Raw genomic sequence first — 103,841 nt, forward strand, 5'->3', positions numbered from 1 at the left:
AGAGGAAAACAAATATCCCTATTTCTGGGAACACTGCAGCTACAACACTTTGTTCTGACTAAATTTGTGCTACTTCCTTGTGGCCTGTTCTCATGCTGCTGCTAACCTCTTCTCAGACCAAGATAGTATTTCTATTTCATGTCCAAAACAAACCAAGGGCAAAACCCAGAAAACACAGTACAGACCAGGAAAAAAGAAAAAAGAATGTGTGGGTGGGCAAACACTGGAACAGGTGGTTGAGTTTCCATCATGGGAGATTTCCAAAAACCCAGCTGGACGTGGTCCTGAGCACTCTGACCCTGCTTGGAGCAAGAGGGTTGGACCAGATGATCTCCAGAGGTTCCTGCCAGCCCCAGAGATCACGTGTGGGCACGAAGGGCTGTTCCCAGCCCCTGGCTGTATTCAGGGCTTGGGCACCGAGAAGCTTCTTGTGAGGAACTTCCCTCTCTCCCCAGGGAAGTCAGAGATGGAAAGCTGACAAAAACACTGAGATGCCATTAAAAAAATAACTAGAAAACACCCTGCTTTTCACAAGAGGCCAAGCACTAGGCACAACTAAAATCACAGGGAGTTTTGAGTAGGGTCTGATCTGGAGCAGTGTTTGCTGGACAATTCTAACAGTCAGCACAGAGCCACTGAATGGTTTGGCTTGGAAAGGACCTCAGAGATCATCATGCCCTTGCTGTCGGCAGTCCTGGGCTTCAAAGATGATTCCAGACCATGTGGTTACTCTTCAGTCCACAGTGCTTAAAAACTTCTCCATATCTTTCCTGCACCAAATAATCCGAAGACCCTTTTGTCTAGAAACAGTGAGCAAGTTCCCAGGCACCATTTTCCCATTTACAGCACTCCAGCAACTCAGTCCCATAGGAAGGACACTTTGCACAGGCTGTTGGCAAACATTCCTCATGGTTTACACCCAACCTGAGGGAAGGAGAAAGTCCTGAGCCCAGCACAGACACACAGAGCCTAAAAACAGTTTTCTGCAGCACAGACGAACCCCAAAGCAGTGTGATTTTTCTAGTTCATTACCTTCAATTATGATCAGTCTCCTCTGGATTGAACACTGCCCAGCTGAAACCACCTGCCTTTGCAGTGCACCTGTGGGGATGACACCCACATTCTCCTGGGAAACCCTGAGACTTCAGGAGCTACTTATGCATTAGAAACAAAGGCATGTGGTCTTAAGTTTCCCTGAGTTTTAATTTTTTAAAAGCTCTTGGGTAGGTTTTGATTTTTTTTTAAAAAATCCCATTTATTTAGTCATGTGTTCTGTTCAAATTCCTGATACCAAAAAATGATCACCACCATCCCTACCCTTTGTTCTCTTCCAAGGAGGGACATCAGATTCATTTCAGGAATGAAGATGCAGCTTGTCAGGGGATGGGCTATGGAAATGTTACCTTGCACACTGATGTATTTTTAGCAGCTCAGGGATATTTATAGGGCTGTGAGGGGCTGGTTCAGGGCTGCAGGATGAAGTCAGTGTCCCAGGGGCAGGTTGGAAAAAGTTGCACATCTGCCAGGCAGGGCAAGGAGAAGGCAGTGATGCCTGGAGTTCATGGGAAGGGGAGAAGGCCAAATGCTCCAAGGATGCCTTCCTCCAGTCATTATCAAAAATCAAGTAACTAGGGAAAAGAATTAAAATATTGGCCCTAAATATTAGCTCCTCTTGTATATTCCTTATTATTAAAGGTATTCATATGGTGAAGTGCTGAAGCAGACAAATTCAACAAAGAGAACACCCAAAACACAGCTCCAGTTTGGGAAAGCAGCAGGAGAGGAGCCTCAAGAATGAACACACTGATCACCAAAGTCCCTTCTTCTAAATTTGTGCCACCAGCCCCAGACATCCCCAGCACGTGCTCCAACCTGCCAACCTGGAATCAGTCACTTCTCACACCAACAGGAGAAGCTTTCGGGTGTTTAACAGAGATTTGGTGCCTTCAAGGAACTGTCAAATAGCTCACTGCAGTTGTTCATATCTTTGCTCCAGGCACTCCTAAAGAGGCAAAAAAGGTCTGGCACAAAATATCAGAATAAACTGGAGCAGAACTCCACACTGCAGTGAGAGCATCAGGTGTTAATTCACCTCAGGCCATGTCTTAGCACCTGTTTTTGGCTGGGGAGAGCACACACACCTTCACCAGAACTGAAACTGGAATGCAAGGAACGTTCCTGGGCATAAGCACTTCAGAGAAATCTTACTTTCTCTGATATTCTCATGGCCTTCCAGTCCTGGATTTGTCAGGGGCACCTGAAGCCCTGCAAGAGCCCAGGTGACCCTGAAAATCTGATACAAGCCAGAAGAACCGTGTGTGTCACCTGTTTTGGGCTTCTCCCAACTGGGGATGGACAACTACAGACCCTTCCTGGGCAGCAGAAACCAAACCAACACCCATTCCAACATAAAGGTAACACAGAAATCATTATTTTTGTAACCCATTATTCCAGCATTTGCACGTTGAATTTATCAGGACACTTCTCTACCATATTAAACTACATTATTTTGGAACTAGTGCTGATGGAAGAAGAAAACAGAAGGGGGAAAAAAAAAAGTATATGAAAGTCACAGTGACTTAATTTCCAAGATAACAGAGGTTAGGTGAAAACCAAGAGCCCCACCTAGGGGTTACTGGGCGTTCTAACACAGGTGGATATTCAGGACAAGTGAGATAGATGGGTTTTAGGGTTTGTATTTTTCCCTTTGAGTTACTCCAGTTGGAATTTAACCTTTACTACAATATCAACAGTAAAATCGCAGCTTAAAAAAAAAAAAAAGACTGAGGCAAAGAGCTGTATTAGACTTTGGATGAGATCTACTTACAGTAGTACTTGAGCACCAAACCGTGGGCAGTCAGGCTCCCAGACGTATGTACAATTAAATGATATGGCAAAGTCGGAAAATGCTTAGTTATTTATAATGAAATCTATACAAAACAGTTAAAAACGTGGGTTTATACACATTTGGAAAAAAAAAAAAAAAGTCTTGATTACCAGAATGCATTAAAACTGGTTCTCTCCTCCCCTCTGACCCCAAACCTGTCTCAAACCCCAATGTATTGCTTCAACAAGCCAAGGCATAAGGCTCATTTTGGAAACCTGCCCCTGTGTGCCCATTTAAGCTTTTAAACTCCCCAAATGGTTAAACTTTAGAGTAAAATACAGATTTTTAAAAGCCTTACATCACTTCTAAATTCACAAGTTCAACTTGGAAAGACGTTGAACCACTTATCCCCAGTTTTTGAAAAACTGATTTATAGCAAAAGACACCCCCCCCCCTCAGTTTGTATCAGAATTAACACAACTGCCTGTTTCACAGGAACTTTTTCAACAACTTGGCCTCACTTTAATAAATAATCAAAGATTAACTGGAGTAGATGAGCATTTTGTGCACTTAGGGCAAAAGAAATGCCTCATATACCATCGCCCTACTTCTTGTAAAGCATGAAAACAAAATCCACCAGCAAATCCACTTTTCTATCAGTTAGTGATTTTGCTTATTTCCAAACATTCACCAACAAGAATTTAAAAAAAATATATTTTTAGTCTTATGAAAAAAAAACAACAAACCAAATCTTATCTCTAAGTGAGCAAGAAAGCTGACCAATTCCAAAATTCCAGCACTGTCAGAGACACTAGCCTTCTCTCACATGCTGTTTGAAAATACAAGCATTTATTAAATGTTCTCTCTTTTTTTTTTGATGGTGTTTTTCTCAAGGAAAGGACCCGGCAAAGTGACGACCCCTTTTCACTGGGAGCTGTTCCAGTGTCTGGGGAAGGGCTTCCAGAGCACGAGCTGCAGAGTTTGCTGCAGCATGGTGTTTGAGCAGGAGTACATTCCACTGTCACAGCTTTACTGAATCTTGGGAACTACATCTTTTCTTCTCTTTCTTTTTCTTTTGGAGACAGTTTTGAAGAGGCAGCTGCTGCGACGCCGCCTTGTTGAAACACAGCGATGCTCCAACGAACAACTCCAACGGGCAAAGTGCTCCAGGACATCACAACACGAGGGCATCTCAGATCCTCAGAATCCCAAGACGTTCTAAAGTGCACTCCAGCCTCCCAGCTGCTCAGGATTGCTCAGCAGAGCCCCGGGAGGGGCTGGGCTCGGGGCCGTCCTCGGGGCCACTGTCCCCATCCTGCTCCATCGCCGTCTCCTCGTCATCCAGGCGCTGACTGGTGAAGTTGTTGAGCTCCAGGAGCCCGCTGGGTTCCACCACCACGTTGGAGCTGGAGTGACAAGGGATGGAATAGTGAGGGATAGTCTGAAAGAAAGAAAACATGCAAGTTTAGCAAACGGTTTGGACAGGTAAAGGCGTCTGGGCGAGCACAGGCACTCGGGGAAAAAGCTATTTGGTTTCCAAGGGCAGTTTTCCCCAGCTAAGCCTTCAAAGCATCCTTTCACTGGATTGTGAAAGGTAAAATTTGAATGATGTTCCTCTTCAGGCCCTGATCCTGGCCTTTGATCTTCCCTAAAGGTCTGTGACAGCATAACCAATGCCCATCATCCACCGCTCCCCAAACCCAAAGCAGAGAGAATATTTTCTTCAGCCTTATCTTGTCCTTATCTCTTTCAGACAAGCCATTCTGATGTCCTGGGTTAGAGGAGACTCACAAGGATCACTGAGTCCAACTCCTGGCCCTGCACAGGACACCCCAAGAATCCTGTGTGAGCATTGTCCAGGTGCCCTGGGATGACTAACTCTGTTTTCTGTACTAAATACAAGCTCCAGCCCTGCTCAGGGCTGCAGCAGCACAGAGGCTGTGGAAACACCACAGCTGTTTATTTCTAACCTATTGTTATTATTTATATCTATTTATTTCTGTTTATACTTTCCCAGGTTCTAGAAGCGAAATCTACAACTTCATACAACTGAAATTCCGGGCAGTATTGGCCTTTTGAAAGAGCTCAGTGGGTGCCATGTGAATAAACAGGACAGGTTCTCAAAACATACAGGTCTGAAGTAAAACAGAAATCTACTTTTGCCTATTTAGGGAAAGGAGGACTATAAATGAGTACAAAAACGATGATTTCTACCACAGAGAAGTTAGTCAGCCCCAGTGAAGATTTTACAAAGTAGCACGAAAAATTTGAGACCTCTGTACACAAATTGTTTCCCACATCAGCAGCATTTTCACTGTAACACAAATGATACATAATACAACCATTTCAATCCACCTCTCATTTGTGTGAGCATAGGCTGTGTTAGCTATTACTTATATCCATATTATACCACTCAGAAGACTTCTCTATTTCTTTAGTTGACATTCAGACAACTTATTACAACACAAACCATCATATTTAAGACAGCAGAATCAATGAAAATATCAAGCATCAGTTAAGCAATAACTCAAGGTATATAGGCTGAAGATCAACAATCATTTAATCTCAGAAGTGGTAAGTCTGGTCATAAGTGAAGTTAAAAAGCTCCCTTTTGAATTCAGACCTTATTTGCTAAACTTTCCCAGTAAGTAAAACTCCACCATGCCATTTTTTGTACTAATTTTATACTCAGAGGTAACATTAATAGAAAAAGACTCTAGAACACAGTTCTGTACTAGGTATTTGAAGGCCACATTTTTACCCATCTCAAATGAAAGTACTTCGTAAAATGAGATGAGCTTGGTTGTTTTAACAGGAGGAGGAAGACACTGAGGATGCAGTGCTAGAGAAACTCCAATTTAAGAACGATGACACACTCTGAAGCAGCAATCCATTACAAGTGTTAAGAGTAGAAGAAGAACCCAAACCCACTCAAACACCATCCCATGGCTGCCACCCCATCAGCCACGAGTCTGCTCCGCTCAACCTTCTGCCTCGTTGGCTCTGCTCTTCCCTTACCTGGACGACGACCTCTGAGGAGCTCTCTTCAGCTTTCTTCTGTGAGAGGTTCTGAATGTGCACAAACTGGCTCGTTGGGGGCACTCCCTGTGCCTCGGTGGGAGCAGCAGGAGGGGCTGGGCTGGGCTCTGTCCGGGGCTGTTGCTGGGGGGTGGAGGTTGTTGCCGTCGTCCCTAGAGCAGCCACCCGAGGCACCTGGGGACAAGGTGACGACTCTGCTTCACTAGAGACTTTACTAGTGGACGTGGCCTGCTCTGGGGGATCCACTACCGTGTGCTCTATGTTTGCATCAGTGTGAGCTTCCACCACAGACACTCTCAAAATATCTGCTACTGCTGCCTCCGGGGGTGCCTGCATGGGAAACAGGGCTGGTAACCGGCAGTGCCAGCTGGGGCACACCACTGCCACCTGCTACCTCTGACACCACAGGAGGCTCACACCCCCCAGAGTTAGCTCTGTGACAGTGGATCCTTGCATTAGAGTTGGATGGTGCACCTGAAAATCAAATTTTTTGTTGTGCATATCACAGTTAATCTTTTCTTATTGAAAACCTCATCGGTATTTCCGAGGACAGAGTGGCACAAACAACATACTTGCTGTTAGGAAGACAGTTGAAACTCAGTGTTTTAACAAAGGAACTAGAAATGATAGGGTAACAGTTAATTGAAGCCTGGGGAAAAGCAGCTTCTTAGGCTGCTAGGTAAGGATTGTAGCAGTATAATCCCACGGCAGCCTCATTTTCCTTTGGGATTTACAGCCCCATGGGATGTCTGCTAAAGCCTCTAGTTTTCACATGTATTCCTGAAAGGGCCAAAAAAAAAAAAAATTAAAATTGTACCTTTCTGGAGTTAGTTAAAATACATTTTTTTTCCATGTTCCTCAGTCTTTACATTTTTCCCTCCCAAGGAAAATCAAATTACTCCTGTATATGAAAGCCATATAACTTCAGGAAGATGTAAACTACAAAGGAAGAGGAACAATGGAGAGCCTTAGGAGACTGCAGTCTTCACTTCCACAGAAATAAAAAGTGCTATAGGAATGGAAATTAGTAACGTGTCACACCTACAAATTAAAAGAAAATAACTAGGGACAAACTCCATGCACCAGTGGTGGCTGAAATCAATAAGAACTGTCCAACAAAACACGTTTGTGAGCTCTGTGGACCTTTCCCCTGTGCCATGTGCTGCTCTTCCCTAGTGCCAACCTTCTGGCGATGGACACCAGCGGAACGAGGAGTTCTCGTGCCAGGACAAAACACTGCTACACAGCCCAGGGCTGGCTGGGTGGTTTTGCCTGACCAGCAGGACGTGCATGCTATCAATATTCCGTTACCTGGCTCGCTGGCTGCTTGTCTGAAGAGGCAGGGAGCTGCACTGGGCTCGGGGGGGGCTGGGGTTGCACGTAGATTTTTTGTGCCGTTGGTGCCTGCTGCAGTTTGGGCAGCTGCTGCGTGGTTTTTACTGCCAGCACCTGCACTACAGTTTGCTGTGGCTGTGCCACTAAGGTGGGGAGTTGCCTCTCTTTGGCCATCATGTGGTGGGGGGGGTGCTGTGCATCTGGTTTGCTCTGTGCTTGCTCCTGCTGCAGGGGGGTTAGCTTTTGATGCCTTATGGAAAGCTGGGGCATTTGCGGGAGTTTGTGCTGGATCTGGTCGGCCTGCAGGTGGATTGTCTGCTTCTGCTTGGTCTGGAAGCACTGCAGAGTTTTCACTTGCAGTTGAGTCTGTTCCAGCTGTGGCTGACTCAGTTTTTGCTGCTTTTGTGCCTGGGACTGTGTCAGGGCAGACCTGTAAAACAGGCCAGTCTGAGGATCTAAGGTGTCCATCTCTTCCACTTCTCCCTCCTCGGTCCCAAGTTGTTCACCGTGTTTCGTAAATGCAGTGTGACTGCTTAAGGCCTTAAGAAGAAGAAGTTAGAGCATGTTAGTGAAAAGAAAATGTAAGAATACACAAGTTAGAAATAGTTTTTCATGTTTCAAATGGACTACTTTAACTTATTTTGCCATCATGGGCTCCCAATTCGTGTATACAAAGATACTATTACATGGGATTCCACAATACCCATGCAAGAAATAGCTGCTTTTATCATGTTAAACTGTGGTACATCTCTAGGTGAGAATGTTAACTGCACCACTAATCCTCAGGGGGGTTTTGTACACCTCACTTGAGTCAGACTGAGGTTCAAAGCCCCTGAGGGTTACCTGGCAGGTGGACATGAAGCAGCAGGGAGTAGCAGGCAGCTGAACCAACAGCTCCATGTTCAAACCAGAGTCTCTCTGCACAATTTTTACTCTGCCTCTTGAAAGCCTAGTCATCTTATCCATGATTTCCTCTGTAGGTCCCCATAGGCCTACAGTCTACCTTGTTTCAGCAGAGATCCTCCCTTCTCCTTCCTTTCTCCAAACTGCAATTTTTCTTGGGTGTGGCACAAACGTCTGATTTTCTGAGGGATTTGAGGGAGCGAGCAACCTACACTCTACACTTTGAACACCACAGCATAAAGGTGGCCTCAGCAAGGAGGAAGCAGCCTCCTCCAACACCCATGGAAATCCACTGCCTGACAGGGGTTTGGAACCCTAACACAGAACTGTTCTGCAGCACAGCTGAAGTGCCCAGAGCTTAAAGCCCTGCAGAGCTGAGCAGGTCCTGACCAAAGGCAAAGGAGTGGCTCCAGTAAGACTTCACCACAAGCTGCAGTGTTTGTTTGAAGTGTTTGGGATCCTCATGGTACTGATCTAAATACCACCTGACTTCGATTCAGAGAAGTTTGCCTTTTCACTGGCTGAAGCCCTCAGAGGGCAGGGACAGTGTGTGCTCTGGGTACTGCCCAGGTTCTGCTCAGCCCTCCTCCCCCTGCACTGCCACCAACATCAGCTGAAGAGTCCAGGCCCCTGCAACACAACCACCACCCTCACCACCAAAACACAGTCATAGAAAGGTCTGGGCTGGGAGGGACCTTAAAGCCCATCCAGTGCCACCCCCTGCCATGGGCAGGGACACCTTCCACCAGCCCAGGCTGCTCCAAGCCCTGTCCAACCTGGCCTTGAACAATTCCAGGGATGGGGCAGCCACAGCTTCTCTGGGCAACCTGTGCCAGGGCCTCCCCACCATTATAGTAAAGAATTCCTTCCCAATATCTAATCTAAACCTGCCTTCCTTCAGGCCATTAAGGCAATCCTACAGTTACTAACTTGCCCGTACACCGAACATTTTTGGTGGCAGCAACACGACACATTCACCCAGAACAAGCCCCGGTCCTGTACAATTCATAGAGCCTGCTGCTGTGTGCAGACTGCTGGGAAAAGAAAGGGTCCAACCTGCTGCATGATGTGGGTGATGGCTCCCGTGGAGGAGGCGGGGATGGATTTCACCACCACGGAGGTCTGCGTCGCCGTCTGCGACTGCGCCACGTGCTGCAGGAGGGTCCGCGGGGGCTGCGCCGGCGGCGGGGGCTGCCGATGGCTCACTGCAAGCAAAGAGCTCAGTGCCACTCCTCCTGAGCCTCCTCAGGGCTGCACCAGGGCACTCCAGCCTCAGCTGGCACTCCAGCCTCAGCTGGCAGCACGGAGGAGCGGGAAAGGTCCCTCTGCTCCGGCCTCGAGGGGCACAGCTACTCTGAGAAACCTCCCCGGGGGGCTCGCTCTGCTCGCTGTTTCCTGAGTCCAAAGCTCCTCTGGTCTCCCTCTCCCAACACACCAACTCTGCTTATGCTCCATTGTCAGCTGGGTTCTTTGTACAGCACCAGTATAACATGCAGGGCACGAGTTAATTCTGGTTTTACGCTGGTAAAAGCACCTCCACAATTGACTGCAATTAAGAACAGCAAGCCTTGCTCACTGAATTTCTACCACTGAGAAAATGCACAAAAGACCCTCCAGAGCACAGGCTAAATTTGGGAGATTAACAGGTAGAAAATACTTGGGTATTATGAAAACAAGGGAGGCTGATCCGACATGACCTTGTGACAGGCCTGTGTCACTTCTGAGAACAGATCCAGCATGAGTTACAGAGCTGTGGTGTGGGTCTGCAATTAAATAGGGGATCAACAGAAAAACTACGTGCTGCTGAGAAAAAAAACCAAGCAAACCATTCTATATTGCAGTCACTGATATGAATCCAAATCACTTTATACCTGTCCATATTAATAGGCAAATATTTGCTTTATATCTCAGTTACAAAATATTTCATAACTGAAGGAGAAGAAGCAAAAAGTTGTAAATTCAGTTGTAGCATAACTTAAAATGAAAAAGTTTCTAGTGACCTTCCCGATTGTTAAAAGGAAGGTCATATTTTGAATTAATATGGTAATTTTCCTTTCTCACTCCAAGAAAGGAGATGGATTATATCAATACCGGCCTGCATGCTGTGCCAGATTCATCCTGGACACCTCCCAACAGTTCCTAAGCAATTGAAAACTTAATTTAAAAGTAAAGTTTCTAACCTATATGGTTGTGTAGATATTCTTCCGAATGTGAACCAATACAGTGTTGTCTTCCTGAGTCTGCAGACAGACAAGAAATGGTGACACTGAGATGTGTGAAGTGCTCCCTTCCCCTCAGGAGGAAGCACATGGCGAATCCCAGCTCCCCCAGGGATTGCAGTGTGCCTAATCCTTTGGGCCAGGGGCATGCAGGACATTTCACCACACTACAGACTATTTACTGCCTTACTACTGAATTTTTAGCAGAAAATACAGCTCTGTGGGTTACTGATAAATCCAGAGAAGCACAAATTAAAAAAGAAGAAACGCTCAGTGACCTGCATTCCCTGGCAGTGTTCACAGAAACTGGGGGAAGGGACAAAAATCTAAGAGCAAAATAAACACTTTTGTGCTGCAGCAGAACCTGCTGCTCCTCTGCCCACAGCAGCCTGCAATCCTCTGGGAGATTCCCAGATTTCAAATCCATGTTTACAAAACTCCCAGTGTTTCACACAGTGACATCTCCAGGAAGTTCTCAGCTTTTGTACTTTGCGTGGCTTCTAAGCTGCAGAAAAGGACAAAGACACTGACTGCAACTCCCCATCCTGCCTGCCAAAGGCCCTATTTTACATCAACTTGCACAGCAAGACCTGTCAAAAACTGGAACCTTGACCATGTGCTCAATGTACAATATCTGTGCCAGGGAAGGAAAAGTGCTCTCCAGTCAGCAGGCAGTTATTTGTTGTGCTTTGGAGTTTGTTTTAAGAGAGATCCGAGGGAGCAGGACTCAAACATTCAGAACTGTAGCAGATACAGTAAGTGTTATTTAGAAGAATAACAATAACATCCTCCCCAGCTCCAGTTTCACACAAATTTAGGCCGTACAAGGGATGGAAGCCAGGGGAGGAAGCACAGAGCAAAATATCAGATTAGACATTTAGCACTAAAACCACTGGAGTTACAGATATGTACCTAAACAATTCAATACAATTGAGTTTTATTTATTCCTCTATTCAATGTGGATTTTCAACACGCTTCTGCTTTCCTTTTCCAAAGAAAGCAGGGAGGGAGACCAACGGTGTGGACTTAAGAAATTAAAATGGAAAACAGGCAATTTGATCCTCTCATGAAGTGGCTCACACCTAATGTTGGGGAGCATCAGAGAGACAAGGACTTACACAAAATGGATGTCCAGATAGGAGGAGTCAGGAGTTTAAAAAGTTAAGCACTGATTTCCAACCAGAATTTGAATTATTTAAAGTGCAAATTTTCAGTTTAAAGCTTTCTAGCAAATGAAGAAACTGGGGACCACATCAGCATGCTAAACGCACACCTGGCTTTAACTCAGGACTAAATGGGTTTTAACTCAATGTCTGACTCCTCTCAATATGTACAAAAACCAGTTCCTGTAACTTCACCTTCCACTTTGTCCTTACTGGACGTTTTCCTTTAAGACAAGTGGGACAGTCTGTCTTCTTCATCCAGGGACCAGAAAATCTATTCAACCGTGATGTCTTAAACAACAACCCTTTGCATCAGTTAGAAACATGTTCCCTTATGGCCCAGCAAAGCAGATACAACCTCTGTCCCCTCACAGGGTCTCAAGAATGGAAGGAAAGACTCATTTCCTCTACAGAAAACTACAGTGAAAAGATGAAAGTGAAACCTGTTGTGAGAAAACTCCAACATTAAGTCCCCAGACTTCAACTGCAAACCCACCATCACACTGCCTTAGACACACACTTACCAGTTGTGATATATTCAGCCACTAATTCTGACTCTACAACAGCAATTGAAGGACTTTCTGGGGAATGCCTCTTTTCTTGAGTCATCTGGATTGGGACAGCCATCTGGCTCAGGTCAATGGTGGGCTGCCTGGGCTTTGATTCCAACTTCTCCTTCACTGCTTCAGCAGAAAAACATTCAGTCAGCCTCTAACACATAAACCTCCACAATAAAACAAACCTCCAATACAAATGCACCAGTTCAATTAAACAGATCATGAACACTAGAGAACAGATGCACCAAATCCATGCAAACAAACTGATACAGGATAAGAGGAAAGGAATCAAGCTGATTCAAGAAAGGTGTTTTTCAATTACAAAACTTATTACAAAGGGCTGCTTAAGCAAAAAATAACCTTTGAAGTTATCCTAGACAATCTCATGGGTTTTCAGACCTGTTGTCTGCTGAAGTTCCAGCAAAGCTTTTATTGTGGAAGTAGCTGACTGAGATTCACTGGATACATCCTGGTAAATTATTGTAGGGCTTGTGTCCACAGCAATTTCATGTTCTGACCAGTCTTGACTTCTTGAAGCAATCACATGGACCACAGGCTGGGAATCTGTTTGTTAAAGAACAAAGGCACATCACAGAGTCATGGAATGGTTTGGGTTGGGAGGGACCTTAAACCTCGTCCAGTGCCACCCCCTGCCATGGGCAGGGACACCTTCCACCAGTCCAGGCTTCTCCAAGCCCTGTCCAACCTGGCCTTGGACACTTCCAGGGATGGGGCAGCCACAGCTTCCCTGCCCAACCTGTGCCAGAACCATTTTGGGCTGGAGGTCTCTTGTCTGACTTCTTGCTTTAAAGCAGTTTAAAATGATACTAAGTTATTCATTATTCATTAGAATTTTGACCACTGCCAAGGATGCACACTCTGATTCTGCAACACTAGTTTCTATTACAATTGACTCTTGAAGTAAAACACTGCTGATGTTATGAACGATTTCCAGAAAAAAAATCCTGTATCTTAGTTTTTTTTAAAAGACTTTGTTCCAAAAATCAAAGTTCAGAAGGTTTCTCTGTATGTTGAATTTGCCTTGGATTGAACTAGGTTTTTTTACAAGGTTTTAGCAGTTCAGGTGATCAATATGCATTCAGCATTCTGAATTAATGGCTCCTAAATTTTGATAAGTTGTTTGAATCTTCAAAACTTCTTAAAATTCACTTAAAATGGCAGTATAGACCAACAGTCACAGAATCATACAGAAGGGGTCCAAAGGATTCTCTGAGACATTTGCTTTTATTTGCTGCAGTGACACATCCTCTGGTCACTTCCAACCAGAGGCTGGGTGCTGTTTGTGCCCTATTATTGATGCTCCTCTTCCACACACAGAGCTGCACCTGTGCCATGGCTTGAAGCCAGGGCAGCATTCCCATGGGGACTGCATGTCTGATCCACGTCCTGGTGCACATGCATGTGCATTTATAGAAGGACCAGAACCTGTGCTGTCCCATGGCAGCTGTCAGTCATGCAGCAGAGATGCTGTCACACAGGGAAAGCCAGGAACTGCCAAAATAACCCCAAAACCTGCTCCACTGCCTGTCCCCTGGCAGACCCCCAGACCCAGGGAAAAGGGGGCCTCGTGTGACAAGCTGGAGCCCAGCAAGGAATCGCTGTGTCCACTTCTCAGGAGAAGTGCCAGCGCATAGTAAGCAGCCCAAAAGAAAGATAAACAAAAAAAATAAGGGCACAACGGCACTTTGGTGTAACAGGCTGGGTGAAAACCTGTGCTGGCAGGAGACATAGAGTTATGTGACACCTTGGGGACAGTCCCCTCGGGGTTTTCTGTGACACCAACACACCTTGGGAGCTCTGGGAGGACTCTGTGGACGAGGAGCTGCTGTCGGTGTAGGTCTGTGGTTCCTCCTTCACCTCTGGCAGAGCTGGGGTCCCTGTCTCTGCCACCCTGGATGCCTGCTGCAACGTCTCAGTCACCAGCTGCCTGGTCTGCTCACTCACCACCGTGGCCTGGAACGTCACTGGCTTTGGTTTGATCAGGACCTGATCACACAGATACATTTGTGTACAGTCAGAGCTTTGGTTTGATCAGGACCTGATCACACAGATACATTTGTGTACAGTCAGAGCTTTGGTTTGATCAGGACCTGATCACACAGATACATTTGTGTACAGTCAGAGCTTTGGTTTGATCAGGACCTGATCACACAGACACATTTGTGTACAGTCAGAGCTTTGGTTTGATCAGGACCTGATCACACAGATACATTTGTGTACAGTCAGAGCTTTGGTTTGATCAGGACCTGATCACACAGATACATTTGTGTACAGTCAGAGCTTTGGTTTGATCAGGACCTGATCACACAGATACATTTGTGTACAATCAGAGCTTTGGTTTGATCGGGACCTGATCACACAGATACATTTGTGTACAGTCAGAGCACTCGAGAAGAGGGGGCTGAGCAATCAGAGCACAGGGTGCCACCAACAGACCTGGGTGCACCACCTATGTAATATCCACATTAGTCACAAATCTATCTCTAAATTCAGCAACTGATTATTAAACCACAAAGCCCAAGTAAATGGCAATGCACAGGAACGCACTTCTCACTCAGTAATTTGAAGTCTTAACAAAACAAACCACTGAAGAGTCATTTTTCAGGACTAGATACTACTCTGGTGTGGTAAGAGAAAGCTGTGCAAGTGAGCTGGGACATGCACTGCACTGGGAAGGACAAGCACCTCCACAGGAAATCCAGTCCTGAACTATCAGGCACACAACACGTTATATCTGATAAAAGTTTAATTCTTTTAAACACTAAGTGCAGCCAGAGAAAAAGCTGAAACTGAAAGCACCCAGAAATGAGCCTGACTCTGTGTATTCAGCCCCACCAACCACACAAGGTTGCAGGGACAACCTGAACAGACACTGAGCAGAAAATAAACTTCAATAAAACCTATGTCCAGACTGTGCATCTTTATTTCCCAGGATCTAACCATTATCTGTCAGACTTAAACAGGCACCTAGAGCCATGACCAGACAGTTTCAGCTCTGGAACAGGCTTAGTAAATCCTTTTGGCTTGCTCAGGCCTCCAGAAAGAGCCAACAAATGCAAACACTGCTCAAGAACTCAGAATCAAGGCCACCTCGTTCCACCACTGAGTCTCATTCCCCACAGACATACATTAATCCTGCAACAAATGAGGCAACACAGTGAAAAATGATTTACTTCCCATTAAAATGGAGGGGTACATTCCAAGACAGAAATGGGTCCTCACTGTACCTGCGTTTTCCCTTGCTGCCCATAAACAATTTTAGTTGGGATGATTTTGGTGGCTGGCTGGACCGTGGACCCTATTCCTTTGGGCTGTGTAACAATCATTTTTGTGATGGGTCTTGTGGCAGTGATGATAGCAGGTTTTGCTCCTGCTGGCACTGCCTGAATAGTTTTCTCCCCCTGCAGAGAAGCCAAAGTTTACAGGTTAACTTTATGAAACTGTTCAGTGAGACCCACTTCTCTAAAAAAAAAAAATATAGTTATAGATGAATGTGTGTACCATGAAATAAACTTGCTGCTGCAACTAGACTTACTTGAGACAAAATACATCAGAAGACCAAGAACAAAAGAACCTACAGCTTTGAATGGCAAAAGCTACCAAAATCCCCTTTTCCATTACTTTACCTTCTGAACAGCTCTGAAGGGGTGAATAAAAAGGAGTAACTAAAAGACACTGAGAAGTTTTTTGAAGTTGCTTCAAAGAGTTTACGTAAGCTGGAACTTTCCTCAAATCTTTCACAAATGTTTTTGAAAACCTCTAATTTCTATTAACACTGACTGTGGCAAGACATCTACAAAACTTGAACTGAGATTCTAAAAGGGAATCATTTAAATACAGATTTTCATATTATCCTCAGGGCCAAGACATCAATTACACATGGACTTCTTTTAAACAAAGTTCACTTCATCAACAAATGCAGATTCACAGCTGTGCCACAGGAATCATTTGACTATGGAATAGTGCTGATATATGAACAGACTCCTGATAGCTTAAGAGCAAAGACACTGAACGGGCTTTTTTTAAACTCTGCAGAGTAACAAACCAAATGAGTAACAACATTAGTTGCCAGTTCTCCTGATATTCCTACCAGTATCCACTAAATAGGAGGAAATCCCGAAAAACATACTTGTTTCAGAAATATCCTCCCATACTCCTAGTTCCTATTGTGTAACAAAATAAGATTTCCACTTGTCTGAAAATACATCTTGAATTCTGAAAATCAGGAAAGTTCAAAATTTCAAAAAAAAAAAAAATTCCTAAAATGTTTAGAAAAAAACCTCTGTAGTTCTGCTACTAAGCAGCCTTTAAAATGTTACATTAAATGCATTAAATCTCACAGTTCAATGTAGGAACATTCATTATTTTCATTTACTAGTACTTAGGGGTGAACTCAGTTGATGCTGGAAACTGGATTTTATTCTTAGTACACGTGTCAGGTTATCCAAAAAATAATTCAGGACAGTACAATGCTCAGGTACAGGATGGTACAGTGTCACACACCACATACACTGAAAGGGGGTTCCCTTGCTGGGAAGGCACAATTTATTTCTGCCTGTTTAATATAAACAGTTGGGGATACAAGTTTATAACCCAGGACCCTGGTTCTCCCCAGAGCACAAACAGGGGAAGATTCCAGTCATGTTCATCTACTTCATCACTTCAGCATCACAAAGGGAAAAAAAGGCAAGTTCAAAAATTTCTATTTTCCTTTAACTCTGAAAACATTCCCAGCTGGCTTTAAGCACAGAATCCCATCCTGTGGCCCACAGTGGCCTCCCCAACAGCCCTGGGGCTGTCAAGGAGCTCATGCAGTGGGCTTTCCAGAGAGCCCTGGGCAGCAGGGATGCAGCAGCAGCCACGGCTCACCTGGCTCAGGGACACTCAGGGCCTCACTTACCCCCGCGTTCAGCAGCGTCGTGACAACGTTCTTGCCTGGAAGCCCTTGGATTGTAGTTCCTTTCCCAGTGGTCTTTTGCACAACAATCACATTGGGTTTGGATGTCATTGGGATTGTGGTGATTTTGGTTGTAGTTCCTAAATTTTTGCGGGAAAAGAAACAGTGTGCAGTTTATCCCATGTTGTGTATTCCCCTTCGCTGTGGAAGTCAGGGAGCTACAGAGGAACCACTGTATTTAAATCTGACAAGCACAACAAGAAGCCAGCCTCATCTGGAATGGGAATCCTTACTATCCTCATCAGGATCAGTCACAGCTTTCCCCACATTAGCTGGTGCTCAGGAGAATGATATTTGCACTTGTGTATAAGTTCACTAGTAGACCTAGAAATCATCTTAACAACTCATCATACCCACAACAGGCTAAAAAAAGTTACTTGCTCCCAAAGAACTGCTGCAGCATCCCTATGCATGATTTTGTAGAAATCAAGACCTGAAAAAACTGAGGTACCTCTGCCAGATTCCAGCCCAGAGTGGGTTTCCTGGATAGCTTGTGCAGCACTTTCCAGGGTCTGGAGCTGGCAGGGGCCATGTCAGGTCTTTGCTAAGCAAAGCTAAAGTCCAAAACATATGCTAAGAAATTGTTACTGGTATAAGTGTGCTTGGACCTGGTCCTAAAGAAACCCTATCTTTAGAGGCTGGAGAATCCCAGAATGGTCTGGGTTGGAAGGGAACCTTTAAGATCATCCAGTCCCACCCCCTGCCATGGGCAGGGACACCTTCCACTAGCCCAGGTTGCTCCAAGCCCCGTCCAACCTGGCCTTGGACACTTCCAGATGTGGGGCAGCCACAGCTTCTCTGGGCACCCTGTGCCAGCCTGGAACTGGCAGAGAACCCAGGCTGGTCAGCAGACCAACAAAAATAAGCAGCAGGGTCTGCATGAAGCTGGGAGGGAAAGCTTAAGTTAGAACGTGGGCTGAAGGAAGGACAGGCTGACACTGATAAAATACCAAATAAGGTGGAGACTGCACAGCTGAATTTAACACATACAGTTCATTTTTATTCTGGTTCTTTGGACATGTAGAGAAGGGCTGCATCAAGATTATAAAATACCTTAAACTGGGGCCAATGGTGCTTTCTAACCTTTCTGCCCACTGTACAGCACAGCAGTCCCACCCCACACTTCCCTTTTCCTCCCAGGCTTCCCTCACATCTGATGTTTCCTTCTTAAACACAAGAACTGCTGCCACCCTTGAGAACACTTCACCTTCACAACTTCTACCTATTCCTTTCCTCTTCATGCTCAGCTATTTTTCTTCTGAACTCTCCAGTAAAGTTCCTAATAACGATTTCAGCATGGAAAACCCACCGGACAAGCAGAGCAGGCCTGAAGTTATTTCTGCAGTAAGTCTTAATATCAAGGTGACTCATATGCCTACCAGAGACAATGTTACTGCTGATAATCTTCCCTCCCAGGGTGGCCAGGGACTTTGGGACCACGGTGATGATGCTGCCGCTGGTGGTTTTGACGTAGGTGGCCGCCCCTGGCGTGCCAGCCATGCGAGCCCCCAGGGACGGGCTCACCGTGGGCCGGCTGTACGTCGCTGGAGTGCCTGGGGGAGAGAGAGAAGGAGAAAGTTCACTGTTAGAACATGATCCTCTGCCAGCTATTTGTGGAAAAATAAGTTAGTTTAGAAAAAAAAAAACCAACCAAACCATCAGATTTATTCAGAGAGATCCCACACCGCGGTCTGTTGCCGCCCTTCGCGATTCTTTAGCAGCTTTTTTATACCAACTTTAAATTAACGTCCCAGTCTTCTGAAGTATTTTAACAAATTTGCCATGACTGCCTTATTTTAATTCATGTCCTTGTGCCTAAGGCTGTAATTCTCAATAGATGTTTGGATTCTGCCAGTGTTTTTGCCTTGTGCTCCCTTAGAAACCCCAGAGTCAGGCACCTGACTGCACTTCTAAAACTCATCCCTCCCTATCATGAAAGACACTCCTCTTACAGGACAGACTGTTTACAAAGAGCACCAATGACTGCTCTAAATAACACTCTTAGAGAAAAACAAAATTTACCATGATGATGCAATTCTATGGACTCAGCACACAGCAGCACAAAAGAAACCTAACACGCTAAAAATGCCGTTTTTTCAGAAACAGTCCTTTTCTGGATGGAAACACAACAGAGTCCACAAAAGAAACTTGCTCAAAAATCATAAGTCAGCAGCTCCACAAACACTGCAATTCCCTTCTGCTTGTACTGCTGCAGACAGCACACTTAACAGGTAAAGATCACAGAGCAAAACAGTTTGTTAGAGCGAGAAAGACGTGTGCACAATACATGTTTTACCAACTAAATAAACTGCAAAACTGCTATTTTTTTTAAATTAATTCAAGAATGTAGCTGTGAGGTACCTGAAAAGTCGTAAAAAGAACATGAACCCCTAGTTTATGCTAAGGACAAGAGGAGATGGCCTCAAGTTGCACCAGGGGAGGTTCAGGTTGGATGCTACGAAAAAACTGCTGGTGGAAAGGGTGGTCAGGCATTGGAACAGGCTGCCCAGGGAAGTGCTGCAATCCCCACCCCTGGGAGTGCTCCAAAGGCATGTGGATGTGCCCTTGGGACAGGGTTTAATGGGAACATGGTGGTGTTGGGTCAGTGGTCGGACTTGGTAATCTCAGAGGGCTTTTCAAACCTTAACATTTCTATTACTTGAATATTCCCAACCCATGCTAAAAAAAACCCAGGAAATAAGAGTTTTCTGAAAACCAGGATAAACTGCCTTTCAAGTTTTCCTCATGCAAGTTTACAGTCTGAACAGCCTGCATTATTTCTGATCTTTAATCAATTACAAACACAAATACAATTAGATGCCCAGAAAAACACTGGGAGTTGACATGTCAATTTACTGGCCTTTCCATAAATTCACTGCAGGACTATGAGCAAGTCACCTGTCTTTTAAAGCCCATATATGTAAAACAGGAATGATGCTGACCTGTCTGCTGGAGTTAAATCAATGTAAATTTTGTAATATAACGTGCTACAGAAGTGCAAAGTATCTGCAGAAGCTGAAAGAAAACTTCCTTTAAAAAACCCCAGTGGGGAAGGAACAATGATATTTTTGTGTGGCAATTCAAAGATCACAAGAAGAGTAAAAGAGCCCTCAGTGCACAAATCCTGACGTAGAATAAATAACAGCAGGAGTGTGAATGTGCTGTTGTGCTTCCTGCTCAGGAGAGAGAAGTGGGGGTTTTTAACCCTACTGAGCCATGCCTGGTCACCTGGATGTCTGGGTTTACCCTCCCTTCCCTTCTCAGAGCCAGAACTTACCAGTGGGAGTAGTGCCCAGTTTAGTTGTCATGATAGTCCCATTACTGCTAACCACCATAATGGGTGAATTGCTACTGCTGGGCAAGGTCGCTGTAACTGGTTTGGGAAGGATTTTACTGGGCTGCACCTGTTGAGTGATTATTTTAACACCTAGGAAAGGAGAAAGTCACTGTTAAAATACAGGCACGATAAGTTACTCTCTGAAATGCTTTCTCAGACCAAGGCCCAGAGGGCAAGTAGCCCCACAAGGCTTCAGTTCTGAGCCCATGTATTCTTGATCCTGAAAAAAAATGATTTCATTTTTGGGGGCTGGGTTTTCTTTGCTTGGGTTTGGGGGTTTTTTGTTTGCTTTGCAAATACCAAGGCAGCCATCATCTTTGCCTTTCAAGTGCCTGTTTCAATTCCTAGCTACTCCCACTGAGGCATAGGATTCCATACCATCATTGCTTTGTTTGATGTAATTTTTAAACTTTTCCTGGTCCACGATTCAAAAAGAAGAATGTTTCCCAGGAGCCAGCAGGTTACAATCAAGACTGAATTGGTTCATATATAATGAACCATCTCAAAGTGAAGTCATTCTTCAACAATTTAGTCTGTAAATCCTAATGGGTCTTAATTAGTCTAGACAAACTTCACCACCCTGAACAAATTAAAAAAAAGCCTTTTGCACAAGGAGCATTAGTGACTGTAAGGAAGCAACTGTGACACTGGCTAGGGAAGGTTATTTTAAGTAAACTGTTCTCTTTCCTCTTGATTTATTGGTTACCTTGAAGTCAAAAGGAACTGGGCTTAAAAAATGGTATTTCTAAAGAAACTTTTAACTAAAAACCACATTGAGCCTAAACCCACGGGAGAAGACAAGGAGTGAAGCTCTTATTGATCAAATATTGTTCAGTGATGGGAGGATGGAAGCCTTTTATCTGCCTTCATTAGCAGCTATTTTTTCCTCAAGCAATGGTCCTAGAATCCTTAAGGAAGTTTTATCAAAGGACAGAAGTAGCTCTGTTTATTTTTTCGTTCTATGGTCTATATTAATTCTTTGATCTAAACAGTATGACTATAAAATGGTAATTTTACTGACATGATTAATACAAAATACTAATTTTATGTTAATATATATATATAAAAATACTTTGCACTTTTATAGCATTTCTTCCTTTAGAAGTGGGTAACTTTGCAAGCATTACTTCTTACTGAGATAAGAACTGTATGCTACTGCAGAGAAAAGCCAAGGAAGAAAGATTACATGACTTGCCCAAAGTCAGCTGAATGAATCAGTGTTACAAAAAGGATCCAGTCCAACCTCCAGATCTAATTGTATTTGTTTTGACAAGTACCTCAAAAGTAGGGTTTGATTTCTGGACCAAAGAAAAGAATTAAAACATGGATTAACTTCTTTTTCCAGTTGATACAGTTGAACAACTCCTGGATCTTCAGAAAACTGGTCTCTTCCAGGCTGCCAATCACATTACTTTTGAAGCCATTTACATACCTCTCAACCTCTAGAGATAAAACATGGTCTGTAACACCTGAACCAAACAAGAAGAACGAAAGAACCGAATTCTTTAATGAACATGCAAACATCTCCTCCTGCCGAGGTCAGAGCCCAGCGCTGCGCTCAGATCATCCAGCTCCCCGTGCACAGCGTGGGCAGGGGACACAGCTCACCAACACGACCCCAGAGCAGCCCCCACTACCTGATTCCTGCTTGATCTGAATGGTGGGCTTGATGCCAGGGGGCAGCTGGGCCTGCTGGGGCTGCTGCTGGGCCCCCGAGGAGGGCACCAGCTGCTGCTGCTGCTGCTGGGCCGGCGGGACCTGGTGCAGCTGCTGCTTGGGAGCCTGCTGGTGCTGCTTGGGGAACTGCGCCAGGAGCTGCGAGGGGCTGCCCACCAGGGCCTTCGGGGAGGGCAGCCTGGTGGAGGCCACCTTGATGGCTGATGTGGACACACCTGCGGGAGAGCAAATGGGGCAGAGTGAGCAGTGCATCCCCAGAGACAGGCACTGCCATTCCCAAAACAACTGTGCATTCCAACCGGCTCTGCTGCTGGAAAAGGCATGGGGAGCTGTGAGGGAACAAAGTCCCACATAGCACAACTGCTCTGTCAGAAGGCAAGGGAGTTTAACTTTCTTTACATTGGGAGGGATTATCAGTTTATGTCCCAAAATGTTTCACCAGCATCTTCTGCAGTGACACTGACGGCTGGACAAAAACTGTCACAGAGATTCTCCACCTACTGTATTTTAGAATTAAAGTCTCTTCCACAAGCAAACCCAACTAAAAACCAGTGGTTTCAACAGTCTGCTGTAAGCCCTTCTGCTCTGTGGATTAGCATCTGATTATATTAATAGAAGCAATATGGAAGGAAAATACCTCCTCAGCCTTGATGTGGTTACCCAGTTTTGTAGTGTGGAACAAGAATGGAAAACACGAGCCAGGAAAAACTGTGATGTGACACTTGTCACTGTCAGGTGGGGGTTTTTTAAGTGTTGCTCATTAAGATCCCTTCATTCACTCCCAGCTTCCCTTTCAAAGGTTAGCTGGTGGCTGTGAAGCTGAACAGTCCAGCTGGCACACACAGCTGCAACTTGAAATCAGAAACCTGGAAATTTTAATCAGGCCCACTCAGGCCTTAATTATAAAGGACTTTAGAACTGACATGCTGATAAAATACACAGATAACGAGATGGAAACGCTTCTCTACCTCTCAAAATTGTCATCTGGGCGTGTTAAACTGAAGTTGTGTTTCTTTGATGTTAACTTTGCATGTTTTTGTAAACCAGGCTTTTAAGAGAAGCAATCACCTTCAAATATTGGAAACATCCACTTCCATGCAGCAGGTGGAGTTCTCAAAGCCAGTCATTTGGAGGCTACAGCGTTTTAATGATCAGAAACTACGTCACACCGCCCCACCACATCCTCCCTGAAAAGAGGATCTGCACACTTAACTGTCCAAGTAAAGAGGAAAAAGAGTTCAGCAAGAACTTCTGTGGAGTCTCTTGGCTTAGTTCCATCAGCAGACTCCTCCCTCACCTCCTGTGCTTCACCCATCACACCCCAAGTGACACTGCCCGAAGCGTCATTCTCCAAAGCCCAACCCCTCGGATAAGACCCCCTGGAAGGGCAGGGTCAGGGCCATACCTTGTGCCACGGTGGACATGACCACGGAGGGCGTGGAGGACACGACAGCAGTGACAGCAATGGTGCTGGCAGTGCAGGGGGCAGCGGGGCAGCTGCTGCTGCTGCTGCCCACCGAGGGCTGGGCCGCCGTGATCACCACCGGCGGCTTCTGCGTCGTCGAGGCGATCACCGACGTGGGGACCAGCTTGGTGACTGCTGCATAGTTGTGGGACTTGGACAGGATGTTGGGCACGAAAGTTGAGCTTGGAGAGGTGGTTACTATTATCACCTGAAAGAAGAAAGAAAGAAGAACAACAGGAAGTTCATTTGTCCTTCGCACGCGTTCGGGAGCATAAAATTGCAGTTACGGGCCTGCCTGTGTATTTAGTTTTAGAGATACGTGATTATTAAGAGCATTTAAGAGTGTCATAATCACATTTGCTGGCAACAGAAAGTTTCAATTATTTTAAAGAAGTGGTGGTAAACATTTCCTCAAAATTAGAAGGTTTTTTTTTTTAAGGAAAGCCATTACTGTGCAATTAAAAGAGCATTATCTCATGTCTGAAGGCAAACAGACAGAAACGAACTGCTTGACTTCATTATACTGAGCCAGGAAGCCTGAAGCCCATTTTCAATGGAACTGAATGGAGGTTCAGCAAGATTTAAGCACCATTCTCCCAAACCTTGCACAAATAGCAAGAAATGGCAATGAGAGAGAATAGGTGATGAGGTTTCTCTCTTTAACAATTAACAAGCACTTGCTGAGCCAGTAATGGGAAATATTTTTGACCCACAAGGCTGTAAACAATATTTCATCAGTGCAAGAAAAATGGTTGAGGTTTGAAACATTTTCTGCTCTAATTAGTGCTCTCAGGAACTAGAAATTCTTCCTTATATGCCTGAAAACGATTTGTTTGAAGAGAATAAACATAATCCTAATGCAAGTTACAATTACAACTCTATGAATCTGATCTGCCATAGAAAACCAGAGAATTCACGACAAGATTGGAAGAGGTCTGTCCTTAAGCAGCTGACCTAGAAAACTAAGCCTTTATTATTATTTATTATTGACTATGGGGACAGTTTACATAAAGAAAACTTTTATTCTACTTATATGTACCTTCTTGTACTTACACAGTTAAAATAGAAAAAAAGCACAGAAATACAACATATCTTCAGTTTACCATGCAAGAGTATTGAGAAATTATTTTAATAATGCAATTGTTCCAATAAAAATTTAGTTTATTAAAATATCAACTTATTAATGATTCCATGTAACAAGAGCAGACAGAACAAAACAGTACAGGAGGAGGAAAGAAACCTGGGTCAGCTTGCACACAAAGCCTTACACTGCTACCCAGGGACTACTGAAACCTCGCCTGATAAAGAAATAACATGATAATGGCACCAAAAACACACTTAAGCAAAAGACTGAGCAGTTTAAAATTTGTTTAAAGAAAAATGGAGGACAAAAATAAAGGGCAATAACCACGTGGATGGAGTAAGAGCAGCAAATTTCCCCACCGTGGCTATGGCTGCCTCTGCCTCTCCTTTTGCCCCAGGCCTCAGTTTTATGGTCTCTGCTCCTTAGCTCAGCCTTTCACGTCCTGATTTGAGGAAACCCAAAACCTCCCTGACCCCTGGAGCAGGCTGCCCACACCTGAGCAGTTCTCCCTGCACCTTCCAGGGAGAACATTTCTTTGCCTCAGTCTTAACCTCGCCTTCTGCCCAACCTGGATTTAATTAAAACCCCCTTCTCAAACTGCTCTTAGGCCACAACTGTGCAGAGGAGCTGAACGTGGCACAGCTTGGTTCTGGTGGGAGAACTGCAGGGGAAAATGTGGCTCTGGAGCTTTACCTGTTCCCTACACTGTCAGTTAACACCAGAAACACCTCCCAAGTGTCTGACTCAGGGTCAGCTCCATTCCACCCAGGGTAACTAACTCAGGAATACAGGTGTCAAAAGGCAGGTTAGTGTGAACATAAACCACAGTGCAACAGGGCAAGTTCAGCATCTCTCCTAAGTACAGACACATAGAATGAATCTGGGCACAATCAAAGTCCTGAAGACCATTTTCTTCCTTCAGGGACAGAGAAAAACCACCAGTCCAAGACTATCACTTAAAAACACATGATTTAATCATGCAAGGAGTAGGGCCTGTAAAGCACTGCAGCTCAGCAGTGACTGCTGTGCCATGACTAAGCAGCTTTGGGTCTCTCTGTGCCATTTCACCTTTCAAAATTAACACAGCAGAACAAAGTTCAGTGAACTTCATGTGTGAAGTGCATCCAGAAAACAAAATTTGGTTAAAAATGTAAAAGCTCAAATCACAACTTTCACACTTCTGAAATACTATTTTCTCACGTATATGTTGAAAGGATCAAAAGAATCTCTCTTGGTTACCAAAACTGCATGACATGTTTTACAGAGACTGCTTGGCTTTAAACATACACACACACAAAAAATCAAGTTGGCTTTTTTGTTGTTGACTGTAATTGTTACAGTAAAAACTAATTCCCAACATACACTGAAATTAGTCCTGTCAGCTCCATTTTGACAGACATCCAAACCCAGTTCCTGAAAAATAAAGGCTCTGACTGCCAGGAACTTCACTAACTGGATTCCTTCTGTGTCCTAGACAGGGGACTTTATTATCAGACAATCCAGGAACCAGAGCTGTGACATTATTAGTTGTTACCACAAATCTGCCTTCACCCTACTAAAATGTCAAAGCAATTCAAAAAGCTGCCATGGAGAGACCTTCATTCATATCCAAGAGCTCACAGTGAGCTTGTAAATGTGCTGCTGGATTTGAGGGAACAAGTCTGACATTCCACTGAAAACTAGGGAAGGGGACTTCTCCCACCGAAACGATCCAGTGACATGTTTTGGCACATCTAAATCCAACAAAAGAGGGCAGTGTGACAAGTTCAGATACAAACTCTGCCCTGGCTGCCTCACCAAACCAGCACTGAGTTTCCTGTCACTGCAGATTAGTAGGAGTCAGATAGTACTGTGCACAGCAATCCCTAAAATTCCCATGTCAGAACAGGCAGAGGCACGACTGCAGCAAACACCAACAGTCCATTCTTTTGGAGATTTAATACTCTCTGTCTTTAATTACCATGATATATAACACCCATACTTAATCCAACCCTACAGACACTTAAGGCAAAACAATTGTTTGTGCACAGAAGATGAGCCTAACAAGCAGCAGGACGGGTGGCTAAGCCCTGTAGCAGCTGTGGATTTGCTGCACTCAAGGCAGGACATTTACTGGGTGGTTTATGCTCACTCGTGGATTTCTGTGAAATTTGATTAAGGACACTCATAGAACAGTGAATCAAATGAAAGCATCGAAGAGCCCTGGAGTGGGAAAAGGGCAGAGACAGCAAGATCTTTATTGCACACTGCTTCAGTTAATCTTACTTGGTTTTAAAGTTTCCAAAAATCGGGACATGGGAACCTGCTAATCCAAAGAGAGTCATAAAACAATTAAGACTAACAGAACAAACACCATGTGAAGGTTTGAGCTCAACAGTCAGTCTCTCACAGTCGGAAAAAAATGCTTGTTAGTGGCCAGCCTACCATCAGTCTGTCAGCATTGAGGCCAAATTAACTCCACAGAGACAACCCCCTCCCTGAAGTCTGCCTTAATTAATAACTGTGCCAAGAACGAACTTGGTCTGAGCCATTCATCTTTTTTTTTTTACATCTTAAGAACAGAAAAACAGACACATCTGAAATGCTTCCTAAAGCATGGGAAAGCAGTCATGCCATAGATTAGGCACGTAAAAATCTGAGTCTAGTACACAACTTCAACAGGGAAAACCTTTCCCACACACTGCACCGTGGGGGAAGCTGGGCATACTCAGCTGAAATAATGCAACTGATTTTGACCACTGTTAATGCAGAATGAGAAATGGCACACTAGTACTGAAAGGAAAATAAAGCCCCCCAGTCTTTGATCAGCTCCAAGGATATGCTTTATAGAGCCAAGGAAACTAGCCTCTAGATAAAAAGCTTGGCAAGGGAAAGCCCATGCCATCTCTCCTGGAATTCTACTACTGCAAAGAATAATTATAAATAAGGAAAATAGAAATAAGAAAGATTACCTTTGACCAACAGTTGTTACCATCTGAAGGCTGTTCAGTGGCCTATGTGATCCAGTTCTCAGTGGACTAGTGTCCATATCACAAAACCCAACACCACAAAGGGTACTAACTGGCAACCTTGCTGGCAGTCTCACCAGAGAGGCCAAGAATTGAATGAGCATGGAGACTGAATCCCCTCTCATCCCTAGAAGTGGTCCCTTCAGGTCAGGGTTGAGGCACATGGCTGGGGCAGTCTGGGGGAAGCTTGCACTCCCGCTGCCTGTGCTGTACCTGTTCTGTGGATAAAAAGAGGGCTTCAGTCTCCACGGCTGTCAATCCAGGTCCTTTCACACACAGCTGAACTAAAGGCACACAAGAGCTCGCTTTTCTCTCGCTTCGGTTTAACCAGGGATTACCTTACCCCAAGGGCAATCCTTAAAAACCAGCCAGACAGTTCACAGAAAGGAAGAGTCAAACATCACATCTTACTCATTGACAGAAGCAGAACAGAGGAACATTTGGCAGCTCCCCCCACATACCTTCTGTGTTGTGGTGTTTGTCGTCTGCGTCGAGGGCTTCGTGAAGGTTATTTTCACAGGCGACATGTGTGGTGGCAGGGAGTTGGCAATGCTCTGCATTATGTTACTCATTTTGGGGCTGCCACTTACAGGCACTGTGATAGTTTTAGTGACAGGAGTCACTGCCTTGGGGACTTCTTTCAGGAGCACGGGGGAAGAGCTGGAGGAATTCGTTCGCCGCCTTTTGCGGGGCTTTTCATCGTCGTCCGAGCAGCTGACACCTGGAAAAGAAACACTTCTGCTCAATCACACTGCTCCCAGGGCTTCCCAAAACACTACACACTCCTGGAGTCTGACACCCTCTTGCAAGTAAGGTAAAAAGGAACAGAGGGTAAATTACACCTCACGGTCACAACCAAGCTGGATCACACCTCAGATGCTCTTAGCCCTTGGCACAGACCACGCTCACAGTGCCAGGAACCAGAGGCAAACCCTCCCAAAAACCCCAGCTGCTCAGTTACTGGGTTACTTCACTCAGGTTGACATATTCAAAGAACACAAGAGCCAGCACAGGGATTTCATTCTGCCTCCAGAAGTTTGACTGATGAGGGGTTAGGGCTGGCACAATGCCGTGCACATTTCAATTTAAAACTTCTCACTGCATTGGTCGTGGTTTTGTTTGCAGCAACTGCAAAGTTTATCCTCCCACAGTCTTCTTGATTTCAGCCTTTGCACCTACTTCCATGCCATGCTTATCCCTACAGTACCCTTCTCCCTTCCACCTCAATACAGCACCTTGAGATCCTTTTTTCAGTTTAACTATGAGGATTTAACCTCACTTTATCAGCTTTTCCCTTCTTCGGTGCATTTTAAGCAACAGATATAAAACGGATATAAAACACAGTCATGAAAAACAAACCAAGCCCAGGCTCAAAAGAGTTCCTTCTGCCTCACGAGCATCTACTGCACACATATAAAAAAAAACCTGCTGCAATATTCAGCTCAGTAAAGGATAAAAGCGTGATTAATGGATCTTAAACCCAAACGAGACTTTCCAAAGTAGGCAAGAGGTTCATAAGTTGGTCTAGATTACAGAAAGACACAATTTAATAACCAAATTCTTACAGCTAGTGGGTAGCATTGAAGGCAGTGATCTCCCTCCACACAGGAGAGGTTTGGGTACATGACTGCAGGGCTTATCATGGACAGGCTTTTAAGTATTACTCACATAGTGGGTGCACTATGCAAACTTATAACTGTGAGTGCACTAATCACACTGAACACGTGCAGGAGTTTCAGAACCTCAGAATCCATTTGAATCCAAAGTCCACAAGCAGCTGGAATGTTAGGACACAGCTGTTATTTTGCTGGGGCATCAAGAAATACAGAAGAGAGAACTATTTATTTGTGGTCCTCAGCCACAAAAAAACCCCAAAACAACCCAACAACCAACCAACCAAGAAGTAAGAAAGTAAGATTAAACTAGCAGAGCACTATTTTATGTTAGGCACAGCTCATTTCATCCCCTGTTTTCACTGCTGGGGTTCTGCAGGAACGTTTTTCCTTTCCTGTCACGTTAGGAATTGCATTTGTACGAGGTCAAGCACAGGCATTCAGCTCAGAGGTAACCCAGGTCCACTGTAAGTCCCCCCTGACAGGTGAGGAAGCAGAGGCAGGGAGGGGTTAATGGCTCAGTGAGGCTCTGGCTGGGGAGAGGGCACCCCACACACCAGTGCCAAAGGCAGGACTACAACTCACACCTCCCAGATTTGCTCCTGAGCAGCTTTGTGAAAACTAATGGGACTGATGTAACACACTCTGACAGACACGTGATTTCTTAAAAACAAAACAACAAAATGAAGCACACAAGGTGGGGGAAAAATGAAATCTAGGGACAGGCAGAATAAAGATGATCAACCCTCTATCATGTGTCTAGACTGGTTTGATACTCATTACCATGTAATAATTCAATAGAGGTCTACATTAAATTTTTAAGATGTTAAGAACATTCTCCCCTGAATCTTTAAACTGAAGCCAAGTGATTAGTGCATAAATCAGAAGAACCTTAATGCAATGGGTTCCCCGGGCTGACACAGCCACTAAGGATGGTGGTGTGCAGGTAACATTATATTTAAGTACAGTGTGACATTTCTGACTGGCTAGCAGCTCATACAAATGCACACCTAGAGCAGAAAGACTGAAATAATTTAAAAAATATTAAAGATAACCACAGCAAGCATAAAAATACCACTTATAACCTTCGCTGTTAATCTTTCTTTGTCATTTTGACAGATACCAAATAAGGACTAAAGGAAACATTTTAATTATTAGTAAAATAAACTATGTACACTGAGGGCACACACATGAGGCTGCACTCTGCTTTTAAAACTAGCTGATTTATTAGCCAAACAAAGAAGGGGACACACACGACACAAAAAAAAGACTGTTTCTATTTCCAAATTTAAATACATGAAGATGGGAATCTGGTTGGAATTCATATGAAGCCTTCACAGCTGCCCAGGAAGGCAAGTCTCACTAAGACTGACTTCCAAATCAATCACAAAATGGCCAGACATAGTCAATATGTAAGCACATAAATGCCTGCCAAATTGCATCCTAAAAAAAAAAATAAGGTCTGTGTCAACTGTGAAAGTGGAAAGGAGGGACCTTTCCTAACTCAAGTAAGTGAATACTATGCATTATTTAAGCAGAGTGAAGAGGGAAGTCCTCTGCAGAAGCAACCCGCAGAGCCACCTTAAAGACAAGTTCTCAACAAGATGGATTAGAAATCCACTGATACACAGCAATTTCTATATTTTATTTTCGAAATCTCTTCCCCTCTTGTTGTCCTTGCAGCATCACTGCTCCCTGCAGCATTCTGCTGCCAGCAGATTCATCCCGAACACAATTTCTCGGGAAAAGGGAAGCGATAAATTCATTCTTTGACCTAAACGAAGGCACAGAGGCCTTCAGTGACTTGCCCAGGGTCTGAGTGTTTAACTCAGCCTGTGCTCCAGCCCCCAGACTGTCCCTTTCCTTCCCTCTGGTGCAGCAGGTGCTGGGATCACTTACTTTGGACACACACAGCACTTCCACTTGGCAAGACGACTACACTGGGGGCTGGGCTGGCGGGCCTGGGGGACTTCACTGCTGCTACACTGCCACTTGGGACTGGGGGGGATGTTGGGGTTGGAGTGGTACTTGTGTAGGGATAGCAAACCTCCACTGAAGAGGAGAAAAGACACCTTCCATATAATCCCATTATTCTGTCGCTGTGGTAACAACTGGAATGGAAGCCAGAGACTCACTGGGGCATTACCCCCATTCCTGCCTCTGCAATCCTGGCACTGTGGAACGCATGGCCACGGAGCTCATGGCCTTCAAAGACAACACAGAAATCTAACCTCCCTCCTCCTCCCACCCCCAGAAATCTGTGCTGCCAACGTGAGCTTTTTTGGTATTAATCCGATGTTTTACTTCATAATTTGTTCTTTTTTATTTTAGCATTAATTCAATGCTTTGGTCTTTCTGCTTTTCTGTAAACAACCATGTCTAGACTTGTAACTGATAGAAAAGTGCTGTTGCCTCTCCCCAGCAGTACACCAGCTGAAACAACCAAAATATTCCTTTGGTAAGGAAGACTGATTTTGCTAATGAGCTTTTTTAAACCATTGCTTATATGTACTAATACAGTGATCCAGTATCTCACAAAAGCAGGATGAAACAGCCTGTTTCCAAGAAGTGTTACACATGTTCCAGTTGCATAAAGCACAATCCAAGCCTGTTCAGCCAAGCCAGCTGGAATGTGTACCACCATATTTCAAAGGCATAGGGAAAGCAGAAAACAACCTTTTAAAGTGTTACCTTAGTATGTCTGATCTGAAAAAAAAAACAACCAAACAAACAAACAAAAAACCAAACCAACCTTTTCTTGACTTCCACCAAAATCTACTTACATTCTTAAAACAAAGTGTTCTGAAGTGCTTTTGATCACTCACAGAACTCTACCAAATCTTAAGCCACTGGTACAAGTTTTTAAAGCTTACAGAGCTGAAGAAGTTAATCGGTGAATGTTCCCCTCATTTCCTGACAAACTGGGATTTTTTTGTCTCAGTTGCCAGTGTGCTCACCAACACAAAGCTGCCAGATTTATGCTGCAGAATACTGGAAAGGTATCTTTAAAAAAAAGGGTTTTTTTATATTTTCTGTGAATAACGTTTAATAAGAAAGATTCGGGATTTTTTTTTTTTTTTCCATAGAACCATAGAATCAGAAGGGTTTGGGCTGGAAGGAACTTTAATAAGGCTCATCCAGGGACAGCCTGGGACACCTTCCACCAGCCCAGGTTGCTCCAAGCCCCGTCCAACCCGGCCTTGCAATACCACCTTTGATTTCTCACAGCGATTTCTGCCGCGACGTTATTTCCACGCTGCCCCGGGTGGCAGCAGGGCCCCCTGTGCCCCTCACCTTCCTTGCTGCCGGTGTCTGCGGGCAGGGGCAGGGAGGAGTTGTGCTGCACGGCGGCGTTGGCCACGGCGTTGGCGGTGACGGTGAAGGCCGTCTGCGGCACCAGCCGCGGCATCAGCGGCACCAGGCGACGGCCCTCGATGGACCACTCCGAGGAGCTGTTGGGGCCGGACATGCTGAACAGAAAGGCACAGCCTGTAAGTCTCTGCCCAGTTTCTGAATGCTCAGGATTCTTATTTAAGTTCCTTTTTACCCCTCTCCCCAACGGTGAAAGTCTAAAAGGCAGTTCAGGACATACTCCAGCACTAACGTTCAACTTCCTTTGTTTCATGAGGGCCCTCACCTCTCTCAGTTGACACAGAAAACCTCCCACATTAAATTGAAGAGGTGATTCTTCTCTTACTGTTTTGTTTTACAGGGCTCAGAAGTGTGTGGGCATCACGCTCAAACTCCCTTATTAGGTTTGCTACTATTCAGGCAGAGTTGGTACCCTCTACTTCTGGATAGAATACCTAGAAACCCAACAGATTTCATAAAAGACTCCTGAAATGGACTGTGTTACAGGGAAAAGCCCTCAGCTTCTAATGCTAATCTTGTTTGGGCTGAACAGGAGAGTTCAAGACTTATCAAAGTAGTCCCAAACAAGGTGACAGAACATGAAATTATTAAAATACACCCTGAGCATCTTCCTAAGCAGAAACCTGTCTCCTGCTACCACTTGCTCTTGCCTTAGTACTTACACACAAACTAGAATGTTTGTTAAAAATGCTGTTCTTACCTAAGTGGAGAAGTGTTTCTGTTTATGACTGTTTTACACGAGTCATTTGTCAAATCAGCAAAACCAAAATGGTAAATTGTTTTCCAACGCTGTAGTGTTCTTAAGCAAATCAACCCACTTAATATATTAATATATTCTGAAGAACAACTTCTCACATGAAATATTGCAAGCAAGTTGCAGCAAAAACTACTACAAATTAGTTTGTAAAACACACAGGATCTGCTCTGTTGTTAAATCTCTATATGCTTCAGCATTCTTCATACATATTCATGCAGTACAGAAGGAGCTTCATGAGCTGATGTAAAAATACATTTTAAAACCAAACAATAGAGAGTACAAACATTCCATATAGTAAAGCTAGCAAAGTCAGCCTTCCTAATGAGTTGAAGAATGATAGAAATCAAATATTGTATTACCAACCATCACTCACAAGGAATTACCAGAGGAAAGATAAAGAGAAGCAGCACTTCACAACTGCACTTTGGATTATAACATCTCACTGAAGTGCAACACCTCAGGGCAAACCATGCATGATCTGTAAAATGCTAAGACCAGAACTACTAACTTAAAAAGAAAACCCGATTCAAGAAAAGAATTCTGATCTGACAACTACATGCTTCTTTTTCACTATTTTTTCCCCTTTCTTGAAGATTGTTAAGTAACTCTCAAAGAGAACAAGTTAACTACTTGTTCTCTTGCTCCCCTGCACCTCTCAGAGGTCCTTTCTACTCTGACCATTTCTCCCCTCTGTGCTGATGCACTGCTTTCCACTCATCTCTTTCACCTCTTCCCCCTCCCTTTGTCTTTCCTATGTAGCCAAGTCCCTCTTAACATAACCTTTCCAAACGCAAACCGAGAAGTGAGTAATAAGGCAAACATGTTCATCCTGCTTAGGAACTTCTCTGTTTCCTCCATTCTCTGTTTCTTCTGGTCTGTCTTACAGAAAGCTTTCCATGCCACCAGACTGTGTCTTACATTGTACTTGTGCAGTGCATGGGATAGCCTCAGATCCAAAATCTAACTGTACTAAAGAACTGCTTCTAGTCCTTGATGCAGACCTGACATGGCAATTCTCTCACCCACACACTGTTTTAACTACTGTTCTTAAAACCACCATCGATCTTCAAAGTCCCATCACTCAGCTGAGGCCTAATGGGTTTTTCCCAGGGGTACCTGTGGCAGTCAGGGCCCCAGGGCCCCGTGACTCACTTGTGTGCGATGGTGGTCAGCCGCTCATCATTCACCGCCCGCCGCACCTCGGCGCGGTGCCGCTCCGTGGAAATGCTGTGGGAAACCAGCCATTCATTTCAGTCAGGGGGAGACATGAACATTTATCTAAAAGCTCCAGCTGAAATTAAACTTGTGATTAATCTGCCTCGGAGAGCAAAGGGAGCGGGCGTTTACGTTCAAGAGATTGTCACTTAACTTTCGCGGTCACGGGGAGAAAGGGTGAACTGTATTATTGCTCCAAAACGTTACCGAGGAACAAAAAGAACATTACTGCTTACAGGGCACCCCTGCAAAACAGCCAGAATCCAACCTCCTAACGGGAGCGATAAATTTAAAGGATATGGCAGAAAAATTCACCCAGAACACGCAGCTTTTGTTCTTGAGGCACCTTGTGCTCCAAGACCTTGGAGTCCTACCTCGACAGAACCCCAAGCCAGCACACACTCATGAGCTGGCTGCAGTCCTCTAACACTGCCACAAAGCACCAAAGAAAAGCAAACAGGCCGTGGCTCTTGGTTTAAAGAGGTCAGGGTTACCTAAGCACTTTGGAGAGTTCTCCCAGAAGATCCTTCTTCTCCTTCGTGAGGTCTCCCTGCGCACGTAAGGCACTGATGACACCTGCATAGGCCTCCAGCTCTGAGGGGAGAGAGCAAAGGGTGGTTCTGTTTAATGCTCACAGCACAGGGGAAAAAAGACACACACTGTTTTCCTCATTACTGACAGCGTTCTATTAATTTTCAAAATCATTAAGAGGAACATGTCTTCCAATTATTCAGCGCTTTTCAAAAGAGATTGATGAGTTAGAGCTCTCTCAGTCAATTACTCTGCAGCATGAAGCATTTCTGTGAAACAACTGTCTCATCACAGAGGATTATCTGGTTTATAAACCCAAGTGAATATGTCAAGCTCTCTCTGAGCTGACAGTCCAGGCAAAAAGCTTGAAGAAACCGTCCCCCAGTTTGGAGAGTAGCTCAGAATTCTCTAGGAGTAGGAGAAGGAAATCTTTTAACATGTATCATTATTACAAATTCCATAGCAAAGCTTGGCCTGGAAAAGAAATACACTATCAAAAGAGCAACTTGATTTTTGGTAATGCCTTTCCTTAATTAGCATGGAGAACATCAGCTCCAGTTTGTTAAATATGATCATCATAATCTTTTATGCCCATTTACTTGATATGTGCAACTGCTTGCACCTGAAAAGAATGCAATACACTGAATTAAACCTGCTCTCAAAAGAAACAATCCAGATCTTCCGAAACTTAGAGCCATCACAAAGACTAACTCACAAAAATGCAACTCTGATTTACAGGAAATTCGTAATTCCAGGTAACTGTGATGTCATGCCATTGGTGTTCTAAAAAATACAGCAGCAAAAGGTACTGAAACTTCTGAATTTTGTCCTGCTGAGCAGGGTGAAGATACACCTAATGCAAATAATGGAGCCTGCTAACTGGCCAAAGAGTAACTTGCTATTCTCAGCTTCACAGAGTTCAAGGAAACGTTCATCAAAACTCCTGCTTTAAACCAGAAATACAAATTCTTTTGGATGCCTCTCATTTGACTCGCCCATTTCAGCAGCCAACCCAAACCAACCCCACAACAGATCCCAGCTAACCAAAACCAGGAATAAAAGGTGCAGGCCAAAACCTCACACCTCTGAAGTTTGCTGCAAAAGAAAAGACTGATGCTGCTCTGAAAAGCTTTCAGTGCAGGATTCCAAAGAGCTAATTTACAAATCAAATCAGGGAATTGTGCTGAAAAGAAGTCCTGCTCTCCTGTCCTGCTTAAGCAGCCAGAACACAAAGCAGAGTCACTCTGGTTAACTATGCAGCCTGCACAGGGATGCTGAGTGACCTACAGAAGCATTTGAAGCTTCAGTTATAAAACATTTGCTAATTAATGCAATGGTTATTACTAATATCAACATTTATTTAGACAAGCACGTTACAATATTTAAGATACTAATGATTTTCCTCTGTTAACAACTTAAAGTAATTCTCAGCCACAACCATATAATTATTTAGCAAGGATAGACTTTTTTTTTTTCCCTTCTGCATTATAAATAGAGATCCTCTACACTAGAGCTTTAAAAATACACATTCTGGTCTTTTGGAAGGTAGTGAAGATTACAGAGAGCTGTTAACCAGCTTGTGTCTGTGCAGCAATCACTAACTGGGGCGCTCTCTTTCCAACACAGAACACATCAAAACCCAGCCAAAACAGGTTTCCCAAAGAAATATCATTATTTCCAGCGGGAGGTGCCACCATCACCCAGCTCAGTGCTAACCAGGAGCAGCAGCAGGTACCACACCCCTCGGGATGTGTCCCAGCCTCACCTACTTGACTCCTGCTGGAGTGACCCCGCTGCTGCTGAACCGTCAGCCCGGTGGGATGCTGTGCTGAGAGCTGGGAAAGCAGGGCTCTGGGAGGCAGATGGATGTTGCTGGATGTGAGGGTCAGGGCCCTGCAGCCTGTCTGCAGGGAGAGCTGCTCTGCTCTGCCTCAGCCCTGCCCCGCTGGCAGGGCCCCCTCGTGGGGACACGGCTCGTGCCAGCAGAACAAAAAAAAAAGGGATTCTTTTTTAAAAATTTTTTCCCCTTCCTGTGGGCCCAGGTTATGTCAGTGAGGGAGGCGTAGCTGCAGCCCTGCTTGGCTCAGCTGCAGGGCAGGGCTGTGCCAGCACAGCCGGCAGCTCGGGGGGAGGGTTTTTCCGCGCTCCCGGCCAGCACAGCTCCGGTCACAGAACTCAGGAGTGCACATCCAGCCCAAAGCCTCTGGCATCCTGCACTTGCTCCTCGTCTTTGTACTTCTGAAGCCTTGCTTGAGGCTCAGGGCTGTCACCTTAAGAGATGCCCATCTTATTGCAGGGCTGAGTGCGACATCTGTGCCACCCTTTCAACAGAATACACAGCCCACATTCCCAAGGAATGAAATTAAAAGGGCAAAGGGAGGGAAAATAAACTCTCAGCTCTCAAAACATCAAGTGGATGGCTTCACAATGTGTGGGAACCTTGGCACAGCTAGGAAACACAGCACATCATCTCTGAGCATTCAAGCAAAATGAGAACAGGAAAAGCTGTCACTTGATGGTCACAGGAAGTCAGAGGGAGCTCAGCTTTCTTCCTGACATCATCTCCAACATCATGGTCCTCAGAGTGAAACCTCAAAAGAAATCTAAGGCTTTTTCTTCTTCCCTTCCAGTATTATACATCGTTTAACTGGCAAGAAACCCCCTTAATTAAATAAACTCAGCCCCAAGAACTCAAAACCAACCATTCTGGATCTGATCAAAGGTCTAACAAAGGATTCTCTCTCCCGTGCCAGCCAAAAGAGGATGCTTGAGGAAAGAGCAAACGTTTTTATTACTCGACAAAATACAAAAGCATCTCTCCTCATACACACAGACCCACGAGGGCAGAGCACAAACCCACGTCCCAGTACCCATGCCTTGGGCAGGGGGCTCAGACACTGAGCTGCAGTTGAAACAATGCAAAGAGCTCCTGTGGCTGTGGCAGCTGAGCCAGGACATGGTTCTCCCCCTGCCCTGACGTGTGTCACTGCAGATCACAGACCACCACCATTTCTTTCCCCCCCTGTTTTAAGTCTTCACAGTAGTACTTTAACACTTGAACTCAGTCCTACAGTGCCAGTTAAGCCAGGGTTCCATGATATGTTTTTTGGGCACAAAAAGGTGTCTAAACACAGAACTGGGGAAAGGGGGGGGGGTGGGGAACAAAACAAAAAAGAACCCCAAAGACTCTCCTCTCACAGAGCATCTTGTTGCATGATAACAGTGGCAAAAAAAACCTCAGCAGTGCAACACTGCAACCAGGACATCCACGAGAGATTGGACCAAACCAAAACCACTCCCCTCCATTCACTTTGCTGGGGCTGAGAGTATCTACCAAACCTCACTTTAACATTTTGAGCCAGGGCTGTCAAACCAATGACACGTGGAAGATGCAGGACACTGCTTGCAAGTTGCCTGTAGAGGTATTATTCCAGGGAAGCAGCAGGCAGGCAAATCTCAGAAGGGCAAAACACACAGAGCCACAAATTGCATCTTACTGTACCCAGTTTGCGCAGGATCCTCTTGCACTCATCCCTGCTGAGGTCCAGCAGGGTTGGCCACACCACAGGCATCCTTCCCTCGCCTCCGTGCTCCCACACAGCTCAGCCTCGCTGGAAAAGGAACAGAAACGCTGTGAGCCCAAGTCCGTAACGTATCGATTTCCCGAGCCGATGAACGCGGGCTCCTCTCAACCCGCTCCCGACTCCCGGACACGCTCGCTCCATCCTTTGCGATGGCCCGCAGGAATCCGGCAGTCTCCCGAGGGTACGGACTTCCTACACCCTCTCGCTCAGATCATCGCCCGAGCCTTTTTACCGAGTTCCCCGCCTCCTCCTCGAGGCTCTTCCCCGCCGGGCGCCGCCGCTCCCGGGATCGCCGCTCAGCCTCCTCCCCCTCGTTGTGCACAAGCACCTACTGCGGGAACTCTCCCGCACGCTCCCCTTGCCCCCGGGGCACGCATTCTGCACCAGCCCATTATACGGCAGCGTGGCAAAAGCGCCGTGAAACCCCCGCTTTCCGCGCACCAACGCCAGCCCCTTCCCCGCAGAAAACACGGACCGGCCGAAGGCGGGAGCGCCGCCCGGCCCCGGCGCATCGCGGACCGGGGGCGGCGGGGCGGGAGCGCCTCCCGCTGCACCGGAGGGAACGGAGGGGAACAGAGGAGCCGGGGGCTCGGCACGGGGGAAGGGGGGTGGTGGCACCGGGAACAAAAGCCCGGGCGCCGCCGCCGCGGCTCCGAGCGCGGGGCTGGACGGAAGGACGGACGGACGGACGGACGGACGGACGGACGGACGGACGGAGGGAGGGAGGGAGGGAGGGAGGGAGGGAGGGAGGGAGGGTCGGTCTCCCACCAGGGCGCCTCCCGGGCACTCCCCGCCCGCCCTCCCCGGCCCCTGGGCGCTGTGCCCCGCCGGGCTCGGGGGAAGCAGGCAGGGAGGGGGGAGCGGGCGCTGCTGCCGCGCCGGGCGCGGACGGGGCGCTGCCCCGGGCTCGGGGGGGGCGACGGGTCCGCGCCGTCCGGGGGAGCGCAGCTACCCGTGCCCCCGCGGCGGAGCACTGCGGGGCGCGGGACCCACCTGGCCGGCCGTGCCCGGCTCATGGGAGGCGCGGCGGCGGCAGGACCCTCCGCTCCCGTTCCCGGGGCCGCGCTCCGGTTTGTTTGGTGGCGGTGGCGGCGGCGCTTCCCCGAGCCAAGATGGCGCAGCGGCGCGCTGCGCATGCGGGCGCGCCGCGGGGCACGCCGGGAGTTGTAGTCTCCGCCGCCCGGCGACAGCGAGGAGATGGAAGAGCGGGTGCCAAGATGGCGCGGAGCGCGTGCGCGGCGGCGCGGAGCACGCCGGGAGCTGTAGTTCTCTCGGTGTCTCACGAAGCGGCGCCGACCGTCCCGCCATAGCCCCGGCGGGCGGCTACGGGCATCCGGAGCGGACAAAACACCGCGCGTGTCCTCTGCGCGGGCCGGGGCGCGCGGCGCGCTCCGGAATCCAAAATTTCAGGGACTGACATCCCACCGCCGCTCCCGGAGCAAAACCCCGGGCGGCTATTGGTCGTCTCCAGCTTCCTGAGTTAAAAGCGGCGCAGGAGGCGCGCGGGGCTGCGGCGAACCGCGTGCGAGCGAACAACAAAGGGAACAGATCCCGCACCTCCGGCCCCCTCCCAGCGCTGCGGGGGCTCCGCGCCCCGGGACCCCGCCGCCGGCCCTCTGCTGCACCTCACGGCCATTAGCACTCGCTTTCCTGCGCATTTCCACGGAAAAAAACCCCCAGTAAACGGTATCTATTTAAAAGCCCTCAGTCCAGACTAGAAATAGAAAATAAACTGCCTCCGGGGTGCAGCTGGAAACCAACGCGCCCGATTCGCGACCGCACAAAATTTGTTGCAGCGAGGAAGTATTAAAAAAAAAAAAATTAAAAAAAAAATTAAAAAAAATCCCGTCCGTGAAAACGCCTGCAAGAAACGGCTGGAAAACCTCCCCAGGGCGCCCCGGGCCGGGCTCCCCGGCTCTCGCCGATGGACACCTTCTCCCTGGCTGTTCCCTGTTGTTCTCACAGCGCGCTAAATCTCGACGGGCTGGTCAGTGACTCGAGATGTCCTCCTGGCACAAGCATCTCTATTTTAGCTTCGTTCTGTTGCCCTCGCACCGCTCCTAAATCCCCTCTTCCTCATCGCCCTCCCATCCCATTTTTCCCCCCGGCTCAGAGCAGAGCGGGAGCCTCGGCAATGTTCGGGCACTGGCACCTTGCCAGAGGAGCCTTTTACACACAGCCTCGTCACACGGAGATTGTCACCCGGGTCTATTTGCATTTAAATCCACACGGATATGCGAGCTGCTTTCACTGGAGATAGCTTTGTGCTGCCAGTCAATAGATATTTCCCCCCCTCTATTATAATACGTATTACATTCAACAAACGAATCTATTTTACAAATCCTAACTACTGAGCTCAAAGTAGCTAAATTCAGCAAGGCTCGAAAAGACATCAAAATGCCACTGTGCATCCAGTTGAGCATCTATTTAAATACTTTGCTACACTGAGGCAAAATCTGGATTATGTAACCTCGGATAATGACAAAAATCCCTTCCTTGTGTCATTCTGCAGCATATCAGGGGAATTGAAGCTGGTACCCTCTGCAATCTGGGGAGGCAGATGCAAACCTCCACCCTCTGTGGTGTGCTGTGTTGGCAAGGAACACATAAACCGGCTGGGAAGGAAGCAAAGCCACTCCTTCGGATAGGAAGCCTCAGGATAAGGGGAAATATTAACGTTATCGCTCCTCTGAGCCACTTCAGTCCTTATCTGTGGCCACACTACAAACCCTGGGTATCTCTGACAAACTGCTGCCACTCAAAGAACGTGTCCCAGACCAGCAACTGGCAGAATTCAGCCCCTCTGGGACCTGATTTGCCTGGGATTTTAGGGCAGCTGGCACCTTCTCTCTCAAGTTACACTTTTAACCCACCAACAGACTGTCTTGTTGCTTTTAAGCCCAAATCGACTCCCCAGCAAATTCCTTGCTCCTGATTTTGACCAATCATTTTCACAAGGCTTGGTGTGCTATAGGTGCTGGGGGAGCGAGAGAATGTTAATGATTAAAAATATAAATAATCCCAATATAAATACCAGAAATTACACTGGTCCCGGAACATCTTGCAAGTGAAAGTTTAAGTAAACTTACGGTATTGTTGCAGAGTGAAAACAGCAATGGGAAACGAAAGCATTTGCAAAGCAGAGAGGCTGATACTGCTGTCACTGAGCAGTTCCCAGCACAGCTCTGGGCAAAAGTTCCTGTGCTGGAGGATCTCAGCACTGGGGATTAATTAGCAAGGCTTGTGTGGACAAATAAAGACAGCAAGCAATCGGGGGAAAGAAAAGATGGCTCAGACCCTCTCACTCTTAACCCCTTCATGGTGATGTGACCGTTTCAGAGTGAAACCTGATGGAAAACCTACGGGAACCATCATTCTTTGAAGCGGGACCATAAAAAGATTCCAGCGAAACTGGGAAAATGCAACGGGAATTGGGTCTGATAAACTCCTGATGTTGTTGTAGATGTCATTAACTTTAATTTGCAGAAAGTGAACCTTGAGGGAGGAGCTGGGATACAAACCCTGAAAACGGGTTCTGTGGGATTAACCTGGCGTCCATTTAGTTCTGACACATGGGTTATCCCAACAGCAACGGGGCTGTGAGGCTTGCAAGGGAATGTCACAGTGAAATCAGCCAGGAAAGCATTTCAGACCTCAAATATTCTCTTGAGAACAAATGTTTAACGGAGGGAAATGTGTGGAAGTGCACTGTCACACTTCAACAGGGCAATCAGACAATGAAGGCATCCTGACTCGCACCCTGGGAAGGAGACAGGCAGCTCGTGCCCAGAAACACACAGAACGGGTTGCTTTACACTACATTTTCAGTATTATTACACCATATTTTTAGTTTTACACCACTTATTTTTATTATTATTATTACACTGTACATTTTCAGTGTTATTACGGATGATAATAATAATAATGGAACACAAACACCCCCGGGGGCATTTAAGCAAAGCCTGGACGTGGACACTGACATTGGAATGGGCTGCCCAGGGAATGGTGGATTTGCGTGGACACTGACATTGGAATGGGCTGCCCAGGGAATGGTGGATTTGCGTGGACATTGACATTGGAATGGGCTCCCAGGGAAGTGGTGGATTTGTGTGGACACTGGCATTGGAATGGGCTGCCCAGGGAATGGTGGATTTGTGTGGACACTGACATTGGAATGGGCTCCCAGGGAAACGGCGGATTTGCCGTCCCTGGAGGTTTTTAAGGTGAGAGCGGATGTGGCACTGTGTGCCATGGTCTGGGAACCACGGCGGGGTTGGATCAAGGGTTGAACTCGATGACCTCGGAGGTCTCTTCCAACCCGGTTGATTCCACGATTCCATGGCGCTCAGTGGCACAGTTTAGTTGACGGAGAGGTGTTTTGGTCACGGGTCGGACTCGATGGCCTCAAGGCCTTTCCCAAGCTCAGTGATCCCGCGATTCCGGGTGTGAAAGAGGGGCGAACCCGCCGGAGCGCTGTCCGGACCCGACCCGGCCCTACTCCGGTCTGAGGGCGCACACCCCGGAACACGGCGCGGTCCCGCCGCGCATGCGCAGGGGGCCCGGCAGGGGCCCGTCGAGCGCAGGCGCGGGCGCGGCGCGGTGCCCGCGGCGCGGGGCACTGTGGGAAGGAGGCGGCCCCGGCGCGGCGCTGACTCCTCCGGGCCGCTCACAGCACTGTGGAGCCGCCGCGGCCCCTCCGGCCCGCCCGCCCTGCGCGCCTTTAAAGGGGCAGCGGCCACCATGCCGAACTTCTGCGCCGCGCCCAACTGCACCCGCAAGAGCACCCAGTCCGACCTGGCCTTCTTCCGCTTCCCGCGGGACCCGGCCAGGTGAGCCCGCGGCGGGGCCGCGCAGCGCCCGGCTCTGCCCTCGGCCCGGCCCGGCGGCACCGCGGCGGGCAGGCGCCTCCCTCCCTCCCGCCGTCCTTCCCTCCCTCCCGCCGTCCTCCGCCCTCCTCCGCCCGGCCTCCCTGCCGCTCACCGCCGTGCCGGTGCCCGCAGCTCGGCCCTGCCCGCGGCCGCGCTCGCTCTGCCGCCCGCGGGGCTGCGGCAGCGGGCGGGCCCCGCGCCTGCGCCGGGCGGGGCGGCCGCGGGGGCGGAGAGCTCCGGCCGTGGGAACGGGAACGGGGATGGGAACGGGGATGGATGGAGAGCTCCGGGAATGGGAACGGGAACGGGGATGGATGGAGAGCTCCGGGAATGGGAACGGGGATGGATGGAGAGCCCCGGGAATGGGAACGGGAACGGGGATGGATGGAGAGCTCCGGGAATGGGAACGGGAACGGGGGCGGAGAGCTGCGGCCGTGGGAACTGGAACGGGAATGGGGATGGATGGAGAGCTCCGGGAATGGGAACGGGAACGGGGATGGATGGAGAGCTCCGGGAATGGGAACGGGAACGGGGATGGATGGAGAGCTCCGGGAATGGGAACGGGAACGGGGATGGAGAGCTCCGACCGTGGGAACGGGAATGGGAACGGGGATGGATGGAGAGCTCCGGCAATGGGAACGGGAACGGGGATGGAGAGCTCCGGCAATGGGAACGGGAATGGGGATGGAGAGCTCCGGCAATGGGAACGGGAATGGGGATGGAGAGCTCCGGCAATGGGAACGGGAATGGGGATGGAGAGCTCCGGCAATGGGAACGGGAATGGGGATGGAGAGCTCCGGCAATGGGAACGGGGATGGAGAGCTCCGGCAATGGGAACGGGGATGGAGAGCTCCGGGAATGGGAACGGGGATGGAGAGCTCCGGGAATGGGAACGGGGATGGAGAGCTCCGGGAATGGGAACGGGGATGGAGAGCTCCGGGAATGGGAACGGGAAGGGTCCCGGGGATGGAGAGCTCTGAGAGAGCCAGGGATGGGACTGATGCTGGTCCCGGGGATGGAGAGCTCTGGGACAGTCGGGAATGGGAATGGTGCTGGTCCCGGGGATGGAGAGCTTCAGGACAGTCGGGAATGGGAATGGTGCTGGTCGCGGGGATGGAGAGCTCCGGGACAGTCGGGAATGGGACTGGTGCTGGTCCTGGGGATGGAGAGCTCCGGGAGGGCTGGGGATGGGAATGCTTGGTTTAACTGGCTGCTCACAGTTTTGGAAGGTGCACAGGCATAGGGCAGTACCAGTTACCTCTTTCCTAGCAAACACTAGGGGCTTAAGGCTGAATTTTTTTGTGATTTATACGTGATATTTGCTTCCTTCCTTCCTCGAAGCTGCTTAGCCTGCAATTTTGAGTGTGGTTTGAAACTGGAAGGGATTTTGTTTTATCTTAAGACTCTCTAATTCCTTTGCTCACGTGCAGGTGCCAGAGATGGGTAGAGAACTGTCGAAGGGCAGACTTAGAAGATAAAACTCCAGATCAACTCAACAAACATTACAGACTGTGTGCTAAACATTTTGAGACTTCTATGATATGCAGAAGTGTGAGTGAAAACAAGCAATTATTTATTGCACCTTGGAAAACGTAACGTTTTTCCTGAGAATGCTCTGCCTTTTAATCTTGGAGCTCCTGGGTAATTGGTCACTGGGAAAATGAATTTCTTGGTGTTAATGTTGTCATGGTGTGGGACACCACGGAGGCTCCCAGCTGTTGGCACAAAGGGTGAGGTGGAAATGAGCAGCTGGGGGAGAGAGGAACAGCTGCCCCTGCTGGTTTAAGGGGTTTGTGGAACACTGGCCTTCGCTGCAGTTCTTTCCTCATGGCCATCTACAAGTCTTTTCTTCCTTCTGCTCTATTCACAGATACATTTCCCTTCAATATAATCTTTCACAGTAGTGTTTTGTGGAATTCATAGTTCTGCTTAAAGAAGCAATAGAACATTTTCACAGTGAAAATGTTTAGTGGATATTTTCTGGAATCGTGAAATAAGTGATAAAACCCAACACACAGCAGTAACAAAACGTTTCCTTTCCGTTGCATAAGTGTCTTTTTATGCAGAATGTTGAATTTTTAAATTTTTTTTTATTTTAAGTCTGTGTTTGCTTCCAGAGCCCCTACAGGACGGTTCTGCGGGATAACGCTGTGCCAACCATATTTGACCTCACGAGTCACCTGAACAAACCCCACAGCAGGTACAGGAAAAGGATAAAAGAGCTGGTGAGTCTTTTCATGTAAAATTATTGCTGTGATATCAAAAGAAAACAAAAAAGGAAAACGAAAGAAAATAAAAAGTTGCGAAAGGAGAAATTGTGAAAAGAGAATCTATTTACTAAAAATTATAAAATTATAAAATGCATATTGAAGAAACTTCTAATGTAAGCATGGGAATGTTAGCAATAGTAACAGACTAATTTCATGTAGTTAGCAGATACAGGTAATGGCAGCAAAACACTACCTGAAGAAACCTCCTTGTCTTAAACTTTCTAGCACTTTCTGGTAAATATTATCTGGTCTTATCTACAACATTTGTATCTGATCTTGATGTGTTAATAGTTAAGATCCTGTGCAGGACATTATCATCAATATGAGTTCTTTGTTTTTCTTTAAGAGTGAAGAGGAAATAAGGACACTGAAGCAGCAAAAGAGTAAGTGGGCAAAAATAATTGAGATCATAAAAAGTTCATTTACTAAAGCTGACAGGGTAATGCAGGACACATAACTATTAGTTTGTACACGTACAAACTCTTTCCAAACTACTCATTCACTTTTAAACTGGAAACATTCTCCTCTGGTAACTTAAAGGTAATGGGTTTAGTGAGGGGGAGGTAAATGCTGTGTCTTATTGTGGACACTGATGGTGTTTCTCATTTTGCAGTTGATGAAGCCTTTGAACGGCAACAGGCAACTCAAGAGTGCAATGAAAGCAATGCCCAAAATACTGTCTCAGAGGAAGGAGGGCAGGGACAGGAGGAAGAGGCTGTTCCCTTGACGCTGGAGGAGAGAGAAAACAAGGACTACCTTAAATCACTGTTTGAAATCTTGATCCTAATGGGGAAACAAAATATCCCTTTGGACGGCCATACTGTTGATGAGCTTCCAGAAGGTATTTTTGCCTCGGACAACTTCCAGGCTCTGCTGGAGTACAGGATAAACGGTGGTGATGAGGTCCTGAGGAAGCGGTTCGAGATGACCGCGGTCAACCTCGAGTACTGCTCCAAAACCCAGCAGAAACAAATGCTCGAGATCTGTGAGAACTGTGTCAGAGAGGAGACCCTGAGGGAGGTCAGAGACTCACACTTCTTCTCCATTGTCACGGACGAAGTGGTGGACATAGCAGGAGAGGAGCACTTGCCGGTGCTGGTGAGGTTTGTGGACGACTCTCACAACCTGAGAGAAGAATTCATAGGGTTTTTGCCGTCCGAGGCCGATCCCGACATGTTGGCTGTTAAATTCCACACAACTATCACTGAAAAGTGGGGTCTAAACATGGAGAACTGTCGGGGCCAAGCCTACATTGTCTCCAGTGGGTTTGCTTCTAAAATGAAAGCGGTGGCTATGAGACTCTTGGAGAGGTACCCCCAGGCTGTGTATACACTCTGTTCCTCCTGTGCCTTAAACGTCTGGCTGGCAAAATCCGTTCCCGTGGTCGGTGTTTCCGTTGCACTGGGAACAATGGAAGAAGTCTGCTGTCTCTTTAACCAGTCTCCACAGTTACTGGTAGAACTGGACAACACCATTTCTGCTCTCTTTCAGGACAATGAGGAGAAGGGCAATGAGCTGAAGCAGATCTGCCGCTCCCAGTGGACGGGCAGGCACGACACCTTTGAGGTGCTGGTGGACCTCATGCAGGCCCTGGTGCTGTGCCTGGACGCCGTGAGCAGCGACTCCACCGTCAGGTGGAACAACTTCATCGCTGGCCGAGCGTTTGTGCTCTGCAGTGCCCTGACAGACTTCGATTTCATCGTCACCATCGTCATCATGAAAAACGTCCTGTCCTTCACGAGGGCGTTCGGGAGGAACCTCCAAGGCCAGACGTCGGACGTGTTCTTTGCAGCTGGCAGCTTGACGGCGGTGCTGCACTCCCTGAACGAGGTGATGGAGCACATTGAAGTTTACCACGAGTTTTGGTTCGAGGAGGCGACAAATCTGGCTACAAAACTGGACGTACAAATCAAGCTGCCGGGAAAATTCCGCCGGGCGCAACAGGGGAACCTCGACCCCGATATAACGTCGGAAAACTACTACAAAGAAATCCTGAGCGTCCCCACAGTGGAGCACATTATCCAAGAGCTCAAAGATATATTCTCAGAACAACATCTGAAAGCTCTTAAGTGTTTATCTTTAGTGCCCTCGGTCATGGGGCAGCTGAAATTCAACACGTCGGAGGAGCACCACGCCGACATGTTCAAAAACGACCTGCCTAACCCAGACACGCTGTCTGCCGAGCTGCACTGCTGGAGGATCAAGTGGAAGCACAGGGGGAAAGACATTGAACTTCCAGCTACTATTTATGAAGCACTTCACTTGCCCGACATAAAGTTTTTCCCCAATGTTTATGCACTGCTTAAGGTCCTGTGCATCCTCCCACTGATGAAGGTGGAGAACGAGAAATACGGGATAGGGCGGAAGCGCCTAAAGGCCTACCTGAAAAACACCTTGACAGAGCACAGGTCCAGCAACCTGGCCCTGCTGAACATAAACTTTGACATAAAACACGACCTAGATTTGATGGTGGACACCTACATTAAACTCTATCCAGATAAAGTAGAATTTCAAGAGGACGGTATTCCCCCAAACAACTCCGAAGTAACAGAAAATGCTTAATTTTTTAAGCTCTAACCAATCTGTTGAAACAGCTTGTTCTTAACTTAGGTTTCAAAGCTGGGGGGGGGAAAAAAAAAAGTGAAATGTGAAAAACATCACTGCAATTGTGTTTCCATTTTAGGCCTGGGACTGAAGAAACTGTGGTCAGTGACCTAAATTATGTGTTGTTAGTCCACACTAAATGTGTTTGGCAAACAAAATCAAGCCTGAAAATAAGCCCATGCTCTTGGCAGAGGGGCTTTCTACACCTGACTGGCTTACCCAGGGTGCTCCTTTACTTCACTGCATCGTGGGAAACGTACCTGCTGGTTGTAGGTCTGATGGGGCTGTTACATACTCACTGAGGAATTAGGATGAGGGGAAAAAAAACCCGAAAGATTCAAAGGAGTATTTAAGTTCTGTTACTTAGGATTTTATTCTTTTTGAAAACAGTTTTCTTTTCAGAGGAGTCTTTGGTGTGTGTTTCAGTGGCATTTGGGAGGGTGGTTCAGGTGTTGCACGAGCCCCCTGGTGTGAGTGACTGTCAGTGACACAGGGGTACATTTACAGTGTCCTTGGCAGAGTCATCCCCCCTGTTTACATTCCTTTGTGTGAGACACAAACCCCTGATTTCTTCAGGCTTTTAACAGGCACGGCAGGAGTGTTGGAATTCCTGAGAGCCACTAAAAACGTATTCCACAAACATCTGTATCTGTTCGCTCCCTCCCGACATCCTAATGTATGTTTATTTGTAAACTCACCCAGGACAGATTAACATAAGAGTCTGTTTGTTTGTCTAGAAGTAAGATTGAAAATATTGCTGTTATTTTTGGCAAGAATGAAACATTTTTGTACAGTTTATTGCGATTCAAAATAAAATGTGAATTGCTTTGTACGTAGTGTTGAATTTCTCAGTAGAGCTGTGCCTCTGGGACTGTGTGTTCTGTGAAGGTGCCTTTTAGTCTTGGCAGGTTTTTTTCTCCGTTGTTTTTGCAGTTCTGGTGAGCAGCACTGCCTGAAGACACAGGTAACTGTGACAGCACTGCTGATCTGTGTGTTCTGCTGAAGGTTTTGGGAAGTATTTTGAGGTAGCATTGATTGAGATATTATTAATTACTGTGCTGTTACTGGTGGAAGTTCTGTCAGCCAGGCAGGAAGAGATGAAGTTGGAAATGGCTGGAAGGTAAGAGTTTTGCAGCTGTCCTGATGCAGGCCAGTTTTGGAACTCATTTATAGGATCACAGGATGGTTTGGGTTGGAAGAGACCTTAAAGATTGTCTTGTTCCACCCTGTGTGGATCCTCCAATGTCTGGTAAAGGGTAAGGCCACATCCAGCCATGTGCTGGAGCCAGGGGAACTGCAGGGGCTCTTGTGACTCTGCAGGACTCTCCTTCCTTCCCCATATTTGGATGGAATTGGCCAGTGGGTTCAAAGGTATTAGTGGAAACCTGATAAACTCACACAAGCAGCCCAGAACATTTACAGGGGTTTTAAAATCCTTTTTATTTCAGAAACGGGGCTAAAAAAAGTCAAAGAACAGCATGCAGGACTGTTAACACCGTTTCTGCCTGGCAATTTGGGATATTCTAGCAGACAAACAGGGTAATTAATTTACCCTTTTTTTTTCTGTTTAAAAGCCAGGATTAGAGATTGGGAAGGAATTCCTGGCTGGGAGGGTGGGGAGGCCCTGGCACAGGTTGCCCAGAGAAGCTGTGGCTGCCCCATCCCTGGAAGTGCCCAAGGCCAGGTTGGAGCAACCTGGGCTAGTGGAAGGTGTCCCTGCCCATGGCAGGGGTTTGGAATGAGATGATCTTAAAGGTTCCCTTCCAAGCCAAATCGTTCTGTGGTTCTATGATTCCCTGCAGGTAAAGTGGCAGTGTTTCCTCCTCCACTGAGAAATTTAATTTTCCCACTGCTGTGTTATATTCTTAAAGATTTGGGGCTTTTTTTGAATGGCTTTTTGGTTTTGTTTTGGGTTTTTGTTTTGTCGGGGTTGGGTTTGGTTTGGTTGGGTTTTGTTTTCGTTTCATTGGGGTTTTGTTTGTTTTGTTTAGGTTTCGTTTCATTTGGTTTTGGTTTGGGGTTTTTTTATGTTTGTTTGTTTTTTTAACAGCCGCCAGAGCTGAACAGTGACTGGTTTGTCACTATTCACTTCACTTCTCCAGGGAAGAACAGACTTGGACTAAATGGAGCACAGAGATGTTCAACACAATGGGCAGTGGGAGTCTTGAAACAAAACCCCGTGCCATCAAAGCCAAAAGACAAAAAGCTCTTAACAGAAAACATATTTGGAAAGGACAGATGGAAAAAGAAAAAATGACTTCTGAGCTGTGTAACAGGATCATGTCAATCAGCCCAGCAGCAATGGCACATAGAAACCTCCCCATGTGAGCAAAAAACAGAACCAGGCAGGATGGTGACACTTCCCACTCCTCAAAAACCAGGAGGGAGTCAGGGTGACCGTGGCCCTGGGAGGCTGAGGACAGGCAGAAGAAGCACAGTGGTTATAGCAGTGCTTTGTTTCCATAAAGCTGGGCTTTGGGAGCTATAGGAAAGCATCATTTCAATACATTTTTTTCCACAGATCAGTTAAAAAGTACAGCCTCGGGCTCCCAACCAGCCTGTTTTCCGTGTAGCAGAAAGAGGGTGATAATCGGGGTGTGCAGAGAATGAAGCAGAGCTTCACTCCCGTGCACTCCCTGGTGTATTGCAGTGTTATTTTTGCCACTAGATGTCCTGCTGACCCCGCGGGCCGCGGGCCGAGCTGCTTTCCAGGAACGGGAGAGACCAAGGTGGAAATCCAGCTGTGACCAAGCCTGCTTGTGACTTCAGTTCTCAGGAGATTGTCTCTGATTGATGGCAGCTCCTTCACACAAAGAGCCTGGGAGAACTTCCTCATCTATCTCCTTTTTTCAGGTGTCAGAATGGGAATAAGGCTCTTGCTGTCCCCCATCACTGGTCCTATTTTAGAGCACTGGTTTCCTGCTCTGACACTGTGATTCTCGTCCCCAGCCCGTCTCCCTGATGGTCTCTTTGCTTTTTCCCGGGGGGTTTGTTCTCTCTGGCACCTACAAGTGGTGTGGACTGAGATGAGCTCACCACTCGGTGTTTCCAGTCGTTCCTGGCAAAACTGAGGAGCTTTCAACACGAACTGACACCTTCCCAATCTCGCCGTGTTCCCAGGACTGTTCAGGGCGGTGTCCCAATGCAAGGAAATTCCAGGGATGCTCAGGAGTGTATCTCAGTGGAGGAGCCTGGAAGAAAATATCAGAGAGTTTGTGTTTTAACAGCCTGCCCTCGAGATAATGGTGAGGATTGGAGAGTTTTCTCCTCTTTCCATTATTTAGCAATTATCAGAAGGGAAGTGCTGCACGGGATGGGTGGGGCTTTGACAAACAAGCGTGTGACAGAAATTCCAGGAGTGGCAGAAATGGCCACCATATCTTCTGGACAAACAGGACAGCACAGGCAGGCTGAGTTCAGTGCCAGGAGCTGCAGGAAGAGAAGGTGGGACCCAGAGCTTGGGCTGGTCCCTGAGTCTGAGCTGACACCTCCAAATAAGAGACCTGAGAATGGGAGGACGTGTGGGTCCCTCCTCTAATGGAAAAGAGCTCCTGGGGCACGCTGAGGAAGAAAACTAGGGAGGTTTTGTGTGCAAATTGTGCTCCAGCGTGGAGATTATTTCCAGGAATCAAACAGTGAAACATCACAGAAAACCCCTGCCCTAAACCTGTGATTGCATCCACTGAATTAAATGGTATTATCTGTGATTTGTCCTGGACAACTGGTAATGACTGTAGCACTTAAAAGGAATTACATGGGGACTTTTTCCTCTGTTTGAAGTCTGGTTGAGTCTAGCTTAATTATCTAGTTTGATCTAATTCATCATCCAGCTCATTGGCTTTCATTTGGGGGGTTGGAACGAGATGGTCTTTAAGGTCCTTTCCAACCCAAACCATCCTGGGATTCTGTGACAGGCAAAGGGAGTAGGGAAGATGCAGAACAATAATCAAAATGGCTCTAAGCCCGTTACTGCATCCCTGTGTTTTATGATGCCAAGAACTGCCCCTGCCGTGAGTCAGAGACGTGCCCATGTCTGTGCCATTGCATAAATGAACTGCAGCTCTCCCGTTATCCCCCTGCAGACCAGGACTGGGGCTGGATCGGTGGGGCAGAGGGAAGCCACAGAGACGTGGAGCAGGAGGAGGCAGCAGGAGGAGGCAGCAGGAGGCACAGGCGAGGCATTGCCAGAAGGGCTTTGTCGGATCTCCCGCTTGGGGTGGGTTTGCTCAACCCCGCTGATCCCCCGCTCCCCCTGAGAGCACGAGGTGATCACCTATTGCTGGACTCAAGTAGGTGAGAACTACCCCCCACCACACCTCTTACAGAGGAAAAACCGGGAAAATCCAGGCGTGAATGTCCCGGTGACAGCTCGTGAGAGACACCACGGGCAGCAATCAGCTGAGCGTGAAGGGTGAGAACAGGAGGCTGAAAGCAGGGCCGCCTGGGTGCCAAACCGGAGAGATTAATTCGAGTGCGTCAAAGGGAAGGGAAGCAGGACCTGATAATCTGGGGCGGCCCTTCTCCGGGCTGGGATCTGTGGGCTGTGAGCTCACATCTGCGGGGAGGCAGCTGGAGCCACGGGGACAGGGGCTGGTAAGGCAGGACTGCATGGGGAAGGGGGTGTGTGTGCTCTGAGGAACAGCCCCAGAGCAGGCAGGGGACGTCTGTGCCCAAAGTCATCTCCAGCTCTTCTTTAGTCATCGTTTTAGAAGAATAGTAGTTCCTTTGGGGATTACTTGGAGTGTTGTCCGAGTAAGGCAGTAATCCATGGAGCAAATCCCCCCTCGGCCTTACTAAAGGAGGTGATTTCCCTGCAGTGAATAGAGATGCTACAGCTCTGCTCAGAGGCAGCTCTGAAGATGCTTCTGGGAGTCCCCCCGTGGATCCAGCTCCCGCTCTGGGGCCCATGCGGTGGCGCAGTTCCCCCGGATATCAGATCCCAGCTGGCTGCGCACCCACCGGGCATCTCCCGCAAAACCGCGTCCGCTCCGCAGCTCCGTAACCGCAACCATGTGCTGAGGAGCTGCTGGTTAGCTGCATCACCGAACCTCTCTCTCTGTTTGCCTTCCCGGGGGGTCAGTGAGGTACCGCAGGACAAGAAAGAGAAACGAAGCGTGTTGTGCTCCCCCGTTAGCGAGCGTGCCCCTGGCAGGGATCCCTTCCCTCTGCTCTTCTTAAACAGGGCTTAAAAAGAATAAACTAACTCCAAAAGCTTAGTTATGTGTCCCCCCCTGGAGAGCACTGCAAGGACGTGGCTTGTTTTGTTCCCGAGGCAGCAGGATGCACAGCAACAGCCACGGAGCACACGGCAGAAGGTGGTGGTGCCTCCCTCCCTCTGGGGAGGGAAGGAAAGCTTGGAGACCTGTGTCCTGTTTGCAAGCACTGCCTTCGCTGTCTGTCTTGGGGTCCCCTTTGGGCTTGGGAAGGAGCGGTAGGTCCAGTGCCCTGGCTCGTTTCCAGGGAGGGGGGCTGCGCTAAATCTGCCTCAGGTTCTCGCTCGATTTGAACTGGAGCTGGTTTTTTTTTTTCCTTGCTTCCTCTTCCCTGCTGTTGGGTCGCCTTGCTGTGTTCTCACACTGCCCCAGAGTGGGAGCATCGCAGTGCAGAACCTGCATCTGCCGCAGGGCTGGGACGCTGGACGTGCAGACGGGACAACCCGAGTCCCGCATTTCACATGGGAACAGAAATACTCTGGCACACAAAAGCCCTTCTGCCCCGGGAGGCCGTGTGCGCTCCTGCAGGGGCTGCAGCTTCAGACTCAGCCTGGAGTTCGCCTTCCAGAGCTGTGGTGGAGCTGAGGCAGCTGAGGCTCTGGTAGGGTGGCTCGGTCAGCCCGACCATGGCACGCAGGGGGTGCTGCATCCCTACTCTGTGCTGTGCTGTGCTGGCATCCTTATCCTGCGCTGTGCAGGCACCAGAAGGGACACACATCCTGTCGGCAGGTTGTGGTATCCCTTCCCTGGAGCGTCACTGATCCCCGGGGTGATACGGTGAGAACTCGCCCTCCTGCTCCGCAGGCAGCGCTGTCGGGCCCTGATTCTTATCACCTGTACACTTGAGAGATCAAAACAGCCACGAAAAGGCTTCTCTAGACTCTGCCGTGAGTGCCCTGCCTGCCCCCGGCCACATTCCAGCAGGGAGAGGAGCCCCACGCTGTCCTGGGCAGGCACCACCCCAACACCACAAGGGCAGATCTGCAGACCCTGTCACGGGCACTGCTGGGGGGCAGCTGCTGCCTTTGGCCCCCAGGAGAGAGGGGACAAGTGCCCCAGGTAGAGCAAGGACCAGAGGGGCCACTTGTCTGGGTGTGCCCAGTGTGCTGAAATGATCTGAATCTCCCTTCGGGGGTGCCCTCCTCCTCCACCCCTGGGGTGCCCAGAGCTCCTGAACGAGCTGCAGGGTGCAATGACATTTAACATCTTCTTCACCTTCCAGAACTGCCTCCCACCCTCCCTGGGCAGTTCATGTGATGCTGGCTCCAGGACCAGTCACCCAAGGCCTAGGTCTCCCACTGGATGGGCAGAGCTGTGGTGCCTCCAGTCCCCCAGTTCAGCTCCAGCCTTGGGACAGCACACTGAGATCAAGGATGGGAGCAGCTGCTGCAGGAGGGCCCTGGCCACCCCTGACACCTCCTGGAGTGCTCTCAGGATTCCCCCAGGCACCTCTGCTGTGGGCTCCTGCTTGGGAGCTGAGCCCTGCAAACCTACACATTCCTCCTTGCTTACACACCACAGGCTTTATTTGTTTTAATCAAAGGGGGCCCTGATAATTATTAACATATTTAATTATTTTTACTCTGAGTCACTGGGCTCAGGCGTGGAGTGATCACAGGGATTGCTTTACTCCACAGGCCCAGCCCTGGAGCATTTGCACCACCAAGGAATGGCCCCGTGCAGACAGAGCTCCCATTGATGCCTCCCAGCCTGCCTTCCCTCCCAGTTTGAACTGCTTTTTGCTTCACTGGGAAGTGCCACACTCCAGAGGAGCAAAACTGGGCACACTCAGACAGTTTTCAGGGCTGAGGCTGCTGACTTGGGGCAGAGCTGGCAGGGAATGATGTTCACCTGAGCTGTGTGTGCTCCAGCCCTGCCCCTCCCGGGGGTGTCAGCCCGTGTGCCCCCCGTGGAACTGCCTCACCCCCCAGCACTCCCTTCCCAGCCCCTGGCCTGGCAGCAGCAATCAGAGCACGCTGCAATTAGTGGTGTTTGTGTGAGGAAACTCTGAATCTGCACTTCCCCGTGATTTATGAGCTCTCCAGCCCGGGCTGGCCCGGCAGTCGCGACTGTTCCCAGCCCGGCGGCTCTCGGGGAGGCTGCTCGGAGAGCTCGGGGTGTTCCTCCTCCTGCAGGGCTTTGCAGGGAAGTGCTGCCCTTGGAAAGTACCCACAAGGAGCCTGTAAGGTCTGAGCAGTTGGGATGGGGATCTGACCCAGGAACCAGGGGTGCACCCACAGCATCCTGAGCGAGCTGGGTGCCTGCTCACTCCTCTGGGACGTGGGACTCTGCCCCTGAGACAAGACAGGACCCTGGGATCACGGATCCCACAGGACTGGCCTGGTCCTGAGCATCCAGGAGAATTAGAGTGGCTTGCAAGCAATAATCACTTTAATTCTCTGTCCCACCAGTGCTGCAAGATTGTATCAGCCTGATTGTGGGGACAATAAAACTGTGGAGGGTCTCAAGGACCCACAAAGGGGGCCCTGGCAGGGCTGGGATTGAGCAAAAATCTTCAGACACCTACAGAAGATGTTGACCCTTGTTGAAATCCATATTTAAGAGTAAGTTTTTGGTTAAATGCTCATATAAATATTTATAGAGAGGGAGAGAAAAGAAGAGGTGGAAAGAAAGAAGTTTCACAACCCAAAACCTTAACAATTTTAAACAAATCAAATCTGTTAATGAAAACCAGAACACTGATGCTACTTTAAAAGGACATAAGATAAGGGTCAGTCTCTGCCTTCCCTAGAGGGAAAAGATTGGAAAATTGTGATCAGGCTGTTCCTACTAAGGTTGGGCTCTTGCTCAGAAAGCCCCCTTTTCCATTAGCTCTAATAATAGCAGCACTTCTTTGCCTGGGCTGTTGTCACTGGAGACTCCAGGGAGCAGAGATGGTGGCCTGGCATGGAAAGGCTTGTCCCCTCCAAAGCCCATTCCTAATCTGGGTCAGGAATTTGGGTGGGCAGCGATCCCCCCAAAGTCCTGCTGTTTTTGGTGTTGTCTTGTCGCTCTACAACCTTTGTGTGTGTCCCTGTGCAGCCCCCAAAAGCCACGTGGCCACAACCTGCCCACCAGATGAGGGGGGGAGGCTCAGGGGAGGGGGCAGGGGAAAAAACTTGGAGCTGGATTTTGTTCCTGCCCCTTAAGCCCAGCCTGGCCCCTGTGATGGCCAGAGAGCACTGCCTGCCCCACAGAGAGCACCACCCCAGCCTCACCCCAGCTCTCCTGGGGGGACACGGTGGAGGAAAAGCAAATGCTTTAAGTGTGGGGTGAATTCCCAAGCTCAGCTCCCTCTGTGTCCAGTCCAGGGTGGGTGACAAATGGGAGAGAAGCTCCACCTGTGAATGCTGCTCCTGAGGAAGAGGGACTGCCCTGGAGCAGCAGATGGCAGTGGTTGGAAAGTGCCCCGGGAGGCTGGAGAGAGGCACGGGGAGAAACACTCCAGGAGTGCAGGAGGGGGAAGAGACCTCATGTCTTCTGTTTGCTCCAGTTGCAGCCGCTGAGCATCCTCTCAGGATCCCAGAATCCCTGCAGGACTGGAGCCCGGGCTGGGGGTGATCCACCTCAGGGGGCTGCCTGAGCTAATTCCCGGCTTGCACGAGGGGCCATCCTGGCAGAGGGAGATGAAAGGCCCTGCGTGGTGGCTCTCTGAGTGCTGCTGCTGCTGAGAGCAGAGCTGTGCCATGGCAGCATCCTCCCCTCAGCACCACTGCCCAGCCCCTCCGCACACAGCCACACAAAGCTCCTTTATTGCAGAGCCAGGGCAGGGAGGGGGGGAAAAAACAGCGCAATTAAAGCCCAGACTATATTAAGGCACAGAAAACCACAAAAATAAGTGCCTGCAATCCCAGCAGTGCTAAACCTGCCCGCTGACTTCCCTTCCCAAAGCAATCCCGGCCTGACCCGGGTGGGAAAACGCCTGTAGTCGTAACCACTGTCAGGAAAACACAAAGCAGGGCATTTATCTGAGTGTTTGATTGCAGAGCTTGGCCCTGAGATCCCTTCCCTCTCAAAATAACAAAGCCAAGACGCTGCAGGTAACAGTCAGGCCAGAAAGGCTGAGAGTTTCACTCCCTACAAGTAAGTTTTGGCACAGTAGCTACTTCACACCCAATTAATTACTTCAGCACCAGATTATACTTGCAGGCTCCAATATAAGTGATAATAGGAACCAATTAAATTAATTTATATTTACTTTGTAAGCATATTTTCCTTTGGTAAATCTTTGCTTTAGTTTGACAGGTTGGACTCCAGCATTTTGTTTTTATTAAGAGATACAGCCCTAAATCCAGAGGACCAAATCCAAACCTGGAAAGCCAAGAGGTCCTCCCCTGAAAGGTTCCTTTTGAACCTGAAAGGTTCAAAACCATGTAGGACATGGGGTTAAAAAAAAAAAATAAAATAAAAAGAAGAATGTTTGCACGTGCCTGGACTAATAAAAACAGCCTGTGAAAGGTGTGGGGAGGTGCCAGCATGTCCTGCTGGAAGAACACGAGCATGGGCTGGGTTGGAGGTGGTGGCTGGCGAGGTTTTTGTGCCAGAGCCTGAAACTGAGATAAACTTTCGTGTCACAGAGGGCAGGCTCACAAAACAGCTTGGATGGGAGGGAGCCACAGCCTGCTGTGGGGGAACTGGCTTAACGTGCAGCTGCTTCAAATGGGGTGGTCCCAGTTTATGCCACTGGACCTTAAATGGTTAAATACCTCTGTTGCAGTAGCACAGTGGCTGCTCCTTTTGCACCCAGCTTGGGTGTTCCTGCAGCACACACGTCCAGGAACAGCTGAGGGCCTTCGTGTCTTTCCTGAACCCCACACAGGGTGACTCAGAAGGGAGGGATTTATAAACCATCACGTTATCTCATCCACATCTCAGGAGACAGCCCTGATAAATATAGTACCAGTCAGCTGAAGAGTGGCCTGCCACAGAGACAGCCAGGAGAGCAGACCTGTGCCCAGCGTGGGGTGCTGGATGTCTGTCCCTGTCAGCCTTCCCCACCCCACTGGCAGCCCTTCCTTCCTCCCCTCTCCCCCTCCAGCACTGTCCCCACCAGCCTCTGATGGGTCATGAAGTGCAGTCCTTCTTGTCACCCAGTCAAACCATTCCTGAAATGTTTAAGGCACCTCCTCTCCTCGTCCTCTCCTCTCCTGAGCATCTCTCACAGGGAACTGCAACTCCAGCAAACCACCTTTGGAAAACGAAACCTGGGGATGTGCCAGAACCCTCCACTGATGCAGGACAGGCTGAGCTGGTGTTTCCCCACAAACCTCAAGCAACAGACTGGAACTGGAGTATGAACCATGTTGTCCATGCTGTTAAAAGCCTCCACTGACTGTGGGAGAGTTTGTGTGGGGGCTCTGCCTCTGGCATTGAGTTATGGACCACATCAAAGGCAGCAGGGACAGGCACACCCGAGATAACAGCGTGGCTGTAGCTGAGAGATCAGGAGAGGAGTGTCCTTGCACTGATGCTGGTGGGCTGGACACGTGCAGGGTGGGGGCAGAGGCACATCCTCATGGACCCCCACTTTTTGTTTTTGTCGAGGAGCTTTGGCTGAAGCCTCTGCCTTCCCCTGAGCTGGCAGGAATGGGGGCACACAGTGGGGAAAATACGCCCCTTTCCCTCCCTGAGGGATGAAAGACAGCTCACTGGAGTTGCCAAAGAGGCTTTGGGGACACTTTAATGACTTTGGAAAGCCACTGGGCTCCTTCTGGGCTCTGAGAATTTGCTGCTTCCAATGTTGCTGTTTTCTCAGCCTAGCACAGTGTGTGGATTTTACAGCCATAGAGCTGCTGCTCATTTTTCACCCTCTGGATGGTGATTTATGGCTTCTGGAACAAAGGTTAAACCCTCTTCCTCTCCCTGTTAGTGCTGTTTTACATGCACAGATTGGTGCCGTTGCACTCGGAGGAGTTTGTTGGCCAAGGTCCCGTAAAATGCAAATTTCTCTTCCTTTGGGGTCTCCCGTGCTTTAAGTCAGGGAGATGAGTGGGTATCTCACCTCAGCAGACCCACACATAGGAAATCTTCGCTGTAATTCAGTGGAGAAGGATCAGAAAATGAAAGCATCTGCAGGACAACCCCGGAGCTGCCGCGTCCTCTGGTGCATCCTCGTGGGGCAGCAACATCAGGCTGCCCCAGTGCCCTCTTCTCTCTGCCCGTGTGAAGGTGGGCTGCCCACTCAACAGAACACTTGGGAAGATGGACATAAAATCATGGAATCACAGACTATCCTCAGCTGGAAGGGACCATCGAGCCCGACTCCTGGCCCTGCACAGGACACCCCAAGGATCCCAGCACATTCATCAGGTCAGCAGCCTTGTTTGCTCCCCCCTCCAAGGCTGCAACAAAATAGAAAAAAAATCAAAAATCAAGCAAATCAACCCACTGTGTTCAGTGAAGGACACACTGCACCTCTGCAGTCTAGACCTCCCCAGACATATCCCAGCTGATTTCCCTTTCTGACTCCTCACTCTCCCTGCCAGGGCTCAGCCTGCTTTCTGCTGCTGCCTGGGATGCACAAGCACCTGGGGACGGGCTCTGTGGCTTGATGGTCCTTGTGGGTCCCTCCCAGCTGGGAATATTCCGTGGCTCTGTCTGCATGGGCTGCTGCATTCCCACGGGGCTGGGCTGGAGGTGGGATCGCTGCTGGGAGCCAGGGGTTGGCCCTGAGCTGGGGACACCAACCCTGGTCTGTGCCTCCCACAGCCCCTGAGCTGGGGGCACCAACCCTGGTCTGTGCCTCCCACAGCCCCTGAGCTGGGGACACCAACCCTGGTCTGTGCCTCCCACAGCCCCTGAGCTGGGAGCTGTGGTGCCTGGAGCTGCTGTGGGTGGTCAGTGCCCCGGATCCAGAGGAGGCTCCAGGACGTGGCTCCTTGTCCTCAGTGAGATATTTCCACTGCTTTACCACCACGCCCCGTGAGCCATTGTTGTGCTTGGCTTTTCCTCCCACCAGATGCAGGTTTGCTGTTGTGAAGCAGAGCTTAGAAATTAAAGCTGTGCGAGGGGAGATTTACGGGCTGTGTTACTGCTGGGCTGGGGAGTGAGGGCCCGAAGAGCTGAGGTCTAAAGCACAAATATCCCAGTTCTGCCTTTCACCCTCCATGAACTCCATGGGATGGATCGAGAGCAGCCTCTGTGCACTCCTGTCTGCTGCAGTTAAATCTGGACAGCCTTTAGAGCAGGAGGTGAGGTCTGGCCAGGCTGTGCCAGAAGAACTCCAGAAACAAACCGTGTGAGCCACCATTCCTGGGACGTGCTCAGCAAGCCAGGAGGGTATCACACTGTCATATCTTTGCCTTCTGCAGCCCTCCCCATCATTAGTGGAAGCCTCTTGTGAGCCCAGGCTGAGCTTATTCCTCTGGCTCCCTCTGAAAAGCTGGTTTCTGCCTTAATAGTTTTAGGAGAGGGGATGATGTTATCAAACAACTCGAACATTTTAACGCCGTCAAAAGCCCCCACCAGACTGAGAAATGAAACTCCTGGATTGTTTGAGTTCTTGTCTCTTCACCCCTCACCCTTCCCCCTGCTCAGGTCCCTCAACAAAAGTCTCCTTTGTAAGTTGTCCAAGCTATTGTTATGTCAATATATTCCTCTTTTGGAAGGACCCCCAAAAAAGAGAAAAGTCGCAAAAAGTTTCAAAAGCTTAGGAAAAAAACCTGAGTCTCCTGCTAGATCTCCACCTGCTTCCCTTCCCAAGGAAAGGTCAAGAGGAGGCTCAGGAAGGGTGGAAGTTCATCCTCAGGAGGCTCAGGAAGGGTGGAAGTTCATCCTCAGGAGAAAACAGCCAGAGGCAACAGAGCCTTGTAGTCCCTCCGAGGTCTGAGGCTGGGACCTGAACCAGACACGTTTCAGTTCAGAATGGGGCCGGTGCTGGAACGGTGGGAATGATTAGGTGTTGAGACAAAATACCAATGAAAGTTGTAGAGTCTTCCTCTTCAGATATTTTCAAATTGTGAGCAGATGCCTGCTGGAGCAGAGGTTGCAGCCAAGCACGAGTTATTGGGTTCCTTATTGGAGTATGCGATTTTATGGCCCATATTATATGGAGCTCAGAATAGATGATCTTATGGCCCACTGTGACTTTAAAATCCGAGAAATAGGTAGTTCTGGATCAAAAGGAGCCAGGTTTCCTCTGGATCTGTATCTTGAGGCTGGCTAACTCCCCTGCCTGAGAAGACACAAAATCCGATTGAAGCTTTTCTCCTTTTACAGCCGCGCTATTAAAAGACCAGACTCTATTTCCAAGCTGAATTTGTCTGGCTTCGGTGTGGTTATGGGTCTGCCTGTCTCTGCCTGGCTGGCTAGAAAGCCCTGCTCCCAGGGGGACACCAAGCACAGCCTCTTTGGCCTCTGATCTCTCTCGAGTGGGGTTGGGGTTGGCCGACAGTCGGATGCTGTTCCGGTGGGAATGGACAGCCCTGAGCACACACTCGTGCTCACAGTCTGACAGGGAGAGAGAGGTCTGCAATAGCTTCCTTTCTCCAGACTAAAAATAGAGAATAATGGAAGTTAACATCAAATTAAAGGAAAATTAATCTCTTCAGAGGGAGGCTGATGTGTTTCAGAACACCCCTTGTCAGAGTGGCTGCCTCTGATAGCAGGGTCAGATGACCCTGAAGACCTTGTCATGTCTTTTAGGGTTATAGACCAAATAATAGTGTCAGCCTGACTTTTTTTATTCTTGGATCTTTAAATGTGAGAGTCATTCACTGCAGAAACCTGGTCCCTACTCAGTTTTCATGAGAGGTTGGCAGCTCACCCTCTAAAAACAAAAGCTAAAGTGGTATTCACTGTCCACATCATCTAAGCCAGTTAGGATTTCAATTAAGAGCATTTCTGGGCTGTATTTTAGGAGTTAGTGTCTGTCAAGGTTTTACCTTGGGGTTCCTGGGTTAAACCTCCCTGTCTCCGTGTCGTGCTGTGTGGAATAGCTTTGCTCTCTGAAGGAATCCATCTCCCCCGTCTTTCCCCCCCCCAGCCTCCCACAGACACGAGGGGGAGCTGGTTTTTGGTATGTAGCAATAACAATTTGTCAGGGTGCCAAGTTCAAAGCCTCCGACCCGCTGCCAGCGCGGGGCCCGAGAGCGGGGTCACGGCTAATCTCAGGCTTCTGACCCCCCAGTCACATCCACCCCGGCCGGAGCAGAGCAGAGAAGTGGAGGAGCTTATTTTGAAAGGTTTTGGATTTCAGGTGAGATCAACAAAAGATTTGCCCAGATGGAAGAAATCAAGGGGATAATATGGAGCATATTAGGGAAGATGAAAGGCGTCGTGTAAAACAATCTCCTCCTCGGGCTGGAAAGGAAAGTCTCACTGCCAGGGCAACCTTCCGGTCATGGCAAATGAGCCCAGAGCAGAAAACGTAGCAGAAACCAGGCACTGTCCTGGAAAAAGCAATGCTAGCTCAGAAATTCAGAGTGACACTGCTGGGATTTACGAAAGCTCCTAAACAGAAGAGGCTCCAGCCACCTAAACTGGTGGGGTTTAGGTGCCTTGGTACTTTGGATAATCCCATGGGGCATCTTTTTGCATTGTGAGGAGTGTGCCCATAGGGATGTGATTAAGTCCTCCCCTCTCCAGGTTTCTCCTGTACACTTCCTTGAGGCTTCTCTTCCGGGCCCATTTTCAGCTCAGAGTGGATAATTTCATGTGGAAACCATGTATGTGTTGCATTCATTAGTATAAACACAAACGTCCTTACAGGCATAAATCAAAGTTTAGACTTTTCCATGCTAGTTCAAATGTGTATCATAGCCAGCACTGTAGTTAATTCGAGTGTTTCCTGGAGTTTTTGCAGGCTTGGACCCGAAGAAAACTCCAGTTTTGTCACAGGCAGAGTGAGACACGTGCAGGCTGCAGTCGCCTCCCGGCTCATCCCTGTGAAATCTGCTTTTAGCACCTTTTCCCCTGACTTCAGGTGGAGCAGCCCCCAGGCAGGAGAAGGGTGTGCTGCCTCCTGCATGAGAACAACCCCCAGCCAGGAGCACGAGGAGTGGTTTGTGTCCAGCTCCTGCACTGGTGAGCCCCCCGTGTCTCAGACACTGCACCCACCCCAGCAAGGTCAGCAGCATTTTCTGCTGCAATCCAAGGAACCTTCAATCCTCTGTGGAAGTGAGACTGTGAAGTGTAGTGGGAACGAGTCTTAGCAGGAAATAAGGTTTGCTGTGTCCAACAATAACAGCAATAGCCCAGTGAAAGCAGAGCAGCTGATGGGGGGGGGAGTGCTGCTCGAGATGTGCATTTTTGACTCCTGTTTTACTCAGTGGATTCCAGTGGGAATATTGGCAGGGTGAGGAACAGTTTGCCATTGGGAGCAGCTGGAAGCCCTGAATCCTCAGGGGACAGATGCACACTCTGCTGAGACATCTCTCACTGGGCTCAGCACAGAGAGCTTGCTGCCAAAGAAGTGAACCCACATCTCTGGGGACAATTCATCCTTTACATAACCCAGAGGTGTATTGGTTTTTGCCTTGCAATCTGTTATGGTTCACTCCATTTCACCTCAAACGTGTGGGGACCCATTCCCTGGAGCTGGTTGTTCTTCCCAAAGCTTTTCCCAGTGGTGGCACACAGTCATCTTTCTTACAGATCTGGTATTAGCTACAAAAAGAGCAGGGAGTTTGATGTGGCAGATTCTATTGTGGTGCCCAACTCCGTTTTTAAGGAAGAAATTCTGTCCCTGCCATCCATGGAGTGCAGTGTAAGGACAGTCCCTGCCATGGCTGACTTGTGCCATCCTATTGCATCCAAATTCAAATAACAGCCAGTGGGCTTTAGTCTCTCCCCGTTGCTAAGCTGTTTTTTTGCCAAAATATTGTCTGCCTTTGAAATGATAATCATAACATAATCATGGAAGAGATGGGAGAAAAGTCCAGTTACAGGCAATTAGTGTAAGGACATATTGTAAAGGAACTGCTCACCCAGGGATAAAGCAGCAGGTGTGTTCCTCTGAACTATGACCCAAACCTTCACTTGCCCTTCTCCTTTCCCCCCACTTTGATCAGTAGAGCAATTTACAATATTAATATTTTGTTTATAATTTTCCTTCATATCTTCTCAGATGAAAAGGAAGAGATACAATCTCCTCCATTATTCCTGGTTTGATTTTCCTCAGAAAATAATTGGAACTCCTTTTAGAAAAGGCAAGCAGAGAAGAATTTAGGTTTCCCCATTGAGAAAAAAATGTGAATTACAGAGTTGTTATGAATTAGCCTTATTTGATTTAAGCAGAACAGAGTGGAAATTAGGACCTGGCATCTTTCTCCTTCCTCAGATGTAATGGAAGATGGAAATGACAAAATAAATAGGAAAAAAGATCTGATGTGATACAACAGAGTTGCTGATAGAATTATTCCTCAGTCATGCTGGTTATTATTATACATGGCTTTAATATCACGGGGAAAAAACCCTCCTACTGATTTCACTAATTTTTCAAGTTCCAAAATGATAAAGAAAGAAAGTGAACCATAACTGCTGCTATCCAACCTGTTTCTCTCTGTGGGAAACACTGAGGACTTCAATCAACTTCCTCCAAGGACCAGTTTTTGAACCTGCAAAATCCCCTTTGTCCACCTTCAGACCACCTGCCCAGCTCTGAAAAGCTCATTTTGGGGACTTCTTTTTTATTTTTTTTTTTTTTAGTCCAGGTCAATGTTTGAGATGAAAGTGCTTTGAGCAGCGTTGTCAGACGGAGGTCACTGCAGAGATGTCAAGGAAGGACTGGGAGAAGTGTGTGCAACCCCCTGTTCCTGTCTGCCTGCCCCCCGTGATGACTCAATTCATAAAGGCAGGATTGCTCACCCCAAGATGTTTGGCACAAGCAGGAGGAATTCATGCTTCTGAAACCCAAACCCCTCTGGCAGAGCAGCAGAGGCACTGGGAGGGCTCAGCTGAGTGATTTTTGCTTGGCTTCGCTTTGGCACCCACCCCCAGCTCCTGCCGGGCCCACATTAAATGGAGCAAAGAATCCCACTGTTCTGTGCCCCTTTCAAAGGAGGGGGGTTTTCCCAGCTCCCTGGTCACCTCTCACACGCTGTGCCTGGGCCTGGCACAGCCCTGGCAGCTCTGCTACCCAAACCCAGTAGCCTGTGACTGATGAGGTATAAAATGAAACACTGCTCATTCTTTTCCTTGGCTTTCCTGGCTCGGCGCAAAAGCCTGCCCGAGGTCCCTTTGTCCTTGGCAAGAATGGAGATTAATCACTTCTGTAACGAGAGGCAGGACTGGAAAGACCTCCCCGTGAGATGAGCTGAGGTGGCTGCAGAGAGGGCTCTGATTTTCCTCTCCTGGCTGTTTGCTTTTCCTGCGTGGAGGAGGCACCTGGGACCGTGCAGGGGCAGTCTCAGCCAGGCTGAAACCAGCGCCTTCCCCAGGGGAACATCGGGCTGTGTCTGCAGAGGATCAGCCTCCAGCACTGCCTTTCCCAGCACCCCAATTAACCTGGAGGTGCAACCAGCCCAGCTCAGGATCAGGGTGCTGCAGTGCCATGCTTTGCCCTCTGGTCCTGAGTGCAGCCTGGCACTTCATGCCAATGCCCCAGGGACCCAGAGCTCCTGCAGGGCTGGTGGTCCCAGAGTGTCACACTGGAAATGCAGGTCCTGTGGGACCCGAGCTCTGCTGGGAGTGTGGGGCACAGCTCCTGCTGGGTTCCCTCCTCCTGCCTGCTCCTCTTCTCCGGGAGAACAGCCCCGGCTCTCCCAGCCTTTCATTTCCCTGCCAGTGTCCCTGCAGGGACAGGGGAGGGCTGGTGGTGACGGGGATTTTCTGACCCACCACGAAATGGGCTGGTGATGCCATTTCCCACCACACAGCACTGTGGCCTCGTGGTTATTTTTGGATGCAGATGTGCAGGTTGATAACCTTTGTTTTGTGCCACAGGACAAAAGCTCATCCTGCAGAGGGTAATTCATGTGAAGGAGAGAAGAAGAACATTGTGGGCAGGGGATGGGGCAGGAGAGGACACGGTTCCAAGGCACTGGCAGCCGATGGTGGGTGCAGGGAAGCCAGAGAAGAGGCTGAACTGAGTTCCTGGCAGGAGCTGAGGGTGGGAGAACTGAATAGCTGTGAGACGATGGCTTTGCCAGCCACAGCTTTGGATCGTTTTAACTCCTGTGCAGCTGAGCATTCTGGTGTTACAGGCACCTGACACAGATGGGGAAGTTATTGGTTGAACCCACCTCCCTCCTCTCTCTGTTTCAGCCCTCGTTGCACACTGAGAGGTTTTTGCTCTGTCCTGTTTATTCAGCCAGCTTCGGGTTTGGTTGTATTTTCTCCGTTTCTTGCCACAAATACCTCCCTGCTTAAATGTCAGGATGGACTGTGTAGGTGATTATCAGCCTCAGGAAGAAATCCAACATGCTGTACCCTGGCACAGTCTCACCATGGTAGTGGATGTTATGTAGAAACAAGAGCAACAGGAAATAAAATAGTTAGTTTTCATGATACGAAGAAGATCAGAAATTCTGAAGGGAGGTAAATCTTCATTCTCCAGTGCAAACGTGGTGTCAAACTCCAATTGCCTTTTTTTTTTTTTTTTTTTTTTTTTACAGGGAATGTTGTTTTCTTTTTAGCGTGTTTTGGTGTTTTTACTTTGAGGGAGATGGGAGGATTTCTGAACAGAGAGACCAAAAATTAAAATACTTGAGCTTTCCTTTCAGAAGAGAAAAACCCAACACAGTCAAATAGAAGCAAACAAACAAACAAAGAAAAGGTTGATTTTCTTTTTCCATTGAAAAGACATTTTTAATCCCCCCCCAAAAAGTCTGATGAGGTAATATTTGTCCATGTCTGCCCTGGGGGCTTAAGTCAATATTTGCTGGAAGTTAGAAAGAGATTCCTGCTATTGATCCACGTTAGCGTATTCTGGATTTTTTTGCAGTTTTCCTGACGTGTTTGTTCTTTGCCAGAGGCTGAGGCAGGACGTGGGATTGCTCAGGGGGCTGGTCCAAGCCTGGCAGCCCCTCCCTGGAGCACGGCACAGTCAGGAGGTCAGAACAGGGGTGAGGAAGGATCTCAAAAACTCCCCTTTGTTCAGTTTCCTTACAAAAAACATTGCAGTGATTATTTATGCAATAGATTCTCACAACTTTACAAAGTTATGGGGTGGCCTGACTGTCAGGATTGTCTTCCTGCATGTTGCTTTTCACATCCAGCTTCCCTGTCTTTTGAACTCTGGGCACAGCCAAGGAAATTCCCACTGCAGGTGAATGCACAAGGTGTGACACCCTTCCTGCTGCTGAGTGCTGTGGGCCTGACATTGTGCATCATCAACACTCACCCCAGGAAAAAAATAAGACCCAAAAAGACCCAGAAAGATTTTAATGGGGACTGTAAAATCGGGAGGGGGGCTCAGCACCCCAAAAAAGAGATGCTGCCCTGGCCCTCGTGGCTGTGTCTGGCTCCCTTGTGGTGACACCAGGAGGTGTGAGGTGCTTTGGAGGGCACACTGGCTTCTCAACCAACTCCAGCACAAGGGCCAGGCCTTCAGCCAGGGCAGATCTGTGTGACTCCATGGCATGGGACACACTGAGGGCCATAAAGCATCTGGGGGCCAGGCTCAGCTTTCCCAGCAGCGACAGCTGGAAAGGACCCAGGATTGTTTCTATCCACGTGTCTTGCTGAGGCAGAGCTGCTCCTCACAGTGTCTTTTCTGTTGCTCTGCCCTGTCTTGCTTTAAAAGCAAGGGATTGTTCCCCAAGGGGCTTTTGGGGGGATTCTTTACAGCTTTTCTTGTCAGGGTTTTTGAGACAGATGGGCACAGTAAAGGCAGTGACTGGGAAACCAATCGAGCTCCTTACGTGTGCAAACATAAAGTTGGACCCACCATGAATGGTCCTTTCAGGGCCCCCATCCCATTCCCTCCCCACATCCCTGCTGGGTTTGGAACTAGTGATTTTCCCTAATTTTTTGGGGGTGTATGGTCCAACTGCCCCATGTCCCCTCCGTTTCCTCCCATTTCAGCTTGGCACCGAGTGCTCCAAAGTCCAGGCTGCAGGAGGGAAAACACACTTTATCATAGTTTTTTAAGCATCATAAAGATAAATGTGCCCATCAGCATGGTTCCCCCCAGCCCTGCTGACCCTTCTGAGGGCATGCAGGGGTGGCCACGGTGGGGGAAGAAGCCTTCTTTTCTTCTCTGGGTGAAAATCTACACTGCAGATCTGTGGCACTGGTGTCACAACCTGTGCCAAGCCATGCTGGTTTTGGGGCAGTGGGGGGTTCAGCCTTCACTCCTCGTTGTTGGTGCTGTGTCAGGCTCCAGACAGCTGGATCCAGGTCCTGCTGGGGTGGAGGGCTGGGGACTTGTGGTGCTTCACGTTGACTGAGAGAGCCTTGGGCCAGAAGAGAGATGAGGATGCCACCCAAATAAAAGAAAAACAAAAACAAGTTCCCCCAAAAAATAAACACACCCCCCCCCCCTTAAAATTGTCTTAGGAGGTCTGAAAATGAAAGCCTGATGGGGAAAAAATTACCATCCTGTGGGTACACCCAGGAATGCAAAGGAAAACCAGAGGGATTTGAAAAGCCCCTGGCTTTGGCTCCATCATAATAATCAACAGTTAGTTTTGGCCTCCTTGACCCCAAAACAACCCAAAGGGTTTCTCCCTCGTGCACAAATGTCACTTTGTTCAGCAGGCAAAGGCAGCTTTCTGGTGAGCCCGTGGTACAGAGCACAGCAAACCTGGAGAGGAGACTGAGACAGGGCACAGAGGACACTGGGCACCAGGGATGGCATCCCCAGGGCAGCTGTGGCTGCCAGAGCCCAGATGTGCAGGCAGGTCCAGAGCCCCAGGTACCCCACATCTGTGCTGGGAAGAGAGTTTTCTGGCTCCCGTGGCTGTTCAGGTGGCAGAGCCTGGCATCTCAATGTGCCTCAGGGCTTGGGGACCTTTTCCTTGCTGGGGCAGAGAGGGGGAGGTGGACTCCCAGCCCCTACCAGCAACTTTCTTAGCTCTCTTACCCCATTTCTCAGCTCTCTTACCCCGTTTCTCATCTCTCTTACCCCGGCACCACTGACGGGCTCTGAGCTGAGAGAAGCAAAGGGCAGTAGGGCCAGTTTTAAAATTAGACATGTAAGGAGCCCTTTATCCCCAGCCAGGCTTTATCAGGCAGGCAGGCAGGCCTTATCCCACCCTGTAATCCCCTCTTCTGGAGGCTCTTGAGCGCCAGTGACACCAAAAATGTGTGGTGTGGAAATTGTCACCTGAGGAAAGGGAATTATCCCGGGAGGGCTCCCCCAGCCCCGGCCCTGCTCAGGGGTTGGCAGTGGACAATCTTTGCAGTGGCTCCTTAGGAGAAGCTGAAGCATCTCCCCTCTTGGCCTGGCTCTGCAGGGCACGGGGGATTATCCTGCTGTTCCCCCTTCCCGGGGCTCAGTCGTGCCACCAGGGAGTTTGGCTGCTCCAATAATGCTGGTGCTGTTTCAGGTCTGGCCGTATCTGATTCTTAATGTTTTACTTCAGATCAGGTGCTGGAAGTGTTTGATGTGGTGCCAGCCACAAACCCAAATGTATTCTGCAGAGGGGAGGGCCGGAAAGGATAAATCCTACCATGAGATGAGGGTCCTGAATGGAAACCTCAGACCCGAAAGGCCTGGAAGAAAAAGGGGATTGGAGTATTATGCTTGGCCCTGAGGCATCTAAATAAAATCCTGAAACCAAACAACTCCTTCCCCTTGCTCCATCTGCCTTCTCTAGTTTTGTGTCATTAACCCCTCTATTTCTCCTGCCTAGGGTGTCCCATACACCCTGGGGGCTTTCTCCAGCCTGAAAGTGGTGCTGGAAGATGAAAATCTGTGCAGTCACAGGCTTGGTTGAGGTCTTATAATTTAACCCTCCTCTGTCAGACGCTCAGTGTGGGTCAGCAGCTCAGTCCCAGGCTGGGGCTCTGAGCTGATGCTGTGAAGGTTTCCATCTCTCTGCACTGAACAGGGCTGTGGAGGCTTTGTTTGCTCACTCACAGAGCTGCTCCAGGACTCAGTAACTTGAACTAACACGCTTCCTACGTGCTCTTCACAGTCACACTCCCTCTGCTTCTATATTTTTAATGAGCTCTTGACAGTTTTACTCTTCCCCTTTCTGCCGCAGAGATGAGCCTGTGATGCACAGCCCGCACACTCTGCAGCTGGTGGGACCAATTTCCAGGTGTCCCGCAGCTCAAATGGGGTAGGACCTGCAGGAACTGCATCCATGGACCCCCCTGGCCCAGAGCCTTCAGCACGTGGGCCTTGTAAAGGGTGTTGAACCTTTCCAGGGCTCCATAAACAGCAGCCTCTGGCTGCCAGAGAAGCTGAGAGGAGAAACCTCTCTCCCCTCCTGCTGCCTTTCCCCTCTGTGCTGACACCTGATTGATAAAGCAGCATGACACCTGATTGATAAAGCAGCATGACACCTGATTGATAAACCAGCAGTGCATAAGGACACACGTTTAATCCACAAATTCTCTTAATCACCTCGGATAACGAGTTGTGTCAGCTTGCACTTTTCTTTTTTAAGGTGTGTAATTATGTTCTGCTTCCCCCTCACTTTTACCAGTTGATTTTTCTCCAGGAAGGCTCAAAAATGCCTCCTCCAGTCTTTGTGGGTAATTGTCTAATCAAAGCCCCAGGGAGAAGAGGGAGAAAGCAGAGGGGACTGGCCCATTTTGGCTGCTATGAACAGCTTCCAGGCTTCAAAGACCCACTGTGGTCCCCCCCAGGATCTGAAGACTGTGCTGTGGTGTCCTCAAGCTGCCTCTGCAGTCGGGAGGCTCCTCCAGCAGCTCCAAGCACAGCCTCAGAGCTGCAGATAAAGGCCTTTCCCAGCACACAGCACTCTGCATGTTCTGCCAGGCAGGGCCCCCAAAGCTCAGCTTGCCCTGTGACCCTTGGTCCTGCCAATAACCCCAGTCCTTGGGGTCTCTGCTTGGCCACTCATTTCCCCAGGCTGAAGTCTCTGTTCAGCCCCTCCTGCCCTGTGCCACAGAGGAGGAGAGAAGGAAGGGGGTCAGAGAAATGCTCTGAGTGCAGTGAGACCAGTGTGGTTCCAATGGGGGTGTGAGAAGGGTCCTTGGGATCCTGTTGGCACGGATCTGGCTGAGGCAGGGGGTGCTGCCAGCTCCCAGGAGCCTTCTGCCTTCCCCTCTGGAGGACACACAGAGATGCCGGGGGGGCCAGCGCTGCAAAGAGAAGGTTTTAACTCCCTTTCAGGGGCTTTTGGTGCTGGAATGAACCCCAGCAGGCACCTGGATGCTGCAGTTTCAAGCTTTTCCAACTGCGTTCAGGAGGGGCGGGGACCTGAGCTGAGGTGGCCGGGCAGCAGGGAGGGGAGGGATGTCCCTGTGTCCCCAGGCAGGGGCTGGGGAGGGTGCTGTGCCGTACCCCGGTGTCTGTGTGTGTTTGCAGCCCCTCGGGCCGCAGTATTTGTGTGTCACAGCAGCGGGAAGCCGCAGCTGGGCACGGTGGGGACGTGGTTGCAGCACAGGAGTCCCCGCAGAGAGGGGGTCAGGCTGCCAGCTGCCAGCAGCCTCCGTGCTGCCCGGAGCCCTGCAGGGCTGGAATGCGAATTCCCCGCGGATGAGGTGACACTTTGCTCATGAAAGATGCCCTTGAGCCGGGGAGCCGGGCCCACCCAGCGCCGGGGGCTGCAGGACGGGCTGCTCCGCGGCCGAGGGCAGCCTGTTTGCAGAGGGGAGCGATGCTGGCACCTCCTTCAAAAGGATTCCGCTGGCTCCAGCCCGCACTTAATGCCCGCTTTGAGCTCCAAAGAAGTTAAAAATCTCGGGGCACTTTCTGCAGTGACACACGGAGCAGGGCAGGCTCCCAGTTCCCAGGAGCAAAGGGATGCTCAGACAGTGTGGGTTTGTTGGGTTTCAAGGATGTGTGCCTGGAGCACACCCAAGCGAGACAAAACCAAATATGCAAAGTGCATGGGGATAGAAATGAAAGCAGCAGTGGGTCGTGGCTTTCCCTGCAGTCCATGCTCTGAAGATCTAAGACATCCCTCAGACCAGCTTGCAAACAGCACAGCCCATGAAGCCCCCCCCCCCCCCCCAGCCCAAATATTTGGTGACTCCAGCTCTCCCAGGCTATCCCACTGACATATTGTCAGCCAGTTTGGACAAAAGGCTCTGTGAAATTTTAACAGGGAAAAAAAATTCTGCACTTCTTGACCTTTCTGCTGAGACTTTGAGCCGAAAATCTGCTGCAACAGAAAGGGAGAAAACTCACAGAACTCTATGTTCTCATCTGCCACCACGAATTGCACAGAGCTAACTAAGGGCTGTTGGTGTTCCAGGAGTGGGAGTGAGCTTGGAGTGCTGGACAACACGTTGCTGCAGAGCTGAGCAGTGGGACTGGACGTGCCAGCTCAGGTGAGCGTGGTGTGGGAGCCCCACTGTACCCTCAGACCCCACTGCTTCCCCTCTGGAGACATTTCCGAGGCATTGGGAAGCCCCAAGCCCCAGCCCAAGTCTTTCCAGCTGCTCCATGCAGAAGAAATCCCTCTCAGGAGCTCTCGGTGTCCTGCTGTAGCCGTGGGCTGGTGGGGCACCCTGGCCAAGGCCTGGAGCAGTGGGAGCATCAGCAGGGCCACTCATGCCAAGGGAGCAGGCAGAAATGTCCCTGCAGCCATGGCAAGGCTGACCTGGAGCCACCTCAGGTGCCCCTGGGTGGGTGGAAGACGTGCAGGCTCAGCTGTGCCGTGGGACACACAGTTTGTCACCTGGCTGAGCTTAAGGACAACACCCTTTGGCAACTGTCACCCCTCCTGTTGATCAGCTGCTCCTCACTGCACAGGACTCCCTGCACTTTTGAGATGTCATTCAACCTGCTGCCAGATCTAAAAGCCTGTGCTGAGCTTTAATGTCGTCCTGATTTATGGCTGGGATTGAGCCTTTGTCCAAACTGTTGCTCCACTTGTATAAACCTTTCAGGCTGATGGAGGACCCTGCAAATTAAGTCTCTGACTTTAATGTAGGCTCTGTGGAAATGGAGTTGTTCCCAGGTGACCCCACAGTCCTGGGGTGAGGATTCCTGCGGGTCGGGGGCTCAGTCTGTGGGTCTGAATCATAGATATTCAGAAAGGTTTTCCCGGGGGCATCAGTCGTGTGTGGATGATGAAAGTGAGCCAGTGCAGTGTACTGGGAGCACATCCCCTCCCTGCATTTGCTGCCTGTCTCTGGGGAATGCAAAGCAGAGGGTCCAGGCAAAGGGGGCTCCCCTTTGTGTGCTGGGATTTCATGTCTGACGTGACCTGGGAGGCTCCGGAAAAGGCAAACCAGAAACGTGCCTGGTTTTCAGGTAATGCATGAGTGCATCACTCTTCATGCTTTAAACCACTGAAAAAGGTGGGAATTATTTATGTTATTGGTGTGGCATGAGGCCTCAGGAAGAGCAGCTATCACCCCATTTACTGCTGTGCTGGCAGAGGCAGGTTGTGTTGGACTGAGCAGCCCAAGCAGGCGTCGTGAGTCTGTTCTGGGAGCTCCTCAGTTCAGTGTCTTGCTGAAGCTCATGTACCAGGTCTGTGGCAGAGCTGGAGCTTCAGGCAGAGCTGCTGCTGCCAGGAAAACCAAGACCAGATCAGCTGGGTGGTGGGTGCCTTTGAAGAGTGAAGGATAAGCAGAGAGCTGTGAAAAGGTTTCTGAGAAGGAACCACAGTGGTTTGCTGGGCCAGTGCTCCCTCGGTGCCTGAAACCTCCTGCTGCTGATGTTCCAGGAGAGAGAAAACGGACAGAGATGACATTTCCTCATTTTTGAGGGCTGGCTTTGCAGCCTGGCCCATTTTTTCTGGAAGCAGTTAATAGTCATAGCTGATCCCCAGACGTGTGGCTAAAAATAATATTTATTTTCCTCTTACTAATATTTGGGTACTAGAAGCTAGAAATAAACGAGTGTTTTTAAAGACATTACGGGCAGGTTATTCCACATTTTCTTGCCTCTTCCCCTAAAAATGCTTGTGCTGGTCCTGGCTGGGGGCAGGCTCCTGGGTGTGAGCCCCAGGCTGGGTCAGGATGGCACTGCTTCCCTTTGCCTGGGCTAATGCCTGTCCTAATGCCTGTCCTGCTGAGCTGGGGACACCTCTTTGTCTCCACAGCTCATCCCCCCAGTGCCTGGTGAGGCAGGACAGTGCTGTCACCCCTGTCAGAAGGGCACAGGGAGGCTGGGGTCACACTGGGGTGATTTAAAGAAAGTGAGCTCATTTACTCCAGGCCAATTTTATTAAAACCTTCCAAAGTCCCTCAGAGCACCCTCAGGGTGAGCTCTGAAGGTGCAGGGGGGAACTCCAGCTGAGTTTGCATGTCCTGGAGCACGGGAGTGCAGCCCCCTCCTGATGATCTCCTGCACTGTTGTCTACAGCCCCTTCCAGGTGAGACCAAACCCCCCCTGAGACCTGACAGAGAGAGCCAGCACTGCAGAGGACACCAAAGAGGTTTTGGGGCACAAGGACCTCGGAGGCTGGACCCAAATGCTTCCTTCAGGGGAGCAGGGAACCAGGGAGGAGATTCCTCTGGGAGATTTCTCATCCAGACTAATAAGCTTTGCTGTATTTCACTGGTGGATGGAATAATTTCTCTATGTTAGTTTTAGTTGCTAAAGGTCTATAGGGTTGAAGGCACCTTAGATCTGAGAGCTGGTTGTTATTAATGATAAAAACTTATCACATGGTTCCCCTCTTATTTCCAGCACATACTTTTATCATCTCTTCTACCTTCTCAGCTCTTGGAGCTGTTTGCCAAAGGAGAAATGGGAGAGGAAGCTGCTCTTCCTCATCTGCAACTGCAGGGGCATCCCAGAGGAGGGGGAACTGAATTAAATCTCCCCCTTCCAAAGCCCTGAATCCCACTCTCTCCTTCATAATAAAGAGATTTACTCCAAGCCTTTTCCAATAAAACTCTGAGTGTAGGTGTGTGTTGTAGGATGAAGGAAAACTTATTTGAAACCCGAAAGCAGAGCAAGAGGTAAAACCTTGTGAGTTTGACTCGGGATAATTTGTGATCTCAACACCAGCTGTCCAACCTCACCCGTTTATTGCCTTTTGAACCAGCTGCTTTTGAGTTTGGGCTTTCACATAAAGCCCAGGTTCTCAGTGTGCCTGTGCAGAGGGCACAGAGCCCACAGGGAGAGCCGGTCCACGGCTCTGGATGGAACCTCAGGCTGAGAAAGTCTGTGAGTGTGGCTGGGGGAAGGGGCCCTGATTTCCAATACCCTCTTCCTCAGCATGGGCCAATGTCAGAAGTGAGTTACCAGGACAGATGGCCCCTTTGATCTGTCCCAGAAAGGTCATTCCTTCTTTCTTATTTTGTTACAAATAGCACCATGTCCCTGGAATCTTACAGCTGCAGAACGAAGCTCTCAGAAACGCCAGCATAAAAACTCCTTATTTTATGATTTTATTTCTCATTACGAAGCTGACATTGATACAAGAATAATTCAGCTTGAGGCTCAGCTTCCACGTGGACTATTTTAACCAGATTAGATAAAGACAGACTTTATCAGAAACTGGTATTTGCAGAGACAGGCAGCAAAGGAAGGACAGTGGAGTGCAGCAGCACTGTGTGTGCTCAGCACTTCCAAAGGAAGCTGTTTGTTTGATCATTCAGTGTGTGGGTATATGTGGGTATATATATATGGGTATAAGGGTATATAATGTGTGTGTGTACTTGTGCCCCTCTGCAGAGCTTTGAAACCTCTGGGCATTTGGTCCAGCTCTGGCAGAGCAGGAAAGAGCTCGGAAAGATGAAGTTTGTACAAATGCTGCAAAAACTGATGGAAGGGAGAGAAGGCAGCACTTCCTGCAGCAAAGGAACTGTGTCTCTGGGCAGCAGAGCATCACCACTGAAAAAGCCCTTTTTGGATACACCAACGGGGGGAAACTTTCAGCCAGAGCTGGGACTTAGGAGACACTAAATAACTCAACACCAGCTTCCAGCACGTGTTCTGCAGCTCTTGCAACAGCTCCTTTTATCAGGGCAGCAGCTCCAGGGGATGAGTTCCAGCACATCCATCTGCAGCTACCTGGGGGTGAAGCTGGGCCAGGCCCGGGCTCCCGGCCATGGGGATGATTTGCAACAGCAGGGGATGGAAATGGCACTCACTGCCAGCCCCCCCTTCCCTCCCTGAGGGACAGGCCCCATCCTTGCCCCCACAGAAGCCCAGCAGAGCTGAAAGCCAGGGAAGGATCATCCTGCACAGCCAGGGCTGGGGGCTGGCAGGGGCTGCCCCATCCTGGCAGGGAGGCTGGGCTGCTTCACGGGCAGAGCAGGACAGCAGATGGACAAAAAGATCAGTCTCAGCATCACAGGGCACCCTGCACTGACTGAGACCTTGGAAAGCCCTGGGGAGTGGGAGAACAGGGGAGGGAAGGGAACGAGGGGGACCCTGGCACCAGCAGTGCCTCCTGCTCTCAGTTTACTCCAGGGAATCCTCCAGTAACACCAGGGGAGGCCAGTCGTGCTTTATTGGGGGCTTCAAAAGTGTTTATGGGATGATTTGTGTGGAATGGTTATGCTGGAAGCACTTTAGGGAAGGTATGCTGTTATTAGAGGATTTTTTTTTCTTTAAGCTCCATTTGGACACTTCTTGCTGTTGTGTAACAGCAAGGAAGGAGCCCTAGCAGCTGTTTGCTATTTGTGAGAGTCCGTGCAGGAGTAATGAGGAGGGAAGCAGCAGGGAGGGGTTCAGCAACTTGGAGGATTCTTCCTTCTCCTTTTCCACAGGTTTTCTGGAGGGCTTTGTTGAATCCTTATAACTTCCTGCCCCCCACCAGACGTCCCAGGTGTGGAGCAGAGTCCTGGAGAGCACCCCTGTGGCCAGTGCCATGTGGGCTGGTACCTCTGGGCCCTCCAGCTGCAGCCTCAGGAGTCAGCACTGCACTGTTTACACCCTTTGCGTTTTTGTGCTCACCTTTTCTTACAAAGAAGGTCTTGAATTTGTTCCTTGGGGCATTACCTGGCCCTGAACTGTCTCCTGTGTGGCACATGGAGAGATGTCAGATTTATGCCAACGAGAGACAAGGATTCCTCCTGAGTTTCTGCACCTCACAGCCCTGGTTGGAGCTGCCACAAACCCCTCTCTTCTGCTCCATGTAGAACTCCATGTAAAGTTCTCCAGACAGGATTATGAGTCTGAGAATGGCTTGTGTCCAGACTACAGCGTGTAGAATTGGTTGGCAAGGCCAGTAAGGCTCCAGGGATCTCAGCCCATCGGTGGAGGGTCCCTTGTTGCTGCCCCGTGGGCTCTGGAAGGGGGCTGGGAAGAGTTCAGTCATGGCAGAGCTGCAGTTTCCTGCTCAGGCTGGGATATTTCTGGTGCAGGGAGAAGGCCAGTTGGGGCAGGTCAGCCTGGAGTGTGTGTCACTGCAGCCCTGCAAAGCCTCACTCAGCGGAGCCAGCTTTTAAAACCCCTTCCCCTTTCCGCTGAAAGATTCTGGGCTGTTTCTCCACCCGGCGTTTGAAACCCCGCTCGCCTCCCTCGCCCCCCTCCTCGGTGACCCCCGGTCAGGCTGGCAGGGTGTCACAGCCCCGCTCCGCTGGGTTATCACACAGCCAGCGGCTCCGCCTGACCCCGCTCCGGCACCGCAGGGCCGGGAGCGCGGCAGGGAAAGGGAGCGGGATCCCCTTCGGGTCCAGGGATCAGCCCCAAACCCCGAGCTGAGCGGGAAAGGGAGCGGGATCTGTCTGTGCATCATCCCCAAACCCGGAGCTGAGAGGGAAAGGGAGCGGGATCCCCTTCTGTCCCTGCATCATCCCCAAACCCCAAACTGAGCGGGAAAGGGAGTGGGATCCCCTTCTGTCCGTGCATCCCAAACCCCGAGCTGAGCGGGAAAGGGAGCGGGATCCCCTTCTGATCCGTGCATCCCCAAACCCCGAGCTGAGTGGGAAAGGGAGCTGGATCCCCTTCTGTCCCTGCATCATCCCAAACCCCGAGCTGAGCAGGAAAGGGAGCGGGATCCCGTTCTGTCCGTGCATCATCCCCAAACCCCAAACTGAGCGGGAAAGGGAACGGGATCCCCTTCTGTCCCTGCATCATCCCCAAACCCCGAGCTGAGCGCGGGCACAGGAGCTGTGTTGGCACAAAGGGCTCTGCTGCCTTCCCATGGGCCCGGGAACGGGGTGGAACCTCTTCCTTCCCTCAGAGGAGCTGAAGCGTTTGTACCGTTTCAGACATCTCTGACGCTTCTGTCCCTTCAGCTTCGCACCACTTTGACTGTCTGGTGGTTCCAATTTGATGGCAGGAATTTCCCGGTGTATTTTAGGGGTCCCTGTGGCAGTGTGCTCCACCCATGCTGGCGTTGTTGCCTATCAAAACTCATGCCAGATTGTTTTCTGTGTGTATCAGTGTTATTTTTCTCTCCCAGTGATGTCACTGACTCCATCACTTTTTCCCGTGACTGGAATTAGGCTGATAGCCCAAATTTACCAAAGTTTTTTGTTTCTCTGTTCCAGAAGGATTTCTTTTCTCTTTTCAGCATGCAAGTTATTCCTCAGACTCAACAAACTAACCTTGGTTAAGTTTTTGGTGAATCTGGGCTGCCAGTCATACAGACATTTACTATCTCTATATCAGACATTACTAACTATTCTTTCACATGTGGGTTGGGTTTTTTTCTGTTTTAATGTAAATTATTTAATCATCACCATGTAACATATCTATATTTCCTCCCAAACTGGAATACAAATGTTTTCTGAAGACTTTTACTGCTTCTGAATTATGTTATCAGGTCTGTTCTGTCCTTCCACATTCATCCACTTCTGTCCAGGAGCCAATATTACACCTGAGATTCTTTCTGAGTTTGGTTTATTAAACCCTCCTACTTATTGTACCAGCTTTCCTTTCTCCCTGTCCCAACCTCAAAATATTTCTCTTCCTCAGAAATCTCTACAATTTGAAGTTTCTGATTTTTGCTTTTAAAAACTCCCCTGGTTGTTACATGTTTGAGTTTTATTGTTCTTTTCATAGCTGCATTCACTTCCCTTGTAAAGGAAATACTTAAAATAACTAGTTTGCTCTTCTCTTTCAGCTATGGGCCTAAGTTTCTTTGAATATTTCTGGTAAAATATTCTTTAAATTTTTATTTAAATTGTTAATTTTTTTTTGTTGGCCACTTTTTCATCTGTTCTTTGAATCAATAGAATAGACCTACAAAAACCTTTTAGACTTTCTTCTCTTCCCTTTATTAAAAGGAAAAACAAAGACCAGGAACCTGAGATATAAATCTAATCCCATGACTCTGAAGTCTGGGGTTTTTAAAACATGCAATAAAGGTCCAGATAAAATCACAGGAATTGGCAACACTTTAGTCTTGCATTTGTCTGACTGCATTCCCTGGCTGGGACCTAATAACACATTAGCATAATTTTTTTTAATAGATGAAAATAATGATTTCACCACAATTTTGAAAGGTGAAACCCAGAGGAATCATCTATCTGTTATTTCAGCCTTTACAGCAACAGTGAAGATGATTTCCAAGCTTGCAGTGATGGACCAAGGAACAGGGTGTGAGCAGCAGTGGAACAAGGAGTAGCTCTGGATGCTGGTGGCAGGATCTCTGTGGCAGGTCGTGATCCAGCCATTAATTATCTGTAAAGCAACAATAACTCACCTGTCCTTCCAGGGTCTCCATTCCAATCAGGACTTTTGCTTTCCAAATCCATCATCTTGCTTATGCAAGACTGAAAGTTTTATGAGCTTGTGAGCCTTCAAGGAAAAGGAAGGAAAAAAAGGAAGGAAAAAGGAGGGGAAAAGGAGGGAAAGGGAAAGGGAAGGGGAAGGGGAAAGGGAAAAGGAAAGGGAAAGGGAAAGGGAAAGGGAAAGGGAAAGGGAAAGGGAAAGGGAAAGGGAAAGGGAAAGGGAAAGGGAAAGGGAAAGGGAAAGGGAAAGGGAAAGGGAAAGGGAAAGGGAAAGGGAAAGGGAAAGGGAAAGGGAAAGGGAAAGGGAAAGGGAAAGGGAAAAGGAAGGGAAGGGAAAAGGACGTCACTGAGTGGGAATAATTTAGGATCCAGCTTGTTGTCCCCTCATGTTAGAATTGATATCTTGTGGGGTTTGTTTCTTTCCTTTTTGGCTTTTCAAAATTACAGAGTGAACTTCAAAGCAATTTTCTTCCAATGTGCCTTTGGGTCCTGCCCTGACCCCCAGAGGCATCTGCCAGAGGAGCTGTGTGACGTGGGCTGGGTGTCTGTGACTTACCAGCTGTGCCCTGAGGCCACACATCACCAGCTCTGCAGCTGACCCTGCTCAGGAGATGCTTTTTGTGTTTGCTGGCACGTGGAGGATCCAGCCTGGATAAAGGAATCCCCCCCTGGGTCAAGAGAAGCACGAGAGGAAAGGTGAGGGAGCTGCACATGTTGAATTCACCTTCAGGAGCAAAAGTTTGGTGGGTCTTTGTGTTCCCCCTTGGGAAAGGGTGAGGGTTTGGTAAAACCATCTCCTCCAGGCCTGGGGGGTCGTGTCCATGAACGAGTCACTCAGCCCAGGCAGGTGCAGGGAAGTGCCAGGACAGGGATGGAGGATGGAGATGAAAGGTAAAAACAGCCAGGAGCAAAAACAAACACTGCAGTGAGAGAAAAAAAACGTTGGCACAAGAACAAGTGGGTTTTAATTGGCCTGAAGTAAATTTAGTCTGGAAATTAGGTGAAGTTTCCTAAGCACCAGATCAGCAAAGTCCTGGAACAGGCTTCCAGGGGCTGTGAAAACAGAGCTTGCTCAGGTGGCAAAGAGGTTTATCTACAAGAACAGAGAGCTCTGGGTCATACCCTGTGCATCCATGTTTTTGGGGATATTGAGGAGAACAAGTCCTTAAGAACCATCTTTCAACCAAAGGATTGGTAGTGCTTGGACCAAGGTCGAGCTGTGAGGCACCAGCAGAAAATCTGCAGATGAAGAAATATTCCACCATGGGGAACATTTTGTTCCCTCTTCCTTGTAAGCTTGGAATATGTCCCTGCTGCTCTAAAAATGTGATTTATACCTACTCTGGCTATCTGTCACCCAGCTTCCCTGTCTGTGCCAAGGGACTGGAAGCAGGAACCCTAAATGCATGCTGAGAAAAGCTTTGATTTGCATCATTTTGATGCCACCTGGTACCTCTCAGAGGAACTTCTGTAAGTCTGTCCTCTCACCACGGCCCAGAAACACCAGAAAAGGCCCCAGATGACACTTTTGCCTCGTCAGGAAGAAGAAACGTCAAACTCTCTGGGCAGAAGCTGTAACAAAGGCTCCCACCAGTATAAATACAGGACCCATTTGGCTTCCTCTAGGGAGTGTTGAGATGCATTTTGCAGAAGAGCCCCCGTGTTTGAAGTGCCTTTGTCACCAGGGGGGTGATGGGATGCAGCCCCCCAGCTCAGTGGGGTGTGCATTGCACTCCCCTGGGAAGGCACCACAGGCAGTTTATTCCCCTGACAAGCTGCTGCTTTATTGTGAGATTTCTCTCTCTCGGCGTTGCAGCCACCAAACCCAAACTCCTCAGCACAGTCTGGTCCAGGGTCCCTCTGCAAGGGCTCATAAATCGTTCCCAGGGAGCGCAGGGGATGGAAGATGAGTTGAACAGAAGCAGAGATGCTGTAGTGACATGAAATCTCAATCAAGGTCTGGCTGTCCCATCTCTGCAGTCCCCACTCAAGCCACCCTTTCCCTTGCAGGACCTGGGTGAGGCCCTCTGAGCCGGACCTTGATCTCTCATCCCGCCTCACCTTCCCAGCCAGGTGGGTTTGGATCCCTCCAGAGCTGCTGAGCAAGGAGGATTTTCCTGATTTATTCAGGCTTCATAAAGAATAGAGATGTGAGGGGTTCTGGTTTTCAGGGAGTGTGTTGCCATGTCTCTGCCTGTCTTTGATGTAACTCAATCTCTCTGACCGAGAGGGTTATGGAGCTGCTTCCAGAGCTTTCCCCCATTTGTCCTGTGCAGTCTGGAGCAACAGGTTCCTGGAAAAGCCATTGGAAAACAAACCTGCTCCGGTGCCTACTATAAAAATTTGGTTCTGTTCAGATTAACTCTGAATTCTAGACGTTCAAAAGCCGACGTGAATGATTTAAAAGCCATTTATCTGCGCGGCGATGAAAGGACAGCATTCCTTGGCAGGGCTGGAGGCTTCCTCTCATATCTCGTATACTTTAACTACCACATTTACTGTGCCTTTAGTACCTTACTTCTTACATTCTGCACTTGTTATTTTCCACTTCTCCTCCAGCAGCCACAGCACAGAAACCCACCCTCACCTTCACGAGAGAGGTGAGACGTCAGCACTGATTTGGGGATCTGAGTGAATGAGCAACACCCACTGTGGGCTTTATTCATCCTCCCTGCTGCACACACGGATTGGCACTCACACACTGCCTGCATTTCAGCTCTTACTCACCCTGGGAGCCACTGCACAGAGATATCCCTGATGCATCACCACTGGCTTTTAAAAAATTATTGCTTGAATACTGGCTGGGCTGCCATTCCCACATCAGACATGAAACTAGAGACAGCCCCTGCATTCAAGAGCTTGCTTAGCTCTGGACTGGTGGCTCCCTGAACAAAAGAGAGACCTTGCAACACAGATTAGTCTTTGCATTTAACACTAAGGACTCATGTGTTTGCTTTGGACATTTGTTTCTTCTGGACTCTGAAGAAAAGGAAACACAGAGGAAATGAAGAGGCTGAATGAGAGCTGAATACCAGGAATGAGATAATTTTCTGGCCAAGTTATCCACTAAATGGAGGCAGAAATGACCAGGTAGTTTCCTTTTCAGCTCCTTTTCCAGAACTGTGTGTGCTTACAGGCAGCAGCCACCCATGTGGGAGAGGAGAGGAGAGGAGAGGAGAGGAGAGGAGAGGAGAGGAGAGGACAGGACAGGACAGGACAGGACAGGACAGGACAGGACAGGACAGGACAGGACAGGACAGGATATGAGATTCTGATTCCTGAGGAGATTTAGCTTCATACTGAAATTGTTAAGAAATCCTGACTGTGCAGCTTTTGCCCAGACTGGCCACACCAGATATTTTGCAGTAGAGCACAAGTTGTCCCTGCATAAATATTTCCCTCAGGAAATAAGATGATCAGACTCTGAGACCACAGAGAGCCAGTTATTCCTCAAAACCGCAGGCTTGTTTTATTTGGGGAGTTTAAAACAATAGGAAGGGTTTAAAGCTCTGCAGAAGTGCCCCAAACCCTGCTCAAGTCTACTGTCACCAAACATAAGGTACAGTACCCAGGGTGTACATAACCATCTGTTTTTTCACTCATACAATGGGTAAAACTACCCTAAAACACATCCCCTACAGGTCCTCAAGCAACATCAGATGTCACCTTGACATTCCCAGTGTGGCCTTTCAGGGCAGTTTTTAAGAACTAAAGGTAAACTTCCAAGAAAAACTTGTATGCAAAAAAACCGCTTCAGATAAACCTCAGAAGATTTGACAAATATAGAATGACCAGGGCAGTAAAATGGATACGTGTGAGTGAACCTAAAGGGGGTTTATTTTCCTTGACTGCAGTGGGACAGCCCATCATGTGTTTTCCTGGAGCCCACAGACTTGAAAAGCAGTCATGAGCTGACCTGCAGTGGTGGGGACATGAGGTCTGGGAACATCGGGGGATAGATGTGATCTATAAACATCAGGGGATAGATGTGATCTATAAACATCAGGGGATAGATGTGATCTATAAACATCAGGGGATAGATGTGATCTATAAACATCAGGGGATAGATGTGATCTATAAACATCAGGGGATAGATGTGATCTATAAACATCAGGGGATAGATGTGATCTGTGAACATCAGGGAAGCTGGAGCTGAAGGCAGAGGATGTGGGGTTGGGTCTGTGACACTGATTTTCTCTCCTGTGCTTTCAACATCTCCTGCAGTTATGGGATGGAGCTGCTGGGTTGTATAAATGTTACATGCTTTAGTGAGTGTAGGAAAGGGGCATGGGCTGCTGAGCTGAGGAGTGAGCAGAAGGGGAGCTTGTTTCCTTTGGGTTTGTTTCGTTTTTGTTTCATTTCATTTCGTTTTGTTTCGTTTCACTCTGTTTTGTTTCATTTCGTTTTGTTTTGTTTCACTCTGTTTTGTTTCATTTCGTTTCGTTTTTGAAAGCTCCAGCCATTCAGGTGGTATTTCCCAGGTGTGGATTTAAAGCCCTGATTAAGCTCCTCAGCGTGGGCCACAGGAGCTTTATCACGGGCTGCAGTGAAGGTCAGACCCTGAGCCACCAATTCCTTCCAAGCAGGGACACACAGACCTGTGTTTTCCTATTCAGTGAGGCAGAGCCTTGCAGTAGGTTTGCAGTTCAGCTGATGGTCCCCTGGGCATGCAGGGATACAAGATCCATTAACCCACAGAGACCCCAGGAAGCTCCAGCTGATGGAACAGATGATGGTCCCGTGTAAATCAGCAGATCAGCAGAGTCAGGCTTGTTTCCAGCAGCTCTGGCTCTGGCTCTGGTGGCAGCCAAACCTCTTCCTCTCTGGCTGAGCGAGTGTTGTCTCCAGCCCTAAAGGCTCAGACCTGAGTCTCCCTGTGCTGGGGGCAGGTCAAGCACCAAAGGCACCCCATGACCCTGCATTCCCTGTTGTCTCACCAAAGGCACCCCATGGCCCTGCATTCCCTGTTGTCTCTACCAAAGGCACCCCATGGCCCTGCATTCCCTGTTGTCTCTACCAAAGGCACCCCATGACCCTGCATTCCCTGTTGTCTCCATGGGCACCTTCAGGAACTTCCAGCATTGCCGTGGTGCTGTTGCTGGGGGGGATTGGTGCTGCTGCTGCTGTTGCTGGGGGGATTGGTGCTGCCTCGGGCAGAGAAGAGGAGCCAGACAGGGAGCTGAGTACAAGTGAAGTGCTCAAGAGAAGCCCAAGGGCTCTGTGCCATTGCCTGTCATGCACCCTGAGTGCTCTCCCAGTTGTGCTCCGAGGACCATCTCCAGCCACTCTGCTCCAGCCACTGTCCTCAAATGAACTCCTCCTCCTTTCTTGCAGTTTCCCCTTCCCTCTCTTCTCTTCTAATTGCTCCTCCACACCTCGGGTCCAGCTCTGCAGGGATTCCCCCCCATCAGTGCACCCCAGGCTGCCCCCACCACCCTCCCTGTCTCTGAGGCTTGTTGGCCTGGAGCCCTGGGAGAGTAACTTTTCCCATATCTTCTGCAGTTCTTGCAGTGATCTCCACCTCCCTGTGTTCCAGGTCCTCCCACCTAATCCAACTCCCTTCTGCACATGAAGCTTCCTCCAGAAGACTCAGCAGTGCAAACCCCTCATCAGTTAAATGCCTCCCCTGTTCCAGCCCCATGGAAGTGTGGAGGGATAGATTAAAACCCTCTAAATGAGTACCTGATGTGGGCTTCCCAGAGTGCCTCTCCTTGGAAAACCAGAGCTCTTGGCTGCTGAGCTCTTCGGGGCAGGATCTGTCTTGTATTTATATCCTGTAAATTTTCAAATCCGTGGCTGGTGCTAACAAATAAACAGTAGTGATTAATCACTGGTCATTTTGGGCCTGATCCAGCTTTGATTGCATCAGTGGGAACCTTCCCATGTGCTGTGTGGGAGTTGGATCAGACCCACAGCCCAGCCCCTCCTTAGCTCAGGGCTGTCCTCCAGGGCATTTTATCTTGTCTGCCTCCAAGTGTTTGCGCTGGGGCAGCTTCCCCTGCTTTTGTGGGGGTGACACAGCAGTGACACATCAAACCTGGAGATGTGCCCACCAGGGACCTCCCCAGAGGGGTGTTTGGGGTCCAAGAGGTCGTCAAATTCCACATCTTTATTCACTCCATGAATCTGAGCAGTGTGAGGCTGGTGAAATGACACAGACTATGAAATAAAACCTCCTCATGACAAGGATGGAAAATTCAAATATCTCAAAGCCAGCCTGGGCAGTGTTCTCGTGGAATGGCACTGCAGCTCAGAGAAGGTGGCAGAGGGGAAGGTGCCAGTGTGTCCTTCCTGTCCTCTAATCCCACAGGGTTGCCACCAGGAGAGCTGAGACGGAGCCCTGAGAAGGCATTTTGTTTTAATTTGCATCAAAATTGCAACTTTTGCTTACAGTAAAAAGACAGAGAAAGAAAAAACCCAAGTCAGCTGAAGGCACAAATGGCTCATCTCAGCTGATGCAGCTCAAACAACTAAAAGATTGCTGACTGATCAGGTGGCAGGGTTTCCATCCATGTCCCCAGAGCACATCATCCCTTCTGCCATTTGGTTCAAGGAAAGCACCCTTTGACCTTAAAAGGAAAATACAATGAGGAATCCATCAGGCAACTGAAAAATAAATCCTGGTTTTACGTGCGTGGAGGAGATCCAGAACATCATCCAGTCCTCTGAGACACCCCTGTCCCTGAGGTAACGTGGCAAAAGGGTTCCCTCTGTAACAAGATACACTCTTCATCCCCATCCCAGCAATGAAGCAACATCTCAGGTTCTGCCAGACACCTGGCCAGCCCCTTCCACCTCTGAGCCCTTGATGAACACCCCTATCTGCAGTGAGAAACACTTCCTGAGGTTTTCACATGGGGCAGAGTTGCTCCTTATTGAGTATTAATCCTGCTGCTGCAGGAAATGTCTGTAAATTATATCCTTCCCTAAAATGGATCCTGCCTGGGAAAGTGCAGGCAGAGCTCAGGAGCAAGCCTCAGTGGTTATGCTGAGGAGACAGTGGGTGAAATGTTTGCTGTCTGCACCAGTGCTGGGAGGGATGTCTCCACCTGAGCATGTCCATGTGCCTCCCGTTGGCATCCAGTCACTCCAGCAGCAGGAAGGGCCCCAGCAGATCCCCCATGGGAGGTGTGATCAGTGTGCAGAAGGAGCTGATGAATACAGAGATTATCCTGCCAAAAGCATCTCTGCTTGCCCAGTCCATGGATTCATTCCCAGGGGTGCTGGGCCCTTCCCTGCAGTGGAGTCCTGGGAGCAGCAGCAGGGCAGTGGTTGTTAACCCTGCTGTGACAAGGGCTGCCTTCATCCCTGCTCCTTGCACAGCTGGCAGAGCACTGCCAGTGCCAATCCTTGACCTGGGGGACATTTCTGTGATTGGCACCTCAGCCTGGAAGGATGGAGGTGCTCCCACCCGGGTTGTCCACAGCACGAGGGCTGGTGTGAAAACCCTGCAGGGGCAGACAGCCCCGTGTGCCACAGCTCCTGGGCTGGGCCAGGGGGGCCAACCAAAAGAGATTTGGTTGCTGTTAAGAGCCCCTCAAAGAATTTGTCAGTTCCTGCTTACCAAAATCATGTAAAAAGCAAGGCTTAACCACGTAAACAGGGGGATATTCTTTATTTTTTTTTATGAGTTGTCCTCTTATGTGGCAGCACAGCAAACCTGCAGTTTGGATCCCGCGATGTCAGGAAACCAGGGAAGCAGTGATGGGTCCCTGGCACAAAGGGGAGCAGCTCCCAGCCAGAGCTGGATGCAGAAATGCACCTTGTCTCTGCAGAGCCTCAGTGCCAGCAGCCTGCAGGCAGCACTGGGACAGGCTGTGCTGCTTGAAAGCCCAGCCTCAGCTTTGTATTTCTGCAAAATCGTAGAATCAGGGTTGGTTTGTTTGCTTATTAATGCACATTCTGGATCAGGCAAGATGTTTGCTCCTCACAGGCTAGTGTTGCTTCTTCCAGAGCCCCAGACACCCTGGCCATGATGGTTGGCCAGTCAGGTGAGGGATAAGCAGTTCCTGGGCTGCTGTTTGCCCCTGGTTCTTCCCTGCTCCCAAGGAAACCTCCTCTGGTGCCTGCAGAGAGCGTGAACCAGGCAGAGCCCTGAAGGGTGTTGATCAAACCCCTTTCCCTCAGCCCTGAGAGAAAAGAGGGAACAAAAGGCATCCTGGACCCTGCTGGGATGGAAACAGGGAATATTATCATGCAGAAGGGGAGTTTTCAGGACAGACCCACTCCTCTCCCTTCTTGCAGCTCAGTGTTGGAGCAGGCACTGAGAAATCATTGCAGCACTCTTGTCAAGCCACGGGGTGGGTTTGGGTCGGGCTGAAATGCAGCTCCTTGGCAGCCACAGCAGGCACAGGGGGCTGGATGCTGGCAACCCCCGGGAAGAGGAGGAGGAAGGTCTGCAAACAAAGTCCCAGGGTGGAAAACGGGGGAAGGCAGGTGTGACTGAGAGGAAACAGGCTCTGATTGAGAGGAAACAGAGTCAGCATGAGTTTGTGTCTCACTGCTTGTTTTCAGCACACCTGGTGCTTGCACTGGGAACACAATTTTAGGGGTAGGGCAATGAGAGGATCTTCGAGGGGCTGTGAAGTCACTTGGCTTCTTCCCACGCTTGGGTGAAAGACAAGTGTCTGCTCCCTGTCAGACTGGGTCCTGCTTCATGCTCCTGCTCTAGTTGGGTGATCAGGACCCTGCCAAAGCCTCTAAGGAGATGAATTGGTGGAAAACAGTTCAGATGGGAGAAAATGGAGTTAGTTTTGCTGGTCTGGCTTTCTCGCTCCCCTTCTCCATCAGATGCTCTCATATCCCTTTCCCCATGGGATTGCCTGAGCTGTGCAGAGCCCACAGCTCGTGAGAGAGCTGGGCAGGGAGTGATCACTGTTGGGGAGGATTCTTTTTATCCCAGAATTTGGGATTACTCCTGGTTTTGTATGGAAAGCAAAGTGCTAGAACTTGGCTCCAAAAAAATCAAGTCAGCAACCACAGGATGCCCTGCCCAGCTCTGCCCTGGAGCCAGCAGCTCTGTGCCAGCCAGTCTTCAAGGCCTTCCCAGGGGTGTCATCTGGGGAAGGGATGGGCAGCCCCCAAAGGCAGGGAGGCTGGAGATCAGATCCTGAGCCTGTCTGAAGTGTGCACTCCCCAGAAGGCCCCCCAGTCCACCAAGAAGGAAAGTTTGCTCAGGCCTCCTTCTCAGCAGAATTCCATCCAAGTTCAGTGTTCATCCATAAAAGGTTGCCCAGAGAAGCTGCCTCATCCCTGGAAGTGTCCAAGGCCAGGTTGGACAGGGCTTGGAGCAACCTGGGCTGGTGGAAGGTGTCCCTGCCCATGGCAGGGGGTGGCACTGGATGTTCTTGAAGGTCCCTTCCAAGCCAAACCATTCTGGGATTCTAAAAAGCTTTGATTTCAGCAATTCCCAACAAAAGCAGGACCTCCTGGTGTGTCCCAGCTCTCCCTGTGCTGCTTCTCCACCACATGTACACACACCCAGGGATGCTGGGGGACCTCATGGAACTTTTGGGTTGGAAGGGGTGAGAGAAAAGACGGGATGAACCTGGCTAAAGGATAAATAATGAATGCTGTGTGTGATCCAGATGCCATCCTGCCCTTTCCTTGCTGGACACACAACCTCACCATGGGAGACACAAAGGTCTCCCCTCCCCTGGTCAATGGTCCAGTTCTTCTCCTCAGTGTCTCTTTTAAACATCTCTGTTCATCACCAGGCTGTGGCACCAGTTCACGAGGAAACACGTGCTGAGATGGGTCTGCCCCAGCAAATTCAGGGCCACTTCACAGACCTTCATAAACATTCAAAGTGCTGCAGGGGGGGAAAAAAACCCCAAAGCCTTGAAAATCAAAACCTTCTCCCCTTATTCTTAATCTACAAGGAAGTTACTTCACAATAGGACACTTTATGGGGCTGTTTCCTTGGAGAAACAAGTTAAGGAGTCCTTTGAAGGATCTGGAACCCATTATTGAGGTGTAAGAAATTAAATCTTTCTAATCAGGGCAAAAATAGGAAGCAAATCCAGACATTAAACAAACCACGCACTCAGATCATCCTGTGAGACAAATGAGGGTTGATTTTCAAATGATTCTGGAGAAAAGACAGGGACAGGAAAGAATGAACCAAACTTGGAGCTCAGCTGAGTCTTAGCTGAAGATCTGCAGGAATTCAGGGTCAGATTTGGGGGAATCCAGGCTGATGGATGAGGTAGAAACAGAAAGGTGTCTGGAGTAAATGGATCTACCTCTCAATTAGTCTCCCTCTTCAGTCTTTTTTAACCAGTGATGACTGGAAACAAGATGTCAGGCTCTGCAAGGAGCCCTGTGCTCCTGAGGCTCCATCCCTGACACTGTTCCTGTGGACATCAGCACTGTTTCCATTGCACTGGCACAGTGGGTGATGCCTTCTGGGGGAGAATTAACAAAACCAGACAAAATCCCAAAGGAACCACTGCATTTTCTCGTGCCATAAAAGACCCAGTTTCAAGAGGAATAGGAAGAAAGAGCACCAGAAAATGTGTCATGGATGCAGACCTGCTCTGAAAACAAATACCTTGTTTCGTTCAGGCAGGGTATGAAATTCTTAACGTCCTGCTCTGAGGTGTTTGTGGAGTATTGGGGATCACAAATGAGTCACTGAGAGCAGAGCAGGAGGCACAGGACTAAGTGGGACCTCTTGGGTTAAAAAGTGCAGTTCCCTGTTATCATACCCCATCATATTATTTAAACCCACTCAGAAAACATTCAGCTCCATCTGAAAACATATTCATTTCTCACACAGCCCTTATTTCTTCGGAAAGCTGTGCTGGATCCTCCCAGTTCTGAACATGAGAAATAGTCTCCTTTCTAATCTCACTTCATTAGTCAACAAGTTATGGCCATCTGTGCTCGTACCAAGGTCTCTCCTAGCTTAATTAGTGCTTCTCCTTAACTACTGCTTACTCCACTGATATTTTTTTTAGACATGTGGAAGCCAAATTTCTCACACTCTTCTCTCTCAAGGTGCCTAAAATAAAATTAGCGAAGCAAGAAAGTCAATGTGACATGAAATTAAATCATATTAAGGTGTTCCACTGCTATTATTAAATGAATGTCTGACCAAAACCTTCACATCTGAACAGTTTTGAAAGTTAAGGCAAATTGGACGTAGCTGTGGATTCATTGCCTGGCCTTTCCTGCCCAATAACCTCATGTCTTGGCAAAACCCCTCCGTGCCAAACCCCCAGAAATAACCAAACGTGGGCTCCTGGAGGAAATGTGGAGTGCAGGGGGGCTTGGGGAAGAGATTAACACCACGGTTCCACTGGCACTCCAGCTTGTCTGAAGCCAACTCCAACATGAAAAATGTCCAACTCTTTTCCAGCTCTGGCTGTGGGTTCCCACCCTCCCCTTCCTCCCCGGGCCAGCGTGGACGTTCCGTGCAGTGAATCAGTGGGAGACACTGGGCCAGGTTCAAACAAACTGCACTGCTACAGGCTGGTTTTTAGGGAAATAGGAGATGCTTCTGTCGTCCCTGATGTGCTTTAGGGTGGGGTGAATCATTTCCTCAAGTGTCCCTTGTCATTAACCAGGGAGTGGCCCCAGGATGATTCAAAGACCCACCTCTTAGACCTCTCAGCTGAGGAGATGGGCCCCCTTCCACCTCTCTGGGACCTGCCTGGGCTCTGGGCAATGCTGTTCTGTGGTTGCCTCCCAGCTGAAGTCACCCCCTGCCTGAGTGCTGAGCCCTGCAGAACTCAGAGTGCCACTTCTCATGATCTAAACAGCACGGAGAAAACAATGCCAAATATGTCCTGACACGAGCCATGGCAAAGATGCATGACTTAGTGCATGATTTAGGACATGATTTAGTGATGTGCAGCACAGTGAGCTCCTGTCAGCTGTCTCCAACACCTCTGACAATCAGGCACCACGTGCCCCAAAAGTGAGGCACACCAGCTCAGCTGCCACTGCCGAATGCATTGGCCTGTGGCCCAACATCCACACCTTTTGGAGTGACCAGTCCAGCCAAAACCACGTAGCAAATCAGTGATTGGCATCAGAAATGTGTGCATGGCACCATAAAGGGTCGTTCCAGTGCAGAAAAGGGAGTGGATCAATAAGAAATGGGAGAGGTTCACAGTGCAAGACCGTGCCAGCAGGAGCTGTGTGAGGAGCAGACAGGGAGCTGTGGGTATTAGAGCTGGAGCTCCGACTCCTTACCAGCTGGGAGAGCTTGGGAAGAGAGCAGGAAGAGGCTTGGTGAGCGTGGGGGAGTGTTGTGTGAAAGGACATCTGACAGGCTGAGCGAGCCAAGCAAACAAAGAGCCCAGTCAGGAGGGAGGCAGAGGGGAGCAGAGGGAAGAGGCTGCGTGGGAGATGAGGGGAGAGGCTTCATCCAGCATGGAAGAGGTGCCTGAGCCCACGACAGTCCCCAGCACCCTGTGGGGGAGGCTGGCAGAGCCTCCACACTCCTTGCCCTTCTGTGAAGACCGAGGTGCTGCCGAGGTCTGTGCTGCCACCACAGCCCCCTGTGTGCCCCTCACTGCAGTTACCCAGGGAGCTGCTGGGGCAGCACTTTCCACCACAGGCTCTCAAAGCCTTGTGAAGGTGATCAGTAATATTTTCAAAGCCATCTAAATGAATACCTTCAAAAGAGCTCTGCCATGTCCAGCCTACCCCTGATTACAAACCCCACATTTTCCCTGTCTCCTGTCAGATGCTTTCCAACCCTGCACTTGTACACTGCTCTGTTTTATCTACCTGTTGGCCAGTAATGCATGGAAAGATTTCCCTCCATTTTTTGTACTGGGTAGCCCCTGATCTAATCCCCATGCCCTCCTTTCTCTGATTTGTGGGAGCAGACCAGCCCTGCAACCTCCTCCTTTTGACTGTGCTGCCCCTGCACACCAGGGCTGTCAGCTTTGGGTGCTCTGTGCAGTATCTCACAGGGTCTCTTTCCCAGGCAGCCACACCTTTCCCTCAGCAGATGCTTCCCCTCCTGCTCCTTTGCTCTCTGGTTCATTTTCTGAGTGTCCTCAGCCTTTCCCCAGGTGCTGGAATGATCCAAGTCCTGGTAGCAGGCTGTGCCATGTTTGTGGTGTGCTCAGCTGCCTCAGGCAGCAGCACACTTGGCTTTGCTGCTCTCCTTCCCTTCAGCTCCACCACTGCTGCTGAGAAAAGCCATCCCACAGCTGAACTGCAGTGTGCAGACCCAGGGAAGCTCAGCTTCTTCCCCCTCAGCAGCAGTTTTGCTCTCCTTTAGCTCCTGCCCTGCTTTTGTCCAGAATTCTTGTCGTTGGGGCACTTTCTGTGTCCCTGATGTGGGCTCAGGCCCCTGATTGCCTGCTCTTGAAATGACCTCAGAGAAGAAAGGACATCTCTGCCTCTATCCTCTCTAATCTGTACCACCCATATCTCTCTATAACTCTGTCTCTCAGCTGTACCAAGGGCCCAGCACAGCTGCTGGGTGACACATCTGAGTTCAGAGGCTGGCCTCACGATCTGCTGCAAGAGCTCATTCCCCAGCATCTCCTGAACTGAAGCAGCCTGTGACCCGAGCAGAATTTGGCCCTGAAATGCCTGCCATGCCGTTTCCAAGGTGGTCTTACTCCCAGGTGGAGGCTCTGATTTTCCTTCTCCTCTGAAAGCTGGAGCAGCGGGGAGACATTTTACTTAAGTGCCTCAGAGCTAGGAAAGGGCTCTGGTGCAAGGAATGGGCGTGTAAACAGTGTGAACACATCCGATACTGCCCTTGAGGGCACTCCCAGACCACCTTCTGCACGGGAAATTTGATGGCTGAAGTATGTTAAGTCAGAAATCTCCAGTTCTCCAGTTCCAACCCCCTCTTCCAAGGACCTGTCTCGTGCCCGTAGTCGTGTTTTGTGTCCGGCACATCACGTCACGAGGAGATCCACGGGTTAACTGCTCACTTCAGGGACTTGTGCTGCTCTTGGATCCACTTCCAGCTGCTGAAACTCACTGCTCGAGTTCCTGTGTCAGCCTGTCCAGCGTTGCAAACTTTGCAGTGACTGCTCAGGTACTTCAGCCAAGGCAGGGTGCTGTGTGCAGTTCAAACCTGCTGGATCTTCATGTGTAACACTCAGGTCTCTAAACACTTCTACAAGCTGGTGCCTCGCTCCCCTTTCCCTGTAAAACATGTCAGCCAGGCACATGATCCAGATCACAGCCTGGAAGCTGAAAAGCACCTCGGAATAAAAGGCTCTCAGATTGTCTGTCAGTGCCTCGTGCAATGAAATACAGTTCCACTCATAAAGCGTCAAAGGTATGTCAGTGAAGAGGGAAAAAAAAGGTGAAAAGTTGGAAAAGGGGTTTTGATAGCAGCCAGGAAAATGTAACTCCTTTGACTTAATCTTTTTCCGCCTCTTCTGAGCTTGAAGCTTCGTTTCAGCAGAGGAAAAAAAATGGGGAGAAGGGTTAAAATGGAGTGGGAACAAATAAGTGTGTGTTGGCTTCGTACCAAGGAATCACAGGCGTCAAGTGCTGAAGTCCTTGCAACTCTTTTAACACCCTTCCCCACGTGCTATCTCCGAAATCCCTCCCCTCTGCTCTGGCAGGACAGCAGTGCCTGCTGTGCTCAGCTGCCCCACGGTCTGACTGTGCAGCTCAGGGAGGGTCACTGGAGTCATCTGGGGGGTCATGGCACTTCTTCTGGGGCTGGGCACCTGAAAGGGACCCCAAACTTTGACTCCAGGGTGGCAGGGAAGGAAAGGCAAAGGTAAGGGCAGGATGTGTTTCCCCAAAGAACATAATCAGTGACTGCTGGGGGGGACTGGAGCACAGGTGATGCAGCAGATCCCTCTGCCTTGCTCCCTGGAGCACAGGTGATGCAGCAGGTCCCTCTGCCTTGCTCCCCATGTCCCTCTGCCTTGCTCCCTGGAGCACAGGTGATGCAGCAGGTCCCTCTGCCTTGCTCCCTGGAGCACAGGTGATGCAGCAGGTCCCTCTGCCTTGTTCCCTGGAGCACCAGGCACACCCTGGACACGCTGCTGTCTTTACCCCCTGAAAAGGTCCCCTAGGGGTGTTCCCAGACCAACACGTCCCAGGGCTCCTCTCCTTGTCCCCTGCCTGCCACATCATCCCCCATGCCCAGCCTCAGTGACACCCCATCCAGGGGTGCCACCTCCCAGCAGGGAGGTTTCTCTTCCCCTCCTGCCACCTGAGCACCCGGAGCAGCCCCCTGGCCCGGGACCAGCAAGGCTTCTCCCATCCCTGCATCCCCCTGCTCGCTCCTCCCCGAGGCCCCTGCCTGGCTGTGCTCCACGGTGCTCTCTGTGTCACACCGAAACCATCAGCCGGCACCAGAGCTCACGTCTGGGGAGCCCAGGGGGTGAGGAGTGCATCCAGGAGAGCCTGGTGTCAGTAACTGGCTCCATCTGCTTCGGGCCAGAGCAGCTCCGGCTCATCGGAGGGACCCAAAGAGCCTCCGGGGCGCTGCAGGGGCTCTGGGTGTCCATCCCGGCCCCGGGGGAAGCCAAACATGCTCTCAGTGTTTATGCTGTCAGGCTCCAAGGTATCCGTCTTCATCCCGACGCACATTCCTCCCGGAACGCTGCTGTGCCCCGGGCTGCCGCGGGGAGAGCCGAGGGAGGGGAGGATGCTGAGCCCTCCTGCCCCTGTGCAGCAGCTGCTCCCGGGCCTGGGGGGGCTCCAGAGAGGCATCAGGACACTGCACGGTGTCCCCCCTGCCTGGTGTTCCCCCTGCCTGGTGTTCCCTCTGCCTGGTGTCCTCCCTGCCGTGGGACATGAAGGATGATATCCCTGTCCTCTGCCAGCTCGCTGCCATGGGGGGAAGCTTCAGGGCAGCAAAGGGGTTGTTGCAAATCCAAGCTGGAAATTTTCCTCCTTGGGTTCCCCCCCTAGCAGGCTCAACACCTTGGAGCAATGAAATGGCCAGCAGAGAAAGGAGGGTGGGCTTTGCTGGTGTTCAGGACATGGAGGGACCAAATGGAGACCTAAGCAGGACCATCCTTGGGTTGTCATCTTTTTCCCTTCCCTTCCCTTCCCTTCCCTTCCCTTCCCTTCCCTTCCCTTCCCTTCCCTTCCCTTCCCTTCCCTTCCCTTCCCTTCCCTTCCCTTCCCTTCCCTTCCCTTCCCTTCCCTTCCCTTCCCTCCCCTTCCCCTTCCCCTTCCCCTTCCCCTTCCCTCCCCTTCCCCTTCCCCTTCCCCTTCCCCTTCCCCTTTCTTTTCTTTTTCCCTCCCATTTCTTTTCTTTTTCCCTCCTCTCCACTCCCCTCCCATCCTCTTCCTTCCCCTCCTTTTCCCCTCTTCTCTTTTCCCTTTTCTCTTTTCCAATTTCATATGTTAAAAAAAAAAAATAGAGAGAAAGAAGAAAGAAGAAGGAAGAAGAAGGAAGAAGAAGAAGAAGAAGAAAGCCCAAATGGCTCCTTCCCAGGGAAGGGGGGAACTGATAATGTCTTACAGAGCTATGAACCACCAGCACGGGACGACAGGTTCCAGGAGTCTGGAAGCACTGAAGTCCAGCCTACAGTAGCCCAGGGGCTTGGAAATCAATGAAAATAAATGACAGAGCCAATCTGAGCGAGGGATCCCCCAGCTGAAGCCGAACATGTGATGCAGGCTGTGTGAGGGGCTCCCAGGGGGACAGAGCCAGCTGGGTGAGCTGGTGGCTGCACCTCCCGGGATCCCCGCCCTGGCCCGGGCTGTGCCAAAGCCAGGGCTGTGCAGGGGCTCGTGCTGCTCCCACCCCAGCTGCCACAGCCCCCACGGCATCCCTGGGGCTCTGGGAGTCGTGGTGCTCCCCCAAACCCTGCCAAAGCTGGAGCAGGTTAGCACCCAAAGGCACCCCTGGGTCGGGCTGTGCTGCAGGTTTGGGTGTGCAGACCCACTTCTGGCTCCATGGGGGTTTATTTCTGGCTGTTCATCGTGGGCTCTTGTCTGTGGTGAGAAGGAGCTGGGCCTGCAGCTCATGGATGTGGTCCCACCGTTTTTTAAAGGGAGATCTGGTTGCTTTTAGACTTTGTTTTGACGTTACACAGCTTGCCATTGGCATCATCAAAGATCAGCCTGGAGCAGCTTTTGGCTGTGTCCTGAACGCGGCATTTTCCTGGGATAGCAAAGATGAGCCGGTGCCACGAGAAACCTCAGGGACACATCAACTCCGATGGTATCAGAGGGATCAAACACCAACAGTGAAGAACAAGAATATCTTACTCCTCACTGGCACCTTCCACCTGGAGACAGCCCCGTTACAAGCAGATCCAACTGCCCGGTTGGGCTTGCAGAGTTGTCTCGCCCCCCTTTCAAAAGGGGCTCCTCAGAGCCAAAACTGTCACTGCACTATATGAATCTTCTAAATGTTTGTTTGTCACAGCGTTTCTGTCCCCACCCAGCAGCAGCAGGAGCAGTGGGGGGTGTCCAGACGGGGCTGGAGGGTCCTGCCCTCGCTAGGTGTGGCTTCACTGAGAGTATCCAGGGCAGCGACATTTCATCCCCCCAAATAAAAGCAAAATTAACGGCCCCCACTCGCATTAATCTTGGAAAGAAATCTACATGCACCCAAACCCTCTGAGAACGCTCTGTTTTCCATCCAGCTCTTCATCCAGTCATAACTGACTAAACTACTTTATACGCCCTTGGATTCTGGCCCAGAAAACGTGTGGTTTCTTAAAATATATATATATATACACACACACACACTACTTCAATACCAGCCAATACCTCCTGAAATGTAGGTGGCCAGAAATGCATTGGCTGATCTTTTCCTATTACATATTTTAAAAAACGAGTTGACATTGGTATATAAATTCTGCATGAGCTCCGTGGAGTTTTAGCAGCGATACTGAAAGGGAATGTCAGCAACTGCTTAGTGCTAATACAGGCTGCAGATAATAGGGAAGGTAGCCTGGCAAATTGGATTTCCAGGAAATTTTGTCAGTCATGCAAAAGTGGAACGGCTTGGGGGAAGGAAAAAAAAAAAAGATCTCGATTTGAAGTAGGTGCTGTGAGGTCGAAAGGAAATTTGAAAATGGATGTATAGGGTCCTAATTTACTTTAATATTTCCTGTGTAAAGTCTTAAAGTTAAAGATTGATTTTTCCAATAAACATTACGAGCATAATGACCTGGAGGTATGATCACAGATCACGTACCAGATGGAGAGTGGTGGAAAAAGAACTACTACTCTTAGAATATGTTTTGTCTTATTTTATTTTATTTTTTTTTCTCAGGGAAACCTGCATTAGTTTGAAAGAAAGAGGTCAGATCTGAAGTGTGCAGTAAGAAAGACTCCAATTACTAAAGTATGAATAAAGGTGGAAGAATTTGGCCCAAACCCAAACTCAATTAGGAAAAGAAAACCCATATATCAAATATAATTGAAATTTCAGGGGGACTTCTGATACACAAATTGCATATATAATTTGGTCCCAGCATCATAAATAGAGTAATCATGAAGTCTTGCTCTAAACTTTTATTTTCCCAACCAAAGGAAGGGTAGTTTTCACTGAAATGAAACCTTCTTTCAGAGCCCTGAGTTCAGCCCAATCCCAGGCTAAAGCTAAGCAGGCACATCCAGACGATGTCCAGGGGCTCTGCGTCTGCACCTTCATGGAAAGCAACACTTTGACCTCTTTTGCATCATTTGTCATGGGGCAAGCACTCTCTTCACACAAAAAAAAACATCATTAAGGACCCTTAAAAGTTGGATTTCAAGTGAAATTGGGTGGTTCTCTGGAACTCAGTCTTTTTTGATGGGATAGATTTTTTCCCCCGGTGCTTTTTTGTGTGTGTTTGCATGTTTGTATTTCAGGGAGTGGAAAGCACCAAAACCAAAGGCCATCCTTGCAAAGCAGGAAAGCCAGTTCTCACTCTCTTCTGATTTCCACCCTAAATAGACAGGGCAAAAAAAAATCACAGATTCACAGAATGGTTTGGGTTGGAAGGGAACTTAAAAATCCTCTCATCCCACCCCCCTGCCATGTGCAGGTGCATCCCTATGCTTCTGAATTTATTTCCTGAGAGCTTCTGCCATGAGAAGTGTTCCCTGTGGGAACAAGAACTTGGGCTCCTGTTCTTGCATCCCTCCCTCCCTCCCCCCTTTCAGCTGCTGCCTGTGACCCGAACACCTTCTCTTTGGGGTTTGGAGCAGAGCATCTCTGTCCCCAGGGCCACCCAGCCTGCTGAGGGCACTGATGGTGTCTGGGGGAGGTTGTGCTGGGTCTCTCTGCTCCTCCAGCTCCTCACCAGCCGTGCCAGGGACACGGAGCCACCCCAGGGAGATGTGCTGGCACCACCCTGGCCTTGCCCTGCTGGGCAACAGGGACCCTGCCCCCAGGACATGCCATGGCACACCTCACAGGGGGGCCTTTGTCCTAGCTAGAACAGCTGGGACAGTTCATCACTGGATGGGTGTAACCCAAAACTCTGTATTCCATAGCCTTCCATGCCATTGCCCAGGAACTGTTATCAATGAACCATTTACAACCCCTGCCCAGAGCAGCCCTGACTCATCAGGCTATAAACTGGGTGTTAAGAGGCCTGGGAGATAGGAGGGTGCTTCTGTCCTTACACCCATTGTGGTACTCCCTGCCCTGAGGGAGGCACTGGGCATTCCTGCCTGAACTGGAGGATAGATAATCTTGGGGTCTTGAGACTTTTTTAACCACTCGTGGGATCCAGAGGAAGACTGCAATCACCACTCTCAACCAGACTGCAATCACCACTCTTGACCAGACTGCACCAGCACTCTCACCAACAGGATTTCCCCTCTCCTTTTCCTTTGGACTCAGGGGGCCCAACCAACACCACTCTGTTCATGCCCCAGGGTGCTGGGTTATACATTTGGGTTTTGCCGGTTAAAACCAACTGTTTGTCTGTACAATTGTATTTATTGTATTATTTTATTAAATTGTTATTCTGACTTATAATCTCTCCTTTGAGTTGAGTCCATTTCCCCTGCCTTTAAACCTTTAAACTGGCGCAGTCTTCCCAAAATGACCCAAATGCAAAAGCACCTGCTCTCCTGCTGTTGTGCTCAGGGCACTTCTAAGACACCCCTCTAGTCTCCTTTGGCTTTTGTTGGGATAGCTACATGAAGTGGCACCTCCAGCTCCTCTCAGCTCATCCCACTCCCTCCGGACACGGGAGCAAGGGCCAGTGGCAGCTGTTGGATGAGCAGAGAGCGTGAGCCTCCCCACCACAGGGGAGGACGCAAAGGGAGGAGCGGTGACAATGGATATTGTTCCCAGCCAGCTCAGAGAACATCTGAAACTCCACAAGGGAACCCGACTCCCTCTGAGAACCTCCAGAGCATTTGGAAACGGGCAGCGGGTCTCTGGTCTCCTCTCTGCCCCCCAGGCTCTGCAGGGAGCAACAACAGACACTCTGTTCCTGCGGGTTCCCCTGCAAACGACCCCTGGAAGGCAACGAGTGCTTCCCACGGGCTCCTGCCCTCATCCCTTCCCTGGGCTACTGTCCTCATCCCTTCCCCGGCAGGCTCCTGCCCTCATCCCTTCCCCGGGCTCCTGCCCTCATCCCTTCCCCGGGCTCCTGTCCTCATCCCTTCCCCGGGCTCCTGCCCTCATCCCTTCCCCGGGCTCCTGTCCTCATCCCTTCCCCGGGCTCCTGCCCTCATTCCTTCCCCGGGCTCCTGCCCTCATCCCTTCCCCGGGTTCCTGCCCTCATCCCTTCCCCGGGCTCCTGCCCTCATCCCTTCCCCGGGTTCCTGCCCTCATCCCCGGGCTCCTGCCCTCATCCCCGGGCTCCTGCCCTCATCCCTTCCCGGCAGGATCTGCTCCCGGATCCGCAGCCACCCCCCGAGCGAGCTGGGAAGCAGCAATTCCCCGACTCCACTCAGACTTCGTCGCTTGCCAATAAGGAGATAGTTGTGTCAAATTAGACGTGAGGAACATGAGATTCTGGTCTGAGGGGGAATCTGATCCCTAATAACATCTGCCTGGCTATAGGTGATAATTTAGGATGAGTTTACGGAGCCCCTGTAATTACATTTTCTATGCGTGCTTTGTTGTGGTTACCAGGTAACTGCGAAGTGATTACATGAATATTTATGCTTGGCAGGTTACGCGCTGCTGTTACACAGGATTAGCATCATTTTTTTTCCCCCTTGTAATTCTTTGTGCCGATATCTGGGACTCGTATCAGGACACAGGCGCCTCACCAGTAAAAAAAAACCAAACCACTAATGCCATGCTTCTTATCTGAGGCATCAGTTTGCTGTTCCCTGAAGCACAGCACTTGTGTTTTGAAATGCAAATCGTTTTTTCCTTCCTCCGTGGTACACCCAGGACGGCTCAAGTCAGGTTGGAAAGCTCTGATCTTGCCTTTCATGGAGGTTGTGCAACGTGCTGGGGGATCCAAACACAAAACTGGTGTGGGTGCAGGAGCCAGTCACGGAGGCAGGGGTTGGAGCCGCGGTGTATCACCCTGCCCACGTCCCTGATCTTATCCCTGTGCTAAGTGTGAGGGGATGGGAGGTGAAACATGCCCTGAATTAGAGAGCAGAGCTCCCTCACCTTCTCCAGGGCATGGAGGGTGTGCCCTGTGCTGTGCCCTCACCAGTCCCATCACTGCTGCTCTGCAGGTCCCCAGCACCAGTGTGGAGGCACAGCCTTGCTTAGTGACATGAATTTGGGGGTTTCTGCTCCCCTTAAATGTGCTAATGGCACAGCAAGGACACTTTGGAGCAGGGAGGCCCCAAAGAGGGCCCTTCTGCCTGGCCCCCACCCCTCTGAATGAGCATCAGGTGGCTGCTGGGATGTAGGTCTGGAGAGCAGGGACAGGGTGTCCCAGGGCTGTCACCTCCCTCCCACCTTTTCTCACCAGGCAGTGAGACCCAAACCATTGTCACAACCCAGGTTTAACCACTCCAAACTTAGGCAGGGGTTTGGTGGCCAGTGATTTCAGAAATGGCTTTTATTTTGCCAGTGTTTGTGAGCAGGCTGCTGTTTGCACGTGGGAATGATCTGCTGGCAAACCATGGATCTGCAAAATGAGCAATGGGGCTGAATGCCTGGGATCTGATTTATTCCTGAGGGCTCTGCATGGAGCTTTCAGGGTAAGGAAACCTGCACCAGAGAAGGAGGAAATTATTTGAAGGCAGTCTGCTTTTAAGTGGAAAAGAAATCATTTGCTGAATGTTTTAGATACTGTTGATGTTCTCAGATTTAAGGCATGAAAAGAAACCTTTTCTAGCAGCAAGGCTGTGAACAGGAGCCATGTCTTTGATCTGTGTCTGCACACAGTGGGGTGGTGTCCATGAATTACAAGGAAATGTAATGCACTGTCATTCTTAAATAAAAACACATTAGCTAATTAAATTGAAACCCAGCGACTGAGTGATTGGCCTGCAAGTTTGGAAATCTCTATCCTGTAACGCTCTTCAGCTTGGGGTAAGTCACTTAACCTCTGTGTTTCCCAGTCCCCCTCGCTGTAGCCTCTCTGTCTACTGGTGAAAAATTAAGTATGATTTGCACAGAGGGGCATGAACGTGTTTTCCTCATCCTTCAGGACTCGGACTCTGGCATTAATCAGACCTGCACTCCCTGACACAGCACATGGTTGACCTCCACATGTCCTCTGTCAGCCAGGCTGCTGTCTGGGCTGGCTGCTCCTGGGCTCTCTGCTGGTCAGCGTGGAGTCAGAAGTTTGGAGACCCCAACGCTGCAGTGTGTGGGTCAGGCGGGGAGCACGGCCACATGAGACCATGGGAAACACTTATTCTCTCATTCTTCAACTCCCACACGGTGATGGGCCAGCCAGAACTTCCCAAAAAAGCATCTTGACTTGGCCAGGACCTTCATGTAAGAAGAGCATTAGCCTGACTCCTCCTGGACAGATCAGATGGACAGCACATGCACATCTGATGGCCAGCAGTCCTCTGGAAGCCACAGCTTCGGGTAGGCTGCTGAGTGTCTGCAAAGCCAGCAGATCATTCATAAAAGTGGTAGATCATCATTAACAAAAGCGGGAAGAGCAGGATCCTGCCCAGGAAACGAGCAAACTCCCTCAGCAAGGAGCAGAACAAGAGGTCGTCCCCAAAGCAGTGAATGATGGCTCAGCAGCGGGGCAGCAGAGAGCAAGGCAGACAGGCAGGGTGGCAGGGCAGGTAAAACAGTGGCTGGCCACTGGAGGTTCTGCTCCCTGGCCACTGCCCCGTGGTGGAGCTCTGTGGACTGACCTGGGGGCCGTTTCTTCTGCACCAACCCTTTCCACATCCCACGGGAGCCACAGGCGTGAGAACAACCCACCGAGTGCCTCTGAACTCCCCAGGGGCCAGCCCAGGCCTCTCCTCTCCATCCAGTGGTGCCAAAGCTGGGCCCTCTGGGACAGCCCGTGTGAATGAGCCAGGCTCTGGCACTCTGGGAAGGAGCTGCTTTGCATTATCAGGTTTCCCTGCACACAGCCTGATTTATTAATTTTGGGAGCAATCTGTGCAGGACTACATTCACCCAGCTAATTTTAAGTGGCTTTTTAAAGCAAACAAATACTGGGTTTCAGCTATTCCTCCTCTGCTGTCTCATCTCGAGCTGACAGCTTGCTCCAGCAGGAAAATAGGAGCCCACAAGGGCTGTGTTTCACCACTGTGTATCAAAACAAACACACACACACACAAAGGGACCCGACTGCTAAGCT

At 49.3% G+C, this 103,841-nt stretch overlaps 2 protein-coding genes across 3 annotated transcripts; one reads left to right on the forward strand and one right to left on the reverse strand.

Annotated features, from left to right (window-relative positions):
- Nucleotides 1-2,680: 2,680 nt before the first annotated feature.
- Nucleotides 2,681-39,811, reverse strand: EMSY (EMSY transcriptional repressor, BRCA2 interacting). The gene is given in 22 exon segments (XM_064642808.1): nucleotides 2,681-4,268; nucleotides 5,846-6,211; nucleotides 6,213-6,283; nucleotides 6,286-6,340; nucleotides 7,178-7,741; nucleotides 9,161-9,309; nucleotides 12,011-12,166; nucleotides 12,443-12,607; nucleotides 13,852-14,050; nucleotides 15,292-15,465; nucleotides 16,965-17,101; nucleotides 18,401-18,574; nucleotides 20,299-20,448; nucleotides 21,996-22,250; nucleotides 23,441-23,708; nucleotides 28,054-28,313; nucleotides 31,105-31,257; nucleotides 32,500-32,675; nucleotides 34,487-34,561; nucleotides 35,044-35,143; nucleotides 38,583-38,691; nucleotides 39,658-39,811. Coding segments are annotated over 21 exon segments (3,912 nt in total). The 5' UTR covers nucleotides 38,653-38,691; nucleotides 39,658-39,811; the 3' UTR covers nucleotides 2,681-4,073.
- Nucleotides 39,812-42,834: 3,023 nt separating this feature from the next.
- Nucleotides 42,835-49,238, forward strand: THAP12 (THAP domain containing 12). Of its 2 annotated transcripts, none has more exons than XM_064642728.1 (5): nucleotides 42,835-43,493; nucleotides 44,963-45,083; nucleotides 45,650-45,757; nucleotides 46,149-46,185; nucleotides 46,425-49,238. In XM_064642728.1, the coding sequence occupies exons 1-5, from the start codon at nucleotides 43,405-43,407 to the stop codon at nucleotides 48,362-48,364; spliced, it is 2,295 nt and encodes a 764-aa protein (XP_064498798.1). In that variant the 5' UTR covers nucleotides 42,835-43,404; the 3' UTR covers nucleotides 48,365-49,238. The 2 variants fall into 2 exon arrangements, with proteins under 2 accessions (XP_064498798.1, XP_064498788.1); XM_064642718.1 differs by having other exon boundaries at nucleotides 42,836-43,493; nucleotides 46,416-49,238.
- The last annotated feature ends 54,603 nt before the right edge of the window (nucleotides 49,239-103,841 follow it).

Source organism: Pseudopipra pipra, chromosome 2 (assembly GCF_036250125.1).
Source record: "Pseudopipra pipra isolate bDixPip1 chromosome 2, bDixPip1.hap1, whole genome shotgun sequence".
Lineage (NCBI taxonomy): Eukaryota > Metazoa > Chordata > Aves > Passeriformes > Pipridae > Pseudopipra > Pseudopipra pipra.

Excerpts from the sequence above, each read along its gene's own strand:
- THAP12 (XM_064642718.1), top strand. The coding sequence starts at position 43,405 with ATGCCGAACTTCTGCGCCGCGCCCAACTGCACCCGCAAGAGCACCCAG. Across the intron at positions 45,084-45,649 it reads CTTCTATGATATGCAGAAGT|AGCCCCTACAGGACGGTTCT; the intron begins GTGAGTGAAAAC and ends GTTTGCTTCCAG. Across the intron at positions 46,186-46,415 it reads GACACTGAAGCAGCAAAAGA|TTGATGAAGCCTTTGAACGG; the intron begins GTAAGTGGGCAA and ends CTCATTTTGCAG.